This window comes from Staurois parvus, unplaced genomic scaffold, assembly GCF_062004578.1.
Source record: "Staurois parvus isolate SC_StPar_1 unplaced genomic scaffold, SC_StPar_1.0 ptg003346l, whole genome shotgun sequence".
Classification (NCBI taxonomy): domain Eukaryota; kingdom Metazoa; phylum Chordata; class Amphibia; order Anura; family Ranidae; genus Staurois; species Staurois parvus.
The window spans coordinates 1-116,850 of NW_028321142.1; the positions used below are offsets into that span (position 1 = coordinate 1).

The window sequence follows — 116,850 nt, forward strand, 5'->3', positions numbered from 1 at the left end:
TACCCTACCCTACCCTACCCTATCCTACCCTACCCTATCCTATCCTATCCTACCCTATCCTACCCTTCCCTACCCTACCCTATCCTACACTACCTACCCTACCCTATCCTACCCTACCCTAACGTATCCTACCCTACCCTACCCTACCCTATCCTACCCTATCCTATCCTATCTTACCTATCCTATCCTACCCTATCCTATCCTACCCTTCCGATCCTACCCTATCCTATCCTACCCTATCCTACCCTTCCCTACCCTACCATATCCTACCCTACCCTATCCTACACATCCTATCCTTACCCTACCCTACCCTACCCTACCCTATCCTACCCTACCCTATCCTATCCTCCCCTACCCTATCCTATCCTACCCTATCCTATCCTACCCTATCCTATCCTACCCTTCCCTACCCTACCCAATCCTATCCTACCCTACCCTACCCTACACTATCCTATCCTACCCTTCCCTACCCTACCCTATCCTACCCTTCCCTTCCCTACCCTACCCTACCTACCCTACCCTATCCTACCCTTCCCTACCCTACCATATCCTACCCTACCCTATCCTACCCTACCCTACCCTACCATATCCTACCCTACCCTATCCTACCCTACCCTACCCTATTCTACCCTATCCTATCCTACCCTATCCTACCCTACCCTACCCTACCCTACCCTATCCTATCCTACCCTATCCTACCATATCCTACCCTACCATATCCTACCCTACCCTACCCTATCATACCCTACCCTACCCTATCCTTTCCTATCCTACCCTATCCTTTCCTACCCTTCCCTACCCTACCATATCCTACCCTACCCTATCCTACCCTATCCTACCCTACCCTATCCTACCCTACCCTACCCTAACGTATGCTACCCTTCCCTACCCTATCCTATCCTATCCTACCCTATCCTACCCTTCCCTATCCTACACTATCCTACCCTACCCTATCCTACCCTACCCTAACGTATCCTACCCTACCCTACCCTACCCTACCCTATCCTACCCTACCCTATCCTATCCTACCCTACCCTATCCTATCCTACCCTACCCTATCCTACCCTATCCTACCCTACCCTATCCTACCCTTCCCTACCCTACCATATCCTACCCTACCCTATCCTACACTATCCTATCCTACCCTATCCTACCCTATCCTATCCTACCCTATCCTATCCTATCCTACCCTACCCTACCCTATCCTACCCTACCCTACCCTACCCTTCCCTACCCTACCCTATCCTATCCTACCCTTCCCTACCCTACCCTACCCTACCCTATCCTACCCTACCCTATCCTATCCTATCCTACCCTATCCTACCCTTCCCTACCCTACCATATCCTACCCTACCCTATCCTACCCTACCCTACCATATCCTACCCTACCCTATCCTATCCTACCCTATCCTACCCTACCCTATCCTACCCTACCCTACCATATCCTACCCTACCATATCCTACCCTACCCTATCCTACCCTACCCTATCCTACCATATCCTACCCTACCCTATCCTTTCCTATCCTACCCTATCCTACCCTACCCTATCCTACCCTACCCTACCCTATCCTATCCTATCCTATCCTAACCTACCATACCCTACCCTATCCTATCCTATTCTACCATATCCTATCCTACCCTACTCTATCCTACCCTACCCTACTCTATCCTACCCTACCCTACCCTACTCTACCCTATCCTATCCTACCCTACCCTACCCTACCCTACCCTACCATATCATATCCTACCCTATCCTACCCTACCCTACCCTACCCTATCCTACCCTATCCTACCCTACCCTATCCTACCCTACCCTACCCTTCTTTTTTTTTTTCGTTGTGTTCCTGCTGTGCAGATGCAGTCTCTGTATTTGTTCTAGTGACTATTGTCACCAGGACAGAAAATAAAGAGAAATCCCTAATTCCACCGTTGTCACCAGAACAGGAATAGAGGGGAAATCTTCCAATGTGGACACCTGTTCTGATGACAGCAGTTTAAAACACTTAAAGTACTTATATGATGTCAATTTACGCTGTACTTTACATATATATTGTACATTCCCATCAGTCCCCGCCCCCGAGGAGCGTACAATCTAAGGTCCCTAACTCACATTCATACATACACATAGTAGGGACAATATAGACGGGAGCCAATTACCCTCCCAGCATGTCTTTGGAGTGTGGGAGGAAACTGCAGGAAACCCACACAGGCACAGAGAGAACATGCAAACTCCAGGCAGGTGGTGCCGTGGTTGGGATTCAAACCAACGACCCGAGTACTGCCAGGCGGAAGTGCTAACCACCTAGCCACTGTGCTGCCCACTTTAAAAGGGAATTTCCCAGCAGTTTAGAGACTTGATGAAATCCTCCTGAACAGGAGATGAAGGAAATCTCCCCATTGGGACACAGATTTAAAAAAATAAATAAACAAGGCTCTAACACACGGGTGTCAAACTGGCGGCCCTCCAGCTGTTGCCGAACTACAAGTCCCATGGGGCATTGCAAGACTGACAGTTACAAGCATGCCTCCCAGGGGCAAAGGCATGATGGGGCTTGTAGTTCACCAACAGCTGGAGGGTCGCCAGTTTGACACCCCTTAAATCTAACCTATTCCTGAATTATTACAGCTACAGACTCTCTGTCCCACCTCCCCTCATGTCATTGCCCCAGCATGCCAGTGGAGTCACTTCTTAGGCCCCTTTCACCCGGGCGTTCCGTATGTCCGTTTTTCATCTGTCCATTTCCGAATGAAAAATGGACCCCCATGTCTTTCTATGGACTAGCGGATGTAAACGGATCATCATCTGTTTACATCTATTAACCCCTCCCCCTCCAGAGGATTCTCCCCCCCACCCACCCCCCCTTCCTGACCAGGCCATTTTTTGTGTTACAGCATTGCGTTACTTTAAATGACAGTTGCGCGGTCACGCAACGTTGAGCCCAAATTAAATTTACGTCCTTTTTCCCACGAATTGAGCTTTCTTTCGGCGGTATTTGATCGCCTGTGTGTTTTTGTATTTTTTGCACTATAAAAAAAAGACCGACAATTTTGAGAAAAAAAACAATGTTTTTGACTTTTTGCTATTAAACATGTCCAGTAAAAAAATGTTAAAAATGTCATAAATTTCTGCCAAAATGTATTCTGCTACGTGTCTTTGCTGAAAAAAATCCCGATACGTGTAAATTAATTAGTTTACGTGAAAGTTATCGTGTCAACAAATGGTGGGATTGATACGGGGATTTTTTTTTTACTAGTAATGGCGGCGATCATCGACTTATAGCGGGACTGTGTCGGGCATTTTGACGCTGGAGAGGAACTAACTTGGTGTCACTGACATCCCCAGTGACACCAATACAGTGATCAGTGCTAATAAAAAGCCTCGACACTGTACTAATGGCACTGGGCAGGAAGGGGGTAACATCTGGGGAGATCCAAGGGTTAACTGTGTGCTGGGAGTGTTTTACTAGGGGGCGGGGTGTGTGTTACTAGGGGGCGGGGTGTGTGTTACTAGGGGGTGGGGCCTGTGTGCTTCACTGTAATCACACTGCTCTGGATGGCTGTGCTGTGCAGTGTGCCCGAGCTGACAGGGAGAACTGTTTTGTTTACAAACAGGTCCCCCCCCCGATGGAGATGCTCAGCAATCACCGGGTGCCAGCGAGTAATCTCCGGTCGGGACCCAGTGATTGACACGAATGGCAGCGCGGGTAGGGCGCACACGCGCATCCCCTACCTGGAAATGCAAAATCATGTGTATATGTGATTTTGTGCACCCGTGCCGCCCTGTAGCAGTATTTCTGCTATAGGGCGGACGGGAAGCGGTTAATGTCTGTATCCATTAACATCCATTTGTTTTTTTTTAAACCCTATTTTTCTTCTATTACAAAAAAAAATGGAACGGAGGAAAAACGGATGGAAACAGACATATGGGCTATTTTTGCATTGGTAACGGATGTAAAAAACTGACGAGAAACTGATGTGAACTGATCCGTTTTTTCTTTGAAAAAAACATGACTGAATTAATGAAAAAAACGGAACGCCAGTGTGAGAGAACCCTTGTTATTGCCAGTAAATAGGAAGAGTATCTTACACTATATTTCCAAGTGTTGTCCCCGCCCTCCCAGTCATGTGATTCAGGTGTTCCAATCCCCTCCCAGTCATGTGATTCAGGTGTTCCAATCCCCTCCCAGTCATGTGATTCAGGTGTTCCAATCCCCTCCCAATCATGTGATTCAGGTGTTCCAATCCCCTCCCAATCATGTGATTCAGGTGTTCCAATCCCCTCCCAATCATGTGATTTCAGGTGTTCCAATCCCCTCCCAGTCATGTGATTCAGGTGTTCCAATCCCCTCCCAATCATGTGATTTCAGGTGTTCCAATCCCCTCCCAATCATGTGATTCAGGTGTTCCAATCCCCTCCATATCATGTGATTCAGGCGTTCCAATCCCCTCCCAATCATGTGATTTCAGGTGTTCCAATCCCCTCCCAATCATGTGATTCAGGTGTTCCAATCCCCTCCATATCATGTGATTCAGGTGTCCCAATCCCCTCCATATCATGTGATTCAGGTTTTCCAATCCCCTCCCAATCATGTGATTCAGGTGTTCCAATCCCCTCCCAATCATGTGATTCAGGTGTTCCAAACCCTCCATATCATGTGATTCAGGTGTCCCAATCCCCTCCATATCATGTGATTCAGGTGTTCCAATCCCCTCCCAATCATGTGATTCAGGTGTTCCAATCCCCTCCTAATCATGTGATTCAGGTGTTCCAATCCCCTCCCAATCATGTGATTCATGTGTTCCAATCCCCTCCATATCATGTGATTCCTGTGTTCCAATCCCCTCCATATCATGTGATTCCTGTGTTCCAATCCCCTCATATCATGTGATTCAGGTGTTCCAATCCCCTCATATCATGTGATTCCTGTGTTCCAATCCCCTCCATATCATGTGATTCAGGTGTTCCAATCCCCTCATATCATGTGATTCAGGTGTTCCAATCCCCTCCCAATCATGTGATTCAGGTGTTCCAATCCCCTCCCAGTCATGTGATTCAGGTGCTCCAATCCCCCCCATGGACACAGGTGTATACAATCCACCCCCTAGACATGCAGACGGCTTCTACAAACATTGGTGAAAGAATGGGTCGCTCTCAGGAGCTCAGTGACTCCAAGCGTGGTCCCGTGATAGGTGGCCACCTGGGCAATAAGTCCATCCGTGACATTTCCTGGCTACTAAATATTCCACGCTCAACTGTTAGTGGGATTATAACAAAGTGGAAGCAACTGGGAACAACAGCCACTCAGCCACCAAGTGGTAGGCCACGTCACATGACAGGGCGGGGTCAGCGCATGCTGAAGCGCACAGTGCGCAGAAGTCACCAACTGTCTGCAGAGTCAATAGCTAAAGACCTCCAAACTTGGTGTGGCCTTCAGATGAGCCCAACAACAGTGTGTAGAGAGCTTCATGGAATGGGTTTCCATGGCCGAGCAGCTGCATCCAAGCCTTCCATCACCAAGTGCAATGCAAAGCGTCAGATGCCGTGGTGTAAAGCACGCCACCACTGGACTCTAGAGCAGAGGAGGAGTGTTCTCTGGAGGGACCAATCACTCTTATCTGTCTGGCAATCCGATGGACGTGTCTGGGTTTGGCGGTTGCCAGGAGAACGGTACTTGCCTGACTGCAGTGTGCCAAGTGTAGAGTTTGGTGGAGGGGGGATTATGGTGTGGGGTTGTTTCTCAGTGGTTGGGCTTGGCCCCCTAGTTCCAGTGAAGGGAACTCTTAAGGCAACATTTTGGACAATTTCATGCTCCCAACTTTATGGGAAGAGTTTGGGGATGGCCCCTTCCTGTACCAACATGACTGCACACCAGTGCACAAAGCAAGGTCCATAAAGACATGGAGGAGCCAGTTTGGGGTGGAGGAACTTGACTGTCCTGCACAGAGTCCTGACCTCAACCCCATAGAACACCTTTGGGATGAATTAGAGCGGAGACTGCGAGCCAGGCCTCCTCCCCCGACATCAGTGCCTGACCTGACAAATGTGCTTCTGGAAGAATGGTCCAACCTTCCCATAGACACCCTCCTAAACCTTGTGGACGGCCTTCCCAGAAGAGTTGAAGCTGTTATAGCTGCAAAGGGCGGGGCCAACTCAATATGGAAACCTACGGACTAAGACTGGGGGGCCATTACAGGTCATGTGTGTGGAAAGGGCGGGGCCAACTCAATATGGAACCCTACGGACTAAGACTGGGGGGCCATTAAAGGTCATGTGTGTGGAAAGGGCGGGGCCAACTCAATATGGAACCCTAAGGACTAAGACTGGGAGGCCATTAAAGGTCATGTGCGTGGAAAGGGCGGGGCCAACTCAATATTAAACCCTACGGGGTAAGACTGGGGGGCCATTAAAAAGCATGTGTGTGGAAAGGGCGGGGCCAACTCAATATTGAACCCTACGGAGTAAGACTGGGGGGGCATTAAAGGTCATGTGTGTGGAAAGGCCGGCGGCCCAATATTTGGGGAAATATAGTGTATCTTGGCTCCTGTAACTGTTCATTGGGATGACATATTGGATCCCATGCTCTATGATGGAGCTCAAGTCATGCTACAATCCCCCTGTACTGCCCCCTATATATATAATATGAGAATATACCCTGTGTAAGAAGCTTCAGATTGAAGCAGGTGCTCTTTGATACCAAGGCTGCATTCAGGGGCAGTGAAGCTGAGCAGGAACCAGGGAAAGTCGCTTTTTAGATGGGCATTTTGTCATGACAGATCCTCTTTAATGGAACAATCACTTCCAACACTTAACTAGCTATCTTTTCCATTTAAAACCACCTTTGTGTTCCAGCCGCTCTGACAGATGAATAGAAGCTTGCTCCCCTCTCTTCCCTCGGGATGGAAATGTGCTTTATACTCCTTTGATTAATAATATTACAGTCTTCTTTCTTCATGAAGATCCTCGGGGCTCCTGCAGACACCCAGCAAGTGATTTTCGGAGAGCTGTGCACGTCTTGCACCAGTTTGTCATCCTAAATAGGACAGATATTTATATCTTCTGGATCCAGAAGCTGGTCCTGATGAGAGGACTATAACTCCCAGGATGCCCTGCCATGACCTTCCATTGCACATTTGTTTGTTAATTCTTCAGATAGTGGATTATATTGGAGTTGACTGGAAGCTCTATGTGTCCTAGGACTTCCATGGGCATAGCTTGGATTTGGTCCAAACCCAGAAGTTGGCTCTCATTGCTGGGCAATGAGCACATATTCAAAGGGTCGGGGATGCTAGCAAGAACTTTGACTGAAGAAGGACACTTGGCCATGTTAGGTCAATGCCACCACGACTCAATGGCCAAGCATTGGCAGCTGACTTCCAGGTTCAGATGGACTTTGGTTTTATTATGATTGCCAAGGAAAAGTCAACGTGTTCCAAGGGTTGTGAAAGTCTCCTTCTTCAGGGCCATATAAAATATCCTTCTGGACTTCCATACATAGAGTGGTGATTCTGTTCCTACATTTAGGACAAGTGATGAACTTGCGTTCAGGCTTGGGTTCGGTTAGTGACATCACTGACCTAATTTGGGCACATGTCCGTGTTGGGTTAATGTCGTTGGCCTAACCTGGCCGTGTGGTCATAGTTGTTCAGTGTTGTCACTAGCATCACCGCCCTTCTGAATATGTGCATTTCCTGCAGTTCATTGGCCCAATGGCAGCTAACTTCCAGGTTCAGGTGGATTTGGGTTCAGATCGAACCCAAGCCTGAACCCAAGCTCATCACTAGTCCTTACGTGACGTTGTGTGGAGTCAGCTGGCGGCGCTCGGGGCGGATCGTGTGTCACAGTTATTCCTTTTTGGTTCTGCTTTCCTGAATTATGCTGCCAAAGGACAAGAAAGGGGGGATAGAAGAGCACAAAAAAGGAGCGCAATAAGAGAGGAGGGAAGAGGGTCAATAGACCCGAAAAAAAGGCGTAAGTAGCAGGAAAAGAGCCTAATACGGAGGACGGCAGAGGTACTGCAGATGACCCAGGGAAGGGGATTCCAGACCAGGCTGTATGCATCTTTAAAGGGACCTCCGGCTGACCACAGTTCATATCTGTACATGCGTATTATTATTACGCATCTGGTGAGTGCGTAATTTTACTACGCATCTGGTGAGTGCGTAATTTTACTACTTACCTGGCACATCACCGAATATTGAGCATAGCGTGTGGATCACTGAATTTGAGATCAAACATACCAAGATCTCCACGTTGTCACTTTATGGACATTGAATTGTTGGTTTTGTGCAATTAATATATTTGTCACTTCACTATCACTTACAGGCCCTTTATAGTGACACTATATATTGAGATCTTATTCACCCAGATCTCCACGTTGTCACTTTATGGACATTGAATTGCCATATCTGTGCAATTGTTAGTTGTTTACCGTATTTGTCACTTTAGTAGCACTTTGCAGTCACTTTATTGGGACATCATTTATTCTTCCCATTCATCACATATTGTACTATTGTCACTTTATGTTTTTTCTGACATTGACGATTGCACACATTTTCCAGCCCACCTACACAAATCTTATATCAAAACGTTCAGCTATCCCTGCTGCCACTAAAAATGTCCACGGCTAAGCCATAGTCCTGATAGTTTTCACAATATGACCATTTGTTTGCAACTCAGGCCGCCCATTGACATTCATTGAAACTCCACTCACAGCCACCTCAAATTTGAAGGGCAATTTCTAAACTGCGACTGCGCCTTCATTTTTAATATTTCAGAGACATACTATACATCAAAATGTAGGTCTGGGTCTTGTGATTCTCACAATATAAAGCTCTTCGCTGTAGGATTTATCATTTTTAAAACTACAACCGTTTGAAGACACGAGTGAAGTGAGCAAGTTGGAGCAGTTTGTTTTTAACCGCTCTTCTCTGCCCTATTGGAAATCTAATTTTGAATTGGTGACAGTTTGGCCGGCTTCTGGTTAATGGTTTGGAAATCAGTTTTGTACAGTAGAGAGTATTTGAGGTGATAATGCTGCGAATGTGTTTATAAATGTATGTTTTCATGTCATTGTGAAGCTCTTCGGGCAACAACATCGCAATTCCATGTGCTATAGAAATCATTCAAAGTTCAAATGCGTTTCTCACTCTATCCAGCCTGCCATGTGCACTGCTTACATTTCATCAATCCATTGGTTAGTGTCATGTTTACTATCTTTACTCCGCCCACTCCACCCAGTTACTCCGCCCACTCCACCCAGTTACTCTGCCCACTCCACTTAGTTACTCCGCCCACTCCACCCAGTTACTCCGCCCACTCCACCCAGCTACTCCGCCCACTCCAACCACACGACAGTTACTCTGGCCACTCCACCCACACGACAGTTACTCCGGCCACTCCAACCACACGACAGTTACTCCGGCCACTCCACCCACACAACAGTTACTCCGCCCACTCCAACCACACAACAGTTACTCCGCCCACTCCAACCACACAACAGTTACTCCGCCCACTCCAACCACACAACAGTTACTGCAGCCACTCCAACCACACAACAGTTACTCCGGCCACTCCAACCACACGACAGTTACTCCAGCCACTCCAACCACACGACAGTTACTCCGCCCACTCCAACCACACGACAGTTACTCCGCCCACTCCAACCACACGACAGTTACTCCGCCCACTCCAACCACACGACAGTTACTCCAACCACACGACAGTTACTCCAGCCACTCCAACCACACGACAGTTACTCCGCCCACTCCAACCACACGACAGTTACTCCGCCCACTCCAACCACACGACAGTTACTCCGCCCACTCCAACCACACGACAGTTACTCCAACCACACGACAGTTACTCCTACCACACGACAGTTACTCCAACCACACGACAGTTACTTCAGCCACTCCGACCACACGACAGTTACTCCGCCCACTCCAACCACACGACAGTTACTTCAGCCACTCCGACCACACGACAGTTACTCCGCCCACTCCTACCACACGACAGTTACTCCAACCACACGACAGTTACTTCAGCCACTCCAACCACACGACAGTTACTCCGCCCACTCCAACCACACGACAGTTACTCCGGCCACTCCAACCACACGACAGTTACTCCGGCCACTCCAACCACACGACAGTTACTCCGGCCACTCCAACCACACGACAGTTACTCCGCCCACTCCAACCACACGACAGTTACTCCGCCCACTCCAACCACACGACAGTTACTCTGGCCACTCCAACCACACGACAGTTACTCCAACCACACGACAGTTACTCCAACCACACGACAGTTACTCCGCCCACTCCTACCACACGACAGTTACTCCAACCACACGACAGTTACTCCAACCACACGACAGTTACTCCGCCCACTCCTACCACACGACAGTTACTCCAACCACACGACAGTTACTCCAGCCACTCCGACCACACGACAGTTACTCCGCCCACTCCAACCACACGACAGTTACTCCGCCCACTCCAACCATACGACAGTTACTCCGCCCACTCCAACCACACGACAGTTACTGCAGCCACTCCAACCACACAACAGTTACTGCAGCCACTCCAACCACACGACAGTTACTGCAGCCACTCCAACCACACGACAGTTACTGCAGCCACTCCAACCACACAACAGTTACTGCAGCCACTCCAACCACACAATAGTTACTCCGCCCACTCCAACCACACGACAGTTACTCCGCCCACTCCTACCACACGACAGTTACTCCAACCACACGACAGTTACTCCAGCCACTCCGACCACACGACAGTTACTCCGCCCACTCCAACCACACGACAGTTACTCCGCCCACTCCAACCACACGACAGTTACTCCGCCCACTCCAACCACACGACAGTTCCTGCAGCCACTCCAACCACACAACAGTTACTGCAGCCACTCCAACCACACAATAGTTACTCCGCCCACTCCAACCACACAATAGTTACTCCGCCCACTCCAACCACACAATAGTTACTCTGCCCACTCCAACCACACGACAGTTACTCCAGCCACTCCAACCACACGACAGTTACTCCGCCCACTCCAACCACACGACAGTTACTCCGCCCACTCCAACCACACAATAGTTACTCCGCCCACTCCACCCAGTTACTCCGCCCATTCCAGTTGTAGACTACTGGTGGAGGCAAGAACACTTCACACAATTTCCCCAGAAATTGGAGCTTTTCTAGTTCTATTAGTTGTTTAACCCTTTACAGTGCTGCACCCTATCTGTATATAAGTGACTTTGGAAGCTTTATTTGGTTGCCTTTTTGGTGCTGCAGCAGCTTTGTGTTTTAGCGCTCACTTCTTTGTTGTGTTTGTACTAGTCCCTAGGAAAGCATATGTATAGGAGAAGGAAAAGAATTGCCACTCCATGTATAAATTGCAAACTAGCGTGGTGCTCCCATCTCTACAACCCTTTTTTTTTTTTTTTTTTTTTTAAATGGGATGAGGAGCAGATTATTAAAGTCCAGAATGATATTGTATTTATTATTAAGGAAAAGCCAACACATCAGGGCTGAAAAGGATCAAAGGTCTGGAATTTGGACCAATAGTATCGAAATCACGGGCAATTTAATACTGCTAGTTCCATTGGAAGAGAAGAACAGCGGAGAGCTTATTACAGGAAGCAGCGATGTAACTACAGGGTTTGCCATTGCAACCCGGCCCCGTGCTCCAGGGGGCCCATGCAGCTCCTCTCTATACCTGGGCGGGAAGGGTGGCATATAGAGGAACCGATGCCCTCCATGTTCCTCCTACGGCTGCTGAAAGCCTGCTTCTCCTCCTCTCCCTCCCACAGGCATTCAGCAGGCTGCAGAAGGAACATGGAGGGCATCAGTTCCACTGTATGCTGCCCCTCCTGTCCAGCTTCCTTCTTCTGCCTGGGGGCCCCTCTGCTCTGTCCTGGTTACTGTGATCTTCCCCGACAACTTCTGTGCTCTCTCCTCCTGCCCCCCTGTGCTCTTCTCCAGTCCCCCCTGTGCTCTTCTCTGGTCCACCTGTGCTCTTCTCTGGTCCACCTGTGCTCTTCTCTGGTCCACCTGTGCTCTTCTCTGGTCCACCTGTGCTCTTCTGTGGTCCACCTGTGTTCTTCTGTGGTTCACCTGTGCTCTTCTGTGGTCCACCTGTGCTCTTCTGTGGTCCACCTGTGCTCTTCTGTGGTCCACCTGTGCTCTTCTCTGGTCCCACCTGTGCTCTTCTCTGGTCCCCCCTGTGCTCTTCTCTGGTCCACCTGTGCTCTTCTCTGTTCCCCCAATGCTCTTCTCTGGTCCCCATGCTCTTCTCTGTTCCCCCTGTGCTCTTCTCTAGTCCCCCTGTGCTCTTTTCTGGTCCCCTCTGTGCTCTCCTCCGGTCCCAGTTCTCTTCCCCAGTTCCCCCTGTGCTATTCTCTGGTCCCCATGCTCCTCTCTGGTCCCACTGTGCTCTTCTCTGGTCTCCTCTATGCTCTCCTCCATTCCCTGTTCTCTTCTCCAGTCCCCCTGTGCTCTTCTCTGGTTCCTATGCTCTTCTCTGGTCCCCCTGTGCTCTTCTACGGGCCTTGTGTTCTTCTCTGTTCCCTGCTGTGCTCTCCTCCAGTCACCGTTCTCTTCTCCAGTCCCCCCTGTGCTCTTCTCTGATCCCCAAGCTCTTCTACGGTCTCTCTGTACTGTTCTCCAATCCCTGCTGTGCTCTTCTGTGGTATTTGTGCTCTTCTATGGTCCTTGTGCTCTTCTATGGTCCTTGTGCTCTTCTGCGGTCCTTGTGCTCTTCTATGGTCCTTGTGCTCTTCTATGGTCCTTGTGCTCTTCTGCGGTCCTTGTGCTCTTCTGCGGTCCTTGTGCTCTTCTGCGGTCCTTGTGCTCTTCTGCGGTCCTTGTGCTCTTCTGCGGTCCTTGTGCTCTTCTGCGGTCCTTGTGCTCTTCTGCGGTCCTTGTGCTCTTCTATGGTCCTTGTGCTCTTCTGCGGTCCTTGTGCTCTTCTATCGTCCTTGTGCTCTTCTGCGGTCCTTGTGTTCTTCTCTGGTCCCCGTTGTCTTCCCCAGTCCCCCCTGTATTGTCTCCTGGTCATCCCCTCTTTCCCCCACAGCACTGCTGGGTTCTCCCCTCCCCCTCCTGCCTGCTGCTGCAGGGGGTTCTGTTTGCCAGGATGGAGAGCTGGGAAGGGGATGGTAAATATGTAATATACGGCCCCATCCTTGTCTGAAATGGCAAAGTAAGTGACCCGAACTGATCACAGAGCTCCGTCCACACATTACTGAAGTGTATACACCGTGTTTACTATGCTTCAGTTTGTGAATGAAGTGGAAGCCTCTGTACATTGCCATTCCTGTCCATTGATTCTGTGCAGAGGGGATATGATCTCCATGTATAATACATAAGGGGGGATATGATCTCCATGTATAATACATAAGGGGGGGATATGATCTCCATGTATAATACATAAGGGGGGATATGATCTCCATGTATAATACATAAGGGGGGATATGATCTCCATGTATAATACATAAGGGGGATATGATCTCCATGTATAATACATAAGGGGGGATATGATCTCCATGTATAATACATAAGGGGGGGATATGATCTCCATGTATAATACATAAGGGGGGGATATGATCTCCATGTATAATACATAAGGGGGGATATGATCTCCATGTATAATACATAAGGGGGGATATGATCTCCATGTATAATACATAAGGGGGGATATGATCTCCATGTATAATACATAAGGGGGGATATGATCTCCATGTATAATACATAAGGGGGGGATATGATCTCCATGTATAATACATAAGGGGGGGATATGATCTCCATGTATAATACATAAGGGGGGGATATGATCTCCATGTATAATGCATAAGGGGGGATATGATCTCCATGTATAATACATAAGGGGGATATGATCTCCATGTATAATACATAAGGGGGGATATGATCTCCATGTATAATACATAAGGGGGGATATGATCTCCATGTATAATACATAAGGGGGGGGGATATGATCTCCATGTATAATACATAAGGGGGGATATGATCTCCATGTATAATACATAAGGGGGGATATGATCTCCATGTATAATACATAAGGGGGATATGATCTCCATGTATAATACATAAGGAGGGATATGATCTCCATGTATAATACATAAGGGGGGATATGATCTCCATGTATAATACATAAGGGGGGATATGATCTCCATGTATAATACATAAGGGGGGATATGATCTCCATGTATAATACATAAGGGGGATATGATCTCCATGTATAATACATAAGGGGGGATATGATCTCCATGTATAATACATAAGGGGGGGATATGATCTCCATGTATAATACATAAGGGGGGGTATGATCTCCATGTATAATACATAAGGGGGGATATGATCTCCATGTATAATACATAAGGGGGGATATGATCTCCATGTATAATACATAAGGGGGGGATATGATCTCCATGTATAATACATAAGGGGGATATGATCTCCATGTATAATACATAAGGGGGATATGATCTCCATGTATAATACATAAGGGGGGATATGATCTCCATGTATAATACATAAGGGGGGGATATGATCTCCATGTATAATACATAAGGGGGGATATGATCTCCATACATAATACATAAGGGGGGATATGATCTCCATGTATAATACATAAGGGGGGGATATGATCTTTATGTATAATACATAAGGGGGGGATATGATGTCCATGTATAATACATAAGGGGGATATGATCTCCATGTATAATACATAAGGGAGATATGATCACCATGTATAATACATAAGGGGGGGATATGATCTCCATGTATAATACATAAGGGGGGGTATGATCTCCATGTATAATACATAAGGAGGGATATGATCTCCATGTATAATACATAAGGGGGGATATGATCTCCATGTATAATACATAAGGGGGGGATATGATCTCCATGTATAATACATAAGGGGGATATGATCTCCATGTATAATACATAAGGGGGATATGATCTCCATGTATAATACATAAGGGGGGATATGATCTCCATGTATAATACATAAGGGGGGGATATGATCTCCATGTATAATACATAAGGGGGGATATGATCTCCATACATAATACATAAGGGGGGATATGATCTCCATGTATAATACATAAGGGGGGGATATGATCTTTATGTATAATACATAAGGGGGGGATATGATCTCCATGTATAATACATAAGGGGGGGATATGATCTTTATGTATAATACATAAGGGGGGGATATGATCTCCATGTATAATACATAAGGGGGATATGATCTCCATGTATAATACATAAGGGGGGGATATGATCTCCATGTATAATACATAAGGGGGGATATGATCTCCATGTATAATACATAAGGGGGGGATATGATCTCCATGTATAATACATAAGGGGGATATGATCTCCATGTATAATACATAAGGGGGGATATGATCTCCATGTATAATACATAAGGGGGGATATGATCTCCATGTATAATACATAAGGGGGATATGATCTCCATGTATAATACATAAGGGGGGATATGATCTCCATGTATAATACATAAGGGGGGATATGATCTCCATGTATAATACATAAGGGGGATATGATCTCCATGTATAATACATAAGGGGGGATATGATCTCCATGTATAATACATAAGGGGGATATGATCTCCATGTATAATACATAAGGGGGGATATGATCTCCATGTATAATACATAAGGGGGGGATATGATCTCCATGTATAATACATAAGGGGGGGATATGATCTCCATGTATAATACATCAGTGGTTCATATAGTGAACTCGGTGTAGTTATTCCCCCTGAGGTCATCACAGAGGACAAGGGGGCACTCTTTACATCTGGAGGAAAAGAAATGTCATCTCCAAACATGGAAAGGTTTCTTCACAGTAAGAGCTGTGAGAATGTGGAATAGACTCCCTCCAGAGATGGTTGTGGCAGCTCAGTGGATTGCTGTAGGAAAGTCCTGGATTCTTTCTTGGATTCACAGAATATAACTGGATAGAACATTTATAGGGAAAGTTGATCCCGGGAATATCCGAATATTGATCCAGGGAATATCCGAATATTGATCCAGGGAATATCCGAATATTGATCCCGGGAATATCCGATTGCCTCTCGGGGGGTCAGGAAGGAATTTTTCCCCTGCAGGAGCACATTGGATCGTGCTTTGCTGGGCTTTTTTGCCTTCCTCTGGATCAACTGTGGGTGTCGGATTATAACTTTTTTTTATATGATTGAACTGGATGGACTTTTGTCTTTTTTCAGCCGGACTATGTAACTGTATTTATTTATTTCAGGTACTCGTATAGCTCCGTTAATTTACGCCGCGCTTTACTTATATATATATATATATATTGTACATTCACATCAGTCCCTAACCCTCAAGGGGCGTTCAATCTAGGATCCCTAACAACTCACATTCATACATACATGTACAAGGGCCAATTTAGACAGGAGCCAATTCACCTACCATCATGTCTTTGGAGTGTGGGAGGAAACCGGAGTACCCGGAGGAAACCCACGCAGGCACAGGGATAACATGCAAACTCCAGGCAAGTGGTGCTGTGGTTGGGATTCAAACCAGCGGGTGCACATGTGAGGACGCGCCGTATGTCCTGCCAGTGCATTCGGCATTGGAAATAAATAAATAAAACGTAATTTCCCGTCTCAGGAAGTCAGGAGGTATGACCTTATAACTTTGCTTTTGTCGAATAATCTGAAGGGCGGTCCTGCGGGAGGTAAGTAGTCATGGGAAGAGTCAGACGCCAGACTCTCGAACGGCTTTCCTGGAAGAAGGCGTCTTGCTGTGATCACATAGAAACAGGTTTGATCCTCTCAGCAGGCGTCTTCTCGTTTCTCCTCCTTCATCTATCGATTGAAGTCTATCAGCCCACTCTGAATATCGATCGCCGGCTTCTGTGAGCGGCCTCGCGCCGGGTCCGCTGAGTGCGCGGTATCCAGGGGTGAGCGAAGCACGGGGGTCCATGGAGGCCTTCCATCCTGCTAGGATACGGAATCTTTCTGGTCTTGTAGATATTCTCGCTCTAATGGAGCTTTACGGAATATCCAGGTAAACAGGATCTTTGATCATTCATGGAAACCAGGCAGGCTCTCTTGTTGGGGTGTCCCTCACCCCCCAGTATAAACCTGTGCCGTGCTCCATTTGTCTGCTGGAGTCCTCCATGTTGGAGCTTACAGAGGATTAAAGACCCCAAAGCCCACAAACTACGAGAGATATCAGAAAATTGATCCTGATGTACTGACGGGAGATCTCATTTCTTGAGGCCCAAAAATGTCAGAACAGTACAGATATCCCCCAAATGTCAGGACGGTACAAATCCCCCCAAATGTCAGGACGGTACAAATCCCCCCAAATGTTAGGACGGTACAAATCCCCCCAAATGTCAGGACGGTACAAATCCCCCCACAAATGCCAGGACGGTACAAATCCCCCCAAATGTCAGGACGGTACAAATCCCCCCAAATGTCAGGACGGTACAAATCCCCCCCAAATGTCAGGACGGTACATATCCCCCCCAAATGTCAGGATGGTACAAATCCCCCCAAATGTCAGGACGGTACAAATCCCCCCCAAATGTCAGGTTGGTACAAATCCCCCCCAAATGTCAGGACGGTACAAATCCCCCCAAATGCCAGGACGGTACAAATCCCCCCAAATGTCAGGACAATACAAATCCCCCCAAATGTCAGGACGGTACAAATCCCCCCAAATGTCAGGACAATACAAATCCCCCCAAATGTCAGGACGGTACAAACCCCCCCCAAATGTCAGGACGGTACAAATCCCCCCCACAAATGCCAGGACGGTACAAATTCCCCCAAATGTCAGGACGGTACAAATTCCCCCAAATGTCAGGACGGTACAAATCCCCCCAAATGTCAGGACAGTACAAATATTCCCCAAATGTCAGGACGGTACAAATCCCCCCAAATGTCAGGACGGTACAAATCCCCCCCAAATGTCAGGACGGTACAAATCCCCCCCAAATGTCAGGACGGTACAAACCCCCCCAAATGTCAGGACAGTACAAATCCCCCCAATTGTCAGGACACTACAAATATTCCCCAAATGTCAGGACGGTATAAACCCCCCCAAATGTCAGGAGGGTACAAATTCCCCCAAATGTCAGGACGGTACAAATCCCCCCAAATGTCAGGACGGTACAAATCCCCCCAAATGCCAGGACGGTACAAATCCCCCCAAATGCCAGGACGGTACAAATCCCCCCCAAATGTCAGGACGGTACAAATATTCCCCAAATGTCAGGACGGTACAAATATTCCCCAAATGTCAGGACGGTACAAATCCCCCCAAATGTCAGGACGGTACAAATCCCCCCCAAATGTCAGGACAGTACAAACCCCCCCAAATGTCAGGACGGTACAAATCCCCCCAATTGTCAGGACACTACAAATATTCCCCAAATGTCAGGACGGTATAAACCCCCCAAATGTCAGGACGGTACAAACCCCCCCAAATGTCAGGACGGTACAAATCCCCCCAAATGTTAGGACGGTACAAACCCCCCCAAATGTCAGGACGGTACAAATCCCCCCAATTGTCAGGACACTACAAATATTCCCCAAATGTCAGGACGGTATAAACCCCCCCAAATGTCAGGACGGTATAAACCCCCCCAAATGTCAGGACGGTACAAATCCCCCCAAATGTCAGGACAGTAGAAATCCCCCCAAATGTCAGGACGGTACAAACCCCCCCAAATGTCAGGACAGTACAAATCCCCCCAAATGTCAGGACAGTAGAAACCCCCCCAAATGTCAGGACAGTACAAATCCCTCCAAATGTCAGGACGGTACAAATCCCTCCAAATGTCAGGACGGTACAAATCCCTCCAAATGTCAGGACGGTACAAATCCCCCCAAATGACCCCTATTGGATGGTAGACAGTCTAAGGTATTTAGTACGAAGAGGCATAGAGAGTTTTTTGAAGTTTGTAATTTTTTTCACACAGTTTTTTAATTTTTTCACCAGTGCAGTACAGCGTCATCATATGACTGGCGTGGCGGTTATCAGGGACACTGACTGGTGATAGTCAAAAAAAAAAATTTCTTTTTTTTCTCAATTTTTCTTTTTCACAATTTTTTTTAACACACTGTGACCAGAGCAATATAATGTTACCATAGTAACATGATACTGCTCTGGGGAAGTGATCAGGATTTTTTTCTTTTATTTTTTACGCATAATTGCTTACAACAGTTAATTTCACTGCTAAAAGCAAGCATTTCCACTGACTGAAATCGATTCATTCACTATGTTTTGTTGTCATTAGCTGTGATTGGCCACAGCTAATTACATGGTACAGATTAGCTGTTATTGGCCCTGTCTGTGCCATGTGATCACCCTGACCAATCACAGCTAGCAACACAATCGTACACAATGAATGGTATGAATCGAAGCCATTCATTGTTTACAGTTTTCATGTGATCTGCTGTGATTGGTCACAGTGATCTCATGGTACTGGCAGCGAAACGGTACAGTGACAGATCGGTCCTACAGCGCGGCGGTGAGTGAGTTGCAAAATCCGGGAGGACGCCATATGACATCTACCCAGAATGAGAAAAGTTAAATCTACAATATACCACGTGCAATTTATTTTAAATAAAGTCTAAAAAAAGTCATTCAAAATAATAAAGTGATAAAAAGTCCACAAAACTGCTTGTGAAAACAAAAGATCCAAATGCTGTTGTGCCGGGATGTGAGCAAACCAATCCAGCCGCCGGAGGAGGAGCCAAACTCCTTGTCCTGTAGTATGACCCGTATGTCACAAGGAGGTCACAAAGTCATTCCACCATTCCACGCTCCTTCCTGCTCCGGACCCTCTCAGATGCCTTCACAGGATCTCATGGACAACTCACAGGACCCACATAGATAGTTTCCAGGGCAAATATCCAACACCCCAGGAGCGTGGAACCGCAGGTATTCAGCCACTCAGGCCGCTACGCCTCTTCCCGCATGGACCATATAATTAAAAAGGAAGCGTGTTGCACATGGCGAGATACTGATTAAAAACTTCTATTTCATCTCAGTACGAGGAAGATACACTTACAAAAAAGGTTTGTGTGCAAAATCAGCAAAGATAAAGTGATACTTGCGATGAACAAAATGGCGCTATCAGTATCATTAACCAGTGCGCATGTGCAAAAACGTAATGACGTCAGACACCGAGCACTGCCCACCCAACATGGCGTTTCGTTACAATAACGTCCTCAGAGGAAGACAGCAGAAGGTCTGTAGTGGTAAGTCTTGTTCAGGAGGTAGCTGAGATCGAACCAGGGATCAGCAGAGACAAACAATCACTAGGTACTCCGAGGTCAAACCAGGGATCAGCAGAGACAAACCATCACCAGGTACTCCGAGGTCAAACCAGGGATCAGCAGAGACAAACAATCACTAGGTACTCCGAGGTCAAACCAGGGATCAGCAGAGACAAACCATCACCAGGTACTCCGAGGTCAAACCAGGGATCAGCAGAGACAAACAATCACTAGGTACTCCGAGGTCAAACCAGGGATCAGCAGAGACAAACCATCACCAGGTACTCCGAGGTCAAACCAGGGATCAGCAGAGACAAACAATCACTAGGTACTCCGAGGTCAAACCAGGGATCAGCAGAGACAAATCATCACCAGGTACTCCGAGGTCAAACCAGGGATCAGCAGAGACAAATCATCACCAGGTACTCCGAGGTCAAACCAGGGATCAGCAGAGACAAACCATCACTAGGTACTCCGAGGTCAAACCAGGGATCAGCAGAGACAAACCATCACCAGGTACTCCGAGGTCAAACCAGGGATCAGCAGAGACAAACCATCACTAGGTACTCCGAGGTCAAACCAGGGATCAGCAGAGACAAACAATCACTAGGTACTCCGAGGTCAAACCAAGGATCAGCAGAGACAAACCATCACCAGGTACTCTGAGGTCAAACCAGGGATCAGCAGAGACAAACTATCACCAGGTACTCCGAGGTCAAACCAGGGATCAGCAGAGAAACCATCACCAGGTACTCCGAGGTCAAACCAGGGATCAGTAGAGACAAACCATCACCAGGTACTCCGAGGTCAAACCAGGGATCAGCAGAGACAAACCATCACCAGGTACTCCGAGGTCAAACCAGGGATCAGCAGAGAAACCATCACCAGGTACTCCGAGGTCAAACCAGGGATCGGCAGAGACAAACCATCACCAGGTACTCCGAGGTCAAACCAGGGATCAGCAGAGAAACCATCACCAGGTACTCCGAGGTCAAACCAGGGATCGGCAGAGACAAACCATCACCAGGTACTCCGAGGTCAAATCAGGGATCAGCAGAGAAACCATCACCAGGTACTCCGAGGTCAAACCAGGGATCAGCAGAGACAAATTATCACCAGGTACTCCGAGGTCAAACCAGGGATCAGCAGAGACAAACTATCACCAGGTACTCCGAGGTCAAACCAGGGATCAGCAGAGACAAACCATCACCAGGTACTCCGAGGTCAAACCAGGGATCAGCAGAGACAAACCATCACCAGGTACTCCAAGGTCAAATCAGGGATCAGCAGAGAAACCATCACCAGGTACTCCGAGGTCAAACCAGGGATCAGCAGAGACAAACCATCACTAGGTACTCCGAGGTCAAACCAGGGATCGGCAGAGACAAACTATCACCAGGTACTCCGAGGTCAAACCAGGGATCGGCAGAGACAAACCATCACCAGGTACTCCGAGGTCAAACCAGGGATCAGCAGAGACAAACCATCACCAGGTACTGCGAGGTCAAACCAGGGATCAGCAGAGACAAACCATCACTAGGTACTCCGAGGTCAAACCTGGGATCAGCAGAGACAAACCATCACTAGGTACTCCGAGGTCAAACCTGGGATCAGCAGAGACAAACCATCACTAGGTACTCCGAGGTCAAACCTGGGATCAGCAGAGACAAACCATTACCAGGTACTCCAAGGACAAACCAGGGATCGGCAGAGACAAACCATCACTAGGTACTGCGAGGTCAAACCTGGGATCAGCAGAGACAAACCATTACCAGGTACTCAGAGGTCAAATCAGGGATCAGCAGAGACAAGCCATGGTGAGTAACAATTTCAAACAGAAATCAGCGGAGACAACTATCATCAGGAACTAACTGAGGTCAAACCGAAAATCTGTAGAGAAAAGTCGTTATCAGGAGGTAGCTGAGGTCAAACCGGAAATCGGTAGAGACAAGCCATGGTGAGAGACTAGCCAATTTCAAACAGAAATCAGCCGAGACAACTATCATCAGGAACCAACCAAGGTCAAACTGGAAATCAGTGGAGAAAAGCCATTATCAGGAGCTAGCTGAGGTCAAACCAGAAATCGGTAGAGACAAGCCACGGTGGGGGACTAACCAATTTCAAACAGAAATGAGCAGAGACAACCATCATCAGGAACTAACCAAGGTCAAACTGGAAATTGGAAGAAACAACCGTCATCAGGAGCTGGCCAAGGTCAAACCAGAAATCGGTAGAGACAAGCCATGGTGAGGGACTAGTACATTCCAAACAGAAATCAGCAGAGACAACTATCATCAGGAACTTTCCGAGGTCAAACCGGAAATCGGCAGAGACAGCTGTCATCCGGAACTACCCGAGGTCTGACTAGAAATTATTAGAGACAGCCGACATCAGGAACTAACCAAGGTCACACTGGAAATCAATAGAGACAACCGTCATCAGGACCTAGCTGAGGTCAAACCCGAAATCAGTAGAGAGAAGCCAACATCAGGAGCTAGCTGAGGTCAAACCCGAAATCAGTAGAGAGAAGCCAACATCAGGAGCTAGCTGAGGTCAAACCCGAAATCAGTAGAGAGAAGCCAACATCAGGAGCTAGCTGAGGTCAAACCCGAAATCAGTAGAGACAAGCCAACATCAGGAGCTAGCTGAGGTCAAACCCGAAATCAGTAGAGACAAGCCAACATCAGGAGCTAGCTGAGGTCAAACCAAGGATCAGCAGAGACAAGCCATGGTGAGGGACCAGCCAATCTCACACAGGAAACCGCAGAGACAACCGTCATCAGGAACTAACCGGAAGTTTGTAGAGACAGGCCGTCATCAGCAGGAGCTAGCCAAGCAGATTCAGCAGAGAAAAGCCATCGCCATGAACTAGCTGAGGTCAAACCGGGAATCTGAAAAACAAGCCATTAACTGGAAGTACCCAAAGCTGGATTGTTAAAGTGGTATATGGAGGAGACGCTGTGTGCCAGCAAAAGGACAACTGAGGTTTAGGAAGGGGATCTTTATTGTAAGAGCAGAAGGATTGTGAAGAGTTCTGGACACATTTATAAATTAGTCTTCACTATGCTGGCATTCTCCTAACCATCCGGGATACACAAAGGGGGAGATTTACAAAAACGGAGCTGCACATGGGAGCCAATCAGCTTCTAACTTCAGCTTGTTCAATTAAGCTTTGATAATAAAATCTGGAAGCCAGTTGGTTTCTGTCATCATCAGGGCCGGAACAAGGGCTGGGCAGGAGGGGCGGCTGCCCTGGGCATGGTGCCGATTTGGGGAGTTGTGCTAGAAGGGGTGATTTGCAAGGGGAGGATTTGATTTGTGCTAGGAGGATGGATTGCTATTAGGAAGGGGTATTTGGGAGGGGGGGGGGGGTTATTGCTAATAGGGATGATTGGGGGGGATTTGTGCTGGGGGGGAGATTTGGTGGGGGGATTAATGCTAGGAGAGGGGATTTGGGGGGGGGGGTTGTGCTGAGAAAGAGGGATTTGAAGGGGAAAGAGGATTTATGCCCAGAGGGGAAACTTGAAGGGGTAGAGGATTTGTTCTGTGGGGGGGGGGGGGGGGTTTGGGGAGGGAGAGGATTGGAGCTGGAAAGGGGTATTTATACTGGAAAAGGGGGATATTTTGTTTGGGGAGAATTTTGGCTTGCAAATGGATTTTTTCTCTTAGGGTTTAAGTGTGAAGATTTATGCTTTTTTTGGGGGGGGGATGGGGGGAGTTTGGAGGGGAATTTTGCTAACACATAATGCTCATACATTTTGGTAGGGGGGAGGGGGCTCCGTTTGGTATTTTCACCCTGGGTGACTTTGTCCCGGCACTGGTCATCATGCATGTGTACAGCATCAGCCCTTTCTCTATCCATAGGAGGGACCACTGATGGTAGGAATGAGCAATACTCCAATATTCAACCAAAATCTTCAGAAGTTTGCAGCTATTTCTAGAAAGTGGTCAACTCTGTTGATACATCTGCACTTTGTACACTACTTTGGGTACCCCCTTTCCTGCTGGAAATGGTGTTGGGTACCCCCTTCCTTGCCTGCAATAGTGTTGGGTACCCCCTTTCCTGCTGGCAATGCTGTTGGGTACTCCCTTCCTTGCTTGCAATGGTGTTGCCTACCCCCTTTCCTGCTGGCAATGGTGTTGGGTACCCCCTTCCTTGCTTGCAATGGTGTTGGGTACCCCCTTTCCTGCTGGCAATGGTGTTGGGTACCCATTTCCTTGCTTGCCAATGGTGTTGGGTACTCTCTTCCTTGCTTGCAATGGTGTTGGGTACCCCTTCCTTGCTTGCAATGGTGTTGGGTACCCCTTCCTTGCTTGCAATGGTGTTGGGTACCCCCTTTCCTGCTGGAAATAGTGTTGGGTACTCCCTTCCTTGCTTGCAATGGTGTTGGGTACCCCTTTTCCTGCTTGCAATGGTGTTGGCTAGTCCCTTTCCTGCTGGCAATGGTGTTGGGCACCCCCTTTCCTGCTTGCAATGGTGTTGGGTACCCCCTTTCCTGCTGGCAATGGTGTTGGGTACCCCCTTTCCTGCTGGCAATGGTGTTGGGTACCCCCTTTCCTGCTGGCAATGGTGTTGGGTACCCCCTTTCCTGCTTGCAATGGTGTTGGGTACTCTCTTCTTTGCTTGCAATGGTGTTGGGTACCCCCTTTCCTGCTGGAAATGGTGTTGGGTACCCTTTTTCCTGCTTGCAATGGTGTTGGCTAGTCCCTTTCCTGCTGGCAATGGTGTTGGGTACCCCCTTTCCTGCTTGCAATGGTGTTGGGTACCCCCTTTCCTGCTGGCAATGGTGTTGGGTACCCCCTTTCCTGCTGGCAATGGTGTTGGGTACCCCCTTTCCTGCTGGCAATGGTGTTGGGTACCCCCTTTCCTGCTGGCAATGGTGTTGGGTACCCCCTTTCCTGCTTGCAATGGTGTTGAGTACCCTTTCCTTGCTTGCAATGGTGTTGGGTACTCTCTTCCTTGCTTGCAATGGTGTTGGGTCCCCCCTTTAATGCTTGCAATGGTGTTGGGTACCCCCTTTCCAGCTTGCAGTGGTGTTGGGTACCCCCTTTCCAGCTTGCAGTGGTGTTGGGTACCCCCTTTCCTGCTTGCAATGGTGTTGGGTCCCCCCTTTAATGCTTGCAATGGTGTTGGGTACCCCCTTTCCAGCTTGCAGTGGTGTTGGGTACCCCCTTTCCTGCTTGCAATGGTGTTGGGTACCCCCTTTCCAGCTTGCAATGGTGTTGGGTACCCCCTTTCCTTGCTTACAATGGTGTTACATCCAGTGGCTGTCCGATGTACATGTAGTTTCCAAAAAGTATTTTATTGGAAGAGGAAAGGCATATCGAGCCATTTACAGATACGGTTCACAGTCCGCACATATACAAAGTCCATATCCTGCCGTATTGCAGACGGGTCATATGTTGTAGGTTTAATGTGTGATACATCTCAAGGCAAAATAGCACAATATAGCAAATGAATAGAACATGTCGGATGTACATGTAAAGAATCTACATGTCGGATGTACATGTAAAGAATCTACATGTCGGATGTACATGTAAAGAATCTACATGTCGGATGTACATGTAAAGAATCTGCATGAGGTCCCTCACGAGTAAACCACACATCTCTAGCCCTAGCATGAACCCTTGACAGCCCTGAACTATTCTTCTATTTCCTCCAGTGCAAGCCCCTTAAATTCCACTGAAAATAAGTAAGAATCCTCGGATCAGCCTGCTCCTGGTGTGCCATTAAATTACTGGTTTTGTGTCAGCCCCGACGGGGGGGGGGGGGGAGGTTAGCGCAGAGAAATGACAGGGAGGATGTTGGGAATTTGCATGTAATATATAATATAATGAAAGTTTTGAGTCTCTTGTGACAGGACCTGCGATGGAGATAATGTCCTCTACTTACTCTTATGTTACAATTATCATCATTATTCACACTCGGCATATTGAATGTATCAAGCAGGTGAAAGTGAGACGGACTCGAGAGGATAAATTATGGAGTCTGGGTGAAGTGACACTGGCAGGCTCATCTAATAAGACAAAGAAGAATGTGGAAGGAGGAACCCAAATCGGCTCATCCGCAGTCGTCTTTCTAGCAGATCCTTGGTGCAATCCAGTTGCTGGGGGTTTCTGCAGTGCACGGCGTCTCGGAGACCTTGTACATCAATTCCTATTGTTGGTTTACCCCATAACATTGGTCCTTGCAGATTGGTTCTTGATGTTGTTTAGTTCCTCTCCAGCATTGGACGCCGAAATGTGTCATGGGTAGGCATCTGCTCACCAATAAATGTTGGACTTCAGCTGAAATGTTATTTTATGATTTGGTATAGAATGAGTGTAACGGAACCGGACCCCAACTGCACTTGGGTATGTCCGTTAGACTCCCGCTTCCCTGTCCCAACACAGATCCACGGACACCACCGCTGTCCATACGAGACTAGCCAAGACCAGTCTTGAAATAAATCAGGAAATAGACTACTTTATTTTAACACAGATACAAAATACAGTTGTGGCCAAAATTATTCAACCCCCAATGCTGTAAAGGGGTTTAGGGACTATAGTGTACATTTGGAATTGTATTCAGAATCAAATCCTACAAGGACGTTGTAACTACCCAAATGCAACTAAAATGACATCAATTGTTTATGTAATACAGTAGTAAATGGTTCTTATGTGGTTTCTTCATTGCCACAATTATTCAACCCCTTAAAGACTACCACTCTGAAGAACAGAGGTTCATACAGGTGCTTTCCATCAGGTATTGAAAACACCTGTGGATGTCACCGAGCAGCAATCAAGCATAATAAGCACCAATTAGGCAGCTTTAAAATGACTGTGATACTCAGCTCCTTCTAGACATTTACTGGTGTGGTTACAAACATGGTGAAGGCAAGAGAATGGTCCAGGAAGACAAGAGAAGAGGTGATTTCTCTTCACAGGAAGGGCAATGGCTATAAGAAGATTGCAAAGATGTTAAACATACCAAGAGACACCTTAGGAAGCATCATTCGCAAATTCAAGGCAAAGGGCACTGTTGAAACGCTACCTGGTCGTGGCAGAAAGAAGATGCTGACTTCGACTGCTGTGCGCTACCTGAAGCGTAGAGTGGAGAGAAGTCCCCGTGTGACTGCTGAGGAACTGAGAAAAGATTTGTCAGATGTGGGTACAGAAGTTTCAGCCCAGACAATAAGACGCACACTGCGTAATGAAGGCCTCCGTGCCAGAACTCCCAGGCGTACCCCCTTGCTGTCTCCAAAGAATAAGAAGAGTCGACTGCAGTATGCCAAAAGCCATGTGGACAAACCACAAAAGTTGTGGGATAGTGTTCTGTGGACTGATGAAACAAAATTAGAACTGTTTGGGCCCATGGATCAACGCTATGTTTGGAGGAGGAAGAACAAGGCCTATGATGAAAAGAACACCTTGCCTACTGTGAAGCATGGTGGAGGGTCAATCATGCTTTGGGGCTGTTTTGCTTCTGCAGGTACAGGGAAGCTTCAGCGTGTGCAAGGTACCATGAATTCTCTTCAGTACCAGGAGATATTGGATGGAAACGTGATGCAGTCCGTCACACACCTGAGGCTTGGGAGACGTTGGACCTTTCAACAGGACAATGATCCCAAGCATACCTCCAAGTCCACTAGAGCATGGTTGCAGAGGAAAGGCTGGAACATTTTGGAGTGGCCATCGCAGTCACCAGACTTAAATCCGATTGAGAACCTCTGGTGGGACTTAAAGAAAGCAGTTGCAGTGCGCAAGCCTAAGAATGTGACTGAACTGGAGGCCTTTGCCCATGAAGAATGGGCGAAGATACCCGTAGATCGCTGCAAGACACTTGTGTCAAGCTATGCTTCACGTTTAAAAGCTGTTATAACTGTAAAAGGATGCTGTACTAAGTACTAAGATTGAATGTCACTTGGGGGTTGAATAAAACTGATAATGCTGTGAGCACAGAAAAGACATTTGTGGTTATTTCATTATAACTGTTATGTTATATTTGTCTGACCTACAAGTGCCTCTTTAATGTAAATGTAAGCAAGATGACTGAATGATCAAAAGCAATGTCAAACTGGCCAAAACACTCAATTTCAGTGGGGGTTGAATAATTTTGGCCACAACTGTATATACACAGAGCGGGGCAATACACACCCAGTAACAAGAGACACATCAGCAGACAGTCCCATCAGGGGGAAGGGCTGCCGGAAACACCCACCACCAAGCCAATACACAAACACATACATGCCATAATAGTTTGCTCCCAAGCAAGACACACAATAGAACAATGGGATGCAACCACATGGCATTAAACAATGAACAACCCCCACCTATCTCTTAGACATGTCTACACAATATCAGGACATTTCACCCTGTACCCCTAACAGACACAGGGTGACTTACACATAACAGGGATATGGGGAGCTGAGACAGGGGTCTCCCCACCCCTCCAAAGTGAGCTGTGTTCCATGGGCCCCCCACCCAAAATGACTCCTGTCACAATGAGGAATGGTAGGAACCTCTGCCAGCCTTCGGTTGCCCTGGAGATTAGAATGGTGAAGCACTGAACTCTGGGCTGGGCGAACGCTCCAATCCAATGGGATACAATTGTATTGAGGCACCTCTCTGGTGCCTGTATGTCAGGACCTGGTTCTGAACCTGCAAACTCTGCTGTGTCTGCCAGTATCTCTTCTTGCTGAGCCAGCTGAGATGCTGAACAGCTCCTTGGATGATACCTTGGACAATCTTGCCTTGAACCTTGTTTCTGGTGAACCTTGGACATTTTGCTCCTCCCATGAACTTACTATGTAGGCCATGCCTTTGCACTGTTTGTCAGATTATTGCACGTTCTCCAACCAATATCTCACCTTTGTCACTCCTGCTGCCATCCGTATCTTTGCTACCCATCATTACTGACCTTTGGCTTGCTCCTGGACTATGCTCCTGCTTTATCCCAACCTGCAGCGACTTGTTATCGACCTTTGGCTTGTTTACTGACTACGCTTCTGCTTGATCCTTACCTTTTATATCTGCTACTGGAACCCGGCTTGCTCACCTCCTGGTGGGGTGTTCCTGAGGACCACAACCTGGTACTAACATGCAGCAAAACCCATCTCCACCATCAAGAGCGCTGGTGAACACCGGTTAGTGCTTAGACCCCACACCTCGGGTGAGCCCATGTCATCCGCCAGGGTGACCTGCTTATATACTTATCCTGATAGTCAATGGGAGTCTCTCTAATGCTATAGGCTACTGGTCTTCAAGCCTGGCCCCTGAATGTGACACTGGAAGAGCATTGATGGGGCTCATGGGATAGCTGGCTTGTGACTAGAGGAACAAGAACCATGAAGAGCCTGTATTGGCTAAGTCAGGGGTTTTCCTTGTTCTTCTTGTTGTTGGGACAGTCAAGTCTGTACTGATCTTTATGTGGAGTCCTTACTACTTCTTTATGGTCCTTGGCCAGATGTCAAGATTGTTTCTTCAGGTTAGGATTGTGGAGAGCTGGTCTCCAGTTCAATAAGATAGTTTTGTATTGAGGCAGCTCCCTAGTGCCTGGAAGAGCATTGATGGGGCTCACAGGATAGTTGGAATGGGAATACAGAAGGTGATGACTGGAGGAACAAAAGCCATGAAGAGCCTGTGTTGGGTAAGCCAATGGTTTTCCTTGTTCTTTTTTTAATTGTATGTTGGGACAGTTAGGTCTTTACTGGTCTTTATGTGGAGCCCTTGCTGCTTCCGTATTGTCCTTGCCCAAATGTCAAACTCATTTGTTCAGAGGTTTGGGCTGTGGAGTGCTGATCTCCAAGCTGGGTGAGAGTTTCAATCCAACAGGATAGTACTTTATTGAGGCAGATCTCTGGTGCCTGGAAAAACATTGACTGGGCTCACAGGATAGTTGGAATGGGAATACGGAAGGTAATGACTGGAGGAACAAAAGCCATGAAGAGCCTGTATTGGGTAAGCCAATGGTTTTCCTTGTTCTTCTACAGTTTTTAATTGTATGTAGGGACAGTCAAGTCAGTATTGGTTTTATGTAGAGTCCTTGGTGCTTCCTTGGCCAAATGTCAAAATCGTTCCTTCATAGTTTAGGGTTCTGGAGTGCTGGTCTGCAGGCTGGGTGAGGTTCCAATCTAATAGGATAGTTTTGTATTGAGGCAGCTCCCTAGTACCTGGAAGAGCATTCATAGGGCTTTAGAGCATAGCTGGAATGGGAATACGGAAGGTAATGACTGGAGAAACAAAAACCATGAAGAGCCTGAATTGAGTAAGCCAATGGTTTTCCTTGTTCTTATAAAGTTTTTTATTGTATGTTGGGACAGTTAAGTCTGTATTGGTTTTTATGCGGCGTCCTCGGTGCTTCTTTATGGTCCTTTTCAAATATCAAGAGTGTTTGTTCAAAGGCCAGGGCTGTGGAGCGATGGTCTCCAAGCTGGGTACTGAGGCAGCTCTTTGGTGCCCAGAAGAGCCAAAAAGGGTTTTTTAAATTACCATTATACCTCTCTATCCTGGAAGTTTTGCTTCAGCAAGAGACTCCAGTACATGTTGGTGTTTTGGCTCATGCTCACTGGTCAATGTTTGTCTCCAGCTGAAATGTGTTTCATCATTTTGTATAGAGTCAGGAAAGCTAAGACCCTCTGCCAGCTTTCCATTGCCCTGGAGGTCAGGATGGTGGAGTGCTGGACTCCAAGCTGGGTATGAGCTTCAATTTGCTATGATAGGTTTCTATTGAAGCAGTTCTCTGATGCCCAGAAAAAGCCTTGATGAGACCCATGGGATAGGCAGCTTGTGAATAGGGAAGTGATGACTGGAGGGAAAAAAGCTATGAAGAGCCTGTATTGGGTAAGCCAATGGTTTTCCTTGTTCTTCTACAGTTTTTAATTGTATGTTGGGACAGTCAAGCCTGTATTGGTCTTTATGTAGAGTCCTTGGTGCTTCCTTGGCCAAATGTCAAAATCGTTCCTTCGTAGGTTAGGGTTCTGGAGTGCTGGTCTGCAGGTTGGGTGAGGTTCCAATCTAATAGGATAGTTTTGTATTGAGGCAGCTCCCTAGTACCTGGAAGAGCATTGATAGGGCTTTAGAGCATAGCTGGAATGGGAATATGGAAGGTAATTACTGGAGGATGGTGGAGTGCTGGACTCTGAGCTGGGTATGAGCTTCAATTTGCTATGATAGGTTTCTATTGAAGAAGTTCTCTGATGCCCAGAAAAAGCCTTGATGAGACCCATAGGATAGGCAGCTTGTGAATAAGGAAGGTGATGACTGGAGGAACAAAAGCCATGAAGAGCCTGTATTGGGTAAGCCAATGGTTTTCCTTGTTCTTCTACAGTTTGTAATTGTATGTAAGGACAGTCAAGTCTGTATTGGTCTTTATGTAGAATCCTTGGTGCTTCCTTGGCCAAATGTCAAAATCGTTCCTTCATAGGTTAGGGTTCTGGAGTGCTGGTCTGCAGGTTGGGTGAGGTTCCAATCTAATAGGATAGTTTTGTATTGAGGCAGCTCCCTAGTGCCTGGAAGAGCATTGATAGGGCTTTAGAGCATAGCTGGAATGGGAATATGGAAGGTAATGACTGGAGGATGATGGAGTGCTGGACTCTGAGCTGGGAATGAGCTTCAATTTGCTATGTTAGGTTTCTATTGAAGAAGTTCTCTGATGCCCAGAAAAAGCCTTGATGAGACCCATGGGATAGGCAGCTTGTGAATAGGGAAGTGATGACTGGAGGGACAAAAGCCATGAAAAGCCTGTATTGGGTAAGTCAATGGTTTTCCTTGTTCTTCTCAAGTTTTTAATTGTATGTTGGGACAGTTAAGTCTGTATTGGTCTTTATGTAGAGTCCTTGGTGCTTCCTTGGCCAAAAGTCAAAATTGTTCCTTCGTAGGTTAGGGTTCTGGAGTGCTGGTCTGCAGGTTGGGTGAGGTTCCAATCTAATAGGATAGTTTTGTATTGAGGCAGCTCCCTAGTGCCTGGAAGAGCATTGATAGGGCTTTAGAGCATAGCTGGAATGGGAATACGGAAGGTAATGACTGGAGGATGGTGGAGTGCTGGACTCCGAGCTCTTTGCTATGATAGGTTTCTATTGAAGCAGTTCTCTGATGCCTTGATGAGACCCATGGGATAGGCAGCTTGTGAATAGGGAAGGTGATGACTGGAGGGACAAAAGCGGTGAAGTGTCTTATCGGCTATTTGCCAAGCCAAAGGTTTTGTTTGTTCCCCTGATTGTATGCTGGGACAATCACGTCTGTATTGGTTTTTATCCGGAGTCCTTGCTGCTTCCTTGTGGTCTTGGCCAAATGTCATTTTGGAAATCAGTGATTTGGAGCACTGGACTCCAAGCTGGGTGAAAGTTCCAATCCAATAAGATAGTGTTGTATTGAGGCAACTCTCTGGGGCCTAGAAGAGCCACAATGGGGCTTTGTCTTGCTTTGTATTGCCATCTGTACCTCTGTATCCTGGAAGTATGGTAGTGCATATGAAGCAGCCAATGGTTTGGGTTTCTTTTACATCCGTGATGTCTACTGCTCACCTGCCCAGGATTTACCCAGACAATCCAATATTCATTACCGGTGGCCACTGGCGAGTTAGGAGGGGTCTGCAAAAAGCCCCGTTGGGGATCTGAGCTGCAGAGGTGCCCATTGTTGCACGACTAAGGATGGATCATCTGGTTTAATGAACATCGAATGTTTTCATTTCACCAAAAAGTCACATTTGGTGGCTTTAAATTGCCGCTTCTTCTGAGAAAAGCCTGTGGAGGATCCAGGATTGGGACCCCTTGTGGCATCGAGCTCGACCTTTATGATCCTGGGTGGGGACAGTGTATTCTCCACCTGCGTTCACAGAAGGTTGTGTACTTCTACCCGGTAGGAAGCCTCAGCAGATGGAATCCATTTTCTTTTTATTGGTAAACCTTGTAATGGAACCGACCCAGTCAGGGGCGGACTGACAATTCATGGGGCCCCTGGGCAATAGGGGATCATGGGGCCCCTGTGTCCTATGAAAAAGGTACCAGGGGCATCTCAAGGGGCCCCCTACTGACCCCGGGCTCTCAATAGGGGATCATGGGGCCCCTGTGTCCTATGAAAAAGGTACCAGGAGCATCTCATGGGGCCCCCTACTGACCCCGGGCTCTCAATAGGGGATCATGGGGCCTCTGTGTCCTTGCCCAAACTAAAAAAAGCCTATGAAAAAGGGGCATCTCATGGGGCCCCATACTGACCCTGGGCTATCAATAGGGGATCATGGGGCCCCTGTGTCCTTGCCCAAACTCAAAAAAGCCTATGAAAAAGGGGCATCTTATGGGGCCCCCTACTGACCCTGGGCCCTCGTTCCAAATGGTCAGTCTACCCCAGACCCAGTCTACTTCTGCTATAATACTGCTTCCCCATCCGAACACCGACCACAGACACCACAGCCCACCATACAAGACTAGATGCCACCAGACTTGAAGTAAACCAGGAAATAGACTAATTTATTGGAACACAGATACAAGATATATACACTCAGGGGACAGTCCCCCCTCCCTGCATAATGACACGGGGCGGGGCAATCCCCCCTCCCTGCATAATGACACAGGGCGGGACAATCCCCCTCCCTGCATAATGACACAGGGCGGGGCAATCTACATTTAGTAACAAGAGACAAACCAACAGACAGTCCCATCAGGAGGGAGGGCTGCTGGAGACACCCCCCCCACCAAGCCAATACACAAACACATACATCCCATAATAGTTTGCTCCCAAGCCAGACACACAATAGAACAATGGGATGCAACCACATGACACCAAACAATCCACAACCCCCCCCACCCCAATATTAGGACAGATCACCCTGTACCCCTAACAGGCACAGGGTGGCTTACACATAGGAGGGATATGGGGAGCTGAGACAGGGGTCTCCCCACCTCTCCAAAGTGAGCTGTGTTCCATGGGCCCCCCACCCAAAGTTAGCTGTGTTCCATGGGCCTCCCACCCAAAGAGAGCTGTGTTCCATGGGCCCCCCACCCAAAGTGAGCTGTTCCATGGTCCTCCCACCCAAAGTGAGCTGTGTTCCATGGGCCCCCCACCCAAAGAGAGCTGTGTTCCATGGGCCCCCCACCCAAAGAGAGCTGTGTTCCATGGGCCCCCCACCCAAAGAGAGCTGTGTTCCATGGGCCCCCCACCCAAAGTGAGCTGGGTTCCATGGGCCCCCCACCCAAAGAGAGCTGTGTTCCATGGGCCCCCCACCCAAAGTGAGCTGTGTTCCATGGGCCCCCCACCCAAAGTGAGCTGTGTTCCATGGGCCCCCCACCCAAAGAGAGCTGTGTTCCATGGGCCCCCCACCCAAAGAGAGCTGGGTTCCATGGGCCCCCCACCCAAAGAGAGCTGGGTTCCATGGGCCCCCCACCCAAAGTGAGCTGTGTTCCATGGGCCCCCCACCCAAAGTGAGCTGCGTTCCATGGGCCCCCCACCCAAAGAGAGCTGCGTTCCATGGGCCTCCCTCCCAAAGAGAGCTGCGTTCCATGGGCCCCCCACCCAAAGGGAGCTGCGTTCCATGGGCCTCCCACCCAAAGAGATCTGCGTTCCATGGGCCCCCCACCCAAAGAGATCTGCGTTCCATGGGCCCCCCACCCAAAGAGCGCTGCGTTCCATGGGCCCCCCACCCAAAGGGAGCTGTGTTCCATGGGCCTCCCACCCAAAGAGAGCTGTGTTCCATGGGCCCCCCACTCAAAGAGAGCTGCGTTCCATGGGCCCCCCACCCAAAGTGAGCTGCGTTCCATGGGCCCCCCACCCAAAGAGAGCTGTGTTCCATGGGCCCCCCACCCAAAGAGAGCTGCGTTCCATGGGCCCCCCACCCAAAGAGAGCTGTGTTCCATGGGCCCCCCACCCAAAGAGAGCTGTGTTCCATGGGCCCCCCACCCATAGTCACTCCCGTCACAAACCTCTTTGAGGGAAGCTCTGTTATCCGAGTCACTCCATACCAGGACTCTCCCACCTCCCTCTTTTCTCTTCCATTGGACACCTCAAGTCGCCCAACGGGTGTTTAACCACTTCAGCTCCGGATGATGTCACTCTCTTCTTAACCAGGCCATTTTTTTTTTTGCTGTTTAGCACCGCGCTACTTTAACTGGGAATTACGCGGTCATGCAACACTGTACCCAAACAAAATTTATATTCTTTTTTTTTTCGTTTCACGCACATAGACCTTTTTTGGTGGTATTTGATCAGCGCTGGGTCTTATTTTCATTTTTTTATCATATAAATGAAAAAAATTAAAAAAAAAAAAAATGTTTTTACTTTCAGCTATAAAACATATCCAATACAAAAATGGAATTTCTTCATAAAAATGTATTCTGCTACGTCTTTGGTAGAAGAAAATCCCTTGAAAGTTATAATGTCTACAATCTATGGTGTATATAATGGAATTTTTTTTTTATATTACTAATGGAGGCAGGACCGTGAATAAGGGGGTTCTACTAGTCCTCCTGTACGGGGCCCAGGCCAGCAGGGGGGCCCAGGCAGCTGGGTGAATCAGATCACTGGGGGAGGGGAGACTGAGGAAATGCTTCCTCCTCCTTTTACAAAGTTACAATGTACAGTCTGATCACTGGGGGAGGGGAGACTGAGGAAATGCCTCCTCCTTCTACAAAGTTACAATGTACAGTCTGATCACTGGGGGAGGAGAGACTGAGGAAATGCTTACTCCTCCTTCTGCAAAGGTACAATGTACAGTCTGATCACTGGGGGAGGGGAGACTGAGGAAATGCCTCCTCCTCCTTCTACAAAGTTACAATGTACAGTCTGATCACCGGGGGAGGAGAATGAGGAAATGCTTCCTCCTTCTACAAAGTTACAATGTACAGTCTGATCACTGGGGGAGGGGAGACTGAGGAAATGCCTCCTCCTTCTACAAAGTTACAATGTACAGTCTGATCACTGGGGGAGGGGAGACTGAGGAAATGCTTCCTCCTCCTTCTACAAAGTTACAATGTACAGTCTGATCACTGGGGGAGGGGAGACTGACGAAATGCTTCCTCCTCCTTTTACAAAGTTACAATGTACAGTCTGATCACTGGGGGAGGGGAGACTGAGGAAACGCCTCCTACTCCTTCTACAAAGTTACAATGTACAGTCTGATCACCGGGGGAGGAGAATGAGGAAATGCTTCCTCCTTCTACAAAGTTACAATGTACAGTCTGATCACTGGGGGAGGGGAGACTGAGCAAATACTTCCTCCTCCTTCTACAAAGTTACAATGTACAGTCTGATCACTGGGGGAGGAGAATGAGGAAATGCTTCCTCCTTCTACAAAGTTATAATGTACAGTCTGATCACTGGGGGAGGAGACTGAGGACATGTCTTTTAATGCCTGTAAAAGCACCGCTATGGCAGCCTATGATCTCATGCACACAAAGGTATTTACAGGAGTATTTGAGTATTAAGGAGCGTTTATAGGCAGAGGAAAAAAACCCACCAAAGGCGCATTTGGGGGCGGGGTTGTGGGGGGGGCGGTTCAGCTTTTTAGGAGAAAAAAAAAGTGCGTAAATGCATGTAAACTCACATAAATGCGCATTAACACGGAGCGATGTGTATAAATGTGTTCCAGGGGCCGGAATAAATGAAGGTTCCGCTCGGTAGGATACGTTTGGCTCTCAGACGCCAGAAACGAATAATCGCGCCCGCGTCTCGCACGCCATCTTGTTCTTTTGTATGCTTTGCGGGAATTTCCAGCCTGAATATGTATTCTTTGCTTCCTTGCAGAATTACGGCCTGGAGACGGAGAACCTGCGCACACTCTCCCACAAACTGAACGCCTCCGCCAAAAACCTCCAGAACTTCATCACGGGGCGAAGGCGGAGCGGCCACTACGATGGGAGGGCCTCCCGGAGACTTCCCAACGACTTCCTCACCTCCGTGGTGGATCTGATTGGTGCTGCTAAGAATCTGCTGGCCTGGCTGGACAGGTAATGTCTACATATGTGATCATAGCATGACCTGAAATACTCCTCTCCTTCCTCTATAACTCCTCTCCTGAAATACTCTGCGCTGCTGGAGGACTCCGCTCCTTCCTCTATAACTCCTCTCCTGAAATACTCTGCGCTGCTGGAGGACTCCTCTCCTTCCTCTATAACTCTCCTCTCCTGAAATACTCTGCACTGCTGGAGGACTCCGCTCCTTCCTCTATAACTCCTCTCCTGAAATACTCTGCACTGCTGGAGGACTCCGCTCCTTCCTCTATAACTCTCCTCTCCTGAAATACTCTGCGCTGCTGGAGGACTCCGCTCCTTCCTCTATAACTCCTCTCCTGAAATACTCTGCACTGCTGGAGGACTCCTCTCCTTCCTCTATAACTCCTCACCTGAAATACTCTGCGCTGCTGGAGGACTCCTCTCCTTCCTCTATAACTCCTCTCCTGAAATACTCTGCACTGCTGGAGGACTCCGCTCCTTCCTCTATAACTCTCCTCTCCTGAAATACTCTGCACTGCTGGAGGACTCCTCTCCTTCCTCTATAACTCTCCTCTCCTGAAATACTCTGCGCTGCTGGAGGACTCCTCTCCTTCCTCTATAACTCCTCACCTGAAATACTCTGCACTGCTGGAGGACTCCGCTCCTTCCTCTATAACTCTCCTCTCCTGAAATACTCTGCACTGCTGGAGGACTCCTCTCCTTCCTCTATAACTCTCCTCTCCTGAAATACTCTGCACTGCTGGAGGACTCCTCTCCTTCCTCTATAACTCTCCTCTCCTGAAATACTCTGCGCTGCTGGAGGACTCCTCTCCTTCCTCTATAACTCTCCTCTCCTGAAATACTCTGCGCTGCTGGAGGACTCCGCTCCTTCTTCTATAACTCCTCTCCTGAAATACTCTGCATTGCTGGAGGACTCCTCTCCTTCCTCTATAACTCCTCTCCTGAAATACTCTGCATTGCTGGAGGACTCCTCTCCTTCCTCTATAACTCCTCTCCTGAAATACTCTGCACTGCTGGAGGACTCTGCTCCTTCCTCTATAACTCTCCTCTCCTGAAATACTCTGCACTGCTGGAGGACTCCTCTCCTTCCTCTATAACTCCTCTCCTGAAATACTCTGCACTGCTGGAGGACTCCGCTCCTTCCTCTATAACTCTCCTCTCCTGAAATACTCTGCACTGCTGGAGGACTCCTCTCCTTCCTCTATAACTCTCCTCTCCTGAAATACTCTGCACTGCTGGAGGACTCCTCTCCTTCCTCTATAACTCCTCTCCTGAAATACTCTGCACTGCTGGAGGACTCCGCTCCTTCCTCTATAACTCCTCTCCTGAAATACTCTGCACTGCTGGGGGACTCCTCTCCTTCCTCTATAACTCTCCTCTCTTGAAATACTCTGCTGTGCTGGAGGACTCCTCTCCTTCCTCTATAACTCTCCTCTCCTGAAATACTCTGCACTGCTGGAGGACTCTGCTCCTTCCTCTATAACTCCTCTCCTGAAATTCTCTGCACTGCTGGAGGACTCCGCTCCTTCCTCTATAACTCTCCTCTCCTGAAATACTCTGCACTGCTGGAGGACTCCTCTCCTTCCTCTATAACTCCTCTCCTGAAATACTCTGCACTGCCGGAGGACTCCGCTCCTTCCTCTATAACTCCTCTCCTGAAATACTCTGCACTGCCGGAGGACTCCGCTCCTTCCTCTATAACTCCTCTCCTGAAATACTCTGCACTGCCGGAGGACTCCTCTCCTTCCTCTATAACTCCTCTCCTGAAATACTCTGCACTGCCGGAGGACTCCGCTCCTTCCTCTATAACTCCTCTCCTGAAATACTCTGCGCTGCTGGAGGACTTCTCTCCTTCCTCTATAACTCTCCTCTCTTGAAATACTCTGTGCTGCCGGAGGACTCCTCTCCTTCCTCTATAACTCCTCTCCTGAAATACTCTGCACTGCTGGAGGACTCCTCTCCTTCCTCTATAACTCCTCTCCTGAAATACTCTGCACTGCTGGAGGACTCCGCTCCTTCCTCTATAACTCTCCTCTCCTGAAATACTCTGCGCTACTGGAGGACTCCTCTCCTTCCTCTATAACTCCTCTCCTGAAATACTCTGCACTGCTGGAGGACTCCTCTCCTTCCTCTATAACTCTCCTCTCCTGAAATACTCTGCGCTACTGGAGGACTCCGCTCCTTCCTCTATAACTCTCCTCTCCTGAAATACTCTGCACTGCTGGAGGACTCCGCTCCTTCCTCTATAACTCCTCTCCTGAAATACTCTGCACTGCTGGAGGACTCCTCTCCTTCCTCTATAACTCTCCTCTCCTGAAATACTCTGCGCTGCTGGAGGACTCCTCTCCTTCCTCTATAACTCTCCTCTCCTGAAATACTCTGCACTGCTGGAGGACTCCGCTCCTTCCTCTATAACTCTCCTCTCCTGAAATACTCTGCACTGCTGGAGGACTCCTCTCCTTCCTCTATAACTCCTCTCCTGAAATACTCTGCACTGCTGGAGGACTCCTCTCCTTCCTCTATAACTCCTCTCCTGAAATACTCTGCACTGCTGGGGGACTCCGCTCCTTCCTCTATAACTCTCCTCTCCTGAAATACTCTGCACTGCTGGAGGACTCCTCTCCTTCCTCTATAACTCCTCTCCTGAAATACTCTGCACTGCTGGAGGACTCCTCTCCTTCCTCTATAACTCCTCTCCTGAAATACTCTGCACTGCTGGAGGACTCCGCTCCTTCCTCTATAACTCTCCTCTCCTGAAATACTCTGCACTGCTGGAGGACTCCTCTCCTTCCTCTATAACTCCTCTCCTGAAATACTCTGCACTGCTGGAGGACTCCTCTCCTTCCTCTATAACTCCTCTCCTGAAATACTCTGCACTGCTGGAGGACTCCTCTCCTTCCTCTATAACTCTCCTCTCTTGAAATACTCTGCACTGCTGGAGGACTCCGCTCCTTCCTCTATAACTCCTCTCCTGAAATACTCTGCACTGCTGGAGGACTCCGCTCCTTCCTCTATAACTCTCCTCTCCTGAAATACTCTGCGCTGCTGGAGGACTCCTCTCCTTCCTCTATAACTCCTCTCCTGAAATACTCTGCATTGCTGGAGGACTCCTCTCCTTCCTCTATAACTCCTCTCCTGAAATACTCTGCACTGCTGGAGGACTCCTCTCCTTCCTCTATAGCTCTCCTCTCCTGAAATACTCTGCACTGCTGGAGGACTCCGCTCCTTCCTCTATAACTCCTCTCCTGAAATACTCTGCACTGCTGGAGGACTCCTCTCCTTCCTCTATAACTCTCCTCTCCTGAAATACTCTGCGCTGCTGGAGGACTCCTCTCCTTCCTCTATAACTCTCCTCTCCTGAAATACTCTGCACTGCTGGAGGACTCCGCTCCTTCCTCTATAACTCTCCTCTCCTGAAATACTCTGCACTGCTGGAGGACTCCTCTCCTTCCTCTATAACTCCTCTCCTGAAATACTCTGCACTGCTGGAGGACTCCTCTCCTTCCTCTATAACTCCTCTCCTGAAATACTCTGCACTGCTGGGGGACTCCGCTCCTTCCTCTATAACTCTCCTCTCCTGAAATACTCTGCACTGCTGGAGGACTCCTCTCCTTCCTCTATAACTCCTCTCCTGAAATACTCTGCACTGCTGGAGGACTCCTCTCCTTCCTCTATAACTCCTCTCCTGAAATACTCTGCACTGCTGGAGGACTCCGCTCCTTCCTCTATAACTCTCCTCTCCTGAAATACTCTGCACTGCTGGAGGACTCCTCTCCTTCCTCTATAACTCCTCTCCTGAAATACTCTGCACTGCTGGAGGACTCCTCTCCTTCCTCTATAACTCCTCTCCTGAAATACTCTGCACTGCTGGAGGACTCCTCTCCTTCCTCTATAACTCTCCTCTCTTGAAATACTCTGCACTGCTGGAGGACTCCGCTCCTTCCTCTATAACTCCTCTCCTGAAATACTCTGCACTGCTGGAGGACTCCGCTCCTTCCTCTATAACTCTCCTCTCCTGAAATACTCTGCGCTGCTGGAGGACTCCTCTCCTTCCTCTATAACTCCTCTCCTGAAATACTCTGCATTGCTGGAGGACTCCTCTCCTTCCTCTATAACTCCTCTCCTGAAATACTCTGCACTGCTGGAGGACTCCTCTCCTTCCTCTATAACTCCTCTCCTGAAATACTCTGCACTGCTGGAGGACTCCGCTCCTTCCTCTATAACTCCTCTCCTGAAATACTCTGCACTGCTGGAGGACTGCTGGAGGACTGGAGGATACAAGTAGTGGGAGGAGTTAAGTAACAATTAAAATTGTAGCGCACACTGCGGGGGGTTCTATTCTCCCATTGTAGCGCACACTGCGGGGGGTTCTATTCTCCTATTGTAGCGCACACTGCGGGGGGTTCTATTCTCCCATTGTAGCGCACACTGTGGCGGGTTCATTTCTCCCATTGTAGCGCACACTGTGGCGGGTTCAATTCTCCCATTGTAGCGCACACTGTGGCGGGTTCTATTCTCCCATTGTAGCGCACACTGTGGCGGGTTCTATTCTCCCATTGTAGCGCACACTGTGGCGGGTTCTATTCTCCCATTGTAGCGCACACTGTGACGGGTTCTATTCTCCCATTGTAGCGCACACTGCGGCGGGTTCTATTCTTCCATTGTAGCGCACACTGTGGCGGGTTCTATTCTCCCATTGTAGCGCACACTGTGACGGGTTCTATTCTCCCATTGTAGCGCACACTGTGGTGGGTTCTATTCTCCCATTGTAGCGCACACTGCGGTCGGCTCGTCTGCTCTGTATGAGTGCCGTGACCGTGGATGTCCGGGGTGAGCGGCATTCATGGGTCTCGGCACAGCTGCGGGCGATCAGCATGACCTGGTTCAGTCCGCTCGGATTAGGCTCACAGTGCCATTAGACGCTCGGCCTTCCAGGAGGACGCACACAGCGCCCCCGCCGCACACAGCGCCCCCGCCGCACACAGCGCCCCCGCCGCACACAGCGCCCCCACCGCACACAGCGCCCCCGCCGCACACTCATCTCCGCTTTTATGAATTACCCACCAACTGGATACAATCATCAAAGGGGAAAAAAAACTTAAAGCGCGCGTCCTTTGCTCTGATTGTTCTGTCTGACTGTCTGACCGTCTACATTCTGCCATATACTGGAGGACTTTCTTCCCCGATATCTGGGAGGTTTCTATGCTTTCACCTTCTAGTCCCCCCAAAAATATCTGCTGAAAACTGGCATCTGTGCACAGTGCAGCTCAGAGGTGCGGATGTGTAGGAAGGGTTAACTCTTTTTATTACCACCCCTCCCACAATGGGGACATCTCCTGCAGTAGTTGGTGTCTCTGCTCCTCCCACAATGGGGAGATCTCCCCCAGTAGTTTGCGTCTCTGCTCCTCCCACAATGGGGAGATCTCCCCCAGTAGTTGGTGTCTCTGCTCCTCCCACAATGGGGAGATCTCCTGTAGTAGTTGGTGTCTCTGCCCCTCCCTCAATGGGGACATCTCCTGTAGTAGTTGGTGTCTCTGCCCCTCCCACAATGGGGAGATCTCCCCCAGTAGTTTGCGTCTCTGCCCCTCCCACAATGGGGTGATTTCTTGCAGTAGTTGGTGTCTCTGCCCCTCCCACAATGGGGTGATTTCTTGCAGTAGTTTGTGTCTCTGCTCCTCCCACAATGGGGAGATTTCTTGCAGTAGTTGGTGTCTCTGCCCCTCCCACAATGGGGAGATTTCCTGCAGTAGGTTGTGTCTCTGCCCCTCCCACAATGGGGAGATTTCCTGCAGTAGGTTGTGTCTCTGCCCCTCCCACAATGGGGAGATTTCCTGCAGTAGTCTGTGTCTCTACCCCTCCCACAATGGGGAGATTTATTGCAGTAGTCTGTGTCTCTGCCCCTCCCACAATGGGGAGATTTCCTGCAGTAGTCTGTGTCTCTGCCCCTCCCACAATGGGGAGATTTCCTGCAGTAGTCTGTGTCTCTGCCCCTCCCACAATGGGGAGATTTCCCACAGTAGTTTGTTTCTCTGCCCCTCCCACAATGGCGAGATTTCCTGCAGTAGTTTGTTTCTCTGCCCCTCCCACAATGGGGAGATTTCTTGCAGTAGGTTGTGTCTCTGCCCCTCCCACAATGGGGTGATTTCCTGCAGTAGTTGGTGTCTCTGCCCCTCCCACAATGGGGTGATTTCTTGCAGTAGTTTGTGTCTCTGCTCCTCCCACAATGGGGAGATTTCTTGCAGTAGTTGGTGTCTCTGCCCCTCCCACAATGGGGAGATTTCCTGCAGTAGGTTGTGTCTCTACCCCTCCCACAATGGGGAGATTTCTTGCAGTAGTCTGTGTCTGTGCCCCTCCCACAATGGGGAGATTTCCTGCAGTAGTTTGTTTCTCTGCTCCTCCCACAATGGGGAGATTTCTTGCAGTAGTCTGTGTCTGTGGCCCTCCCACAATGGGGAGATTTCTTGCAGTAGGTTGTGTCTCTGCCCCTCCCACAATGGGGAGATTTCCTGCAGTAGGTTGTGTCTCTGCCCCTCCCACAATGGGGAGATTTCTTGCAGTAGGTTGTGTCTCTGCCCCTCCCACAATGGGGAGATTTCCTGCAGTAGGTTGTGTCTCTGCCCTCCCACAATGGGGAGATTTCCTGCAGTAGTTGGTGTCTCTGCCCCTCCCACAATGGGGAGATTTCCTGCAGTAGTTGGTGTCTCTGCCCCTCCCACAATGGGGAGATTTCCTGCAGTAGTCTGTGTCTCTGCCCCTCCCACAATGGGGAGATTTCCTGCAGTAGTTGGTGTCTCTGCCCCTCCCACAATGGGGAGATTTCCTGCAGTAGTTGGTGTCTCTGCCCCTCCCACAATGGGGAGATTTCCTGCAGTAGTTTGTGTCTCTGCCCCTCCCACAATGGGGAGATTTCCTGCAGTAGGTTGTGTCTCTACCCCTCCCACAATGGGGAGATTTCTTGCAGTAGTCTGTGTCTGTGCCCCTCCCACAATGGGGAGATTTCCTGCAGTAGTTTGTTTCTCTGCTCCTCCCACAATGGGGAGATTTCTTGCACTAGTCTGTGTCTGTGGCCCTCCCACAATGGGGAGATTTCTTGCAGTAGGTTGTGTCTCTGCCCCTCCCACAATGGGGAGATTTCCTGCAGTAGTTTGTGTCTCTGCCCCTCCCACAATGGGGAGATTTCTTGCAGTAGTTTGTGTCTCTGCCCCTCCCACAATGGGGAGATTTCCTGCAGTAGTCTGTGTCTCAAGCCATGATGATTAGTACTGATGATGATGTATTCCCTCATCTTCCCCTCCAGTAGTTTACATACTATTGATGTTAGGCTGACTGGCCTGCGGTTCCAGGAATGTATCTCGGCCCCGTCTTTAAATATTGGTACCACTCTGTCATCTATGAAAGGAGAGCCCTGGGGGTACCCCACCTATCACCCCAGACCAGCCTAGTCCACCCACCTATCACCCCAGACCAGCCTAGTCCACCCACCTATCACCCCAGACCAGCCTAGTCCACCCACCTATCACCCCAGACCAGCCTAGTCCACCCACCTATCACCCCAGACCAGCCTAGTCCAGCCACCTATCACCCCAGACCAGCCTAGTCCACCCACCTATCACCCCAGACCAGCCTAGTCCACCCACCTATCACCCCAGACCAGCCTAGTCCAGCCACCTATCACCCCAGACCGGCCTAGTCCACCCACCTATCACCCCAGACCGGCCTAGTCCACCCACCTATCACCCCAGACCGGCCTAGTCCACCCACCTATCACCCCAGACCAGCCTAGTCCAGCCACCTATCACCCCAGACCAGCCTAGTCCACCCACCTATCACCCCAGACCAGCCTAGTCCAGCCACCTATCACCCCAGACCAGCCTAGTCCACCCACCTATCACCCCAGACCAGCCTAGTCCACCCACCTATCACCCCAGACCAGCCTAGTCCACCCACCTATCACCCCAGACCAGCCTAGTCCACCCACCTATCACCCCAGACCAGCCTAGTCCAGCCACCTATCACCCCAGACCAGCCTAGTCCACCCACCTATCACCCCAGACCAGCCTAGTCCACCCACCTATCACCCCAGACCAGCCTAGTCCACCCACCTATCACCCCAGACCAGCCTAGTCCACCCACCTATCACCCCAGACCAGCCTAGTCCACCCACCTATCACCCCAGACCAGCCTAGTCCACCCACCTATCACCCCAGACCAGCCTAGTCCACCCACCTATCACCCCAGACCGGCCTAGTCCACCCACCTATCACCCCAGACCGGCCTAGTCCACCCACCTATCACCCCAGACCGGCCTAGTCCACCCACCTATCACCCCAGACCGGCCTAGTCCACCCACCTATCACCCCAGACCGGCCTAGTCCAGCCACCTATCACCCCAGACCGGCCTAGTCCACCCACCTATCACCCCAGACCGGCCTAGTCCAGCCACCTATCACCCCAGACCGGCCTAGTCCACCCACCTATCACCCCAGACCGGCCTAGTCCACCCACCTATCACCCCACACCGGCCTAGTCCACCCACCTATCACCCCAGACCAGCCTAGTCCACCCACCTATCACCCCAGACCGGCCTAGTCCACCCACCTATCACCCCAGACCGGCCTAGTCCAGCCACCTATCACCCCAGACCGGCCTAGTCCACCCACCTATCACCCCAGACCAGCCTAGTCCACCCACCTATCACCCCAGACCGGCCTAGTCCAGCCACCTATCACCCCAGACCGGCCTAGTCCACCCACCTATCACCCCAGACCAGCCTAGTCCACCCACCTATCACCCCAGACCAGCCTAGTCCACCCACCTATCACCCCAGACCAGCCTAGTCCACCCACCTATCACCCCAGACCAGCCTAGTCCACCCACCTATCACCCCAGACCAGCCTAGTCCACCCACCTATCACCCCAGACCAGCCTAGTCCACCCACCTATCACCCCAGACCAGCCTAGTCCACCCACCTATCACCCCAGACCAGCCTAGTCCACCCACCTATCACCCCAGACCAGCCTAGTCCACCCACCTATCACCCCAGACCGGCCTAGTCCACCCACCTATCACCCCAGACCGGCCTAGTCCACCCACCTATCACCCCAGACCGGCCTAGTCCACCCACCTATCACCCCAGACCGGCCTAGTCCAGCCACCTATCACCCCAGACCAGCCTAGTCCACCCACCTATCACCCCAGACCAGCCTAGTCCAGCCACCTATCACCCCAGACCAGCCTAGTCCACCCACCTATCACCCCAGACCAGCCTAGTCCACCCACCTATCACCCCAGACCAGCCTAGTCCACCCACCTATCACCCCAGACCAGCCTAGTCCACCCACCTATCACCCCAGACCAGCCTAGTCCAGCCACCTATCACCCCAGACCAGCCTAGTCCACCCACCTATCACCCCAGACCAGCCTAGTCCACCCACCTATCACCCCAGACCAGCCTAGTCCACCCACCTATCACCCCAGACCAGCCTAGTCCACCCACCTATCACCCCAGACCAGCCTAGTCCACCCACCTATCACCCCAGACCAGCCTAGTCCACCCACCTATCACCCCAGACCAGCCTAGTCCACCCACCTATCACCCCAGACCAGCCTAGTCCACCCACCTATCACCCCAGACCGGCCTAGTCCACCCACCTATCACCCCAGACCGGCCTAGTCCACCCACCTATCACCCCAGACTGGCCTAGTCCACCCACCTATCACCCCAGACCGGCCTAGTCCACCCACCTATCACCCCAGACCGGCCTAGTCCAGCCACCTATCACCCCAGACCGGCCTAGTCCACCCACCTATCACCCCAGACCAGCCTAGTCCACCCACCTATCACCCCAGACCGGCCTAGTCCACCCACCTATCACCCCACACCGGCCTAGTCCACCCACCTATCACCCCAGACCAGCCTAGTCCACCCACCTATCACCCCAGACCGGCCTAGTCCACCCACCTATCACCCCAGACCGGCCTAGTCCAGCCACCTATCACCCCAGACCGGCCTAGTCCACCCACCTATCACCCCAGACCAGCCTAGTCCACCCACCTATCACCCCAGACCGGCCTAGTCCAGCCACCTATCACCCCAGACCGGCCTAGTCCACCCACCTATCACCCCAGACCAGCCTAGTCCACCCACCTATCACCCCAGACCAGCCTAGTCCACCCACCTATCACCCCAGACCAGCCTAGTCCACCCACCTATCACCCCAGACCAGCCTAGTCCACCCACCTATCACCCCAGACCAGCCTAGTCCACCCACCTATCACCCCAGACCAGCCTAGTCCACCCACCTATCACCCCAGACCAGCCTAGTCCACCCACCTATCACCCCAGACCGGCCTAGTCCACCCACCTATCACCCCAGACCGGCCTAGTCCACCCACCTATCACCCCAGACCGGCCTAGTCCAGCCACCTATCACCCCAGACCGGCCTAGTCCACCCACCTATCACCCCAGACCAGCCTAGTCCACCCACCTATCACCCCAGACCGGCCTAGTCCACCCACCTATCACCCCACACCGGCCTAGTCCAGCCACCTATCACCCCACACCGGCCTAGTCCACCCACCTATCACCCCAGACCAGCCTAGTCCACCCACCTATCACCCCAGACCAGCCTAGTCCACCCACCTATCACCCCAGACCGGCCTAGTCCAACCACCTATCACCCCAGACCGGCCTAGTCCACCCACCTATCACCCCAGACCAGCCTAGTCCACCCACCTATCACCCCAGACCGGCCTAGTCCAGCCACCTATCACCCCAGACCGGCCTAGTCCACCCACCTATCACCCCAGACCAGCCTAGTCCACCCACCTATCACCCCAGACCGGCCTAGTCCACCCACCTATCACCCCACACCGGCCTAGTCCAGCCACCTATCACCCCACACCGGCCTAGTCCACCCACCTATCACCCCAGACCAGCCTAGTCCACCCACCTATCACCCCAGACCAGCCTAGTCCACCCACCTATCACCCCAGACCGGCCTAGTCCAACCACCTATCACCCCAGACCGGCCTAGTCCACCCACCTATCACCCCAGACCAGCCTAGTCCACCCACCTATCACCCCAGACCAGCCTAGTCCACCCACCTATCACCCCAGACCGGCCTAGTCCACCCACCTATCACCCCACACCGGCCTAGTCCAGCCACCTATCACCCCACACCGGCCTAGTCCACCCACCTATTACCCCAGACCTGCCTAGTCCACCCACCTATTACCCCAGACCAGCCTAGTCCACCCACCTATCACCCCAGACCGGCCTAGTCCAGCCACCTATCACCCCACACCGGCCTAGTCCAGCCACCTATCACCCCACACCGGCCTAGTCCACCCACCTATCACCCCAGACCAGCCTAGTCCACCCACCTATTACCCCAGACCAGCCTAGTCCACCCACCTATCACCCCAGACCGGCCTAGTCCAGCCACCTATCACCCCAGACCGGCCTAGTCCAGCCACCTATCACCCCAGACCGGCCTAGTCCAGCCACCTATCACCCCAGACCAGCCTAGTCCACCCACCTATCACCCCAGACCAGCCTAGTCCACCCACCTATCACCCCAGACCAGCCTAGTCCACCCACCTATCACCCCAGACCAGCCTAGTCCAGCCCTTCACCTAGGTGGCCGCTCACTTCCTCATAGAATGGTAACAGGTTGATGTGATTCCTAAATCCATGCTGATTACTGATGATGATGATTTCCTCGGCAAACACTTGGAGGGGATGAGAAGGGGCTACGTCCAAGTGTATGCCGATGAAAACAACCCTGGGGGGGAGTATGATGGAAAGGGGCACTCTGGGGGGGAGTATGATGGAAAGGGGCACTCTGGGGGGGAGTATGATGGAAAGGGGCACTCTGGGGGGGAGTATGATGGAAAGGTGCACTCTGGGGGGGAGTATGATGGAAAGGGGCACTCTGGGGGGGAGTATGATGGAAAGGGGCACTCTGGGGGGGAGTATGATGGAAAGGGGCACTCTGGGGGGGGAATGTGATGGAAAGGGGCACTCTGGGGGGGAGTATGATGGAAAGGGTCACTCTGGGGGGGAATATGATGGAAAGGGGCACTCTGGGGGGGAATATTTTGGAAAGGGGCACTCTGGTGTGGAATATGATGGAAAGGGGCACTCTGATGGGCACATTTTTTGGAAAGGGGCACTCTGGTGGGGAATATGATGTAAAGGGGCACTCTGGGGGGGAATATGATGGAAAGGGGCACTCTGGGGGGGAATATGATGTAAAGGGGCACTCTGGTGGGGAATATTTTGGAAAGGGGCACTCTGGTGGGGAATATTTTGGAAAGGGGCACTCTGGGGGGGAATATGATGGAAAGGGGCACTCCGGTGGGGAATATGATGGAAAGGGGCACTCTGGTGGGGAATATTTTGGAAAGGGGAACTCTGGGGGGGAATATGATGGAAAGGGGCACTCTGGGGGGAGTATGATGGAAAGGGGCACTCTGGGGGGGAATATGATGGAAAGGGGCACTCTGGGGGGGAGTATGATGGAAAGGGGCACTCTGGGGGGGAATATGATGGAAAGGGGCACTCCGGTGGGGAGTATGATGGAAAGGGGCACTCTGGGGGGGAGTATGATGGAAAGGGGCACTCTGGGGGGGAATATGATGGAAAGGGGCACTCTGGGGGGGAATATTATGGAAAGGGGCACTCTGGGGGGGAATATGATGGAAAGGGGCACTCTGGGGGGGAATATGATGGAAAGGGGCACTCTGGGGGGGAATATTTTGGAAAGGTGCACTCTGGTGGGGAATATGATGGAAAGGGGCACTCTGGGGGGGAATATGATGGAAAGGGGCACTCTGGGGGGGAATATTATGGAAAGGGGCACTCTGGGGGGGAATATGATGGAAAGGGGCACTCCGGTGGGGAATATTATGGAAAGGGGCACTCTGGGGGGGAATATGATGGAAAGGGGCACTCTGGGGGGGAATATGATGTAAAGGGGCACTCTGGTGGGGAATATGATGGAAAGGGGCACTCTGGGGGGGAATATGATGGAAAGGGGCACTCTGGGGGGGAGTATTATGGAAAGGGGCACTCTGGGGGGGAGTATGATGGAAAGGGGCACTCTGGGGGGGAATATGATGGAAAGGGGCACTCTGGGGGGGAATATGATGGAAAGGGGCACTCTGGGGGGGAATATGATGGAAAGGGGCACTCTGGGGGGGAATATGATGTAAAGGGGCACTCTGGGGGGGAATATGATGGAAAGGGGCACTCTGGTGGGGAATATGATGGAAAGGGGCACTCTGGGGGGGAATATGATGGAAAGGGGAACTCTGGGGGGGAATATGATGGAAAGGGGAACTCTGGGGGGGAATATTTTGGAAAGGGGCACGTCGATGGGGACAGCTGATGAAGCTTGACAATCAATATTGTTGAAATGCTGGAAATGTACATTTACAGCTCTGCGTAGAAACCAATCGGCTTCCAGGTTTTATGTCGAAGCTTCATTGAAGAAGATGAAGGTAGAAGCTGATTGGCCGCCATGCAGAGCTGCACCAGATTCTGATTGCACCAGTTTTCATAAATCCCCCCCCCCCCGAGCGTCTACTTGATATTCGGACTTGGATTTAGTGCCCGGACCTCCTTGAATTATAATTCGATGTCCCGGGTATACACCTTGTATCCTGTGAAGACACAGCAGCCCCATCTCTGTAGCCCAGCAGTCGACCTTTGATTTGAGTCGCCCGTCAATGCGGCGGTTTGGATTGAAGTTGTACCTCTGATCTGTTTATGTGATGACAGTAAATTGTTTACAGAATCGGTAATTGGCGCCTCTCACACCTGCTGGTAGATTTCATTGATTTTCCAGGGTGTGAAACATGTCAGTGAATGTCAGTAAACACAGACAACACCGCCAGCCCTTTCTGCCTCTTTTGCTCTCGGTGTTTCATCTGAAAACGTTTATTCTGAGCGAATTCCAGAGAACGATCTCTCGTTTTTGGATTCCTTTTCTCTCTCTCTGGTTACACGTCCGTGTTCACGGCTTCTTCTTTATCCTCTTCATTACACCGCGTTCCAAATTATTACGCAAATTCTTTTTAAGTGTCACAAAGATGAAATCTTTTGTTTTCAGTGTAACTCATGGATGGCATTGTGTGTCAGGGCTCTTTTGCTCACTGAAAACAATCTGGGACACCTGTGATCATTAGATTGGCCGATGAGCCCAATTTCAGGACAAACTCCTAAAGGACGGCGTTCCCCATTATTAAGCAGAGCGCCATTTTCAAGCAATATGGGGAAGAAAAAGGATCTCTCTGCTGCCGAAAAGAGTGAAATAGTTCGATGCCTTGGACGAGGGATGAAAACATTCGATATTTCAGGAAAACGTAAGCGTGATCATCGCACTATGAAGAGATTTGTGGCTGATTCAGAGCACAGACGGGTTGGTGCAGATAAAGGCACATTGAGGAAGATTTCTGCCAGATCCAGGCATCGGATCAAGAGAGCAGCTGCTAAAATCCCATTACATAGCAGCAAACAGATATTTGAAGCTGCTGGTGCTTCTGGAGTCCCACGGACATCAAGGTGTAGAGTCCTCCAGAGTCCTGCAACTGTGCAGAAACCTTCTATTCGGCCACCACTAACCAATGCTCACAAGCAGAAACGGCTGCATTGGGCAGAAAAATACATGAAGACTCATTTTCAAACAGTCCTGTTCACTGATGAGTGCCGTGCGACCCTGGATGGTCCAGATGGATGGAGTAGTGGATGGTTGGTGGACGGCCACCCTGTTCCAACAAGGCTGCGACGTCAGCAAGGCGGTGGTGGAGTCATGTTTTGGGCCGGAATCATGGGAACAGAGCAGGTCGGCCCCTTCAGGGGCCCCGAAGGTGTAAAGATGACCTCTGCAAAGTATGTGGAGTTTATGACTGACCACTCTCTTCCCTGGTACAGAAGGAAGAACTATGCTTTCCGTAATAAAATGATCTCCATGCATGACAATGCACCATCTCATGCTGCAAAGAATACCTCTGCATCAATGGCTGCTATGGGGATAAAAGGAGAGAAAGTCATGGTGTGGCCTCCATCCTCCCCTGACCTCAATCCTATGGAGAACCTTTGGAGCATCCTCAAGCAAAAGATCTATGAGGGTGGGGGGCAGTTTACATCCAAACAGCAGCTCTGGGAGGCTATTCTGACATCTTGCAAACAAATTCCAGCAGAAACTGTCCAAAAACTCCCAAGTTCAATGGATGCCAGACTTGTGATCTGCTATCAGATAAGGGCTCCTATGTTACAATGTAACGTGACCGCTTCAAATGTTTACAAAGTTACAATGTTGGGAAAAGTTGGATTTAAATAGCTTTTGATTTCAGTAAATTTGCTGCAAACACAACAAATGACAATTTTCAGTTCTTTACAACCTAGAAAGTGTTTGGAAACTTCCTGTGCGGAATAATCCGGAACACAAATCCTGTTATCATTAGGAGGTTCGTTCAATAAAATGTGAATTGTCCTCTTCTAGTTGTCACCTGAGAATTCTGCCGACTGATATTTACATCAATTATTGAGGGAAATGAGGAAATATCATCTGCAGAATCATTTGGAACACGGTGTAGAAGAGATACGATGACTGTTTGTAATCCGCGGATAATCATTTGTCGGCCAACTTTCTTTTTTTTTTTTACATTCTCTAATGCAGGCCACAGACGGGTCAAAAACCTGCAGTTTTTTTTTTTTTTAAAAAAAGAAAAATTGGTCGTTCAATTGGCCGACGTTACCACCAACGGTAAAAAAAACGCAGCTGATTTTCGTCCCGTCTACGGCCGGCATTTAATTACTTCTGTCCCTGCAGGGAGCTCCGCTATTATATTTTACATGAAAAGTCTTGCGGTTGCAACAATGTATCCATTTGTATCCATTTCGGATACAGATGGTTTTATTCGGATACAAATGGATACATTGTTGCAACCGCAAGACTTTTCATGTAAAATATAATAGAGGACTGGAATTCTTTTTCTTCTTTTTCTTTTCTTCTTTTTCTTCTTCTTCCAGGTCACGGCTCATGTGCAGATTTTTTATTGGTAAAAAGATCAGCTGATTTGCCCATCATTGCCGCGTAAATCGGCCGATTTTTTTCCAACTTTACCGATAAAAAAAATGTGCCAAAATCCAGAAAAACGGCCGACCAATTAGCCCATTAACGGTGCGAAAATCGACCGATTTTCGACCCATCTATGGCCTGCATTAGGCTGGCCATAGACGGGCCATTTATCAGCCGAATTGTCAGCTGATAAACAAAAAAATCGGTCGTTCCTGCCATGGATGCTGCTTACAAACAATGGCTGTTTTTTGTGGATTTTCCAGCATGACCGATAAAAAGAAACGAGACGATCCCCGAAAAACGGCCAACGGCACTGCCCCACTAAGGGTGTGAATATTGGCCGATTTTTCGTTTGAACGAAAATTTGGCCAATAAACGACCCGTCTATAGCCTGCTTAAGGCTGGCCATACATTATACAATTTTCTGGAGAATTTTGCTTTAGATTTACCAAAACCATATAATACGAGGTCAAAAACGCTATAGTGGAAGGTGATCGGAGACCAGAGAGAGGAGAATCAGCAAATCTGAAGAGCAGCAGAGCTGGGTGTCGCCACTGAGGGGGATCAACATAGCTGGGGGTTACTACTGAGTGGGGGATCAGCATAGCTGGGGGTTACTAATGAGTGGGGGATCAGCAGAGCTGGAGTTTACTACTGAGTGGAGGATCAGCAAAGCTGGGGATAACCACTGAGTGGGGGATCAGCAGAGCTGGAGGTTGCTACTGAGTGGGGGATCAGCAGAGCTGGGGGTTACCACTGAGTGGGGGATAAACAGAGCTGGGGTTTACCACTGAGTGGGGGATGAGCAGAGCTGGTGGTTACCACTGAGTGGGGGATCAGCAGAGCTGGAGGTTACTACTGAGTGGGGGATCAGCAGAGCTGGGGGTTACCACTGAGTGGGGGATAAACAGAGCTGGGGTTTACCACTGAGTGGGGGATGAGCAGAGCTGGTGGTTACCACTGAGTGGGGGATCAGCAGAGCTGGGGGTTACTACTGAGTGAAGGATCAGCAGAGCTGGAGGTTACTACTGAGTGGGGGATCAGCAGAGCTGGGGGTTACTACTGAGTGAGGGATCAGCAGAGCTGGAGGTTACTACTGAGTGAGGGATCAGCAGAGCTGGGGATAACCACTGAATGGGGGATCAGCAGAGCTGAAGGTTACCACTGAGTGGGGGATCAGCAGAGCTGGGGGTCACCACTGAGTGGGGGATCAGCAGAGCTTGGGGTTACTACTGAGTATGGAAATCTGCTGTTCAGAGACAATAATGAGCTGTGGATCTGATGAGTGGGGGGTATTACTGAGCCGGGAATCTGCTGAACAAGGGTGCTAATAATCTGTGGATCTGCTGAGCGGGTGTATTACTGAGCCATGGGAACTACTGGGCCCCTTTAAAACATACAGAAAATCAACACACGGAGCATTTGCCAAGTTTCATTAAAGCTTCAAAAAAAAGCATCACTGAAGCATCAAAAACACAAATAAAATGCACAGGGAAGTATTAGGCGCGATAAAAACAAAGCAAGTGTAAACCAGGGAAAAAAGGCAGCAGCAGCGACCTCAGATACAGGACACAGTGTATCCGAATTCAGAGTTATAGAATCGTGCTGCACTCCAATTGGGCCACATATGTGCAAAATGGACCGATATATGACCGCTCTGCGGTCCATAAGGGGATACAAGAACTGCTCCGCGGTCCATACAGGGATACAGGAACCACCCTACGGTCCATACGGGGATACAGGAACCTCTCTACGGTCCATATGGGGATACAAGAACTGCTCCGCGGTCCATACAGGGATACAGGAACCGCTCTACGGTCCATACGGGGATACAGGAACCACCCTACGGTTCATACGGGGATTCAAGGACCGCTCTGCGGTCCATATGGGGATACAAGAACTGCTCTGCGGTCCATAAGGGGATACAAGAACCGCTCTGCGGTCCATACGGGGATACAGGAACTGCTCTGCAGTCCATACGGGGATACAGGAACCGCTCTGCGGTCCATATGGGGATACAGGAACTGCTCCGCGGTCCATATGGGGATACAGGAACCGCTCTACGGTCCATATGGGGATACAAGAACTGCTCCGCAGTCCATATGGGGATACATGAACCGCTCTGCGGTCCATACAGGGATACAGGAACCGCTCTATGGTCCATACGGGGATACAGGAACCGCTCTACGGTCCATACGGGGATACAAGAACCGCTCTGCGGTCCATACGGGGATACAAGAACTGCTCTGCAGTCCATACGGGGATACAGGAACCGCTCTGCGGTCCATATGGGGATACAGGAACTGCTCTGCGGTCCATACGGGGAGACAAGAACTGCTCTGCGGTCCATATGGGGATACAGGAACTGCTCTGTGGTCCATACGGGGATACAGGAACCGCTCTACGGTCCATATGGGGTTACAGGAACCACTCTGCGGTCCATATGGGGATACAGGAACCGCTCTACGTGAAGAAACTAACGTGAAGAAATAAAGCATTAGGCTCTGATAGTGTGAAATTGTCTAACAGTGGCCACGTGCATGCGTGGTGACATCATGACTTCCAGCTCCTCCCTACTTGTTTTTATCACATATGACATCAACAGGGGCACATCACTGATGACATCATATGTGACGAAACACATGCGTGGTGACATCATGACTTTCAGCTCCTCCCTACTTGTTTTTATCACATATGACATCATCAGGGGGAACATCGCTGATGACATCATGTGACAAAATGCATTTGTGATGGCGTCAGGGCTGCGTGGTGACATCACGTCAGGAAGCGTCTTTCTACGCGTTTCACCGCATCATCAGGGCACGAACCCGACGGTGTTGTGTGACGAAATGCATAGGAAGGAGCTGGAAGTCGTTATGCTACTGCGTATGGACGCGGCCGCTGTTGGAATTCTGGGAGTTGTAGTTTGGCACCGAATGTCATTCATTGTTTGTAAGCGCTTTTTAACCAAACCCCTGATGACGTCATGTGACAAAACCTGATTAATGGAGATTCTTTCCTTCCTCCAGGTCTCCGTTTGTCAGTGTGACGGAATATTCACTCCTGAAGAACAACATTGTTCAACTGTGCCTCGAACTGACCACCATCGTCCAACAGGTGAGTCGCCTGCGACTGGTATAGCTGTGTGGGGCTCCGCCATAAAGCTGCATGATCAGCAGATGGGGCCCCGGCTCTGGCTGGTACTGAGGGGCCCAATGCTTGGCTTGTCTATGTCCCATGACCAATCCAACTCACTACAATGGTAACAAATCATCTAAAATGTACCTGTAGGAAGGATTAGCACCTCTGTGTGTCCTGGTGGCCAATGTGAGGCAGAAAGTGACAGGAAATCCAACATTTTGGGTCATAATTATACAGCCCCTTGTGTGTGTTATTGTCTACATGCAGTTCTGGCCACAAATCTTACCCCCCCCCCCCATTTCTGACTGATAATGCACCACTTCACCCCAAAAATTGCTGCAGTGACAAATGTTTCGGCATTCTCGTGTTTATTTCTTTGGTTTGTATCGATGACAAAAAAAGTGAAGAAACAAAAAAGCCAAATCTGGCCCATTCCACACAGAACCCCCCAAAATGGACCGGACAGAATTATTGTCACCCTCCATGTAATATTTGGTAGCACACCCCTTGGAAACAATCCCTGAAATCAATGTCTTCCTGTCACCATCACTGAGTTTCTTCCACCTCTCTACAGGAATTTTGGATCGCTCTTCTTCCTCCAACTGCTCCGGGTCTCTCAGATTGGAAGGTTCCTTTCCCCAACTGCTCCGGGTCTCTCAGATTGGAAGGGTTCCTTTCCCCAACTGCTCCGGGTCTCTCATATTGGAAGGGTTCCTTTCCCCAACTGCTCCGGGTCTCTCAGATTGGAAGGGGTCCTTTCCCCAACTGCTCCGGGTCTCTCAGATTGGAAGGGTTCCTTTCCCCAACTGCTCCGGGTCTCTCAGATTGGAAGGTTCCGTTCCCCAACTGCAGGTCTGAGATCTCTCCACAGGAGCTCTATGGGATGGAGATCTGGACTCATTGCTGGCCAGTTCAGTCCTCTCCAGCTCTTTGTCTGACACCATTTCTGGGGGCTTTGTGACGTGTGCTTTGGGGTCATTGTCCTGCTGGAAGACCCATGACCTCTGACATTGGAGACCCAACTTTCTGACACCGGGCCCTACATTGCACCCCAGAATTCTTTGGTGGTCTTCAGATTTCATAATGCCAAGACATCCAGTGCCTGACGCAGCAAAGCCACCCCAAACCATCAGTGACCCCCCACCATGCGTAACTGGAGGGACTGTGACCCCCCCCCACCATGCGTGACTGGAGGGACTGTGACCCCCCACCATGTGTGACTGGAGGGAATTTGAGCCCCCACCATGTGTGACTGGAGGGACTGTGACCCCCCACCATGTGTGACTGGAGGGACTGTGACCCCCCCCCACCATGTGTGACTGGAGGGACTGTGACCCCCCCCCACCATGTGTGACTGGAGGGACTGTGACCCCCCACCATGTGTGACTGGAGGGACTGGATTCTTCTCTGTGAAGGCCTCATTGATTTTTCTGAAACCAGTAGAATGATGGAATTACCAAAAAGCTGCCATTTTGTTCCCTCTGTCCCCAGAACATCTCCCAGAAGGATTGTGCAAACTCCAATCTGACTTTCAATATGTCTCTGTGTCAGCGGTGGGGTCCTCCTGGGTCTCCCCCCATATTTTTGTGTCAGCAGTGGGGTCCTCCTGGGTCTCCTCCCATATTTCTGTGTCAGCGGTGGGGTCCTCCTGCGTCTCCTCCCATATTTCGGTGTCAGCGGTGGGGTCCTCCTGGGTCTCCTCCCATATTTCTGTGTCAGCAGTGGGGTCCTCCTGGGTCTCCTCCCATATTTTGGTGTCAGCAGTGGGGTCCTCCTGGGTCTCCTACCAGATTTCTGTGTCAGCATTCTGTGTCAGCAGTGGGGTCCTCCTGGGTCTCCCCCCATATTTTTGTGTCAGCGGTGGGGTCCTCCTGGGTCTCCCCCCATATTTCTGTGTCAGCAGTGGGGTCCTCCTGGGTCTCCTCCCATATTTCTGTGTCAGCGGTGGGGTCCTCCTGGGTTGCCCTTCGCTTGCTTTTATCCGGGCTCTTGGGGCAATATTTCATCCTCAGACACCAACAATGGGGCATAATTCCCTCCACTGAAACCAATGAAGGGGCCCAAAGACATTACCGATGGGACACAGTTCCTCCCAATGACACCAACGAGGGGGCACAGTTCCTCCCAATGACACCAACGAGGGGGCACAATTCCTTGAAGATGGGGCATTGGTGACTCCCACTGATGTCTGGACATTTTCTACTTCCAATGGCCACAGTCCAGCCCCTCTAAAGTCTGAATGAGAGGAAAGGGGCCCTTTGTTTGGAGAGTTTGGAGACCCCGCCTTCAGAAACGAGATCAGGTTTGGGGCGGCGGCTTGCGTTCTTCACCTTTTTACTGAGATTTCTGCATTTTCGAACCCTCAGCGCAACTATGGCAAGTCGTAAAACAATTGGGACCGTCAGTCTTTCATTCTCCGGGGCGTCTGCTTTCAGAGCGATACGTTTTGGGGGGTTTCACCGTCTTCAGGCCTACAATGATTTTTCTATTTTTTTTTACGCGTGCAAGAAAAAGAAATTTAGCAAAAATGTCTCTGTCCGGGAAAGGGTCAAAGATGGTTGGATTGGGGCGATCAGAAGGCGATGATGTCACCAGGTGAAGTATACGGCTGTCTACAGACTCTCTGAACGTCGGGCTCTGCTGCGATGCGTTTTGCGGGATGATGCGTTTTGCGGGATGATGCGTCTGCCGGGATGATGCGTCTGCCGGGATGATGCGTCTGGTGGGATGATGCGTCTGGCCGGATGATGCGGTGAGCGGGATGATGCGGTGAGTGGGATGATGCGTCTGGCAGGATGATGCGGTGAGCGGGATTTACACAGCGATTACGGGAGATGAAAATATTCTGCCTACAAAGGACGCATTATCCATGCAGAGATGAAAGGGAAGTCTAGGAGTCAGCCAGGAGATTATTCGGTGTCAGGAAAGTGTGAGGAGCCACCGACATACAAACCAAACAATGATACAAAAGATTCCTCCCACTGACACCAATGATGGGGCACAATTCCTCCCACTGACACCAATGATGGGGCACTATTCCTCCCACTGACACCAATGATGGGGCACTATTCCTCCCACTGACACCAATGATGGGGCACTATTCCTCCCACTGACACCACTGATGGGGCACTATTCCTCCCACTTACACCACTGATGGGGCACTATTCCTCCCACTGACACCAATGATGGGGCACTATTCCTCCCACTGACACCAATGATGGGACACTATTCCTCCCACTGACACCAATGATGGGGCACTATTCCTCCCACTGACACCAATGATGGGGCACAATTCCTCCCACTGACACCAATGATGGGGCACAATTCCTCCCAATGACACCAATGTTGGGGCACTATTCCTCCCACTGACACCAATGATGGGGCACTATTCCTCCCACTGATACCAATGATGGGGCGCTATTCCTCCCACTGACACCAGTGATGGGGCACTATTCCTTCCAATGACACCAATGATGGGGCACAATTCCTTCCAATGACACCAATGATGGGGCACAATTCCTTCCAATGACACCAATGATGGGGCACAATTCCTACCAATGACACCAATGATGGGGCACTATTCCTCCCACTGACACCAATGATGGGACAATATTCCTACCAATGACATCAATGAAGGGGCACAATTCCTACCAATGACATCAATGATGGGGCACTATTCCTCCCACTGACACCAATGATGGGACAATATTCCTACCAATGACATCAATGAAGGGGCACAATTCCTTTCAATGACACCAATGATGGGGAACAATTCCTTCCACTGATACCAACGATGGGGCACAATTCCTTCCAATGACACCAACAATGGGGCACAATTCCTTCCAATGACACCAATGATGGGGCCCAATTCCTTCCAATGATGGGGCACAATTCCTTCCAATGACACCAACGATGGGGCACAATTTCTTCCAATGACACCAATGATGGGGCACTATTCCTCCCACTGACACCAATGATGGGGCACAATCCCTTCCAGTGATACTAAGAATGGGCTCCAAAGATGAAAGTCCATCCCTGGGTACATGTGCCGGTACCACCGCTCCAATATTTGTGCTTTAATGTCAATTTATCTCTTTGGATGGAGTCATGCTTTAATGACGGTTAGATGTTGTGTGGCCCCAGGGTGACACCTGACATTGGGGGGGGCCACAGGAGATCAGACACACCTCCTCCGGGGCACCTTGTACCCATGCCGCGCTCTCACCACCCAAAGGGTTAAAGAAATGATCGGATGCGCCCACCTCAGAGCCTCAATGTTTCTGGATTCATTTCTCAGCGGGCGACATTCCCATCCAGAAGCGTGCGCGCAGTGAAGGAAAGGCGGGAGACTCACCAGGGGAAATGTGGAGTTTGATGTGAGCTCTTCATGGTCAGGAGCGGCTTTGATGTTCCTGCAGCCCCGTCCTCTCTTCTGCGGCAAGAATGCGATTCAATTAGTCGGTGAGGTTGCCTTCGCCCCCCGGCACTCTTCCAACGTGTTCGGCCGACATAAGAAGCCGGCGCCCCTCCCCCAGCCCCCCTCCACGCGTCGCGGCTCCCCAACCGAAAATCTGCCGCCGACGTTCATGAAATGAGACATCAAGAGGCTTGTAGATCAATTATGAGAAAAAGAAAAAAGAGACGACAACCAAAGGCAGCTTGATAGCAGCATATGTAACGTGTACGGTAATGAGGAGACACGCGTGTGCCAGGCGCAGTCATGTGACATGTGCCATGGTCCTCCGGAGGCGGAGACAGGGGAGAGGTGGCGGCTCTTCTGGGACAAAGATGGCGTCTGTTCTGTCCCCCTGTATACCAGATCCACACGCAGACTACATTGTGTACAATACAAAGTAACATTTCCATCCCTTCCCATTGTATGTACCACGGACCAGCTCTCCCGATACATTGTATCTCCATCGCCCGTCTGATCGATGTTTATAAACAATGTTACTTTGTATCTCTCCATCTCCCGTCTGATCGATGTTTATAAACAATGTTACTTTGTATCTCTATCTCCCGTCTGATCGATGTTTATAAACAATGTTACTTTGTATCTCTCCATCTCCCGTCTGATCGATGTTTATAAACAATGTTACTTTGTATCTCTCCATCTCCCGTCTGATCGATGTTTATAAACAATGTTACTTTGTATCTCTCCATCTCCCGTCTGATCGATGTTTATAAACAATGTTACTTTGTATCTCTCCATCTCCCGTCTGATCGATGTTTATAAACAATGTTACTTTGTATCTCCATCTCCCGTCTGATCGATGTTTATAAACAATGTTACTTTGTATCTCTCCATCTCCCGTCTGATCGATGTTTATAAACAATGTTACTTTGTATCTCTCCATCTCCCGTCTGATCGATGTTTATAAACAATGTTACTTTGTATCTCTATCCCCCGTCTGATCGATGTTTATAAACAATGTTACTTTGTATCTCTATCCCCCGTCTGATCGATGTTTATAAACAATGTTACTTTGTATCTCTCTATCTCCCGTCTGATCGATGTTTATAAACAATGTTACTTTGTATCTCTCCATCTCCCGTCTGATCGATGTTTATAAACATTGTTACTTGTACCCTCCCCCACAGTCCCATCAGTCTCTGTACAGAGGAGCTTGCACTCTAATGTCCCCTCCCCCCAGTCCCATCAGTCTCTGTACCAGAAGAGCTTACACTCTATTTTCCCCTCCCCCACTGTCCCGTCAGTCTCTATACCAGAGGAGCTTACACTCTAATGCCCCCTCCCCCACTGTCCTGTCAGTCTCTGTACCAGAGGAGCTTACACTCTAATGTCCCCTCCCCCACAGTCCCATCAGTCTCTGTACAGAGGAGCTTACACTCTAATGTCCCCTCCCCCACAGTCACATCAGTCTCTGTACAGAGGAGCTTACACTCTAATGTCCCCTCCCCCACGGTCACACACTATTATTATATAGTGAGTACATAGGGGGACAATGTGCAGACTCCATGTAGATGGATCCATTGGTGGGAACTCAGTCCTGCTCTCCTACCCACTGAGCCGCTCTTCCTTTCTTCTCTCTGTTAGCAGACTTCAGTCACCTGCGGGACGCGCGGCGCGGCTGCCGAAATCGCTGTAATAGAGAGACTGGCTGAGCGGCCATTTGTCCTCTTGTCGGCTGGAGGATCATTTCGCCTAATTCCCGTACAATTGGAAAGTGCGGTCGCTGTGCCGCCGTCATGTGACCGCGCTCACAAAGCGCCTCTCTCCATTAAGCCCCATTACGGGATCTCGCGGCGCCCCTGAACTCTTCCCAGGCTGTGATTTCGGAACAAATTGTTACTTTTAGCAGCGGATCCGAAAAAGACAGGCGAGTGATTGAAAAACGCAGTGCGGCCCCATCCCCCGAGATTAACGCCAATTCCGCTTCACTTTGACGGAAATCGCCGCGGAACGGCTGAATATCTCATCTCAGAAGTGTTCCGGGACGCCGGCTGTGAGTGACAGTCCATGTGAAAGATGAAATGGATCAGATGCTAATCGGGGGAAATCAGAGGAGGCCGGCGCTCCGGATCCGAAACAAAATACACGCGGCGAGGAAACCGGTCCAACCGCTGACGCTGCCCGGGAGACCTGCAACCGCGCTAAAGTCAGGGAATGTATTCATCTAACCTGACTACCGGTCCATATATATACCCCCCATATCCCCCCCCCCCAGTATATACAGTTCAGTCCATATCTATACACCCCCATATCCCCGCCCCCCCCCAGTATATACAGTCCAGTCCATATATATACACCCCCATATCCCCCCCCCCCAGTATATACAGTCCAGTCCATATATATACACCCCCATATCCCCCCCCCCCCAGTATATACAGTTCAGTCCATATATATACACCCCCATATCCCCGCCCCCCCCCAGTATATACAGTCCAGTCCATATATATACACCCCCATATCCCCCCCCCCCAGTATATACAGTTCAGTCCATATCTATACACCCCCATATCCCCGCCCCCCCCAGTATATACAGTTCAGTCCATATCTATACACCCCCATATCCCCGCCCCCCAGTATATACAGTTCAGTCCATATATATACACCCCCATATCCCCGCCCCCCAGTATATACAGTTCAGTCCATATATATACCCCCCATATCCCCCCCCCAGTATATACAGTTCAGTCCATATATATACACCCCCATATCCCCGCCCCCCCCCAGTATATACAGTCCAGTCCATATATATACACCCCCATATCCCCCCCCCCAGTATATACAGTTCAGTCCATATCTATACACCCCCATATCCCCGCCCCCCCCAGTATATACAGTTCAGTCCATATCTATACACCCCCATATCCCCCCCCCAGTATATACAGTTCAGTCCATATATATTCACCCCCATATCCCCGCCCCCCCAGTATATACAGTTCAGTCCATATATATACACCCCCATATCCCCGCCCCCCAGTATATACAGTTCAGTCCATATATATACCCCCCATATCCCCCCCCCAGTATATACAGTTCAGTCCATATATATACACCCCCATATCCCCCCCCCCCAGTATATACAGTTCGGTCCATATCTATACACCCCCATATCCCCCCCCCCAGTATATACAGTTCGGTCCATATCTATACACCCCCATATCCCCGCCTTCAGTATATACAGTTCAGTCCATATATATACACCCCCATATCCCCCCCCCCCAGTATATACAGTTCAGTCCATATCTATACACCCCCATATCCCCCCCCCCCCCCAGTATATACAGTTCAGTCCATATATATACACCCCCATATCCCCGCCCCCCCCCCCAGTATATACAGATCAGTCCATATATATACACCCCCATATCCCCGCCCCCCCAGTATATACAGTTCAGTCCATATCTATACACCCCCATATCCCCCCCCCCCCCCAGTATGTACAGTTCGGTCCATATATATTTGGACTCCGGCACAAATTTAGATTTTTTTTTCCAAGTATTTACCAAAACCTATCCCAGCTCTGGTTCTATGATGGATCTGGGCGGACAGTGCGCACTCTCCGGTGTAATTGGAGGGGATGTACATCCACATTGGGGGAGGGGTTTAGGAATTACAGCTCTTAAGAGTAGCCACCCCCCCCCCCCCCCTTCATTCAAGGGACCAAAAGTAATTGGAAAAAATGAATATAATCAGAAATAAAATGTTCATTTTTAATATTTTGCTTTACTGGCAATGACTGCCTGAAGTCTGGAACCCATGGACATGACCAACTCTTGGGGAACTATTCCTCCCACTGACACCAATGATGGGGCACTATTCCTCCCACTGACACCAATGATGGGGAACTATTCCTCCCACTGATACCAATGATGGGACACTATTCCTCCCACTGACACCAATGATGGGGCACTATTCCTCCCACTGATACCAATGATGGGGCACTATTCCTCCCACTGACACCAACGATGGGGAACTATTCCTCCCACTGATACCAATGATGGGGCACTATTCCTCCCACTGACACCAACGATGGGACACTATTCCTCCCACTGACACCAACGATGGGGAACTATTCCTCCCACTGATACCAATGATGGGGCACTATTCCTCCCACTGACACCAATGATGGGGAACTATTCCTCCCACTGACACCAACGATGGGGAACTATTCCTCCCACTGATACCAATGATGGGGCACTATTCCTCCCACTGACACCAATGATGGGACACTATTCCTCCCACTGATACCAATGATGGGGAACTATTCCTCCCACTGATACCAATGATGGGGCACTATTCCTCCCACTGACACCAATGATGGTGCACTATTCCTCCCACTGATACCAATGATGGGGCACTATTCCTCCCACTGATACCAATGATGGGGCACTATTCCTCCCACTGACACCAATGATGGTGCACTATTCCTCCCACTGATACCAATGATGGGGCACTATTCCTCCCACTGACACCAATGATGGTGCACTATTCCTCCCACTGACACCAACGATGGGGAACTATTCCTCCCACTGACACCAATGATGGGGCACTATTCCTCCCACTGATACCAATGATGGGGAACTATTCCTCCCACTGACACCAACGATGGGGAACTATTCCTCCCACTGACACCAATGATGGGACACTATTTCTCCCACTGACACCAATGATGGGACACTATTCCTCCCACTGACACCAATGATGGGGCACTATTTCTCCCACTGACACCAATGATGGGACACTATTTCTCCCACTGACACCAACGATGTGGCACTATTCCTCCCACTGACACCAATGATGGGGCACTATTCCTCCCACTGACACCAATGATGAGGCACTATTCCTCCCACTGACACCAATGATGGGGAACTATTGCTCCCACTGACACCAATGATGGGGCACTATTCCTCCCACTGACACCAATGATGGGGCACTATTCCTCCCACTGACACCAATGACGGGGCACTATTCCTCCCACTGACACCAATGATGGGGCACTATTCCTCCCACTGACACCAATGATGGGGCACTATTCCTCCCACTGACACCAATGATGAGGCACTATTCCTCCCACTGACACCAATGATGGGGCACTATTCCTCCCACTGACACCAATGATGGGGCACTATTCCTCCCACTGACACCAATGATGGGGCACTATTCCTCCCACTGACACCAATGATGGGGCACTATTCCTCCACTGACACCAATGATGGAGCACTATTCCTCCACTGACACCAATGATGGGACACTATTCCTCCCACTGACACCAATGATGGGACACTATTCCTCCCACTGACACCAATGATGGGGCACTATTCCTCCCACTGACACCAGTGATGGGGCACTATTCCTCCCACTGACACCAGTGATGGGGCACTATTCCTCCCACTGACACCAATGATGGGGCACTATTCCTCCCACTGACACCAGTGATGGGGCACTATTCCTCCCACTGACACCAGTGATGGGGCACTATTCCTCCCACTGACACCAATGATGGGGCACCATTCCTCCCACTGACACCAATGATGGGGCACTATTTCTTCTACTGACACCAACAATGGGGCACTATTCCTCCCACTGACACCAATGATGGAACACTATTTATTCCAGTGATACCAATGATGGGGTACTATTTCTCCCACTGACACCAATGATGGGGTACTATTCCTCCCACTGACACCAATGATGGGGTACTATTCCTCCCACTGACACCAATGATGGGACACTATTCCTCCCACTGACACCAAAGATGAGGAATTATTCCTCCCACTGATACCAATGATGGGGCACTATTCCTCCCACTGACACCAATGATGGGGCACTATTCCTTCCACTGACACCAATGATGGGGCATTATTCCTGCCACTGACACCAATGATGGGGCACTATTCCTCCCACTGACACCAATGATGGGGCACTATTCCTCCCACTGACACCAATGATGGGGCACTATTCCTCCCACTGACACCAATGATGGGGCACTATTCCTCCCACTGACACCAATGATGTGGCGCTATTCCTCCCACTGACACCAATGATGGGGCGCTATTCCTCCCACTGACACCAATGATGGGGCGCTATTCCTCCCACTGACACCAATGATGGGGCGCTATTCCTCCCACTGACACCAATGATGGGGCGCTATTCCTCCCACTGACACCAATGATGGGGCGCTATTCCTTCCACTGACACCAATGATGGGGTGCTATTCCTCCCACTGACACCAATGATGGGGCGCTATTCCTCCCACTGACACCAATGATGGGGCACTATTCCTCCCACTGACAGCAATGATGAGGCACTATTCCTCCCACTGACACCAATGATGGGGCACTATTCCTCCCACTGACACCAATGATGGGGCACTATTCCTCCCGCTGACACCAATGATGGGGCACTATTCCTCCCGCTGACACCATTGATGGGGCACTATTCCTCCCGCTGACACCAATGATGGGACACTATTCCTCCCACTGACACCAATGATGGGACACTATTCCTCCCACTGACACCAATGATGGGACACTATTCCTCCCACTGATACCAATGATGGGGCACTATTCCTCCCACTGATACCAATGATGGGGCACTAATTCCTCCCACTGACACCAATGATGGGACACTATTCCTCCCACTGACACCAATGATGGGACACTATTCCTCCCACTGACACCAATGATGGGACACTATTCCTCCCACTGATACCAATGATGGGGCACTATTCCTCCCACTGATACCAATGATGGGGCACTATTCCTCCCACTGACACCAATGATGGGGCACTATTCCTCCCACTGACACCAATGATGGGGCACTATTCCTCCCACTGATACCAATGATGGGGCACTATTCCTCCCACTGACACCAATGATGGGGCACTATTCCTCCCACTGACACCAATGATGGGACACTATTCCTCTCACTGACACCAATGATGGGGCACTATTCCTCCCACTGACACCAATGGGTGAACACAAGCACACTCACACCACATCTGTGTTTCTTCCACCCTCTTCACGCTGTTTATATTTATGAAGTGGAATGCCATCTTGTTGTATCTCGGTGCGGGATGCAGTGACACCATGAAAACAATCCTCTGCCCTCCGTCCACTGGGACTACTGCACATCCAGTCTCTAACATTCTACTTCGAGGTCTACAGGGACGTTGATGATGTAGAAAGCGTTCTCCTCCTGCCGGGGGTACTGCTGCCCCCCCCCCCTATTTCCACTAATGCAAGGCCGTATTCATGGACGCCGCTCCCCCACGGGCCTCTCTCAGGGAACAATGAAATCTGATGCACGAATGTCGGAGAAGCGGGGCCTTGGCATCTCGGCAAACTTTTATTCTGTGCAGATTTTTGGAAGGGGGGGGGGGCAGAGAAGACTGCTGGGGCTGGAGGCAGCGAGGATCCTACGGAGAACAATGAGAGCCGCAAAATACAACGTGGAGGTTGGGAGACGTGGGCTTTATCTGGAAACAGCCCGCAGCAAAAACAGAAGATGTTCCCTCCATTCAGATGGCGCCCTATAAATAATTGAGGTAGAGCTCCGGATGGCATGCGTAGGAAGACGGTCATTGCTGGGGGCTGAACTGAGCCAGATCCCAGATATTCCCTTCAGGGGTCCAGGCTATAGAAGGACTCTACAACCCCCCCCCCCCTTGGCTATGTGTCAGTACGGGGGGGGGGTCACCTACAGACCCTCATTTTTTTTGTTTTTTCAGGATTCTATAGATTGAAGCCGTGTCAGATGTAGCTTGCTGAGAAATGTATCAATGTAACCCTTCCAGGGACTTACTGTATTCCCTCCCAGAGATCTCAGCACTCCTCCTGATGATGCCGGAAGGACGGCACCATGTTTGTTCAGGCATCATCCAGGACCATCATCCAGGACCATCCTCCAGGACCATCCTCCAGGACCATCCTCCTGGACCATCCTCCAGGAGCATCATCCAGGAGCATCATCCAGGACCATCATCCAGGACCATCCTCCTGGACCATCCTCCAGGACCATCCTCCAGGACCATCCTCCTGGACCATCCTCCTGGACCATCCTCCAGGACCATCCTCCTGGACCATCCTCCTGGACCATCCTTCTGGACCATCCTCCTGGACCATCCTCCAGGACCATCCTCCTGGACCATCCTCCTGGACCATCCTCCAGGACCATCCTCCAGGACCATCCTCCAGGGTCCTGGACTGGGGTACTGGCTCAGGGAGGACACAGTCATGTATCATGTTCAATCCCGGGGGGGCCTGTGCAGTGTTTGGCGGCGTTCATCCCTGCAGCTTCTCGTCATGTGACTTGTTACAGTGTGATCACTGCTGGAGGGGAGACTGCGAAAATTCTTCTTACCGCTTGCAGCAGACTGACGAGGCTGACTTTGCAAAGTCACTGTCTGGAACTCAAGGACAGATAAAACACGGGTCTATGGTTGAGGAATGAAAGGTGGGTCTATGGGTGGAGGATGAAAGGCGGGTCTATGGGTGGAGGATGAAAGGCGGGTCTATGGGTGGGGGATGAAAGGCGGGTCTATGGGTGGAGGATGAAAGGCGGGTCTATGGGTGGAGGATGAAAGGCGGGTCTATGGGTGGAGGATGAAAGGCGGTTCTATGGGTGGAGGATGAAAGGCGGGTCTATGGGTGGGGGATGAAAGGCGCGTCTATGGGTGGAGGATGAAAGGCGGGTCTATGGGTGGAGGATGAAAGGCGGGTCTATGGGTGGAGGATGAAAGGCGGGTCTATGGGTGGAGAATAAAAGGCGGGTCTATGAGTGGAGGATGAAAGGCGGGTCTATGGGTGGAGGAGGAAAGGCGGGTCTATGGGTGGAGGATGAAAGGCGGGGCTATGGATGGAGGACGAAAGGCGGGTCTATGGGTGGAGGATGAAAGGCGGGGCTATGGGTGGAGGATGAAAGGCGGGTCTATGGGTGGAGGAGGAAAGGCGGGTCTATGGGTGGAGGAGGAAAGGCGGGTCTATGGGTGGAGGATGAAAGGCGGGGCTATGGGTGGAGGATGAAAGGCGGGTCTATGGGTGGAGGATGAAAGGCGGGTCTATGGGTGGAGGATGAAAGGCGGATCTATGGGTGGAGGATGAAAGGCGGGTCTATGGGTGGAGGATGAAAGGCGCGTCTATGGGTGGAGGACGAAAGGCGGGTCTATGGGTGGAGGACGAAAGGCGGGTCTATGGGTGGAGGATGAAAGGCGCGTCTATGGGTGGAGGACGAAAGGCGGGTCTATGGGTGGAGGACGAAAGGCGGGTCTATGGGTGGAGGATAAATGGCGGATCTATGGGTGGAGGATGAAAGGCGGGGCTATGGGTGGAGGATGAAAGGCGGGTCTATGGGTGGAGGATGAAAGGCGCGTCTATGGGTGGAGGACGAAAGGCGGGTCTATGGGTGGAGGATAAATGGCGGATCTATGGGTGGAGGATGAAAGGCGGGGCTATGGGTGGAGGATGAAAGGCGGGGCTATGGGTGGAGGATGAAAGGCGGGGCTATGAGCCTGGTGCTGGCACTTCACCCCAGCCTCCTAATCTGGCGAATGGTCCTCCAGCACAGTATCTAGTGGAGGCCTCAGCTGCAGAATGTCAGATTTTCCTGCGTTGCACATGATATAAAACACGACGCCGAGGACTCCGCACTGCTGACCTGATGTTTGCCGATTCCTCCACTGCAGAAAGTCGCTAAAGTTGCAGCATCTGCCCCCCTACCCATCCTAATCTAGCCCCTCCACAACGCACCGGCCCCTGGCCCCCGGCCCCCGGCCCTTTGCTGCAGTTACATGGGGGAGGGTCCATTCTTTTCAGATATCTGCAGATATGGGATATACCGGATCAGAGGGGAACAGAAAAGCCAACAAACAAGTGTGGCAGCAAATTGATTGTGAATACGTTGGACCCGCGGTGATCTGAGCTTCAGCTGGCTCATGAAAGCCAACCTCAAATCAGCTGAATCCATTCAGGAGCCTCAAAACAAAAGTGTTGCGGAAAGTCTTACACTTCGTTTTCTTTAGAAAGCAGCCACAGCCTGAGTAGCAAAGCCTGTCCCCTGCCAGCCAGAGCCGGAGCCCTCCAGTCAGTCGGGAGCATGAGCAGAGCTGAGTACAGAGCTCCAGGTCAGACCCAGGAGGAGTTTTCGGGAGACCTCTGCTTCTACACCGAGAGCAAGGCTCCTTCTTTGCAGCATGCTGGCGGGGGACATGCTTTTCTACTCAGGGTGAGGCTGCTTTCTAAAGAAGGATGACTGGACGGAGGCTCCTGGAATGTATTGTAATGTATATAAGTGGCAGCCCACCAAAGCCCACCAAAGCCCACCAAAGCCCAATATTCCGTCTATCGGCCTTGTAACCCTCAGATTGGCCATTTCTGTGACACTACATTAGAGGGAAGGCAGGCCCGGGTCTTCTAATTCCTGGAAGCCGTTGTCACCCTGCAAGGAAAGGCAGCTTACTGGCATAGTGGTTGGCACTTCTGGCTTGCAGCACCGGGGATCTTGGTTCAAATCCCATTCTGGACCATATTTGTATGGAGTTTGCATGCTCCTCCAAGGACAAGCTGGGAGATTAATTGTCTCCAGTCTTGATTGATCCTAGTATGTGAGATAGGGACCAGGACCGGACTGACAACTCATGGGGCCCCCGGGCAATAGGGGATCATGGGGGCCCTGTGTCCTCGCCCACACTCAAACCACACCAAAAAAAGCTTATGAAAGGTAACAGGGGTATCTCATGGGGCCCTCTAGTGACCCTGGACCCTCGGGCAGTGCCTGAATGGTCAGTCTGCCCCTGATAAGCCAGACCAAAGTTGGACTGACAACTCATGTGGCCCCTGGGCAATAGGGGATCATGGGGCCCCCGTGTCCTCGCCCACACTCAAACCACACCCAAAAAAGCCTTTGAAAGGTACCAGGGGCATCTCATGGTGCCCCCTACTGACCCTGAGCCCCCGGGCAGTGCCTGAATGATCAGTCTGCCCCTGATGGGCCGGACCAATGCCGGCCTGACAACTCATGGGGCCCCGGGCAATAGGGTATCATGGGGCCCCTGTGTCCGTGCCCACACTCAAACCACACCCAAAAAAAGCCTTTGAAAGGTACCAGGGGCATCTCATGGTGCCCCCTACTGACCCCGGGCCCTCGGGCACTGCCTGAATGGTCAGTCTGCCCCTGATAGGCCAGACCAAAGCCGGACTGACAACTCATGGGGCCCCCGGGCAATAGGGCATCATGGGGCCCCTGTGTCCTCGCCCACACTCAAACCACACCCAAAAAAAGCCTTTGAAAGGTACCAGGGGCATCTCATGGTGCTCCCTACTGACCCAGGGCCCTTGGGCACTGCCTGAATGGTCAGTCCGCCCCTGATAGGCCAGACCAAAGCCGGACTGACAACTCATGGGGCCCCCAGGCAAGAGGGTATCATGGGGCCCCTGTGTCCTCGCCCACACTCAAACCACACCCAAAAAAGCCTTTGAAAGGTACCAGGGGCATCTCATGGTGCCCCCTACTGACCCTGAGCCCCCGGGCAGTGCCTGAATGATCAGTCTGCCCCTGATGGGCCGGACCAATGCCGGCCTGACAACTCATGGGGCCCCCGGGCAATAGGGTATCATGGGGCCCCCGTGTCCTCGCCCACACTCAAACCACACCCAAAAAAGCCTATGAAAGGTACCAGGGGCATCTCACAGGGCCCCTACTGACCCTGGGCCGTCGGGCACTGCCTGAATGGTCAGTCCGCCCCTGATAGGCCGGACCAAGGCCGGACTGAAAACACATGGGGCCCCCGGGCAATAGGGGATCATGGGGCCCCTGTGTCCTCGCCCACATTCAAACCACACCCAAAAAAGCCTATGAAAGGTACCAGGGGCATCTCATGGGGCCCCCTACTGACCCTGGGCCCTCGGACACTGCCTGAATGGTCAGTCCACGCCTGATAGGGACCTTAGATTGTAAGGTCCTTGAGGACAGGGACTGATATCAGTGTGTGAGGCACGCCACCTAGAAATGCCGCAAATAAAACTCCCATCTCCTCCAAAAAAGGTCCAAATTGTAATTTGCTGGTTAAATCCCCCCCCCCTCCCCCACAATGAGGCTGCCGATCCTGAAGACTGAGCCGGCTGGATTCCACTTGCAGAATATTTTTTTTTTTCTCTTTGCTTTTAAGTGACAATATTACACTCCTCCCACTTTGTGCTTCGATGGCGGCCGGGTAATTAGTGGTGTCAGCCGTCTTCCGGCGCGCTCGCCACTTCAAGAGCTGCTTTACGCGGGAACAAAGAGCTGAGCGGATTAATAGTCACTCCGAGGTCGTTCTTCTATCTGGCAGTGTATGAACCGACTCATTACCGCCCCCACACGGGACAAAGGGTTCGACCAGGTCTGCTCAAGGAATGGAAAATGGCAGAGAGGGGAGGGAGGTGTTCTGTAGTTCACGAATGAAAGCTGAGGAGACTGTTAAGATTGGCATTAGTTCAGGGCAGGGCAAGGTCATCCAGCGCCCAGGGCGGAGATGCCAGATGCCTCCACCCACCCCACCCAACCCCACCCCAACGTCATATGAAAGCAACCCCCCCCTCCAAAAAAAAAAAATCAAGCACTGACCTGTATGCTCACCCCCCCCCCCCCCCAAACATATGTTCCCTTTGGAAACCAAAATATTTCCTAAACAAAAATTCCCTCTCCTGCCAGTACAAGTCTCCCCCTCTAATATCCCCAGCACAAATCCTTTCCCCCCCCCCGTTGCCACTTTCCAATCCCCCCTCCTAGCACAAATCCTCCCCCCCTCCTAGCACAAATCCTCCCCCCCTCAGAGCACAAATCCTCCCCCCCCAGAGCGCAAATCCTCTCTCTACCCACAAATCCCCCCTCCCAACACAAATAATTCTACCCAAATCCCCCCTCCCAAGACAAATCATTTCCCCCCAACCCCCCCTCCCAACACAAATAATTCTCCCCCAATCCCTCTCCCATCACAAATAATTCTACCCAAATCCCCCCTCCCATCACAAATAATTCTACCCCAATCCCCCCTCCCAGCACAAATAATTCTATCTAAATCCCCCCTCCCATCACAAATAATTCTCCCCCAATCCCCCCTCCCATCACAAATAATTCTCCCCCAATCCCCCCTCCCATCACAAATAATTCTGCCTAAATCCCCCCTCCCAACACAAATAATTCTCCCCCAATCCCCCCTCCCATCACAAATAATTCTACCTAAATCCCCCCTCCCAACACAAATAATTCTACCTAAATCCCCCCTCCCAACACAAATAATTCTACCCAAATCCCCCCTCCCAACACAAATAATTCTCCCCCAAATCCCACCTCCCAACACACATAATTCTCCCCCAAATCCCCCCTCCCAACACTAATAATTCTACCCAAATCCTCCCTCCAAACACACATAATTCTCCCCCAAATCCCCCCTCCCAACACTAATAATTCTCCCACAAATCCCCCCTCCCAACACAAATAATTCTACCCAAATCCTCCCTCCCAACACACATAATTCTCTTCCAAATCCCCCCTCCCAACACTAATAATTCTACCCAAATCCCCCCTCCCAACACAAATAATTCTACCCAAATCCTCCCTCCCAACACAAATAATTCTCCCCAAAATCCCCCCTCCCAACACTAATAATTCTACCCAAATCCTCCCTCCAAACACAAATTTTCTGCCGCTCAAATTTCCCCCCCAAGCACAAATCCCCCCCCCCCAATACCTTCAGTGAGCATAACCCTCACCACCACCATCATTCAATTCACTCATCTCCCCCTCAAATTTCCCCTCCAAGCACAAATTCTTTCTCACCCCCCCCCCCCCCCGCATATCTCCACAAATTTCCCCCTTCTCCAATCCCTCCTCCCAGCAGAAATCCCCCCCCCCCCCCACCACCACATGGGAGAAAAATATATTTTTCAAATATCCTTCCCAAATATATTGACATGGATGTGAAATACTATATATTTTAAAATATATAAATAAATAAATATATATATATACAGTGGGGCAAAAAAGTATTTAGTCCCCACCAATGGTACAAGTTCTCCCACTTACAGAGATGAGAGAGGCCTGTAATTGGCATCATAGGGAGACCTCAACTATGAGAGACAAAATGAGAAAACAAATCCAGACAATCTCATTGGCTGATCTGGAAAGAATTTATTTGCAAATTATGGTGGAAAATAAGTATTTGGTCACCTACAAACAACAAGATTTCTGGCTCTCACAGACCTGGACCTTCTTCTTTAAGAGGCTCCTCTGTCCTGCACTCATTACCTGTATCAATGGCACCTGTTTGAACTTGTTATCAGTATAAAAGACACCTGTCCACAACCTCAAACAGTCACACTCCAAACTCCACTATGGTGAAGACCAAAGAGCCATCGAAGGACACCAGAAACAACATTGTAGACCTGCACCAGGCTGGGAAGACTGAATCTGCAATAGGCAAGCAGCTTGGTCTGAACAAATCAACTGTGGGAGCAATAATTAGAAAATGGAAGACATACAAGACCACTGATAATCTCCCTCCATCTGGGGCTCCACGCAAGATCTCACCCCGTGGGGTCAAAATGATCACAAGAACGGTGAGCAAAAATCCCAGGACCACACGGGGGGACCTAGTGAATGACCTGCAGAGAGCTGGGACCAACGTAACAAAGGCTACCATCAGTAACACACTACGCCGCCAGGGACTCAGATCCTGCAGTGCCAGACGTGGCCCCCTGCTTAAGCCAGTACATGTCCGGGGCCCGTCTGAAGTTTGCTAGAGAGCATTTGGATGATCCAGAAGAGGATTGGGAGAATGTCATATGGTCAGATGAAACCAAAATAGAACTGTTTGGTAGAAACACAACTCGTCGTGTTTGGAGGAGAGAGAATGCTGAGCTGCATCCAAAGAACACCATACCTACTGTGAAGCATGGGGGTGGCAACATCATGCTTTGGGGCTGTTTCTCAGCAAAGGGACCAGGACGACTGATCCATGTACAGGACAGAATGAATGGGGCCATGTATCGTGAGATTTTGAGTGCAAACCTCCCATCAGCAAGGGCATTGAAGATGAAACGTGGCTGGGTCTTCCAACATGACAATGATCCCAAACATACCGCCCGGGCAACGAAGGAGTGGCTTCGTAAGAAGCATTTCAAGGTCCTGGAGTGGCCTAGCCAGTCTCCAGATCTCAACCCCATAGAAAACCTTTGGAGGGAGATGAAAGTCCGTGTTGCCCAGCGACAGCCCCAAAACATCACTGCTCTAGAGGAGATCTGCATGGAGGAGGAGATCTGCATGGAGGATGGGCCAACATACCAGCAACAGTGTGTGCCAACCTTGTGAAGACTTCCAGGAAACGTCTGACCTCTGTCATTGCCAACAAAGGATATATAACAAAGTATTGACATGAACTTTTCATATTCACCAAATACTTATTTTCCACCATAATTTGCAAATAAATTCTTTCCAGATCAGCCAATGAGATTGTCTGGATTTGTTTTCTCATTTTGTCTCTCATAGTTGAGGTCTCCCTATGATGCCAATTACAGGCCTCTCTCATCTTTGTAAGTGGGAGAACTTGCACAATTGGTGGGGACTACATACTTTTTTGACCCACTGTATATATATATCTATATCTAGATATAGATATATATAGATAGATAGTATGTTGAAATGCGTTTTTACTACAAAATATATGAAAAATATTTTTAAAAATACATTTTCAAATACACCGTATGTCTTTAAAAATACAATTTACATTTTTGGAATGCATTTACAAATATATGTAAAAGTATATGGTAAAATTACTTTTTTTTTATACGTTAAAAAAATATACTGCATGTTGAAATGCATTTTTTATATATTACAAAATATATGAAAAATATTTTTAAAAATATATTTTTTTACATTTATTTGTAAATGCATTCCAAAAAGGTAAATTGTATTTTTAAAGACATACGGTATATTTGAAAATGTATTTTTAAAAATATTTTTTCATATATTTTGTAATAAAAACGCATTTCAACATAAAATATATATATATATATATATAGTGAAATATATTGAATATGGCCCAAATTGTAGTATTTCAAATATATGTCAATGTATTTGGGAAGAATATTTTAAAAATATATTTCAAATCTATTTTTCTTCCATGTGGGGGGGGGGGGATTTCTGCTGGCAGGCGGGATTGGAGAAGGGGGTGATTTGTGCTGGGAGGAGCTGTGGGGGGGGGTGAGAAGGGGTTTGTGCTTGGAGGGGAAATTTGAGGGGGAGATGATTTTTGCTAGAAGGAGTGATTTTGATGACCAACCCCCCCCCCCCCCCCCCCGCAATTTCCTCTCCTAGCACAAATACCACCACAACCCCCAAATTTGCCCTCCTAACATAAACTCCCCCTGCCCAATCCCCCTCCTAGCAGGAATGTCCACCTCCCAATTCCCCCTCCCAGCACAGATCTCCCCTTCCTAGCCCAAATCCTCTGCATGTAGTTGCAGAACAGTTGCCGCCAGGGGCGGACTGACCATTTGAGCACTCGGGCACTGCCTGGGGTCATTAGGGGGCCCCATGAGATGCCCCTGGTACCTTTTTCATAGGCTTTTTTGGGTGCGGGCAAGGACACAGGGGTCCCATGATCCCCTATTGCCCAGGGGCCCCATGAATTGTCAGTCCGCCCCTGGTTGCCGCATAGCCCCGTTCCCTTGGATAGGTCATATTTGGTGGTGGTACTGCCCACCCAATGCACAATGCCGCAGCACAACCACAGTGGTGTGCAGCAACATGGCCACTGCCCATACTAACTTGTAGCTGGGCGGTTTTATTTTTTTTAGGGGGGAGGGAGGTAAAACCGCAGCTCAACTGCCTCCAGGCCACCCAGGCACGTGGAGTCCAAAGGTGTCTACGTGCCGCCGTTCTCTCCGGCTCAGGAATACAACTCGTCAGTATCTCCTCGATGGAAATAACAATCCCCCCTCATCACTGCGGTCAGACAATGAAAACAGAAAAGCAATTTTTCCGTGGTAGTTTTTCTCGGTAAAAGTCACAGGTGAGAAGGTTAAACATTCACATTTAAATGTCTATGAAGCCTTCTAGGAAGGGGGCCTTTGGGGCCCCGGGGCCATTCATCAACGTCTCCACCTGAGAGCCAGGGACTTGTCTACAGAGGAGCGACTTGGGAAGGTCATAGAATTTCCATGGAGATGGTAAAGTATCATTGGTGGGATTAACAGTGATGTTTGTTCAATATGAGAAATGGCGCGCTCCTCTTTAGAGCGCCGCGTAATATTTCCCGAGACGGAGCAATCATTTAGCTCCGGCAAAGAACACTCGGAGCTGACAAGAGAGGTCCTGGGAGGTGAGGCGTTATTATAGCTCAGACCTCGGCAAAAAAATTCCCCCGGCTTCAAAAGGAACCTTCAAATCATCCTCCAGGTCATCACATCCGCTTCAGAGGAGATATTTTTATATCTTCAGCTTCCCGACCAAAATTGGCACCAAAGAAAGACAGACAACACAAGAGATAAAAGCCTTCAGAGACATTCAATAAAAGTCGACTGGTTGTTCAGCCATCTGAAATGTGGGGGAGGGGTGGGGACAGCAAAGCCGTCTCAGAACAAAAATGTTTTAGATTTCTGATTCCATTTCATATCCCAAAAGTAAGAGGATTTTCCCTTCATTTCCATAGATGACATGACCAGACCAGACACCGTGGGTCACGTGAACCACATGCATGTAGCTGTATGTTAGACAGCTATTAGACCAAGAATAGGGCTTTTCAAGTGCCAAGTCCCATTGCCCATTCTTTTACTAAAAGGTGCACCCAAAAAAGTCCCACATGAACCAAAAAAGTGCACAGGATGCATCACTGGTCAACTCCCAAAGAGGAAGAACCTCCCTGACCCCCTGGGACTCACGACTCCTGATAGGGGAACTCTGGTTCACCTAGCCAAAATGTCCTCTCCTTGTTGCCAGCCAAAACCAACCACTGAGTTATAGGTAAGGGGCTCTCCAAAAGGGAGACCCCCAGGCAGGGGATGGAGGAGTCAAAGACATCCTCCCCCTGGACCTTAGGTCCGTAGACCCACACCCTAGTGCCAATGTGCTGTACAATGGCTAGGCTAGTCTAGGTCTTGGCCAAAAGGCTTAGCCTATGAGGTGAAGTGCAGAAAAAAAAGCACTCAAGGTCATGACTAAAGTGCTGTTCCACACAGAGGGTTCCCAAACCCATACTGTCACTGTGGCCCCTCCGGATCACCACTCCCAGGGGGCGCATGACACTGCGGGCTCTCCGTCTTCCAAGCCCTCAGCCAAGCCAGGGAGCACCACTAAAACCAGGAGGCACTGGGCCCCTTGGAATCATACACGCTAGGGATGCACTCCTGACACCCCCATGGAATCCTTTTGAATGAAACTTTTGGAGAATGCTGCAACCTTTTGGTTGGACTTCTGTATATTTGGAGGGTCAAAATGGGATATCCTTCTGTTGCTGTGGGCACTCTAGATCCTGCCAAGTGACACACATGCTGCTACAACCACTTTGTAGACATCTACCCTCTAGCATGCTGCTACAATAGTGGAGTGACTTGCAGGTAACGTCATTGTGGATGACTGATGGTAACTGTGCAAGTCTGTGATTGAGGTCGGGTCATTGCAGGTCAGCTGGATGACTCAACAGGTTGTGGCTCTATCACCTCCTCCAGAATCTGGAGGACCATAAAACCTTCCAGAAGTCGGTAAGCAGGATGAAGTAGAGACCTGATCTGCATGTTCAAGGGAGTCCAGGATTGGAGGCCCTGGTAGAGTGGTGGACTGGCCCATAAATATGTGGGAGTCAGGCTGACAGGGGAGTCAGGTGGAAGAGCTGAGGAGACTGTCGGTGCCTAGGAGGGGTCCCCTAGGTCTGGGGGGGAACGGCCTCCAGGCTGGGCTTGGGATGATACATTCAGCAATGGGGCATGGATGGGATTGAGACCTGGAGCAAAGAGGACAGTGTGAGTACAGTAGCACTCTCTGGGATCTACAAGGGGAGAGACTGCCATGCGTAGCAAGCTTTCTAAGGACAGTGCTGGGCTCAACCCTTCATCCTTGGCCCAGGAGACCTTCCGAGAAGCCAGGAGGGCTCTTAGTGTTTGCAGGCTGCGGAGGTGGGAGCAGTTCTACACGGGGAGGGATGATATCTCTGCATGTAGCTACGAGAAGTAAGCTGATTCTTGAGGGGCTGCTAGTTCCTCGCCCATAAAGGGCGGCTTCTACAGATCCGCAACAACTGATGGCTTTCAGGAAAAGGACAGTCCAGGATCTGCCTTTGTAAGTTGAAGGGAAATGTCCCCCTTCCATTGATTCAAGCCAAACTGGGTGTCCCATAATCCCTATTTCCTGTCCAAGTTGAATTCCCCTAATAAAACCACAAAACCAATCCCATGGACTGGTCATTGTCTTTGGATGCAGGTCTGTGTGAGAAATATCCGTTACCTGGCTGTGCGGGGAGAGGCGTAGGGATACCCATTACACAGTGGCCCTCAGGAGGGTAGTCCAAATTTTTGACTGAACCACAGGATCAATGTAGGAAGTTGGGGCTCCTGCAACCCAACCCCAACAGCCCTGATATACAAGGGGCGTTCAAGTCAAACTGGGACTTTTGGGTTTCTACAATAAAAAAAAAGATTTTAAGGAGTGGAAACTGCATTTATTTTTCGAAATACTCCCCTGCTACATTTATACACTTATCCCAGCGTGTAGCTAATGCCCAAGAAGCTCCGGCATAGAAAGATTTTTTTCAGGACGCCTGAACCATCCTATGAGAGCCGGCTTCACTTCCTCATCATTGTGTTCACCGTTCCCACAGAAAGATTCTCCTGTGCGATTTCACGATCGATTATCCAGGATCAGGTGTTCCACGCACTGAATGTTCCCAGGAATGACTGCTCTGGGCTGGGAACCACCACGGCCGGGATTGGCACTGATGGATGTACCGCCATCTTTGAAACGTTTCCATCATTCGTATGTCTCATCACCGCGCTGTGCTTGAAGTCTTCTGTAGATATCCCCGGCCTTCGTTCACAAGGAACGTCATCACCGCTCGCTGCACACACTAACACTGTCGTCCGCCATCTTGGTCTCTGGACTGGCTTGTGCCATGTGCGCCACCTATCAGTAATAGGACACACTTGCCAACCACTACTGCATGTAGTACTGCCACGCCGGCATCCCATTTTATACCTGGAGAATGGAAAGTCCCGGCTTGACTTGTATGACAACGACAAGTCCATGATTGTAGCACTTTTTTAGGTTTATTCTGAAACAAAGTATCACTCCAAATAAATGCTGGATCTGACACTTGTTTTTTTTCGTACAAGTCCATGGTGCCGTGTGCAAAACCAAATACACACAAAGAAGAGCATTTGGGGTGTGCCATATGGTCCCCTCCCCTTTCCTGAGTCCCTGGGGTGCAAGACTCCTGATGGGGCAAGGCTTGGGTTGACCTCATCCCTTTAACCCCAAACACATGCTAATTGCACGGGTTCTGAGGCTAAATTATGGTAGAAAAGGCACCAAGTGAGTGTAATTACCACCGTAATCAGCCTCAGAACCCGTGTAATCAATATGTGTTCAGGTTTAAAGGGATGAGGTGGCCACCCTAGGCACGGCACACTTAGGTCCTTCTAGCCAAAAGGCTTGGTGGACCCTACTCCTCGTGGTCAACTGAAGCCGACCAATGAGTACTAAGTGGGGGGCTCTCCTGAAGAGAGATCCCCTAAGGCATGAGGAAGGAACCTAAGGGCCACACATCCTCCCCCTAGACTTCAGGGTAGGCCCAAAAACCCTCACCCTACAATCCAAGCAAAAAAAAAAACCCCACAGACATAAGTGCAAAGTGACATACACATGAGAAAATAAACAGGAAAAATCAAAGATGGCGGTGTAGGTGCAATAGCTAGGCCTTGTGGCCTGGAAACCAAATTTGGTGATGAGTCCCAACTCTACAGGGCTACTCCGGCAACTCCAGGATGCCACTCCCAGGGGGCACTTAACATCACCGCAGGTCCTGTGCCTTCCCAGCCTCCGGTAAGGCCAGGTAGCTTAAATCAGGAGGCACCGGGCCCCCCCGGAATCCAAGAAATGACTCCTGGCCCTCGCCTCACCCAGTGGGCACTTCCGGTTCTGACATCTTGTATCTGACACTTGCTACAGAGCAGGGGCAGACTGACAACTCATGGGGCCCCTGGGCAATAGGGGATCATGGGGCTTCTGTGTCCTTACCCACAGTCAAACCACACCCAAAAAAGCCTATGAAAGGTACCAGGGGCATGTCATGGGGCCCCCTACTGACCCCGGGCCCCAGGGCTCGAATGGTCAGTCCGCCCCTGCTAAAGAGTACAGAGAGTTGCAGCCATGGACTTTTCCATTCTGTATATATAGACTTTACCCATCATTCCTCCATATCTGAGGGAGCAGAGCGCCCGCCCGCCACCGCCCGATCTTTATGGATTTTGTTCGATGTTGTCCAAGGACAAACACGTGTCTCCATTGATAATTACACCGCGATACATCGGGAGGTTAATAATAGCCGTCCGAAAAGGCAGGCTAATTAATTATGCTAATGAAGTGTCCAGATTTTATTTTTCTTATCTCTCCTCTCCAAGAGGAACATTGTATGGGGAGCTGCGGAGTATGAAACTGAATAAATGACAGGAAATGGATAAGAGGATATATATTATAATAAAATATTAAAGTAAAAGGATATTCTTATAGCAAAAGAACACTTTTAATAAAATAATTCCCTATTAATGAAATGATATTCTAGCAATAAAATGATACTCTTGTAATGAAAGAATATACTTATAATAAAATGATACTCATAATATACATAGTTACATACAGTGAAGGAAATGTGTATTTGCCCCCCTGCTGATGCTGAATGTTCGCCCCTCACACAGAAATGATCGGTCTAACAATGGAATGTTCGCCCCTCACACAGAAATGATCGGTCTAACAATGGAATGTTCGCCCCTCACACAGAAATGATCGGTCTAACAATGGAATGTTCGCCCCTCACACAGAAATGATCGGTCTAACAATGGAATGTTCGCCCCTCACACAGAAATGATCGGTCTAACAATGGAATGTTCGCCCCTCACACAGAAATGATCGGTCTAACAATGGAATGTTCCCCCTCACACAGAAACGATCGGTCTAACAATGGAATGTTCGGTGTAACACTGAGAGACAGAATACAACAACAAATTCAGCAGAAATGCGTCTAACAAATGATGACGGATCTGCATGTTCATGAGGGAAAGAAGGATTTGATCCCCTATCATTCAGCAGGATTTCTGGCTCCCAGGTGTCTCTCATACAGGTAACAAGCTGAGATTAGAAGCAGTCTCTTAAAGGGAGTGCTGCTAATCTCATTGTGTTACCTGTATAAAAGACACCTGTCCACAGGAGCCATCAAACCATCAGATTCCAAACTCTCCACCATGGCAAAGACCAAAGAGCTGTCCAGGGATGTCAGGGACAAGATGGTAGACCTACACAAGGCTGGACTGGGCTACCAAACTATGGCCAAGCAGCTTGGTGAGAAGGTGACAACAGTTGGTGCAATCATTCACAAATGGAAGACACACAAAACAAGTGTCAGTCTCCCTAGGTCTGGTGCACCATGCAAGATCTCACCTCGTGGGGTGTCAATGATCATGAGAACAGTGAGGAATCATCCCAGAACTACACGTGAGGATCTTGTCAATGATCTCCAGGCAGCTGGGACCACAGTCACCAAGAAAACAATTGGTAACACACTACGCTGACAAGGACTGAAATCCTGCAGTGCCCGCACGGTCCCTCTGCTCAAGAAAGCCCATGTCCAGCCCATCTGAAGTCTGCCACTGAACATCTGAATGATGCAGAGGAGGACTGGTGGGAAGTGTTGTGGTCAGAGGAGACCAAAATCCAGCTCTTTGGCATCAACTCAACTCGCCGTGTTTGGAGGAGGAGGAGGAATGCTGCCTATGACCCCAAGAACACCATCCCAACTGTGAAACATGGTGGTGGAAACATTCTGCTTTGGGGGTGTTTTTCTGCTAAGGGGACAGGACAACTTCATCGCATCAAAGGGACGATGGACGGGGCAATGTACCATCAAATCGTGGGTGAGAACCTTCTTCCCTCAGCCAGGGCATTGAAAATGGGTGGTGGATGGGTGTTCCAGCATGACAATGACCCAAAACACACGGCCAAGGCAACAAAGGAGCGGCTCAAGAAGAAGCACACTAAGGTCCTGGAGTGGCCTAGCCAATCTCCACACCTTCATCCAAATTGAAAATCTGTGGAGGAGCTGAAAGTTCGAGTTGCCAAACGTCAGCCACCGAACCTTAAAGACTTGGAGAGGATCTGCCAAGAGGAGTGGGCCAAAATCCCTCCTGAGATGTGTGCGAACCTGGGGGCCAACTCCAGGAAACATCTGACCTCTGTGATGGCCAACAAGGGATTGGCCACCAAGTACTAAGTCATGTTTTGTGAAGGAGATCAAATCCTTCTTTCCCTCATGAACATGCAGATCCGTCATCATTTGTTAGACGCATTTCTGCTGAATTTGTTGTTGTATTCTGTCTCTCAGTGTTACACCGAACATTCCATTGTTAGACCGATCATTTCTGTGTGAGGGGCGAACATTCCATTGTTAGACCGATCATTTCTGTGTGAGGGGCGAACATTCCATTGTTAGACCGATCGTTTCTGTGTGAGGGGGAACATTCCATTGTTAGACCGATCATTTCTGTGTGAGGGGCGAACATTCCATTGTTAGACCGATCATTTCTGTGTGAGGGGCGAACATTCCATTGTTAGACCGATCATTTCTGTGTGAGGGGCGAACATTCCATTGTTAGACCGATCATTTCTGTGTGAGGGGCGAACATTCCATTGTTAGACCGATCATTTCTGTGTGAGGGGCGAACATTCACCATCAGCAGGGGAGTGAATATGAATTTCCTTCACTGTAGTTAGTCTGGCTGAAAAAAGACAAAAGTCCATCCAGTTCAACCATTAAAAAACAAGTTCTAATCCTCCAACCACAGTGGATCCAGAGGAAGGCAAACAACCCAGCAAAGCACGATCCAATCTCCTCCTGCAGGGGGAAGTATCCCTTCCTGACCCCCCGAGAGGCATTCGGATATTCCCGGGATCACCTTCCCCTATAAATGTTCTATCCGGTTATATTCTGTGTATCCAAGAAACAATCCAGGACTTCCCTCCAGCAATCCCTGAGCTGCCACACCCAACTCATATAAAGTGATACTCTTATTTATAAAGAAAGGAAAATCTTTTGAAAAAATGATACAAATGATAATAAAACGATATTCTTGTAATACTCTCATGAAGGAATATTCTGATAATAGAATGTATATTGCGGGGATTTGCACGCGCTGTCGCTGTCCGCAGATCTCCATGAGACTCTTCTAATGATATCTCTTGTAACTCCGATCTCTTTCTTTCCTCCTCTGCAGGATTGCACTGTCTATGAAACAGAAAATAAGATCCTCCATGTGGTGAGTGTTGTTTTTCCTCTCTGATATCAGGGGATCTGTGATGTCATTGTTTCCTGTGGAAGTTAAAGTGTTTCTGAACCCCCCCCCCCCCCACAGTACAATCAGTCTGTAGATGCAGTGACGCATGCTTGTTATACTCACTGTGGGACCTAAGGGGTTAATCCTCTGCATTTCGTAAAAAGGCTGTTTGATCCTGTCTTCTCTGCCCCTCCTCTTGTCAAAATGACCAACTGATACAGACTGAATCCGTAGTCACATGCACATGCTCAGTTCGGTGTGTATTGCTAAAGAGGTGTTTTTTTCTGTCTTGGGAGAGTGCATGTGATCAGCACAGGGCCAATCAGCACTGTCCAAACAGTGGTCAGGGGTTCTGCATCCTCTTAGAGCGGAAAGAAAACTCCTCCTACAAGCTTTAACCAGTGCTCTGCTGAAGTCACAAGACTGTTATATACTGCTGTTGAGAAAAGGGATTTAGCAGTTTAGATTTGCTAAAATAATTGCATTTCCATGTTCTGTGTACTGTGGGAGAGCGGATATAGTGAATGTGGGGTCCGGGGAGAGCGGATATAGTGAATGCGGGGTCCGGGGAGAGCGGATATAGTGAATGCGGGGTCCGGGGAGAGCGGATACAGTGAATGCGGGGTCGGGGGAGAGCGGATATAGTGAATGCGGGGTCCGGGGAGAGCGGATATAGTGAATGCGGGGTCCGGGGAGAGCGGATATAGTGAATGCGGGGTCCGGGGAGAGCGGATATAGTGAATGCGGGGTCCGGGGAGAGCGGATATAGTGAATGCGGGGTCCGGGGAGAGCGGATATAGTGAATGCGGGGTCCGGGGAGAGCGGATATAGTGAATGCGGGGTCCGGGGAGAGCGGATATAGTGAATGCGGGGTCCGGGGAGAGCGGATATAGTGAATGCGGGGTCCGGGGAGAGCGGATTTAGTGAATGCGGGGTCCGGGGGAGAGCGGATATAGTGAATGCGGGGTCCGGGGAGAGCGGATATAGTGAATGCGGGGTCCGGGGAGAGCAGATATAGTGAATGCGGGGTCCGGGGAGAGCGGATATAGTGAATGCGGGGTCCGGGGAGAGCGGATATAGTGAATGCGGGGTCCGGGGAGAGCGGATATAGTGAATGCGGGGTCCGGGGAGAGCGGATATAGTGAATGCGGGGTCCGGGGAGAGCGGATATAGTGAATGCGGGGTCCGGGGAGAGCGGATATAGTGAATGCGGGGTCCGGGGAGAGAGGATATAGTGAATGCGGGGTCCGGGGAGAGCGGATATAGTGAATGCGGGGTCCCGGGAGAGCGGATACAGTGAATGCGGGGTCCGGGGAGAGCGGATATAGTGAATGCGGGGTCCAGGGAGAGCGGATACAGTGAATGCGGGGTACGGGGAGAGCGGATATAGTGAATGCGGGGTCCGGGGAGAGCGAATATAGTGAATGCGGGGTCCGGGGAGAGCGGATATAGTGAATGCGGGGTCCGGGGAGAGTAGATATAGTGAATGCGGGGTCCGGGGAGAGCGGATACCAAAGGTGTGACTAGTTCTGGTGACACTCAGGGATTCCCTGACTTTGGAGGGATTTCTTCCCGCTTCCTGTTGTGGCTATGGGACAGGAAGTGAAAGAAAATTCACAATTTTGGGTTTTCACCAGAACAGGAATAAAAGGGAAATCTTCCAATGGGGTCACTAGTTTGGTCACAACCTGGTATTCCCTGACTTTGGAGGGATTTCCTCCCACTTCCTGTTGTGGCTATTGGACAGGAAATGAAGGGAAATCTCCTTGAACCTATTAAAAGTTTGATGAGATCTTAGCGGTCGGAATGCCATCGACTTTCTCGTATCGTCGCGTTCGCACATGAGCACAGGTCCACTTTGCCGTGGCTCTGCTTCGGTGGATTAGCGTAGATGAACGATTTTCCCGGCGCCGTTTTCTAAAGAGCGATAATATATTATAACTGCGGAGCTGCGGTGGGGCTAATTACCCCGCGCCGTACGTATAAAACACATAATCACTTTGGCGCGGTTCTGCCAGAGCCGTCGGCTGACATTTAAATTAACGAAGAATTCTCGCATTGATTTTCTAAATAGGTGTTATTTTCCGTGTCACTTCTCAAGCAGCGCATTTCATAAACACGCCGCGGCGGCGACGGCGGCTCCATTGTGCGTCGTCCTCGCGTGTAAACAAACATTTCCGAGCCGAATGGAAAATGCAGCGTTCAAGCTGAGCCTTTCTTCTCCTCATCTGTGGGAGGCGGTTTTCCGTCACGCGCTGCGCGCCCGGCGACGCTCTTTTCCTGGCTCGCCCATTGGCGGGAAGGCTTTTCAAATGTCGCTGTCTGTGATCTCAGGGTTGGCGCCAGATGAGGACGGTTCTGTCCACAGACGCAAATCTGAGACAATGATTCAGGGCCGGTTCTCACTGTAGAAACGCAATCCAGATGCGTTTTTTTGTCATGCGTGTTTTTGGTGAATTCCGGTGCGTTTTATGTTTTCCGGTTCATTTTTCCCCCTTGTGATGCGTTTTTGATGCGTTCCAGTGCATTTTTTCCCCTCTTTTTCTTCAATCTAGATAGGAACATGTGCGTTCCAGTGGGTTTTGGTGCGTTCTGTGCAGGATAAATGCAGCCTTTTCTATTTTTTTCTGCAACCGGAACGCACGGGAGCTGCAAGCGCTGATGTGAACTATGACACTGACAACCAGATCACTGACTTTCTGTGCGTTTTGGATGCAGAAAAAAAGCAACTGAAACGCATGGAGTGTGAACTGGTCCTCAATGTCTTCATTCCCAGATTCCGGGAACCCAAAAACTGTCTTGGGAAGTTGGATCTCAGGGGGTCTGAGCATGCACAGATGTCCCCAGCAGAGGGATGGAGGTTCCGGATCTCTGGGGGTCTGAGCATGCACAGGTGTCCCCAGGAGAAGGACGGAGGTCCCGGATCTCAGGAGGTCTGAGCATGCACAGATGTCCCCAGCACAAGGAGGGAGGTCCCGGATCTCAGGGGGTCTGAGCATGCACAGGTGTCCCCAGCAGAGGGACGGAGGTCCCGCATCTCAGGGGGTCTGAGCATGCACAGGTGTCCCCAGGAGAAGGACGGAGGTCCCGGATCTCAGGGGGTCTGAGCATGCACAGGTGTCCCCAGCAGAAGGACGGAGGTCCCGGATCTCAGGGGGTCTGAGCATGCACAGGTGTCCCCAGCAGAGGGACGCAGGTCCCGGATCTCAGGGGGTCTGAGCATGCAAAGATGTCCCCAGCAGAGGGGTGGAGGTCCCAGATCTCAGGGGGTCTGAGCATGCACAGATGTCCCCAGCAGAAGGACGGAGGTCCCGGATCTCAGGGGGTCTAAGCATGCACAGGTGTTCCCAGCAGAGGGACGGAGGTCCCGGATCTCAGGGGGTCTGAGCATGCAAAGATGTCCCCAGCAGAGGGGTGGAGGTCCCAGATCTCAGGGGGTCTGAGCATGCACAGGTGTTCCCAGGAGAGGGACGGAGGTCCCGGATCTCAGGGGGTCTGAGCATGTACAGGTGTCCCCAGCAGAGGGACGGAGGTCCCGGATCTCAGGGGGTCTTAGCATGCACAGATGTCCCCAGCAGAAGGACGGAGGTCCCGGATCTCAGGGGGTCTGAGCATGCACAGATGTCCACAGCAGAGGGACGGAGGTCCCGGATCTCAGGGGATCTGAGCATGCACAGATGTCCCCAGCAGAGGATTGGAGGTCCCGTATCTCAGGGGGTCTGAGCATGCACAGATGTCCCCAGCAGAGGGACGGAGGTCTTGGATCTCAGGGGGTCTGAGGATGCACAGATGTCCCCAGCAGAGGGACGGAGGTCTTGGATCTCAGGGGGTCTGAGGATGCACAGATGTCCCCAGCAGAGGGATGGAGGTTCCAAATCTCAGGGGGTCTGAGCATGCACAGATGTCCCCAGGAGAAGGACGGAGGTCCCGGATCTCAGGGGGTCTGAGCATGCACAGATGTCCCCAGCAGAGGGACGGAGGTCTTGGATCTCAGGGGGTCTGAGGATGCACAGATGTCCCCAGCAGAGGGATGGAGGTTCCAAATCTCAGGGGGTCTGAGCATGCACAGATGTCCCCAGGAGAAGGACGGAGGTCCCGGATCTCAGGGGGTCTGAGGATGCACAGATGTCCCCAGCAGAGGGACAGAGGTCTTGGATCTAAGGGGGTCTGAGCATGCACAGATGTCCCCAGCAGAGGGACGGAGGTCCCGGATCTCAGGGGGTCTGAGCATGCACAGAGATCCCCAGCAGAAGGACGGAGGTCCCGGATCTCAGGGGGTCTAAGCATGCACAGGTGTTCCCAGCAGAGGGACGGAGGTCCCGGATCTCAGGGGGTCTGAGCATGCAAAGATGTCCCCAGCAGAGGGGTGGAGGTCCCAGATCTCAGGGGTCTGAGCATGCACAGGTGTTCCCAGCAGAGGGACGGAGGTCCCGGATCTCAGGGGGTCTGAGCATGCAAAGATGTCCCCAGCAGAGGGGTGGAGGTCCCAGATCTCAGGGGGTCTGAGCATGCACAGATGTCCCCAGGAGATGGACGGAGGTCCCGGATCTCAGGGGGTCTGAGCATGCACAGATGTCCACAGCAGAGGGACGGAGGTCCCGGATCTCAGGGGATCTGAGCATGCACAGATGTCCCCAGCAGAGGATTGGAGGTCCCGTATCTCAGGGGGTCTGAGCATGCACAGATGGGACATCTGAGGGGGTCTGAGCATGCACAGATGCGCAGAGGGACGGAGGTCTTGGATCTCAGTGGGTCTGAGGATGCACAGATGTCCCCAGCAGAGGGATGGAGGTTCCAAATCTCAGGGGGTCTGAGCATGCACAGATGTCCCCAGGAGAAGGACGGAGGTCCCGGATCTCAGCGGTCTGAGCATGCACAGATGTGCTGCAGGTCTCTGTGTTATCCTGAAGGCCTCTTGGAGCCCTTTGACCCGTTTGTGCATATATTGGAATTTCAAAGATGGCGGCACCGGAGAGGGGGGGGGGTCAGCATTGCGGGGTACTGAAGTCCCATTTTAATTGTCAACTTTACATTTCAACTTCAAAAAAATGTATCTTTACAGAGTATGTAACCCCCAACCAGGCTGGGGGCGGGGCATAGACACAGAACACCTCCCATTGAAGCTGGGGCGGGGCATAGACACAGAACACCTCCCACTGAAGCTGGGGCATGGCATAGACACAGAACACCTCCCTCTTGGGGCGAGGCATAGACACAGAACACCTCCCTCTTGGGGCGGGGCATAGACACAGAACACCTCCCACTGAAGCTGGGGCATGGCATAGACACAGAACACCTCCCTCTTGGGGCGAGGCAGACACAGAACACCTCCCTCTTGGGGCGAGGCATAGACACAGAACACCTCCCTCTTGGGGCGTGGCATAGACACAGAGCACCTCCCTCTTGTGGTGGGGCATAGACACAGAACACCTCCCGCTGAGCTTGGGGGCGGGGCACAGACACCATGTTGTTTTATGAGATCAGCGGATTTGTGCGTTCGTGTAAAATGAGACGATCAGCGATGAACAACTCTGCCCGCAGGAAGTAGAGAAATACAGAGGAGTTCTTCACACCAGACTCGGCCGATGCAAATAAAATGTTTTGCTCCATTATTATTATTAAATATTATTATCATTATTTATTATCATTATTATTATTTATTATTATTATTAGCATTATTATTATTTATTATTATTATTATTATTATTAATTATTAGCATTATTATCTATTAGCATTATTATTATTTATTATTATTTATTAGCATTATTATTATTTATTATTATTAGCATTATTATTATTTATTATTATTAGCATTATTATTATTAAATATTATTATCATCATCATTATTATTATCTATTAGCATTATTATTATTTATTATTAGCATTATTATTATTTATTATCAATATTATTCTTAGCATTATTATTATTATTTATTATTATTATTATCATCATCATTATTATCATCATTATTATTTATTAGCATTATTATAATTATTATTATTATTATTATTTATTATTATTAGTATTTATTATTATTATTATTATTATTATCATTGTTATTAGTATTTATTATTATTATTATTATTATTATCATTGTTATTAGTATTTATTATTATTATTATTACTATCATTGGTATTGTTCTGTCTCCAGTCTCAGCATTGGTGGTGTGATCTCTGTAACTCCCAGTTGTGGTGAGGTAGCGATCACTCCAATCTCAGTTGGATACCACAGGCAGTGACTGGATCAGATGACACCTTGTAGATCCTGTGAAGTTTATTCCATAAACTGAGACAATCTTACAATGAACATTCGATCGGTCAGAAGATCACAATGTTTCTGCTCCATGACATGAGGCTTCCTGCAATGCATTACTGGGAAAGGGGGAGGGGCTATCTATACAGCATTAACTAAACCAGAGGAAAGGGCGGAGCCGAGACAAGACATAGAAACACATAAAGGCAGATGACAGTCATGTGACACATGAGAATTATTATCAGTATTGTTATCAGTGCGGTTGTAGCGCTTCACCATCCCATAATATATCCCGTGTCCGGATATTATCCTGTATGATGTGATACAATGTATGATGTGATATGATGTGATACGATGTATGATGTGATATGATGGGATACAATGTATGATGTGATACGATGTATGATGTGATACGATGTATGATGTGATACGATGTACGATGTGATATGATGTATGATGTGATATGATGTATGATGTGATATGATGTATGATGTGATACAATGTATGATGTGATATGATGTATGATGTGATATGATGTGCAATGTATGATGTGATATGATGTATGATGTGATATGATGTGCAATGTATGATGTGATATGATGTATGATGTGATATGATGTGCAATGTTTGATGTGATATGATGTATGATGTGATATGATGTGCAATGTATGATGTGATATGATGTATGATGTGATATGAATGATGTGATATGATGTATGATGTGATATGATGTGAAATGTATGATGTGATACGATGTATGATGTGATACGATGTATGATGTGATATGATGTATGATGTGATACGATGTATGATGTGATACGATGTATGATGTGATATGATGTATGATGTGATACGATGTATGATGTGATATGATGTATGATGTGATACGATGTATGATGTGATATGATGTATGATGTGATACGATGTATGATGTGATACGATGTATTTTGTGATATGATGTATGATGTGATATGATGTAATATGATGTATGATGTGATACGATGTATGATGTGATATGATGTATGATGTGATATGATGTGATATGATGTATGATGTGATATGATGTAATATGATGTATGATGTGATACGATGTATGATGTGATATGATGTATGATGTGATATAATGTGATATGATGTATGATGTGATATGATGTAATATGATGTATGATGTGATACGATGTATGATGTGATATGATGTATGATGTGATATGATGTATGATGTGATATAATGTGATATGATGTATGATGTGATATAATGTGATATGATGTATGATGTGATATAATGTGATATGATGTATGATGTGATACGATGTATGATGTGATATGATGTATGATGTGATACGATGTATTTTGTGATATGATGTATGATGTGATATGATGTATGATGTGATATGATGTATGATGTGATACGATGTATGATGTGATATGATGTGATACGATGTATGATGTGATATGATGTGAGTTATCTCCTCCCGCAGCTTGCATCAGAACGGAGGTCTCTTGAGAGGAGTACTGAAGCAGGGCGCTGTGATGTTTTCAGAAGGCTATGTACAGCACCCTGCTGGCCCCTCCCACTAGTCGTGATTTGCCTGCATTGTATAGAAAAGCACAGAGACCCAGTGATGACATCACTAGGTCTAAAATTAGGTATGTAATGAAAGTGTCATTGGCATGTTGCTGGGGGGGGGGTTAAGCAGATTAAACCTCGGCTGTAAATTCTCCTTGGTGTTCCAGCAGTGAAGGTCTTTATTCAGGCACTTCCTGCTGTAGGGTGACAACGTTCTGTCTCACTCTTTCAATTGTGCTTCTGTGTTGTCACCCTGTACTGTGGTGACACATGCTGCAGAAGTGCGCCCCCTAGTTGTCACTGTAAGGAAGCCGGCCCACAGCAATGATGGGCAGATAGTGCACGTGGACAGGAAGTGGCTGGAGGAGTCCGCAGGAGACCAGCAGCACTGAGATCAGACAAAGCTGAAAAGTAAAGTCACCCATTCGGGGTTTCCATCCAAACCGACTGACATGGGACCATCCAGCCGAAGCCGAACCTTCCGGAATCTCCATCCCAGATCATCGCCCCCCCCGAGACCCTTCGCCTAGGACCCCCCAACCCCCCCCCCCCACTCGGGGGGACCCGGGACGTCTCGCTGACACCATCACGCCGGGTTTTATTTATCCATTTTCATCCCGTCTCCCTCCGCCTTCCTCCGCCGCGCGTCGTAAAAAGGAAAAAACAAGCGTAAGAGATGTGTAATTACATTTCGGTAATTTTGTGACGGCCATTAACGCCGAATGTGACATTACGGCAAACTTTGCGCAGAACGTCTCCGATAAACGCGCCATTACCGCCGTCTTCTTCCATCATAATGACGCCGGGGATTTGATGTTTTGTGACTCCAGGAAGACATAAAAGCTTTTTATTTAATCGTTTGTTTCTTAAGGCTTCGGTTTGGATCTCAATAAATCAGCCGTCGGATTTGCCGGTTAAAGCTGCTTATATTTTGCCTTCCCCCGGTTCCTCCCCCCCCCCCCCCCCCCACCTCCATCAACATGCCAATGACGTTTCTACATAAAACTTTTCTCTTTTTATCACATTCCTTATTTTAGACCTGATAATGTCATCACTGGGCCACAGTACTTCTCTATGCAATGCAGGCAGATCATGGCTGATGGGAGGGGCCAGCAAGGTGTTGTACATACAGTAGCTTCTGGACTGACAAAATTCGAAATCCAATAAAGGAAAGGGGCGGGGCCGGGGACTGTCAGGTTGGGGAGGAAATTACTAATATCAGGGGTGTCAAACTGGCGGCCCTCCAGCTGTTGCGAAACTACAAGTCCCATCATGCCTCTGCCTGTGGGAGTCACGCTGGTAACTGTCAATCTTGCAATGCCTCATGGGACTTGTAGTTTGGCAACAGCTGGAGGGCCACCAGTTTGACACCCGTGGGTTAGATGATGCTGGGCGTCCTCCAGCCAGGAAATGCGGTACTGCAACTTCGAATGCACGTTGTAAGAAGCTCACAGTGTGCAGTGAAATCCACAGTCTCAGTACAGGGGAGGAGTCTCCATCAAATGGTATCCAGTCACGCAGACTCCTATTGGCAGACCTAATGAAGATTGTACAATCAGATTGTAACATATGTGGTCAGCGTCACATCTTTACTCTGCATTATGTCCAGCTCAGGAACAGAACGTACCAATTCCTTGTGTCTGTTTTACGCCATGACCTTGCTCCACCCTTACGGATAGTAAGCCCCGCCCCCTTGGTGGTACATACACTATATTGCCCCAAGTATGGGGCCACCCGCCTTTCCACACACATGACCTTTAATGGCCCCCCAGTCTTAGTCCGGAGGGTTCAATATTGAGTTGGCCCCGCCCTTTCCACACACATGACCTTTAATGGCCCCCCAGTCTTAGTCCGGAGGGTTCAATATTGAGTTGGCCCCGCCCTTTCCACACACATGACTTTTAATGCCCCCCCAGTCTTACTCCGTAGGGTTCAATATTGAGTTGACCCCGCCCTTTCCACACACATGACCTTTAATGGCCCCCCAGTCTTAGTATGTAGGGTTCAATATTGAGTTGGCCCCACCCTTTCCACGCACATGACCTTTAATGGCCCCCCAGTCTTAGTCTGTAGGGTTCAATATTGAGTTGGCCCCACCCTTTCCAGGCACATGACCTTTAATGGACTCCCAGTCGTAGTCCGTAGGGTTCAATATTGAGTTGGCCCCGCCCTTTCCACACACATGACCTTTAATAGCCCCCCAGTCTTAGTCCATAGGGTTCAATATTGAGTTGGCTCCGCCCTTTCCACACACACATGACCTGTAATGGCCCCCCAGTCTTAGTCCATAGGGTTCAATATTGAGTTGGCCCCGCCCTTTGCACACACATGACCTTTAATGGCCCCCCAGTCTTAGTCCGTAGGGTTCAATATTGAGTTGGCCCCGCCCTTTGCAGCTATACCAGCTTCAACTCTTCTGGGAAGGCCGTCCACAAGGTTTAGGAGGGTGTCTATGGGAAGGTTGGACCATTCTTCCAGAAGCACATTTGTCAGGTCAGGCACTGATGTCGGGGGAGGAGGCCTGGCTCACAGTCTCCGCTCTAATTCATCCCAAAGGTGTTCTATGGGGTTGAGGTCAGGACTCTGTGCAGGACAGTCAAGTTCCTCCACCCCAAACTGGCTCCTCCATGTCTTTATGGACCTTGCTTTGTGTACTGGTGGGCAGTCATGTTGGAACATGAAGGGGCCATTCCCAAACTCCTCCCACAAAGCTGGGAGCATAAAATTGTCCAAAATGTTGCCTTAAGAGTTCCCTTCCCTGGAACTAGGCGGCCAAGCCCAACCCCTGAAGAACACCCCCCCCCACCATAATCCCCCCTCCACCAAACTTTACACTTGGAACAATGCAGTCAGGCAAGTACCGTTCTCCTGGCAACCGCCAAACCCAGACACGTCCATCGGATTGCCAGACAGAGAAGCGTGATTGGTCACTCCAGAGAGCACGTCTCCTCTGCTCTAGAGTCCAGTGGCGGCGTGCTTTACACCATGACATCCGACGCTTTGCATTGCACTTGGTGATGGAAGGCTTGGATGCAGCTGCTCGGCCATGGAAACCCATTCCATGAAGCTCTCTACGCACTGTTGTTGGGCTCATCTGAAGGCCACACCAAGTTTGGAGGTCTTTAGCAATTGACTCTGCAGACAGTTGGCGACTTCTGCGCACTGTGCGCTTCAGCATGCGCTGACCCCGCCCTGTCATGTGACGTGGCCTACCACTTGGTGGCTGAGTGGCTGTTGTTCCCAGTGGCTTCCACTTTGTTATAATCCCACTAACAGTTGAGCGTGGAATATTTAGTAGCCAGGAAATGTCACGGATGGACTTATTGCCCAGGTGACCACCTATCACGGGACCACGCTTGGAGTCACTGAGCTCCTGAGAGCGACCCATTCTTTCACCAATGTTTGTAGAAGCCGTCTGCATGCCTAGGGGCTTGATTGTATACACCTGTGTCCATGGAGGGGATTGGAACACCTGAATCACATGATATAGAGGGGATTGGAACACCCGAATCACATGATATGGAGGGGATTGGAACACCCGAATCACATGATATGGAGGTGATTGGAACACCCGAATCACATGATATGGAGGGGATTGGAACACCCGAATCACATGATATGGAGGGGATTGGAACACCTGAATCACATGATTGGGAGGGGATTGGAACACCTAAATCACATGATTGGGAGGGGATTGGAACACCAGAATCACATGATTGGGAGGGGATTGGAACACCTAAATCACATGATTGGGAGGGGATTGGAACACCTGAATCACATGATTGGGAGGGGATTGGAACACCTGAATCACATGATTGGGAGGGGATTGGAACACCTGAATCACATGATTGGGAGGGGAATGGAACACCTGAATCACATGATTGAAAGGGTATTGGAACACCTGAATCACATGATTTGGAGGGCGGGGCCAATACTTTGGGCAATATAGTGTATGTCACTTGCTGCTAAGCCCCACCCACTCTCGGTCCATGCAAGCGATCACCTGACACGTCTCCTTAATTGTAACGTTGATTATCTTCGGTTTATTTCCACAGTAAGGATGTCATTAGTGAGCGCAGACATTTAAAAGCCAATCACAGGCGCTGATGACGGCGGCGTGACATTCCGCTATGATTCCTGAGATTTAGGAGGCAGGATGTGTGCCGGGAATATTTCATTATTGGGGGGGAGGGGGAGGGGAGAATCATCTCTATTAATGTGTGTGAGATGGAGAACAATCCGGTACGCAGCGTTATCGTCTCTCACCGCCATCCCTGGTCTTCTTCTGGATCTTTTTCACCGATCCTCAAAATTGTTACATTGTCAGTGGGGGATCCGGCAGATCTTTCGGCGATTGTTGCCTGTTATGTAAATGATCGTATTTGCTTATATTTTAGTTTTCATCCTGTTTGTGAAATCGGGCTGGAAGGTCCTGTCACCATTTTATGACTGACACCCCCCCCCCCCTTTCCCCACCCAACATTGCAGTCCTTGGCATTTTCTAGTGCTCCCCAACCCCCACACTGTTCTAACCCCCCTTATCGCACTGCCCACCGAGGAGGTCAGGAGTCAAGGCAGATGACCGAGGAGGTCAGGAATCCAGGCAGGCGGATGAAGTGGTTCGGACTTGAAGCAGGTGGCTGAGGAAGTCAAGAATCAACGCAGAAGATCAAGGAGGTCAGGAATCAAGGAAGGTGACCAAGGAGGTCAGGAATCAAGGAAGGTGACCAAGGAGGTCAGGAATCAAGGAAGGTGACCAAGGAGGTCAGGAATCGAGGCAGATGGATGAAGTGGTTCGGACTTGAAGCAGGTGGCTGAGGAAGTCAAGAATCAACGCAGATGACCAAGGAGGTCAGGAATCAAGGAAGGTGACCAAGGAGGTCAGGAATCGAGGCAGATGGATAAAGTGGTCAGGACCTGAACCAGGTGGCTGAGGAGGTCAGGAATCGAGGCAGATGCCCGAGGAGGTCAGGAATCGAGGCAGATGACCGAGGAGGTCAGGAATCGAGGCAGATGGATGAAGTGGTCAGGACCTGAACCAGGTGGCTGAGGAGGTCAGGAATCAAGGCAGGCGGATGAAGTGGTCAGGACTTGAAGCAGGTGGCTGAGGAGGTCAGGAATCAAGGAAGGTGACCAAGGAGGTCAGGAATCAAGGTAGGCAGATGAAGTGGTCAGGAATTGAGACAGATGACCGAGGAGGTCAGGAATCAAGGCAGGCAGATGGATGAAGTATGCAGGTGGCTGAGGAGGTCAGGAATTGAGGCAGATGACCGAGGAGGTCAGGAATTGAGGCAGATGACTGAGGAGGTCAGGAATTGAGGCAGATGACCAAGGAGGTCAAGAATTGAGGCAGGTGACTGAGGAGGTCAGGAATTGAGGCAGGTGACCGAGGAGGTCAGGAGTCAAAGCAGGCAGATGAAGTGGTCAGGACTTGAACCAGGTGGCTGAGGAGGTCAGGAATCAAGGCAGGCGGATGAAGTGGTCAGGACTTGAAGCAGGTGGCTGAGGAGGTCAGGAATCAAGGAAGGTGACCAAGGAGGTCAGGAATTGAGGCAGATGACCAAGGAGGTCAGGAATTGAGGCAGATGACTGAGGAGGTCAGGAATTGAGGCAGATGACCGAGGAGGTCAGGAGTCAAAGCAGGCAGATGAAGTGGTCAGGACTTGAACCAGGTGGCTGAGGAGGTCAGGAATCAAGGAAGGTGACCAAGGAGGTCAGGAATCAAGGCAGTCAGATGAAGAGGTCAGGACTGAGGAAGATCTACAGGACTTGGAGGGTGGGGGCTGATGACAGGTTTGGGAGCCCCCGTTCTAGACCCACATGTGTTCTGCTTGATCTGGACAACTTGGAACCACCTCACACTCTAGTCTGAAGCCACAAACAAGGAGGCTTGACAAAGGGGACGCCCCCTGAAATGCGTAGCCATGCCTACTTCTGGTTTCCTCCATGCGCCTTCGGTTTTCCCTGCTGCAAATACTGGGCTTACATTACTGCTACAGATAGTTTCCCCCCACAACAATAGATACCCAGCAACAATAGTCCCCTCCCAGCAACAAAAATATACTCCCCAGTAACAATAGACCCCCCCCCAGCAACATTAGACCCCATCCAGCAACAACAATATACCCCCAGCAACAATAGATCCCCAGAAGCAATAGTCCCCTCCCAGCAACAACAATTTACTCCCCAGCAACAATAGACCCCCCAGCAACATTAGACCCCATCCAGCATTGTTGTTGCTGGGGATCTATTGTGGCGGCAACTGTTGCTGGGGGTTTATTGTTGTGGGGAGACCTATTGTTGCTGGGGGGTATATTGTTGATGCTGGATGGGGTCTAATGTTGCTGGGGATCTATTGTTATGGGGTCTATTGTTGTTAGGGGGTCTTTTGTTGCTGGGGAGTATATTGTTGTTGCTGGATGGTTCTAATATTACTAGGCAGTCTATTATTGCTGGGGGGTCTACTGCTGCTGGGGGGTCTATTGTTGCTGGGCAGTATATTCTGGTGCGCAGAAGTGGGTAGGGGGCAGAGACAAGGGTTGGTGCGCTGAAGTGGGTAGGGGGCAGAGACAAGGGTTGGTGCGCAGAGGTGGTTGGGGGCGGAGACAAGGGTTTGTGCGCTGAAGTGGGTAGGGGGCGGAGACAAGGGTTGGTGCGCTGAAGTGGGTAGGGGGCAGAGACAAGGGTTGGTGCGCAGAGGTGGTTGGGGGCGGAGACAAGGGTTTGTGCGCTGAAGTGGGTAGGGGGCAGAGACAAGGGTTGGTGCGCAGAGGTGGTTGGGGGCGGAGACAAGGGTTTGTGCGCTGAAGTGGGTAGGGGGCGGAGACAAAGGTTGGTGCTCAGAGATTGGTAGGGGACGGAGACAAGGGTTGGTGCTCAGAGGAGGGTGGGGGGCGGAGACAAGGGTTGGTGCTCAGAGCTGGGTAGGGGGCGGAGACAAGGGTTGGTGCTCAGAGGTGGGTAGGGGGCGGAGACAAGGGTTGGTGCGCAGAGCTGGGTAGGGGGCGGAGACAAGGGTTGGTGCTCAGAGGTGGGTCAGGGGCGGAGACAAGGGTTGGTGCTCAGAGGTGGGTGGGGGGCGGAGACAAGGGTTGGTGCTCAGAGGTGGGTAGGGGGAAGAGACAAGGGTTGGTGCGCAGAGGAGGGTGGGGGGCGGAGACAAGGGTTGGTGCGCAGAGGTGGGTAGGGGGCAGAGATGAGGGTTGGTGCGCAGAGGTGGGTAGGGGTGGAGACAAGGGTTGGTGCTCAAAGGTGGGTAGGGGGTGGAGACAAGGGTTGGTGCGCAGAGGTGGGTAGGGGTGGAGACAAGGGTTGGTGCTCAAAGGTGGGTAGGGGGCAGAGATGAGGGTTGGTGCGCAGAGGTGGGTAGGGGGTGGAGACAAGGGTTGGTGTTCAGAGGTGGGTAGGGGGCGGAGACAAGGGTTGGTGTTCAGAGGTGGGTAGGGGGCGGAGACAAGGGTTGGTGCTCAAAGGTGGGTAGGGGGTGCAACCAAGGGTAAGTGTGCAGAGGTGGGTAGGGGGCGGAGACAAGGGTTGGTGTTCAGAGGTGGGTAGGGGGCGGAGACAAGGGTTGGTGTTCAGAGGTGGGTAGGGGGCGGAGATAAGGGGTGATTCAAAAAGGGGAGTTCCTGCACCTATTCTCTGAGAAAAAAAGCCCTGCTGATGCCAAACAAAAATTACCGCCCCCCTCCCCCCCTACTACATTGGAGTTGCATAGAAGAGCAGAAACATCGATTTACTTCCATCGTTTCCTCTTCTTTACCAAGCGATGGACGCTGCGTTTCTCCTTCCACGCGGGTATTTACCCGTTTGTTTTTTTTCACGTCGTCTCTTTTTCATCGTTATTTTTCCAATTCTAATGACCTGATAACTCGTCTTTCAGCTTCATTTGCAACTCCGGATAAAAAGAGCTTTTAGAATTCTAAACCCGTCCGTCTTCCAGTAAACAGAATGCGCGGCGCGGCGTTCCCCCGGAACTTTGAAGTCGGTTTTCCTTGTCAACACGACTGGAAATGACATGTAATTATTTCTCATCATGAATATTCATCTGTAATCCTTAATGATGCCTCCTGAATTCCGAGAGATCGCTCGGGCGCCATGAGCTCGGCTTCCTGCGGGGAACGGCGCCGGGGCTTTCCTTACACGCTCTGCGCCGCAGGACGGCAAATGAAAGGAGAACCGCAAAATCAATTCCACTTTAACCTCGCAGCTTTCCTCGCAATCATTGTATCCGCTCTCCCCGGACCCCGCATTCACTATATCCGCTCTCCCCGGACCCCGCATTCACTATATCCGCTCTCCCCGGACCCCGCATTCACTATATCCGCTCTCCCCGGACCCCGCATTCACTATATCCTCTCTCCCCGGACCCCGCATTCACTGTATCTGCTCTCCCCGGACCCCGCATTCAGTATATCCGCTCTCCCCGGACCCCGCATTCACCTTATCCGCTCTCCCCGGACCCCGCATTCACTATATCCGCTCTCCCCAGACCCCGCATTCACTATATCCCCTCTCCCCGGACCCCGCATTCACCTTATCCGCTCTCCCCGGACCCCGCATTCACTATATCCGCTCTCCCCAGACCCCGCATTCACTATATCCATTCTCCATGGACCCCGCATTCACTATATCCGCTCTCCACAGACCCCGCATTCACTATATCCGCTCTCCACGAACCCCGCATTCACTATATCCGCTCTCCCCGGACCCCGCATTCACTATATCCGCTCTCCCCGGACCCCGCATTCACTATATCCTCTCTCCCCGGACCTCGCATTCACTATATCCGCTCTCCCCGGACCCCGCATTCACTATATCCGCTTTTCCCGGACCCTGCATTCACTATATCCGCTCTCCCCGGACCCCGCATTCACTATATCCGCTCTCCCCGGACCCCGCATTCACTATATCCGCTCTCCCCGGACCCCGCATTCACTATATCCTCTCTCCCCGGACCCCGCATTCACTATATCCTCTCTCCCCGGACCCCTCCATCACTATATCCACTCTCCCCGGACCCCCGCATTCACTATATCCTCTCTCCCCGGACCCCGCATTCACTATATCCGCTCTCCCCGGACCCCGCATTCACTATATCCGCTCTCCCCGGACCCCGAATTCACTATATCCGCTCTTCCCGGACCCTGCATTCACTATATCCATTCTTCATGGACCCCGCATTCACTATATCCACTTTTCCCAGACTCCTGTGTAGTTCTGGGCTGATCCCTCACTTTTCTCATGACCATCCTTACCCCATGAGGTGAAATCTTGCATGGAGCTCCGGACCGAGGGCGATTGATGATTATTTTGTATTTCTTCCATTTGCGCATAATCCCTCCAACAGTTGTCTCCTTCTCACCAAGCTGCTTGCTGATGGTCTTGTAGCCCATTCCAGCCTTGTAGCCCATTCCAGCCTTGTAGGCCATTCCGGCCTTGTAGCCCATTCCGGCCTTGTAGCCCATTCCGGCCTTGTAGGCCATTCCGGCCTTGTAGCCCATTCCGGCCTTGTAGGCCATTCCGGCCTTGTAGCCCATTCCGGCCTTGTAGCCCATTCCGGCCTTGTAGGCCATTCCGGCCTTGTAGCCCATTCCGGCCTTGTAGGCCATTCCGGCCTTGTAGGCCATTCCGGCCTTGTAGCCCATTCCAGCCTTGTAGGCCATTCCAGCCTTGTAGCCAATTCCAGCCTTGTAGCCCATTTCTGCCTTGTAGGCCATTCCAGCCTTGTAGGCCATTCCAGCCTTGTAGGCCATTCCAGCCTTGTAGCCCTTTCCAGCCTTGTAGCCCATTCCAGCCTTGTAGCCCATTCCAGCCTTGTAGCCCTTTCCAGCCTTGTAGGCCATTCCAGCCTTGTAGCCCTTTCCAGCCTTGTAGCCCATTCCAGCCTTGTAGACCATTCCAGCCTTGTAGCCCTTTCCAGCCTTGTAGCCCTTTCCAGCCTTGTAGGCCATTCCAGCCTTGTAGGCCATTCCAGCCTTGTAGCCCTTTCCGGCCTTGTAGCCCATTCCAGCCTTGTAGCCCATTCCAGCCTTGTAGCCCTTTCCAGCCTTGTAGGCCATTCCAGCCTTGTAGGCCATTCCAGCCTTGTAGCCCTTTCCAGCCTTGTAGCCCATTCCAGCCTTGTAGCCCATTCCAGCCTTGTAGCCCATTCCAGCCGTGTAGCCCATTCCAGCCTTGCTTTGTGTAGATATAGGTTGATGCAGATGGAGAGCAGGCTTTACTGCACTCTGAGAGGAGGGATGTGAAGGAAACCAATGCTGGAGCAATGGCCCAAAACAATATATAATCAGTCCAAAGACGGCATGGATTTCTTGATAAAAGTTGTCCGATGGTGTAGATGCCGTTTCCACACCATTGGTCTAAAGAACTGACAACAATCCACAAAATTCATTATGTGTCCAATAAACGTCAACTTTTAAGGAAATCTATGTCCCTCTTTTTGAACAGTGGTCACCATTTTGACCGTTCCCAAGTTCCATACGAATTAGCAGGTTTGGACACTACCAGAGCATCAAGTGCAACCTCCTAAGCCCTGTGTGGAGACAGACGTGTTCTCCACCATGAACCACCCCAGATGGCACACACCTCACATTTGGTCATCCACAATCTCACCAGGTGTGAGTTCTTCACTACGTTTATTTTTCTCCTTTTTTCATTGATTTTTTTTTCCCAGTTACTACACCAGGGTTTCTCAACCACGGTTCCTCCAGAGGTTGCTAGGGGTTCCTTGAGCAATATCTGCCTCTAAGATAAGTTTCCAATGACCACACGTGTAAGGAAGATTCTTCCCACTGACCGTCACACTAATGTATCATGAGTTGTAGATATAGTCATTCTTAGCAGGGGTTCCCCGAGACAGGGAAGTAATTTCAAGGGTTCCTCCATGTTGAACAGGTTGTACTACACCAGTAGGACTCTCCAGCCTGCTCTGTCTCTCTTTTTTGGTCCCGGAATAGATCTCACTTATTCATCCTGCAAGCACAGCAGTTTCCAGACTTTACTGTACACTGAACTCTTTGTTGGTTCATAATATACAACTAAGGTCAGTCCGAATGGTGCCAGAAGAAAATGAGAGAAGGATTCTGTGTGTCTCAGTGTCGGTCAGGCCGGGAGTAAAGTGCAGGCTTGTTGCCCAAAACCGAGAACACAGCCGTTTGTGCTGGAGATGGCGCTGGACTGATTAGACCAGTCACTGGTCATGGGTGGGTGATTGCGTGGACGAGTAGGATGAAATTCCTTTTCGGTAGTGGATAGTAGAGGTGTGGCCTCTTGACGTTCAAAGTGCCACCTTTTGGTACGGCCTAATGGTCGTTTCTGCATGTAGACTTAGAAAGGTAGAAAGGCAGGAGCACCCGGTGTCCACAGAGATGCGAGATGAAAGGTGAGTTAGAAAGTGTTTATTGAAAATCGCAACAAGTACATTGATCCAACGCGTTTTGGTTGGAAAAGAAGAAATGGGGTCCTCTTTCCCCCGAAACTCATTGTCTTGATGTGCTTGTTGCTACTTTCAATAAACGTCTTCTAACCCACCTTTCAGCTCACATCTCTTTGGACACCGGACGCTCCTTCCTTCCTACCTTTCCAAGCAAAAGTTAGGGTTTCCTAAAAAGCATCATCTGCATCTTTCCAGCCCTAGAAGTGAACAAAGTGCAAAGCTACATGACTATGGGAGGGGGTCCCAGTGAACCCTCATTAAATATATAGATGGACCCCTATGTCTCAGAGGGTCTACACAAATGGTTTGTCCCACACAGACATCCCCATGGGGAGCCGTATGTACTCTCCAGCGCCTCAGGAAATGCACAGCCAATGGGAAGCCAAGGACAGCGACGACCAAAGGAGATGCTTCAGGGGTGCAGCCCTCCTCAGACGGGGAGATCAGCCACTGGGTAGAGAATAGACAGGTGGCGCTCACACCTAGGGCATTATCCAAGGTTTATTGAAAGGTATAAAAGATGAAAACATACTCACAGACGAGGCGTGTATCTAAAAAGCATTTGCATAATGGGGAGGGCTGGAGACCTGAAACTCAGGCCCTTATTCCGGTGAATTTGGGACAGAAAAAAGGGTGTCCTAAATCAAATGCAGTTCTGTGATTTCTGACTGAGATTTTCTGTATTGAGGCTGAATAAAACGGCTATTTTTAGACAGTGAAACAATAATGTATGAATTATTGAGTATACTGTGAAAGTTTAATGAGGAGATGCAATCGTGAATTTAATAGGCCCTTCGCTGCAGATTTTCTGTTCTTGTAAAACTCAGACTGAAATGTTCCAGTACATTATCTATGGGGATATAGCCAAAACCGATGGCCATGGAAATGAAGAAGAGCAACCATAGACGGCAGATGTGCCGCTAAAGTGCCGCTTCGCGGTCAAGTGCTTCCTCCCCTCTTCTCAATGATAGGGCAACGACAATCACATAGACTTCTTTATTGCCCCTAAAATGCCCTGTCCTTGCCAAGGCCACGTGAGGATGGTAAATGAAGCCGTTATAAACCTCCAGTTGGGCTACTTATTTGGTCATAATCTGGAAATACGTCACGCATGATCTGATGTGTTCACATGGCTGTAATAGGAACTATAGGTACCTCCCAACCACCAATGAACTTCATACTTTCAGGGAATATACGAGGGGCAACTGAAAAGTTCTCAGCCTACCAATGAAAGGCCTACCTACCACAGCCTCTCAGCCTACCTTTCATGGGGACCACCATACGGAGGTATGGGTCTCATTGTAAGGCACTCCATAGTCAAAGGTTAAGGCCTCCTGGGGACCACCATACTTTCAGGGAATATACGAGGGGCAACTGAAGAGTTCACAGCCTACCAATGAAAGGCCTACCTACCACAGCCTCTCAGCCTACCTTTCATGGGGACCACCATACGGAGGTATGGGTCTCACTGTAAGGCACTCCATAATCAAAGGTTAAGGCTTCATGGGGACCACCATACGGAGGTATGTATCTCACTGTAAGGCACTCCATAGTCAAAGGATAAGGTTTCATGGGGACCACCATACGGAGGTATGGGTCTCATTGTAAGGCACTCAAAAATCAAAGGTTAAGGCCTCCTGGGGACCACCATACTTTCAGGGAATATACGAGGGGCAACTGAAAAGTTCTCAGCCTACCAATGAAAGGCCTACCTACCACAGCCTCTCAGCCTACCTTTCAGCTCCACACACTTTTGCCACCGGTGCTGCAGGCCCATTATTCCTTTCTTGTAGAACGTTTCATCCTGCAAGGCACTTCAAAGTCAAAGGTTAAGGCTTCATGGGGACCACCATACGGAGGTATGGGTCTCACTGTAAGGCACTCCATAATCAAAGGTTAAGGCTTCATAGGGACCACCATACGGAGGTATGTATCTCACTGTAAGGCACTCCATAGTCAAAGGTTAAGGCTTCATGGGGACCACCATACGGAAGTATGGGTCTCACTGTAAGGCACTCCATAATCAAAGGTTAAGGCTTCATAGGGACCACCATACGGAGGCATGTATCTCACTGTAAGGCACTCCATAGTCAAAGGTTAAGGCTTCATGGGGACCACCATACGGAGGTATGGGTCTCACTGTAAGGCACTCCATAATCAAAGGTTAAGACTTCATGGGGACCACCACACGGAGGTATGGGTCTCATTGTAAGGCATTCCAAAATCAAAGGTTAAGGCCTCATGGGGATCACCATAAGGAGATATGGGTTTCACTGCTAGGAACTCCATAGTCAAGGGTCAAAGCTTCATGGGAGCCATCTCCACATGGAGGGGCAATCTGTACACTCAATCCTATATATAGGAGGTGGCTATATGACCTTATTGGAATGTACTGACCACAGTTCTAAGTTAAGTATTACAAGTGCATTATATGGAGGACTGGGAAGCAAGCTCAACCAAGTAGTCCTTTCATGGTGGAGAAACATTTTTGTAGGCTAAAGAACATATATCTCAAAGTATGTGATGGTGCCTCGTTGATTGGTGGACCTGGTGAAAGGTGGATGTTCCTAAAAGACATTATTGAAACACCTTTCCATATCTGTCAGCATCCGCTTTCTATGCGTCTCTCTGCATTTGGTCACATGACACCTCAGAGCCGCAAAGAAAGGTGATGTTGGAAGACTTCCTTCTATCAGACACTATGATAGCAGGTCATGGACTAGGTAGATATATAATGTTCAGCATATGTCAAGGACTGTAGGTCCTGCTCTGACTGATCTCTGCATGGCGAAGTGTCTCCACTCAGGGCCAAAGGCCCAAATGCCCCCCTGTCCCCCAGTCCAGTCTTCCCCTTCTACATTACCATACAACTAATGTTCTCTTCAGCAGATCGAGATTGGCCACCTGTGGTCCTCTAACTAGAATTGGTTGTGCTGGGGTGTCAGCCCCACTATAGCTGTTTGTCTTCTGTTTACCCAAATCTGATACGATGTTGTGCTCCTCAATCTGTTGTTTCTGGTATACAGAACTGTTGTAACATTGTTTCTTTTACTTGTCTATTTTCTAGTGCAAAACTTTGTCTGGGATCTGTGACCACATTATTTCCCTGTCATCCGATTCGCTGGTGTCTCAGTCTGCCCATTTGGAAGTCGTCCATCTCACGAACATCATGCCAAGTGAAGGACTGGTGAGTACTGAGTTATTGGGATGTGTTGGGTCAGTGGTTTTCTCTGGGGGGGGGGGGGGGGGGGCAATGGCCAAACAAAATGCAGAGTCACTGCTTTTTAGAGGCACTGTCATTGCATGGGCAAGCTGGCCGTGTATTCAGACGGCCATTGCCATCAAGCATCTGTTGTTGCTCTGATGCATGATGGATCCTGTTGCCTGGTATCCTTTGTTGCAGGACATAGGCAGCCAATGCTGTCTAGAACCTTCATTGCTGGAAAACAGACAGCTATTGCCAGCTACTGTCCTTTGTTGCCGGGACACAGACAACCATTGCTCCTTAGTGTCTTCTGTTGCTAGGATGCAGGCAGCCATCGACACCTTGTGTCTGTTGTTGTTGGGATGCAGGCAGCCATTGCCACCTTGTGTCTTCTGTTGTTAGGATGCAGGCAGCCATTGCCACCTTGTGTCTGTTGTTGTTAGGATGCAGGCAGCCATTGCCACCTTGTGTCTGTTGTTGTTAGGATGCAGGCAGCCATTGCCACCTTGTGTCTTCTGTTGTTAGGATGCAGGCAGCCATTGCCACCTTGTGTCTGTTGTTGTTAGGATGCAGGCAGCCATTGCCACCTTGTGTCTTCTGTTGTTAGGACGCAGGCAGCCATTGCCACCTTGTGTCTGTTGTTGTTAGGACGCAGGCAGCCATTGCCACCTTGTGTCTGTTGTTGTTAGGACGCAGGCAGCCATTGCCATCTTGTGTCTTTTGTTGTTAGGACGCAGGCAGCCATTGCCATCTTGTGTCTTTTGTTGTTAGGACGCAGGCAGCCATTGCCACCTTGTGTCTTTTGTTGTTAGGACGCAGGCAGCCATTGCCATCTTGTGTCTTTTGTTGTTAGGATGCAGGCAGCCATTGCCATCTTGTGTCTTTTGTTGTTAGGATGCAGGCAGCCATTGCCATCTTGTGTCTTTTGTTGTTAGGATGCAGGCAGCCATTGCCACCTTGTGTCTGTTGTTAGGATGCAGGCAGCCATTGCCATCTTGTGTCTGTTGTTGTTGGGATGCAGGCAGCCATTGCCATCTTGTGTCTGTTGTTGTTAGGAGGCAGGCAGCCATTGCCATCTTGTGTCTTTTGTTGTTAGGATGCAGGCAGCCATTGCCATCTTGTGTCTTTTGTTGTTAGGATGCAGGCAGCCATTGCCACCTTGTGTCTTTTGTTGTTAGGACGCAGGCAGCCATTGCCACCTTGTGTCTTTTGTTGTTAGGATGCAGGCAGCCATTGCCACCTTGTGTCTGTTGTTAGGATGCAGGCAGCCATTGCCATCTTGTGTCTGTTGTTGTTAGGATGCAGGCAGCCATTGCCATCTTGTGTCTGTTGTTGTTAGGATGCAGGCAGCCATTGCCATCTTGTGTCTGTTGTTAGGATGCAGGCAGCCATTGCCACGTATCAGCCTTTACATCCTGGATGCAGGTAGCTATCGCTGCCTTGCACCCTTCCTTTCTAGGAGGCCGGTGGCTCTTGTACGCCAATAGAGTACACATGAAAATGTTTTCACAAACGTTTCCCCGTGTCCATTGGAAGACATGGTCCATACACAGGGTGGATTTGAGTTAAATCCTAGTTTTCTACATAAAGACTAATTCTTGCCGGTATAACTTTAATATACAAGTAGATGAAGATTTTTAGAATAACAACTTTTCATATTAGTTTTTTTATCCCCAGTTTAATAGGTTAATTATTCATATTTGGACAACTTTTCTGTTGTACTGAGGAAGGAGAAAAATAATCATTACCTTAATAATAACAATTTAAATAGATTTATTCAACTGAAACAATAACATTCCAGCATCTGTTCTTTGCTTAAACATCCATGTTTGGTAACTAATTTGGCTAAACAAAATATATATATTTTAAGAAACTTAGACTGTCAGCCCCTTCCTCCTCACACTGTCGGCCCCTCCCTCCTCGCACTGTCGGCCCCTCCCTCCTCGCACTGTCGGCCCCTCCCTCCTCGCACTGTCGGCCCCTCCCTCCTCGCACTGTCGGCCCCTTCCTCCTCGCACTGTCGGCCCCTCCCTCCTCGCACTGTCGGCCCCTCCCTCCTCGCACTGTCGGCCCCTCCCTCCTCGCACTGTCGGCCCCTCCCTCCTCGCACTGTCGGCCCCTTCCTCCTCGCACTGTCGGCCCTTTCCTCCTCGCACTGTCGGCTCCTTCCTCCTCGCACTGTCGGCCCCTCCCTCCTCGCACTGTTGGCCCCTCCCTCCTCGCACTGTCGGCCCCTCCCTCCTCGCACTGTCGGCCCCCCCCTCCTCGCACTGTCAGCCCCTCCCTCCTCGCACTGTCGGCCCCTCCCTCCTCGCACTGTCGGCCCCTCCCTCCTCGCACTGTCGGCCCCTCCCTCCTCGCACTGTCGGCCCCTTCCTCCTCGCACTGTCGGCCCCTTCCTCCTCGCACTGTCGGCCCCTCCCTCCTCGCACTGTCGGCCCCTCCCTCCTCGCACTGTCGGCCCCTCCCTCCTCGCACTGTCGGCCCCTCCCTCCTCGCACTGTCGGCCCCTTCCTCCTCGCACTGTCGGCCCTTTCCTCCTCGCACTGTCGGCTCCTTCCTCCTCGCACTGTCGGCCCCTCCCTCCTCGCACTGTTGGCCCCTCCCTCCTCGCAATGTCGGCCCCTCCCTCCTCGCACTGTCGGCCCCCCCCTCCTCGCACTGTCAGCCCCTCCCTCCTCGCACTGTCGGCCCCTCCCTCCTCGCACTGTCGGCCCCTTCCTCCTCGCACTGTCGGCCCCTTCCTCCTCGCACTGTCGGCCCCTCCCTCCTCGCACTGTCGGCCCCTCCCTCCTTGCACTGTCGGCCCCTTCCTCCTCGCACTGTCGGCCCCTCCCTCCTCGCACTGTCGGCCCCTCCCTCCTCGCACTGTCGGCCCCTCCCTCCTCGCACTGTCAGCCCCTCCCTCCTCGCACTGTCAGCCCCTTCCTCCTCACACTTAGTTTCACTTTCTTCTTGCGCAGATCTATTCCACTCCAAACAATCAGAAACATATTGTTTCTATTCTATTCACTGAACTTCTTGCACCTTGGCACTGAAGGGGCTGATTCTGTATTCATAGGTGTGTAGAAGTTAGGATGAAGGTCTTTTTCTTACCTCTGTTCATGTTATAACATTTTTGCTGTGAAGAGTCCTGTGATCTCCGCTGAGTCACATTCAGTTTTGAGAACTGCAAAAGTAAACCAATCATCTGTGATAATATCTTGTAGGCAGAGAAACTGCCCAATAATCCTACAGACACCTCTGGAGAGCGACATTGTGAATGGATTCATGGAATTTATGTACCAAACAGGGAGGAGGGAGGGGCTGACAGTGTGAGGAGGGAGGGGCTGACATTGTGAATGGATTCATGGGATGTATGTACCAAACAGGGAGGAGGGAGGGGCTGACATTGTGAATGGATTCATGGAATTTATTTACCAAACATATACAGCCTCATTCTACATAATTAAAAAACTAATCTTTATTTCATGATGGAATAACCTTTGGATGGTAATATATTTTCCTCAAAAAGCATTTTATTTAAAAAAAAATCTGATTTAAATAAAAAAAATCAGATTTTTTAGATTTTTCTTTTAAAAATCATTGATTTTTATCCACCCTGTCCATACATAGGACCATTTTGATTGTACAGATCTGAACGCAGCAGGTTTACTGTCAGCTGTTGTCATTGGGCAGATCAAACCCTACACCTGCGTTCAGATCAGGAAAGCGAGAGGAATCCGAGGAACTGAGCGGCTTAAAGGGCGTAAAAAAGAGGCGAGTGAGGCAAATCTCCCTCTCAGTGATGCTGGAAGTCTCCACCGAGGTCTCACATAAAAAGCCAAAGTAATTCATACCCCAAATACCCACATGGAAGAAAATATCTGAAATATATTTTAAAAATATTATTCCCGAATACACTGACATACACATGAAATACTCTTTTTTTTTTTGCCCATATACAATATATTTATATAGAATATTTTATAAATATATGTAAAATATATTTAGCATTTCAACATACAGTATATACATTGAAATATATTTTGAAATATATTGAATACGGCCAAAATTGTAGTGTATATATATATATATATAGTAATATATGTCAATATATTAGGGAAGAATCGTTTTACCCCCTCCCCCCCAGGCCATTTTTCAGGTTGCAGCGCTCTCACACTTTGAATGACAATTGCGCGGTCATACAACATTGTACCCAAACTAAAATTTTATCATTTTCTTCACACAATTAGCGCATTCTTTTGGTGGTATTTAATCACCGCCGGGGTTTTTATTTTTTGCTAAATTAACAAAAAAAAGACCAAAAATTTTGAATAAAAAAAACATGTTTTTCTTTTTTTCTGTTATAAAACTTTACAAATAAATAATTGTTCTTCATAAATTTAGGCCGAGATGTATTCTGCTCCATGTCTTTGGTGAAAATAACCCAAATTAGTATTTATGATTTAGTTTGTAGGAAAGTTACAGAGTTCAAAAACTATGGTATAGATCTGAAAATTGATCAATCCTGAAGTACTGACAGCCAATCTAATTATCTAATTTCTTGACGTCCAAGAATGTCAGAACAGTACAGATATCCCCCAAATGTCAGGACGGTACAGATATCCCCCAAATGTCAGGACGGTACAGATATCCCCCAAATGTCAGGACGGTACAGATATCCCCCAAATGTCAGGACGGTACAGATATCCCCCAAATGTCAGGACGGTACAGATATCCCCCAAATGTCAGAACGGTACAGATATCCCCCAAATGTCAGGACAGTACAGATATCCCCCCCAAATGTCAGGACAGTACAGATATCCCCCAAATGTCAGGACGGTACAGATATCCCCCAAATGTCAGAACGGTACAGATATCCCCCAAATGTCAGGACGGTACAGATATCCCCCAAATGTCAGGACAGTACAGATATCCCCAAATGTCAGGACAGTACAGATATCCCCCAAATGTCAGGACGGTACAGATATCCCCCAAATGTCAGGACGGTACAGATATCCCCCAAATGTCAGGACGGTACAGATATCCCCCAAATGTCAGCACAGTACAGATATCCCCCAAATGTCAGAACAGTACAGATATCCCCCAAATGTCAGGATGGTACAGATATCCCCCAAATGTCAGGACGGTACAGATATCCCCCAAATGTCAGGACGGTACAGATATCCCCCAAATGTCAGGACGGTACATATATCCCCCAAATGTCAGGACAGGACAGATATCCCCCAAATGTCAGGACGGTACAGATATCCCCCAAATGTCAGGACGGTACAGATATCCCCCAAATGTCAGGACGGTACAGATATCCCCCAAATGTCAGGACAGTACAGATATCCCCAAATGTCAGGACAGTACAGATATCCCCCCAAATGTCAGGACAGTACAGATATCCCCCCAAATGTCAGGACAGTACAGATATCCCCCAAATGTCAGGACAGTACAGATATCCCCCCAAATGTCAGAACAGTACAGATATCCCCAAATGTCAGGACAGTACAGATATCCCCCAAATGTCAGGACAGTACAGATATCCCCAAATGTCAGGACAGTACAGATATCCCCCAAATGTCAGGACAGTACAGATATCCCCCAAATGTCAGGACGGTACAGATATCCCCCCAAATGTCAGGACGGTACAGATATCCCCCAAATGCCCCTTTTTGCAAAGTAGACAGTCTGACGTATTTCATAAGAGGCATGGCGAGATTTTGTAATTTTTTGGTCATAATTTTTCGGAAAATGAAGAAATTAAAAAAATTATTTTCACTATTTTTTTTACATCCTGTCACCAGTGCAGTACAGCGTCATCATATTTTATTATTTTTTACTTATTACATTTTTTTCTCTTTTTTTTAAGATTTTTTTTTCATATGACCAAAGTAGTATACCATAGTAACATTGTACTACTTTGGGGAAGTGATCAGTATTTTTCTTTTTTTTTTTACACAATTTGCTTACAGCAAAGAATTACTTTGCTACAAGCAAGCATTTACCTGAATGACATCGATTCATTCAGGGCTTTTTTTTTGTGATTAGTTGTGATTTGGCCACGGCTAATCACATGACACAGCTGGGCTGTGATTGGCCCAGCTTGTGCATGTGATCGCTGTGACCATTCACAGCTAGACACACTTGTATACAATGGATGGCATGAAAGGAAGCCATCCATTGCATACAACTGTCATGTGACCTGCTGTGATTGGTCACAGAAGGTCACATGGTACTGGCAACGGGGCCGGTACACAGATCTGTCATCGGTCGTGTCCGAGGTGCACGGCCGGTGACAGTTCGCGCCGCTGCATGGTCCTGCGGGCATGCGCAATGCGTGCTCCGAAAAGGATGGGGTTTGGCATCCACCCGGAGGGACGAGGTGTTCGCCCGGCCACCATCTGGCTATAGGCAACTGGGTAAAATATATTTTTCTTCCATGTGGTTAGGCCCAAATCTAATGGCAAGCAGGCCTAAATAGGCCCAAACCCAATGGCAAACATCCATGCTCCATGCGAAAATCAGAAACAGTGATGGTTTTTTTTGTGTACTTTAAGGAAAGTTCCACCTTCTTCATTGAAAATAACAGATATATATTGAAATATATTTTGAAATATATTGAATACGGCCAAAATTGTAGTATTTCAAATATATGTCAATATATTAGGGAAGAATGTTTTTTAAATATATTTTTCTTCCATAAGGATAGGCCCAAATCTAATGGCAAACATCCGTGATGGGTTTTATTGGCGTACTTTAAGGAAAGTTCCACCCTCTTCATGGAAAAGAACGGATTGCGCCGGCTTTAGGGTCTTATAAATGATCTGCAAAGTTTTCAGCAAAATTCTGGTGAAAATCAGAGCGATCGCCCAGAGACGCTTTATAAATAACTGAAACGTTGCCGATCGATATTCCCCGGGAAGAAACGTCGAATCGTCCATTTCAGCCTCCCACAAAGAGGTCTCTTATTAGATTCCCGCTCCCGAAATGGAAGAATCATTTTCCTGTTGGCATTTTTTTTTTTTCCAAACCGCAAACTGCACAAATGCAAAATATTGATTTTAAAATTGCAAATGAAGTCAGAGCTTCCCGGCTTCTCTTTGTAATTATGCGGCGGTAATTCGGCGCCGTCCTTTTAAAGCCGCGGCTAATTATTTTGATCTTTTAATCTATATTGCAATTAAAAGTCATAAAAAGGAGATCTTGCTCTGCGTTTGTCTGTCATAAACTTGTCTGTCCCTCGGCGGGCGTTCCGTGTGACCGATGATGGGAAATCGATCGGCCTTCCCGTGAAATTCACAGACCCCAATCCTGCCGTCCCTGGAAGATCCGGGACGGATACAATACCGGCCAATTATCAGCCAGGAACAGGGGCGGACTGACCATATGGAAACTCAGGCACTGCCCGAAGGCCCGGGGTCAGTAAGGGGCCCTATGAGATGCCCCTGGTACATTTTTCATAGGCTTTTTTGAGTTTGGGCAAGTACATAGGGGCCCCATGATCCCCTATTGCCGAGGGGCCCCATGAGTTGTCAGTCCACCCATGGCCAGGAATATGATCTTATGGTATGCCCGTGCCGTCGTGGGATGCTTGAAGGTCGAAAACTTCTTTCCTAAATCTTTTTACCGCATTGTAAGCCGGGACAGTTTGGGGACGATAGTCATATAGGACCTCCAGGACCAGCTGGTGGACTCCAAATGGGAAAGAACCTTCTGACTTTACATACAGTGAGGGAAATGTGTATTTGCTCCCCGGCTGATGCTGAATGTTCGCCCCTCACACAGAAATGATCGGTCTAACAATGGAATGTTCGCCCCTCACACAGAAATGATCGGTCTAACAATGGAATGTTCGCCCCTCACGCATAAATGTTCGGTCTAACAATGGAATGTTCGCCCCTCACGCAGAAACGATCGGTCTAACAATAGAATGTTCGCCCCTCACACAGAAATGATCGGTCTAACAATGGAATGTTCGGTGTAACACTGAGAGACAGAATACAACAACAAATTCAGCAGAAATGCGTCTAACAAATGATGACGGATCTGCATGTTCATGAGGGAAAGAAGGATTTGATCCCCTTCACAAAACATGACTTAGTACTTGGTGGCCAATCCCTTGTTGGCAATCACAGAGGTCAGATGTTTCCTGGAGTTGGCCCCCAGGTTCACACACATCTCAGGAGGGATTTTGGCCCACTCCTCTTGGCAGATCCTCTCCAAGTCATTAAGGTTTGGTGGCTGACGTTTGGCAACTCGAACTTTCAGCTCCCTCCACAGATTTTCCATCGGATGAAGGTGTGGAGACTGGCTAGGCCACTCCAGGACCTTAATGTGCTTCTTCTGGAGCCGCTCCTTTGTTGCCTTGGCTGTGTGTTTTGGGTCATTGTCATGCTGGAACACCCATCCACCACCCATTTTCAATGCCCTGGCTGAGGGAAGAAGGTTCTCACCCAAGATTTGAGGGTACATTGCCCCGTCCATCATCCCTTTGATGCGGTGCAGTTGTCCTGTCCCCTTAGCAGAAAAACACCCCCAAAGCAGAATGTTTCCACCACCATGTTTCACAGTTGGGATGGTGTTCTTGGGGTCATAGGCAGCATTCCTCCTCCTCCAAACACGGTGAGTTGAGTTGATGCCAAAGAGCTGGATTTTGGTCTCCTCTGACCACAACACTTCCCACCAGTCCTCCTCGGCATCATTCAGATGTTCAGTGGCAGACTTCAGACGGGCCTGGACATGGGCTTTCTTGAGCAGAGGGACCGTGCGGGCACTGCAGGATTTCAGTCCTTGTCGGCGTAGTGTGTTACCAATTGTTTTCTTGGTGACTGTGGTCCCAGCTGCCTGGAGATCATTGACAAGATCCTCACGTG

At 49.7% G+C, this 116,850-nt stretch overlaps 1 long non-coding RNA gene across 1 annotated transcript; it reads left to right on the forward strand.

Annotated features, from left to right (window-relative positions):
• Positions 1–37,048: 37,048 nt before the first annotated feature.
• On the forward strand, positions 37,049–107,969 carry LOC149428296 (uncharacterized). Its single transcript, XR_016310794.1, has 4 exons — positions 37,049–37,246; positions 56,373–56,460; positions 85,462–85,503; positions 107,849–107,969. It is a non-coding gene; the product is annotated as an uncharacterized LOC149428296 (long non-coding RNA).
• The last annotated feature ends 8,881 nt before the right edge of the window (positions 107,970–116,850 follow it).